Source organism: Nannobrachium achirus, assembly GCF_963921795.1.
Source record: "Nannobrachium achirus genome assembly, chromosome: 9".
Lineage (NCBI taxonomy): Eukaryota > Metazoa > Chordata > Actinopteri > Myctophiformes > Myctophidae > Nannobrachium > Nannobrachium achirus.
Genome location: NC_137818.1, coordinates 43,073,241 through 43,217,419, shown reverse-complemented (window position 1 = coordinate 43,217,419; position 144,179 = coordinate 43,073,241). Strand labels below are relative to the sequence as shown.

General features: G+C 41.3%; 8 protein-coding genes across 9 annotated transcripts in view; 4 read left to right on the top strand and 4 right to left on the bottom strand.

The window, feature by feature from the left end:
* Positions 1–1,815, top strand: part of LOC308291879 (N-acylglucosamine 2-epimerase-like) — a 5,931-nt gene extending 4,116 nt beyond the window's left edge. The window contains exons 7-11 of the mRNA XM_080734017.1: positions 251–332; positions 463–638; positions 759–890; positions 1,036–1,123; positions 1,289–1,815. Coding sequence (XP_080590143.1) covers positions 251–332; positions 463–638; positions 759–890; positions 1,036–1,123; positions 1,289–1,362 — 552 coding nt within the window. The 3' untranslated portion in view covers positions 1,363–1,815. The remainder of the gene's footprint in view (positions 1–250; positions 333–462; positions 639–758; positions 891–1,035; positions 1,124–1,288) is intronic.
* An 18,620-nt stretch (positions 1,816–20,435) lies between these two features.
* Positions 20,436–23,090, top strand: LOC308291564 (uncharacterized protein). Its single transcript, XM_080733596.1, has 3 exons — positions 20,436–21,024; positions 21,990–22,157; positions 22,257–23,090. Exons 1-3 carry the CDS (start codon positions 20,575–20,577, stop codon positions 23,004–23,006), a joined length of 1,368 nt encoding a protein of 455 aa, XP_080589722.1. The 5' UTR covers positions 20,436–20,574; the 3' UTR covers positions 23,007–23,090.
* Positions 23,091–27,081: 3,991 nt separating this feature from the next.
* LOC308291601 (mitochondrial carrier homolog 1-like) lies at positions 27,082–36,613 on the bottom strand. Its single transcript, XM_080733655.1, has 12 exons — positions 36,479–36,613; positions 35,350–35,434; positions 35,144–35,250; positions 34,617–34,691; positions 34,370–34,427; positions 33,622–33,673; positions 32,792–32,851; positions 32,581–32,674; positions 29,575–29,622; positions 29,414–29,481; positions 28,992–29,067; positions 27,082–27,359 (listed from the first exon to the last, which is right to left on the bottom strand). The coding sequence occupies exons 1-12, from the start codon at positions 36,557–36,559 to the stop codon at positions 27,285–27,287; spliced, it is 879 nt and encodes a 292-aa protein (XP_080589781.1). The 5' UTR covers positions 36,560–36,613; the 3' UTR covers positions 27,082–27,284.
* Positions 36,614–64,833: 28,220 nt separating this feature from the next.
* On the bottom strand, positions 64,834–81,992 carry stk35 (serine/threonine kinase 35). Its single transcript, XM_080734326.1, has 3 exons — positions 81,248–81,992; positions 77,398–78,221; positions 64,834–68,681 (listed from the first exon to the last, which is right to left on the bottom strand). The coding sequence occupies exons 1-2, from the start codon at positions 81,819–81,821 to the stop codon at positions 77,473–77,475; spliced, it is 1,323 nt and encodes a 440-aa protein (XP_080590452.1). The 5' UTR covers positions 81,822–81,992; the 3' UTR covers positions 64,834–68,681; positions 77,398–77,472.
* Positions 81,993–98,184: 16,192 nt separating this feature from the next.
* On the top strand, positions 98,185–99,570 carry pdyn (prodynorphin; the record flags this gene model as incomplete). The annotated part of the gene is made up of 2 exons (XM_080732786.1): positions 98,185–98,307; positions 98,911–99,570. The coding sequence occupies 2 exons, from the start codon at positions 98,185–98,187 to the stop codon at positions 99,568–99,570; spliced, it is 783 nt and encodes a 260-aa protein (XP_080588912.1).
* Positions 99,571–102,358: 2,788 nt separating this feature from the next.
* Positions 102,359–107,154, bottom strand: gmeb2 (glucocorticoid modulatory element binding protein 2; the record flags this gene model as incomplete). Its single annotated transcript, XM_080732785.1, has 9 exons — positions 102,359–103,080; positions 103,269–103,391; positions 103,555–103,692; positions 104,601–104,669; positions 105,416–105,573; positions 105,989–106,092; positions 106,223–106,377; positions 106,499–106,587; positions 107,018–107,154. The coding sequence occupies 9 exons, from the start codon at positions 107,152–107,154 to the stop codon at positions 102,359–102,361; spliced, it is 1,695 nt and encodes a 564-aa protein (XP_080588911.1).
* A 4,248-nt stretch (positions 107,155–111,402) lies between these two features.
* Positions 111,403–132,560, bottom strand: LOC308291524 (TBC1 domain family member 22B-like). Of its 2 annotated transcripts, XM_080733553.1 has the most exons (14): positions 132,309–132,560; positions 126,206–126,262; positions 125,637–125,823; positions 124,250–124,430; positions 121,665–121,832; positions 120,934–121,004; positions 120,475–120,603; positions 119,327–119,392; positions 118,360–118,474; positions 116,600–116,706; positions 116,200–116,275; positions 115,572–115,699; positions 114,972–115,067; positions 111,403–114,231 (listed from the first exon to the last, which is right to left on the bottom strand). In XM_080733553.1, the coding sequence occupies exons 1-14, from the start codon at positions 132,362–132,364 to the stop codon at positions 114,103–114,105; spliced, it is 1,566 nt and encodes a 521-aa protein (XP_080589679.1). In that variant the 5' UTR covers positions 132,365–132,560; the 3' UTR covers positions 111,403–114,102. The 2 variants fall into 2 exon arrangements, with proteins under 2 accessions (XP_080589679.1, XP_080589680.1); XM_080733554.1 differs by lacking the exon at positions 126,206–126,262.
* Positions 132,561–135,617: 3,057 nt separating this feature from the next.
* The window catches only part of myt1b (myelin transcription factor 1b), a gene marked incomplete at both ends in the record, with an annotated part of 135,249 nt that continues 126,687 nt past the window's right edge, over positions 135,618–144,179 (top strand). Inside the window, 1 exon segment of the mRNA XM_080732784.1 lies at positions 135,618–135,723. Coding sequence (XP_080588910.1) covers positions 135,618–135,723 — 106 coding nt within the window.

Sequence of the window (144,179 nt, the reverse complement as noted above, 5' to 3'; positions counted from 1 at the left end):
GAAAGCCAAAAGTGTAAGCTATCAAATAGTTTCTGGGAATTTTGTTTCTACCTGTTCCAGAGGCCGAGTAATACATTTTCCAGAAAAACAGTGGGTCATTTTCAAATCGGACATACCGGTAGGCCTAAAATGTTTAAAACGTTTCAAAGATAATCGTGAACTATTTGGGAATGGTATAAAAGGAAACCTGAATATGTCTAAGGATAAGGATGGAATAGTTTAGCCTGTTCTTTCTTTTAACTCTGATCAGAGAGGAGGGACCTCTATTTTGGAAAGTGTCTCATTGGAGGGGGAAGAGCTGCCTGGTTGCCAGGGGCGACTGCAGAATCCAGGTGGCCAAATCACAATCTCATAAACATCATAACTTCAAACATTACTTTTCTTCCAGGAAAGTGTAGCCACCTTTCTTGTGAACATACATACGCTCTTCAGTAACCTGTCCTTTGTGCCGTGATGGTTCAGGTCACGCCCTGGAAGCAGGCTGGTTCTTGCTTCAGTTCTCTGCAGATCACGATGACAAGGACCTCCAGCAGACGGCAATCAGCAAATTCATAGAGCTGCCTTATCAGGATGGTTGGGATCAGGAGCATGGTGGCCTCTTCTACTTCCTAGATGCAGATGGTTACTGCCCCACACAGGTACAATCATTCAGTTATCTACACAGGTAATCTTTATGTATATTTTAAGCATGAAAAAAAGAGGGAGGATTAAAATGCTTTTAAAGTGAACATTTTGTCCGTATTTTTGTCTGTGATTAGTTGGAGTGGAATATGAAGCTATGGTGGCCCCACTGTGAAGCCCTTGTTGCCTTTCTGATGGCCTACAGCAAAACCCAGAACTCTGCTCTGCTGGAGACATTCTCTCAAGTTTACAACTACACTTTTAGCCACGTAAGTCACTTGCAACTCGGACTGCGGACATTAAAAACAACACTGCATTTACATTTATGAATACATTTTTTTTTACTGGTTTTACCCTATGTTGAAAAATGTAGCCACAATATGTCTAATACTGTATTTATCTGATCATGCACAGTTTCCTGACACTGTAAATGGTGAGTGGTTCGGCTATCTGACGCAAGAAGGGAAAGTGGCACTTGATTTTAAAGGAGGCCCTTTCAAAGGTAAGATACCTTTGACACTCAATTTAAATTTATATAGTGATAAATCACAACAAATGTTATCTACTTTACATATAGAGAAAGCAGTTGTTTTTGAAACACTTTCAAGCACTTTGTTTTCACATAACTATAGAATTGTTAACTGTTATTCTGTTGTTAACTCTTTAGGGTTCTTCCATGTCCCTCGTTGCCTGTATATGTGTGAGTGGATTCTGGACAAACTGCTGGGAAATAAAGAATAACATTCCTTTTTACTATGAGGCACAGTTGGATTTTGCTCATTTGCTTTATATCTAAAGCATACAGTTGATCAACAAATCCAACTGCACCTCTGTTGGATTTGTATATTGTGAACTTAATATATTGTTAAGTTCACAATATACAAATCCAACAGAAGCAAAGTGCCAGTGAACGTTATAAAGCAAAGTTGCACTGTTTTTCAAACTGACTACCAAAATGTGCTTTCTTGGTAATGGAAGACAAGTTGTTTTTGTTATTCACTAATAAGGGAATCAATTTAAACCATGTTAAGCGGTTACTTGAACTAAGATACTATTTGTTTTCTTTTGCAGCCATAAAATGTGCCAAGAATATTTTCATAACTTTAGGAAAAATTATTCACTCCAGTTAAATGGTTGTATTAAACTTTTTTCTTTTCTTTTTTTTCCCAAAATGGCAATGTTTACTATCAGTGATGTCTAAAGATTTTGCTTGCTGTATAAAATGTAACATTCCTTGTACTGAGTGTTATTTTCAGTAATGTCCATGTAGAAAATGTAAATTTGTTGCAAAGTAAACATTCAAACATATATTATATATACTGTATGTATGAATTTAATATATGTGCAATGTTTTAAAGTGCCAGAAAATTATTTTACCTCCTGTTCTGCAATATGTGTGAAGGTTAGGACATTACCAAGGCCTACATTCTTGTTTTAGTGGAACTATTAGGCTGAGATTGAGAACCCATGGCAATTTGGGATGTGTTGGGATGAGCATGTGTTTCGGTTTGATTCTGTCTAAACGTGAACATTTAACTTCACTTTAACTTAACTATGCCTAACCTCACAAACACTATGCCTAACCCTAACCTCACAGAAATTATGCCCAAAAAACCTGTCCCCCTTACTGAAAGACAAAGGGTGAGACCCTGGCAATGTACTTGACTATACTTGAATCCTGTGTTTTAGTCGAGACAGAATTTCTTCCAGGTGCATAATCGGAATCGGGAAGAAGAAAATGTTATGGCTCAGGTAGTCCATCACCAGTTGATGCGCTCTGAAAATAGCAGATCTAAAACTTCACGTGTTGTTGAGCTTGTAGATCGGCTATTTTCAGCATGCAACCAAAATCAAGCATGACAAAATGTCGACTAAAAACCAAACCTTTTCAGGTGACTAATATTTCCCCAGTTTTGCTAAACCATTGATTTATTCTCAATTTGTCAGAAGTTTTTCAGTTTAGTTAAATCATTGTTGGAAACTGACACTTTTTTTTTTTTTAAATATCTTATTTTACTCTTCAAAAATCCTACACCTTTTGGTGCCACTAGCACTTAGTGGACACAATTGTATGTATTTTCCCTCTTAAATGGACCAAAATAAAGATTTACTACTAAATCTAAATGACATTTTATTATAAAGACTATAACTAAAACTAACTTGCTGTCAAAATAACACGGCACAAAAGAGACACAGACAGATGCAAAGGCCTCCGTACCAGCATACCATCTTCCACCTTGGCATGTACTGCCTTCTGTCATATACAGTAAGTGTGTTTATCATGAGGTCTTCCTTCTGTAAGAGTTGCTCTGAGTTGGATTTCGGTTTGTCTGTCCTTTTTTCTTTCTTCTTTTGGAGGTCCATCACTAGCTGTGTTTACATGGACACTTTTCATTGGGTTAATAAGATTTAAAATGAGCCAGATTAAAATTCTCCATTAATACACCTAAATAAACCTGATCAAGCCCGATTTAAATTCTACATCGGGTGCAGACGGATGGTCTACACTCAGTCTACTCTACACCTTTTTACAACCAGATAAGCTTGATCTCACCATGATCTCACCAAAAACAATCAGGTTTATTTTAATCAAATTGGAAGAAAGGTGTCCATGTAAATGCAGCTATTGAGAATAGTTTTAAACCCAGCTTGTAGATCTGCTGATTTGTAACAATCTTTTGCAAAAGAATGTACAAATCTCTGAATATATGAAACACTGATATAGTTTTTCTGAAAACTGTTAGGTCTTAATGCCTGTGTGGAATTAACATACAGTAGAGTCAGGAATCCAGGCCTAGAACATAGCCTACAACTTTAGAAGAAATACAGTGAAGAGACACATTGTGCATTTTTCATAGATTTATTAGAAAACAAATATGTAGTACAGTAAAACAATACATGCATAGAACATGTATATACACATAAGTGCAAAGAGTAGACACATTCTTAGAAAAATAAAATATTGTAGCCTACATTAAATAAATAGGTTGAGTTGGATGATGAAAGTGCCATTAATGCAAATTTCCCAAAAGGAGGGGGAATTACTGTACACAAAGACAATCGAAATATTACTTTAACAAGTTGAAACCTCGACAATAAATGTAAACATTGTTTTAAACATTTTTAAAAAGGTATTTGTAGATTTTACAAATCAGGTCCGGGAGGTAAATTGGTTACAATAGAACATAATTTACACATTCAAACCGGGAAAAAATTACCTTTTTAAAACAGTTTTGAAAAATCTTGTAATTGTGAGAACAACTGAAGGTATTTGTAAAATCTTTTCCAGGTCTTAAATTAGGTTAATATAGACCTATCTATAACATAATATCATAATATATACAGTATATCAAATATCTCATATCAACATTTAAGTCCTCAAATGTTACATTATTTTTGGTCAGGGTGAAACAGTCTCTCGAGTCCAACAGCACACTCACCTGGTGAACAGGACCAGGCCGCGCAGGACCAACCCAATGCCAGCGAACCCAGCCACTGCCATCAGCAGCATGCTCCTCACTGTGGACTCTGGGTCCGACACTCGGAAGAACTCCACAAAACCATCCCACGAATTGTTCTTGACCAGCCATTCCCGTTGGTTGGTTAGGAGGTACGTGGAGATCTCCTGGGCCACCAATCCAACGGACTGCTCCCTGTCCTCCTCCTTCAGGTGCTGGCAGACGACTGCCCCGAAGGCCACCAGGCTGGCAACGCGACCCCAGTTTGTAGTGCCATCACTGAAGGTGCTTCTTGCCACTGAACCCATGAAGCTCATGTCTTCTCCTCGTTCGTCCAACTTGAGTTTGCTGATGATACCGTTGTGCAGGTATTGGTGTTTTTCAAGGAGGCCCTCCACAACTCGCTTCATAGTCGAATGAGCCTCGGTTTGACGTCTGCTCAAGCAGCAGACGACACACCCAGAGGATGACAGTGACACACCTGCAAAGTCCATGAGTAGACGGCTGATCAGTTGTCTGGTGTCGTCTTCCAGGACCTCCATCCCTGCTGCTGCTGTGAAGTGCTGAGAAGAAGGCTGCATCTGAAATGAGACGTTTCCCGTTGTTTCTGCTGCAACCGCTCCGTTTCTAGCACTAGTAGCCATGATGAGAAGTTGTTCGTCAACAAACGACTGGTCGCTTTGAATGTTTATCTCAGAAGAAGACACAACTGTAGGCAGTTGACGGTTGGTTAGTTCCGTTCTGTGAGCTCGCTCTCTGCTGAACTGGTCTCTTTCTCTTTCTGACATAAGTGTGCGCGGAAACACGGTGGGGAACGCTTATATAGCCTGAACCGTTGTTTACTTTCCAAATGTGTTGAGCGAAGCGCGCGCTTGGCTTCTGATTGGCTTCTGCTGTTACGTCAGAGCCAGCCGCGACGCTGATAGGCTCTGACGTAGTCTCGCGTGGCTGACTCCGCGATTTGCAAATTCTCCCGTCATACAGTCTGAATAAACCCCCAAAAATATTCTAAAAAAAATATAGACCTATATACAGAATTTCTTTTTGTTTTAGTTTTGTTTTTTCGCTTTTTTGTAATAATTTATTTTGCGTTTTGAACTAGCACACATGACTGAATACAAAGCAGTGATAGGCCTACTACTCAAGAACAAGGTACAACAGCCAATCACAGTGGGTCTCTTCGGTGAAGTGGTGTAGGATTTAAATCTAACCGCGTTAACGCGGGCACGACGACCACACACCATCACCAAACCCAAGGGAGACGAGTCAAGACGGCGGGCGGACGCAGGAGACTCGTAACTTCAGAATCAGAACCAGTGTAGCAAGCGTGCTAGCTTTCCTCTTCACATCAGGTCCACGAAGAGAAGTCCTCTTCTTTGGCAGCATGTTGAGTCAACCACCACAACAGTCTGTCCAAAATGGCCGGCGTATTATGTCCAACATGGTTCAGAAATGTCTGGTTATCTACAAACTCGTGTCGTTGGAAAATGCCCGGAACGCACTCGAACAAGAGCTGCGCAACTACACCAACAAGGTAGGTTGAAAGACACGACCTAAAGTAAATGGAAACGATTACAGTTGTAATTTAATTTGTTTTTAATTCGTAACCAGTGAGTAACAATAGCAAGTTGAGTATTAAATGTGGGGGTCCATGATATGGAAGTTGAAGCAGCAATACTTTTTTTCCCTGAAATGTTTTAACATGAATGAATAGCAATAGTGGCCCTGCCTGTGCATTATCTAAGCGGTTTAAAAAACATTGATTGCAGGCCAAGGAAGATGTCCAAGATTTCCTACAATCACGTTCTCCAAGCAAGGGGCCCCACCATTGTGACGATGTCAAGACATTGGATGCAAAATGCCAAGCACTTAACAAGCTATTGGTGTTATTTAAAGACATAACACATGGTAAGTACAACACTAGTAGAATTTCTGACAATGGGTTTGGTGTAATGATTATCAGCTGCTATTATAAGGCTGCAATCACCTGTCCTTTGCCACTTAGGTAGTGGTATGTAATATGTAGGCTATGTCAAGTATCCCCTGCAACTATGGCACCAATTAAGTTATTATTAAAATCAGCTGGTGTAGTGTTGCATAGCAAAGAAATCAGAATAAACTCATACCTCAGAACATGGCACAGACAGTACATTAAAGAAGTAGTTTACCCCCAAAATGACTTTTTTCTAATGATTATGCCTTAGAGACTTGAGTTAAATCATATTTCTTTTGTATTTTTCACATTCCTAATACAAAAAATATATATATTTTAGTAAATTTACCCCCATTGATTCCGGATGGCGACCTGGTCCCCAGCCGGAATCAATGGGGGTAAATTTATTGTGATGAAATTGTTGTCTTAGGAATGTGACTAAAATAAAACAATATATATTATTGAACTCAAGTCTCCTTGGCATGAGTAATCAATAGAACATTTGTCATTTTGGGGGAGAACTACTCCTTTAGTCAGTGGTTCTCTAATCTTTCCATGTGAAGGACCCTCAAATTAATATGTATTTATCCATGGACTTGTCTGAAAAAAAACTGTGCCATACTACAAGTCTTTCAAAAATATTTAAAAAAATTATGCAAGCTCGAGCTTGTGGAATGTATAGCGGTTAAACTGTAAACTATATTGACTAAATTCGCTGGGGACCTGGAACCCTTTAATTACCCCTGGGGGTCCCCGCACCCCACTTTCAGAACCACTGCTATAAATGAGCTGTATCTATTATCTACACCAGGGGTCTTCAACAGGGGGGGGGACCCCTAGGGGGTCCGCAGAGTTACTACAGGGGGTCCTCCAAATCTTTGTGTGTTAGCAAGAAATAAAGAAAATCTCCTTTTTAGCCAGATTCTGAGAACTTTGGCCAAAAATAGCAGATCTACAAGCTCACAACGCCTTGCGCTGCGAGGCGGTGTGAGCTTGTAGATCGGCTATTTTAGGCAAAGAGGTTTGATGTAGAGGGGAGAGGTATTGACGGTTCAAGTGGTTAAATATCTGAAAGCGCAAATTGACATGAATCCAAAACACACTGATGATCGTGCTGTCAAACAATGAAACGATATAGAACCTTTGACCAGGATGTGGGGGTCCCTGCTTCATCTCTCTCTCAACTGGCCTGAAAACGTTGAAGACCCCTGATCTACACAAGTGTTGCATATATTCATGAAAGCGCTTTCTCTCCCCCCCCCCCCCCCCCCCCTCTATCTATACCTAATTTACAGCAGAACTGCATACTGCTTACCTCTCTGCTGAAAATGATGTAGAACTGATTACATCAGATGTTCTGAAGTTTGAGCCTGCCCTCACGGCTGCTATCCCCATGACCAAAGATGTGCAGTCACAACAACCCCCCAAACAGTCACACAACGCCCCACCTGTGACCTCCAGCATTTCATCTGGCCATGGTGACACTGTCAAGGAGCCGGTTACATCATCCTGTTGCAAAGAAAAAGATGTTATTGAACAGAAACCCAAACCAGTGGTTAAGCCAGCAACCATAATTAAAAGCCAAAAGGATAACATGGTGTCTGTAGCACCTGTTGTACCTTTACATCCAAAGATCACAAACCCCAACCCTAGGCAAATGTTGCTGGGAAGGGTTGGCCACGTGCAACACGAGAAACAAACCTCATCTCAGCTGTTGCACTTCCTGAAAACAAGTGCCAAAAACGAGGGTACGATGAAACTTACTTTTATAGAGTGGAAGAGCAACAATGATCAACAGACCAGACATGACGTGGCAGAAGAGCTCAACTGTGTTGACGCGCTGGCCCTAAAGCGGAAGATGCTTGCAGAAATGGAGAACCAAGGGCCGGTTTTCCAATTGAAGAGAATGAAGTCCAGTGGCTCGGTGATCTACACCTACATGAATGCGACAAAGACAGAGTTGTGGGATGTTGGAGACATCTTCACAGACGAACAAAGGGACTCATCCGAAGCTAGCATGTCGGAAAGTGACACTGGCAAAACCGACCAAAGCGAAACGTCTGCTGTAAACCTCAGGGCAGCACAAACTCAGAAGAGCTCAGTCATCACAGGCATCGACAATGTCAGCATTCCAGAGCTCCCCATCAAGAAGTTTGAAGAGCTGGAGGTTGTGGTCTCTCATATTGTCAGCCCAGGAAACTTCTATGTCCAGCATGCAGATAAAGATGCCATCGTAAAGCTGCAGGCCCAAATCTCAAAGTAGGTCATTGGAAACTCATTAATTTCATTAATTTCTAAAGCATTAATTTTTTTAAAGAATATTTTCCATATGTCACTACTAGTTGTCTTATTATTTTCTTTTTTTGCAGTTACTGGCAAGCCAGTAGGTCATTTGCAGAGCAAAATTGTATTCCAGAGATTGGAACGCTTGTCATGGGTTGGTTCCCTAAGCAGACACGATGGTGCCGAGCATTTGTCACCAAGATATGTGGAATGAGTGGAGGTGAGTCAAATTCTCATTTTGTATATGCGCACCCCTACATGGTAGAAGTTCACAAATATCCGCTACTGATTGGGGAAATCTAAATTCAATATATGGGCTAGAACTGTGGAGAGAACTGCAGCAAACTTACTATGAATGAATGAACCATGAATGAAAGCGCTTTGAGCACTTGGAAAAGCACCTTAAAAATGCAATTCATTATTACTGCTTTGAAAACTAATTATCACCGTGCCAACATGAATGACTGCCATAACGTTTTTCCCCCCTATTGAATTAAGACCAGACTAGGCGCATATCTTTAATCGCCTCGCCTTGCTGCACAAGAATAGTACCGTAGTAAAGTACCGCAATACAGCCAGGTTTTTATTTCTATCATTGAAAACGCATTTAAATTCTTACTCTGCTTGACTAATTGTGTTCTCTCACTCATACATTTAAGAGAGAACCACGTACAACCATGTCATCCACACCAGGACAGACATTGAGGTAGAGGTGAAGAGGCTGGACTATGGAGACACCTGCTGTCTTACGCTGAGGAACATTACTGAGCTGACTCCTGAAATGCTCGCCCTTCCACTTCAGGCTGTACAGGTCTCACTGGCAAATGTGAGTGGTTACATAATATCCATCTTATATTAGGACATTTGAATGAATTGGACTCCAAGACAGATTGATAAACACGCTGAGCTCTTGAACCCTCTATCTAAAGCACTGTATATGCAAACCATGGAACCCACTTATAAGCTCTATACAGGGGCAGCACCCCAAGAAAGGTACAGCACATGCACATAAATTATGTACAGTTAATCTGGATCGTTCGTCTGATGTGGGTCTAGCGACCAACAGCGGTGAGGTTTATGTCGCTGACTCGATGTATACAGTGTACAAGGGAGTGCAGTGCAGCTGTGCACTTGCTGCTTTGAGCTACAGTCTATTATGTTGCTACAGTATATTGTGTGTACAGCCTGCTTGTGAATTTTACTGCCTGCACGGAATTTACTTTATGCGTAATACGTACGTGGCTGGAAAGCTCCAATCATTGTTAACTTACTGCAGACTAGACTTGCAGTTGTCACACTGTCACATAATGAATTCCTTGCATATAGCCTACATAAAACAACATGTATTGTAGGCCTATGCTGCTACGATGTAACTATAGCTTCCCTGCAATTTAGTTCTGAACATTAATTAATTACGCAATTGACATTCATAGAATAGGATATCAAATTTACATAGAATATTTTCTCCGGCTGTGCAGTGTGCACATGTGTGGCTGCAAGCCCCAACCGCGCAAAGACATTTCTAGCCTCAGAAAAATCCAGCTCCATGTAGCCGGCACCTAAGTATGCCAAATGGCTAAAATAGACGATCTACAGTACAAGCTCGCAATGCGACAAGTTATGAGCTTGCAGATCTGCTACGTTTGAAAATGTCCAATAATGACAAACCAGGTTGAGTGGGTAGTAGTACTGTATGTTGTCCCCTGCTCTGAATGTTTAGCCAGGATGTTTTTTATATGATTAGTCAGTCTTATCTTTAGTCGGGTGATAAAGGAAACAAAGTAGCAGTGAACATGGTAGTTTGCATCTGTATCCCCCCCAGGTGACTCCAGTGGATGGGATGGAGTGGTCAGAAGAGGCGGTGGACTGGTTTAGAGCCATGGTGGACAACAGGATCCTCTATGCCAGGCTTTACCCACAGGGGACTAACGTGATGGCTGAGTTGTTCCTGGAGAAGGGAAAGTTAGGAACCATGAGGTACTTTTAGTCTGAAACACATTAAGTGTGTTTGGTGGTTAATGATGCGGCAGATCTAGCCGCAACTTGCAACTCTAGATTTTTTTTTTCTTTTTTTTTTAATATGTTGAATCTAAAGTTGCAACACCAACCATTCACAGCCCATACATCCAATCAGAAAGGTCCTATCTGATTGTATTAAACAACGTTAAACTCACAAACATTACAGCTATACAGAAAGCTTGAATTATCCTCTTATCTGCAAAGTGTTTGTTTCATAAAAATCCACTGTAAACATGTTATGAGCTACTTTCTGTTAATACATTCCATGCAGGTGATTATTTTTTTTTGTTCGAGTTTGGAAGCGCTCGTTTTCAAGTTGCAAGTTGTGGCTATGATAGATCATTATAATATTAATATCGCCTGTAGATTTGACGATGCGATACATTGTATTTCGTGCCTGCTGTCATTATGCAAATATAATGACATTTGTAAGGGTTATTTTTTCAGCATTGACATCCCAATGTAATCACCTTGATCATGGCTAGATTGATGTTGTACCTACCGTGGTTCCAAATGGAGCTGGTGGTACTGCCTGAAGGTCAAAATTCAATTAATAGATTGAACAAAATATCAATGTTAATTTATTTCCATAATCTTCCTAATACATGTACTGTATTAATGTGGATTATAGCAAGGCACTGAAAAATAACCGACAACCTAGGCTCAACAAATATGGCATTCTGCGCTGCTTATAGAGAATTTGGTCACTGCAACAACAAAAAAAGAACCCATACTGTACGTTGAGTATTTTCTGTAGTACTTAACATAGTCTTGTTTGGTGACAGATATACTGTAGTTCCAATGAATTCATTATTTTATGGGGCACAAGATAACTGACTTGCTCCAAGTGTATGGTCTCTTAAAAAAGTTAATATACAGGAAGTTCTTTGCATAGATAACACATTAATTATACAGTGGCTTTGTTTGGTCTTTTCAGGAGAGGTGCGTCACTGTCCGTGAGGCTGGCCCAGAATGGACACGCAAAACATGACAAACTGGAAAAGTTTGGAATGAAGAAAAACTGTAAGTAGCCTTATGCCTCATTCACACTACAGATATATAGTTGAACGTTTTGCTTGGTAATTCAATGTAATCAATGGAAACCAGCTTTAAAGATGCAGGAGATGCTCCAAACAAAGCTTTGAAAGCTTTAAAGCTGGTTTCCATTGAGATTACATTGAATTACCAAGCTAAACGTTCAACTATATATCTGTAGTGTGAATGAGGCATTAATGTTTTTTAGGGGATGTTTCACATTTTGGAGCTCTAGATGACAGTATAGCCTTTGTATGACCAACACACTTGGTGTCTCATTCTGTATCTTTTTGTTTTGTTTTTTAGGTCCGTTTAAAATGAAAAAACAAGAGTCTGCCTGGGAGGAATACCTTGTCTCATTCTGTCCTCAAAAGTAGGAAGCGTGTCTGACTTAAGGGAGGCTGTTGTTTAGTAAAGTTGCAACTGTGAAAACCCAATTTTGGAACACTGGGAAGTACTATAATACAGCAAGACACTTTTTGTTGACGATGGATCACATCTTTGTACATTTTCCTCTTTCAACCACATGAATCGGGAAACATTTGGTAGTCTAGGGAGAGACTAGACCTTTATAGTTTTTTTGTTATATATTTAGAAAACATGTAGGTTGCATACTAGCAATCAATTTGTAAGTTGTTGTTTTTGTATACCTATTTTCTTCAAATATAAGACCTAAATTACAAGATACGTCATGGTTTGTCTTTCTCACTTTTTACCTGTCTGTCTCTCTATCTATTTTTACCCATGTCTATCACTCCATCTTTCTACTCTGGCCACTGGCTGTTTGCGTTCCAGGTCCCTCTAATATGTCTGTGGCAAGACTTGACATTGTCTGTGGCAATTTCTAGATTAAATATTTTACATAACATTATAATGCTCTTATTTTGATCAAATTACTGAATGTCTGTCTCCAGGTTTTCTTCGGAATGTGTGATACTGATTTATTAGGGCACTGGCACAATAGGAGTCCACTAGTAGGCCTACTACTAGTGGTTTCTCAAAAGTTTTTATTTTCAAGGACCACCATAACTCAAGAGTAACAGACCTGGTCATTCAGGTCCCCACACTAATTTCACTAATGAGAAACAGTTTAATGTGAGCCAGTGCCTTTAATTTTGTATCAGTGGTTTGTTCTTTAGTGTACTGATCCATGTTTTTGGCACTTATATTGAAGTTATTTGGACATGAGTGTGACATTGATTGTGAAATTAGTTATTTTAGTATTTGGATGCAAAATGTTGGCCAGGAATTGTATTTATGTTGGGTGTATATTCAATTTGTGCTCTTTAAGCGTTTCTGGTAATATTAGGCCTATTGTTCGTTCATTTGCATGTCCATGCCAAAAATAGAATTTTGACAAATGTCCACCACAAGCCAGCATGGTGATGACCCCTGGTCTATAGATTTAGGACTGGGTCCATTCTACTAACCTCCACTACCTACGGTACACACCTGTCTCCACTCCATTAGCCCTTTCTTTTAGTGTTCATTAATTCCTAGGCTTTATGAGTACAAAATATGCTGTACTCAGTTTCTGCACTGCCTACTTCTGGGTGTTTTGGCCTTCTGCCTGTTTTTGGAATATTTGTTTATCGCATGCTCCTCAGAAATTATTGCCTGTGTGCTCCGTCTTCCAGTTTTGCCCTCTGCGTTTGGTTTCCAATAAATGTCTTGTTGAACTAGCTTGGCCTGCTGTTGCCTGCATTTACTGTATGCTCCATTTACCACACAGTGACAGTACGAAGTACGAACTGGCCAGAACAAGAAAGTAGGCTACATTACAGGATCCTGGATCCTCCTTCAAGCAGCCCTGCCAATGTTGCCAGTCTCCTGAGCGGTTCTGCCTGTCTGGTCTTCCTCCTGCCAGGCCCAACCTAGCCTCGGTACCCAGGCTTTTATTTTCATTCGCAATCAGGCACAACCCAAATGTTAATCATCTCTGCCAGTCAGCGCTTGAATCTCTCAGGATTTCACCAAACCAAACAGTTGCAGACTTGGATTGTGTCAAGAAAATATATCAAGGGCACAGCTGCATGCCCTAGTAGGTCATCGACAAAGCGTTACCCATGCAACACTTCCAAAGGCTGGTTAAGATTAATAACAAATGTTATTTAACAAAATAAATGTATAACTACTATTTGGTGTCCAAAGAGGTAGCCAGAATGGACACTAGACAAAGGAATAAACTCTTAATTGACTCCTTAATTGCTTAGTCAAATTCTTCTCCTGCTGGATTTACTGTCAGTGGATCTGTTGAACTTTTATAAAAAGTGGCAGCCTCTCATCACATTTTGAAACATTACAAACCTCTCATTAGACCAGGGGTCTTCAACAGGGGTCTGTGGGGATACTGCAGGGGGTCCCCGAAATTGTTGGAGAAATAAATGGCAAAAGGGATTTGGTTCCCCTGACAGTGATTATAAAAAATATATATTTGTCTTTAAAGACAAAAAAATACACAATTCTTTTAATAAGGTATGTTTGTAAATGGCAGTGGTACAGCCACATGTACATGTGTGTTTATAATAAAAGCATGAATATATATTAATCTATTTTAATGGGATAGTTTGAATGCACAATAATATGGTATGTTTAAACATGAAATAATGTATACAGCCTGTATAATGTACAGCATACAGCAAGCAGATGTGACTGAGGGGCCATTTTGAGTGGAAAAAAACCTTCTCCATAATGACCACACGATGTCGCGTCACCACCACTTCCAGGGAATGGTCTTAAACCTGGAAGTGATAACGTAGATGTTTTGGTAACAACAATGATCTTTATCATCAGACGAATGTCTTCTTTTTTTCCTCTTAACATTGCTGCGATTATTAAAATACTTGCGCAAAAACATTGGTGCATGTACTTCAAAGTGCTCCCATTAACCCAGATCGTTACACCAATGTTCTCTTGAACGCAGCTCGTGTAACGGGACGGAAGTAGAAATGTGTAACGAGGAGGAACAGGAAACCAACATTGAGTGAGGACCGAAAAAAACAAAACAAAACAAGGAATGTAGCATACCGCCGATTCTTGCCATGCGATTGCAAATACTATAGTGCTATACAAGGGAGACAAACGTACATTCTAATACATCCAACAGGTAATTAATGTCTTATGAGATGAGCTTTGTGTGTAGCAGCTTCAGCTTGTGTAACGTAACTCATCCAGGCGGCCATTTAACTAGTCGTAACATAGTTGTATGTGTAACTAGATGGCGCAGCAGCTGCAGCCTGCCTCAATGTGATGATTGATGGGCGGTGCGAGCGAGTGTAATAATGGCGTTCACGTTTGTTGGTTTGACTTTGAACTAAAAGGGACAGGGTTGCTTTATAGAGGATATATACACGGTTAAAACGAGTGTGTGGTTTCCCCTGCAATATCGTGTATATTTGGCAAGCGCTTTGCTTTAGCTGAACAATGCTCAGTGAGCACTGCCGCCAACACGAGTAGAATAGAATGTTACCTAGCCTTGGATCGAGACTATCATAGATGTATTTGATCATGACAAGCCTTACTTTTACTTGATAGATACGAAACTAACGAAAGTAAATGTGAGACTCGATTTATTTTAGAATTTTGCAGGGAAGCATAATACAGTGTACCCCCCTATGCTATTATTATGCAGTCATCCATTGTTTCCGTTACAGAACGTTACTGTAGTCTGTTACAGTACAATCTGTCTAGATAGAATATACCTAGATGACAGACGGCTGGTCTGTATGTGTCAGAAATAGAATCAGTCTTGTCACGTCACAGTTTTTCATAGGTTTCAAGAAGTGGTTCTCACAGACACACACAGGCTATAGGCTATATTTTGCTATATTCTGTTCTACTGCTGCACCCTATGTGCCATGGCACATGTATATGCACATACAATATGCACCATGTTGCTTTATTAGACCTATATATATATTTTTTTTTTTTTCACCCTACCCTTCTCTTTCCTGAAAACTGCTAATGAAAATAAATTCAACCACTTAACACCTCCTGTGAAACTGTGATGGGACAATCATACATAAGTATGTGTTGTGTACTATACCTAAGAAAATATTTTAACTTTACATTTTATAGTGGAAGTCAATGTGGCTTTGATCAGGCTGAAACCTGGAATTATACCTACGGCATAGATATGTCATTCGTTGTTCCCATGTGGATTTTGAGATCCATATGATTAAATGTTTTATTTCCCTACTTCATTCATTTATGTAGCAGCAATATTTCCTCTGCAGCAGTGATACTCAAACTCAGGCCCACGGGCCATTTCCGGCCTGTGGCACAATTTTTACTGGCCCACTAATACATTTATGAAAAAATTACATACAAAAATTAGATAAAACACATATTCATATCTTAGCTTGAACCTAATTACATACTATTACATGAATAATCATCCAGAAAGGGGAAACTGGTTGCATTCATTCAGAGCACCAGCAAAGCTGAGCCTCAGCAAGCGCCGAAAAGTTGATGCTGAGAACCGTCACTTTAACCCAAAATGGACGGATGCTTTCGCTTTAATTTTACCATCTCATGCTAATTCAATTGCACTATGTTTAATTTGCCAGAAAACAGTGTCAGTTGTTAAGATTGACAATATAAGGCGCCAAAGAAAGACAGAAGTTATCAAGTATCATTAATGTTGTCATTTTATCAACTGGCCCCTCCACCCTTGCTATTTTTGTAATGTGGCCCACAGGTCCAGCTATTTGAGTATCCCTGCCCTAACAGTATAATGCTGGAATGCTCCAAACAACATCTTGGACAAACTGTTGCCAAAACAGCTTTGATCTCCCTTCAGTAAAATGGTGCAGCATCACCTGATTTTCTATCTGACCAACACTCTGACCTTTTAATGTGTGTACTAATACATTTTTTACTCACACATGTAAAAATGATTCAGGCAATGTACTGTTTCTGAAAACGTTGCAGTTGCTTTCCAACATAACATCAGCAATCATTTGGAGTGGGTAGAGTGGTACTGCTGTGGGTTTATTTTGAACAGAATTCTGAAAATCACAGTTGTAACAGACCAGAGGAGCAAACATTCTAAATTGGCGGTTACACACAGTATGGCTTCACAGTAATAGTGGCATTGATGTAAGATGTAAGCTCAGCTCGCTGGACATTTGCTTTTGAGACACATCCGTAGTGCTTCTAGAATCAGTTATTTTAGGCAAACTCCTCCTGCCCCTACATAAACAACTATAACCTAAGTAACTTTATTTAGGGAAGTGGTCAAAAAACACATTCATGTGGAATGTTTGTTGAAGTGGAAAAGGTTACGCAGTATGACTTTCTGAGACGTGGGTGTGAAGCCTGTTTTTAGGACATGGCTAGATGTCCAAACTTGCTACAGTAGGTTTTGTTGATGGGCTTTCTTACAGTTTAATCAGTCTAAAAAATCTGCCTATCTAAGCATTATTATTCTTATCTTTTTTCTCCCTTTTTGCAGCACCTATGCCAAGCTAGCAGTGATGCCCAGCAACCCTTTCCATACATCATAACATCAGTAAATAAAGAAAATGGAATCTAATGCTCTTTACAGGTAAGATTGAATTTAGGTGCCTATAATTATCTATATTATGTATAATGCACATCAGAATGATGGAAAGATATACTCACTCACCTATGGCTGTTATGTCCCTACCCACTAACAATAAGATAGGGGTGAATAAGTTGTGGTGTTTTAAACGTGGATTGGGCACTATTATGAGGATTGGTCAGTTAATAAACCGCTTGGCTTCATTTTCTGTTATATGGCATCTTGGCAAGTAACATTATTTGATGTATGCTTAAAGTCAGTTTAGTGATGATAATGAATGGTAATTGGCACACCACTGTCCTCAGGTGATGGATCGGATGAACTGAAGTGTGGAAAAAAAGGAAGATCCAGGCACTTAATAATAAAAGGATGAAAAAGCCTTTATTAAAACATGGTAAACTGCAACATGTTTTGACCACAACAGGTCTTCATGAGGGCCATAATTATTTTTCTAGCTCTGATAAAGACGAAAGCTCGAAACAGGCTTTTCCTCCTTTTATTATTGAGTGCCTGGATTGGCGGATCCTCTGTTTTTCATGTTTAATCCAGGTGCACACCTGATTCCTTTTACTTCTAGTCTGTCCGCTTAGCAGTGCACTTGATTGTGTTTATATTTTCACTCTCTATATTCACTGAAGTGTGTTTGAGATGAATCGATGACTAATCAACAGTGAATGTGTAAATCAGTTCAGAGTTAAGAGTGTTGCTAAACTTGTCTTTGTTTGAAAAACATTGAGCTGTCACAGCCCTCATAGTACATACAGTACATCAATTTAACTCACAACATAGCAACAGTGTCACACTGTGGGTTCAGTTATAACTGCAATGTTCAGGTCAGGATTTAGTTGGAAAGACTACCAAGCTACATTTGCGAGTTTCACATGCACATTTAAATTATTTTTGCCTAACCAGCAATGCCCTTTACATTACTGATTGACTGTCTTGGGCTCCCTGTCAATAGTAATACACTACTTGTTAGTTCTCTGCCACACCCCACAAAATTGGCAATTGCCTGCTTTCTCCTCAATATTCTGAATTAGCATGGTGATTTCTGCTGCCAATGTAACCTGTCTGTTATGGAACCCAGAACCCACTAGGCCTACCTGAAAAGTAGTTCAGTTCAGTTCCACCTTCATTAGAAAACCTTTCCAGTACTAGGAGTGATCGAGTTATTGCCTGGGTTGCTTGGGTTAATGTGCAGGTGAAATAGGCATAAAGTACTTGGAGTTTTGTCTGGTACCAAAAAAGACCTACAACCCCTAGATGTGGCCTACATCTGGGCACAAACAGCTCAGTTTTTGTATGCCCATTGCCCAGGGTCCCATTGGCCAAGCTACGCAGAATGCACCGTGATTGGCCCACATTTGTCTCTCAGTCCCACAGATCACGTGTACAGCAGGCTACACAGAATCTCAATACATCATCATGACCTCAGGTGTCAATAGTTAAACAGGTACAACTCTAAAGCAGAGGTCTTCAACGTTTTCAGGCCAAGGACCCCTTAGTTGAGAGAGAGGTATGAAGCAGGGGCCCCCACAACCTTTTCATAGATTCCATATAGTTTCATTGTTTGACAGCACAATCATCAGTGTATTTTGGATTCATGATTCAGAATATGGACACTAGGGTTCAAGTTGTTAATATAAAAAGGATTGGAATATTTGGAGGACCCCCTGTTGTGGGGTCCCAGACCGTAGATGCCAGTGCATCACTGAGACACATGGGTGTGAAGCCTGTTTTCGGCCTTAGAGAGTTACTCTCTAAGGCCGAAAAGTTAAGGTTAACAAGTTCTATTTATTTTGTTTCTTTAAATAAACTTGTAGACTGGACAGCTATATATAATTTCTCTTCTTCTTTTCTTCAGTGGGACGGGTGTCTTCTACCAAGCAATGCCAGCTGTCGGGGCAGATGGAAGAAACGTTATGAAATTGATTCCTGTTCAAATGGTCAATGGACAGTTTGTACAGTCTCAAACAGGCAATTGCAAAGTGGACAGCGTTCAACAACAAAGACCTGGAACCATAACTTACTCCTCACAACCTATTCAGATTGGAAACACAGTAACTTTGAATTCTTCAACTAATGGACAGTTCATGAAGAGGCAATTTTCCGCAACTAAAGAAGTAGGACATTTCAATGGCAATTGTATGAAAGCAAAACCTGCCACGCAAAGTTTCACTAATTTTGCAGCACAAGCTCAGGGTACCTTGCATACAGTACCCCAAAGGCAGTCAGTAACAGCTAAACATAACATGCCAGTGACTGTGAAATCGCCAGTGCTCCCAAATGGGCAGTACCTTCAGATTCCCTCCAATGCACAAGTCAAAACGGTCCCAGTATCTCAACTCCCGCCAGCCATCAAGAAACGGATTGTTACACCCACCACGTCAGCTACCAGCTCAAATCCACCAACGGTGCTCTTTGTGTCGCCTGTACAAACCATGGGTCAAAGCACTCCTACACTAAGCATAGCTTCAGTTACCAGCCTCAGGTCACCTTCCAAGACGGTAGACCAAACATCTCGTAGACCCTCACCAAATCCAGTTTCAAGGCCTGGTGCCATTGGTTCCCAGAGGCCTAAGAGCCCCATAAAATGGGTGATTGAAGAGGGAGATGGCTCTTTGGCTCCATGCCTGGTTCCTGTAAATTCACCTGTCGCAGAATCGAACACTCTTAGAGCTGTGGCTGAGAGGGGAACTACGAAGAACACACATGAAACTACCCCACCAAAGAGGGCACCATCATCAAGTCCTCCAAAAAGTGGACCCAAAAAGGACAATGCCTTAATGATGTGCAATGGGAAGATGTATCTTTTGGCTAAAAAGGGTAATATTCTCCCTAGTTCACATCCAGCAGCCAAGTCTTGTGGAGGAGTTAAAAACGCAAGCTCACAACCCTTACAACTAGAAAATGTTACAGGTGCACCTCAAACATCACATACAAGCCAGAACTCCATACAAATTAGAATCCCAGATGGTTCTAATGAAATAATTGACCTCTGTGACGATGATCCTCAGGATGACATCATGCCACAGGAGCTGTCAAGTATGACGCATATCACCCAGATGGATGAAGACAATGTCATATTTGTGTCCTACATTCCACCCAACTCCATTTTGGGATCAGAGACAAATATGAACGATAAAGTACCAGCGAGAAAAGAGGTATCTGTGCAACAGCTTGCGAAGTGGCCTGAACAAGATGGCATGAGAAAGGTGGCTAAAGGTCCTGTCCAGAATATGGTTATTGGTAGAGATAGTACAACCATCTCAATGAATGAAGGCTGTCCAAACGCTCAAGCTGATGATCCTCGCAATGTCATATTTGTATCCTATAATCCACCCAACTCCATGCTTGGATCAGAGACGAATAGGACCAATAACGTGTCAGCAAGTAGACTGGCACCTATGCAAGACCTCGCGAAAGGAACTGAACCAAAAGGCACGAGGAACCTGCATAAGAGTAATGACCAGAGTGTGCTTATTGGTAGAGAAACTGCCGCCAGCTTGATGAATAAAAGCTGTCGAAACACTCATGCTGCTGATGATTGTCACGTTGTTGAAGAGGTACAGCAGGTACCCACTGGTCATGTAAGAGAACCTAATGGCACAGACAGACCTCGTGTTAAAAACAGTGACAGAGGCCAGAAGATCAACAGTGACGCTTCCCAATCCCAACCAATGGAGAGTGTGGATCCCATTGTTTTTGAAATAGAGAATGTTCCGCACGAGGACAACATTTCAGACGGCACTGACCAGAGTATGGTTATTGGTAGAAATAGTGCATTGGTGGATGAAAGCAATAAAAACACAAATGCTGCAGATCGTCGTCAGGTTGCTGAAGAGGTTCGTAGGAAACGGATACTCACTGGTCACGGAAGGGAATCTAACCACAGCAAGCTATATAGCACCAACAGACCATGTGAGGATACTTCTGGTCCAGATAGGAAAAACAGTGAGGGAGGAAAGAAAAACAACAGTCAGCACAGTGCCACAACCCAACCGATGGAGAGAGCGAAAGTGCATCCCATTAATGTGGAATGGATGGAATTGATGGAGAATATTCAACATGAGGACAGCATTTCAGATGGCTCCAATATAAAACTGGAGAACGAAACCCACAATACGGAGGTAAAGGCTGTGCTTTTGGCATCTGCTTGTCTCTTTACACACACTGCATGTCTGTTGATCAGATGTAATTACCCAATTCAATATAGCCTGTCTCTCTATCTTTGCTCATTAACCTAGGGCAGGGGTTGTCAACTTTGATGATGGCGAGGGCCACTATATTTCCACCTTCACTCCAGAGGGCCACATTGCATATTGCTACGTCCTACTTTGTCATTCTAGTAACTCATACGCATCAAAACGCATCGCGCTGCGATGCGTTTTGAGCTTGTAGATCGGCTATTTTTGCTTCTTTTGAATTGGAATCCTGAATTATTTTTTGTTATTTTTTAATTGGAATCCTGAAATGAACAATTTGATTTAATTTCAATCGCATTTAGTTATATACTGTATATATGTTAACTTTATGAATCTAAATACAAATACATTGGACATAAAAAAAAAGAAATTTTAATACTACTATGCTAGTCATTAAGTTACTAATATAGACTGAATTAAAGCAGGTCATGTTTAGAATTGTAACAGCTGAAATCAATAATATATCATTATTTCAGTATTAACCTGCGGGCCGCATTAAGTGAAGGTGGGGGCCGCATGTGGCCCCCGGGCCGCCAGTTGCCCATGTATGACCTAGGCTATTATTTGTAATTCTGTATTTATAAATGTCCTGTCTTCTTTTTCCCCAGCCGCACTACAGGTCTCATTTTCAGTGTCTTGGCCTGATACAAACAATGGTCTGCACTCTGCAATCACAAACTTGGACTGTTAGATGATATTATTTAAGTGTAAAATAGTTGTAGAGACAAAGGCTTTAGTTTAGGCTGAATCGCTAACATCTTGGGCAACTAATTGTTCACTTTAATAAATCATCTAAAAGACCATGTTTGTTTGTACAGACTATTGTTTTTATCTTCATATTTTCAATGTTTGAGTTGGAGTTAAGTGCTTTCTTTTTTTTCCCCTCCCAGAAATCCAAATGTTGTGATCACCTGCTGAGACAAATGTTTGGGATAAAATCGGATATTCGTATCCACCTGGATCAGATTGACGCCTCCAAAACTGGATCTGTGTTTATTCCTGAATCGATTCAGGAGTCAACAAGGAAGTTGAAAGAGAGAGAACACGGGGAGTCACAGGTGAACATCATTCTGTTTTCAGTGGTAAACTCTGAATGCAAATGGCATAAAATCATTTTTATCTGTGAATAAATAATGTATTACTATAATTTCTCACAGGGCACAAAGCAGAGAAATGGTGATGATAGTGTCCCTGTAGAGAATGAGACGGACACCACCAGGGCAGATACCACTCCAAACCCTAACATGGATGTTGTATCTCCTACGCATTCAAATACAGAATTAAGGACAGCGCCTCTCTCTGCTGTCTGTCCTGGACTACAGAGCAATGTTGAGTTTGAACAGATGTTTGGCCCCATGGAGCCAGTAGACGAAGATCTCAACACCAGTGAAGATGGAAATGACATCCCTGCCTCACAAGACAATGTTACCCATCATAAACACTACACGTCACACATGGGTTGCGTACCGGGGCCCTGTTGTGCTGAGCCAAGTTCAAAGCCCAAGAGGAAGGGTAAGCCAAAGATGTGTACGTCTTGTCCATGTGGGATGCCTTTAGCTGTACTTGCAAAGAAGACACACACTAAGCAAAAGAAACAAGATCTAACTCAGCAAGAAGGCAGTGTAATGCCAGAGTTTGGTAAAATACGAAGGAAAAGGGGACGACCAAGGAAGTCAAGTACAGAAAGAGAAGAAATATCAGCAAAGAAAAGGAAGGTTGAACAAATACCTTTGGGGAGAAAGCCCAGTCAGGGCAAGCAAGGTCATATAGTTGAAGACATTCCAGCCAGTAGCAACTTACCTGCTACTTCGGGGGAGTCTGAAATGCAAGAGCGAATAGAAAGACTGCAAGATCTCTTGAGAGAGAAGGAGGCTGCTCTTGAGATGTTGAGAAAGAACATGGGCTAAGACTTAATTATTCTGAAGTAATCACAATCCTCTGAGACCTTTTGAATATTTATTTTTGGTACCACCTGAGTGGGCTGAGCGACTTTGAGCACACATGCTCTTCTTAAGAAGATGAGAGACATGAGAAGAGCAGCGTGCTCAAAACGTCGCTCAGCCCACTCAGGTGGTACCAAAAATGTATATGCAAAGGGGAGCTGCAGTGTGCGAACTTTTATTTTGTCTGTACGTTTTGTAGTTTGAATTTTAATGCCTGCCTTTGAATGGTAAATGGACGTGCGCCTTTTTTGATCCTCAATGTAATCACAATCCTCAACATTTTCTTATTTTAGGAGTGAGAACATCAAGCAGGATGAACCAGGATTATTATAGTTGACTAAACAAAAACACTAAAACTAGAACAGGATTTATTTTAATTAACATAGATAAAAAATACAAACGAGGCTTTACAACAACAAAACCTGAAACCTTATTATGTTTACTCTAACTAAAACTAATTAAAATCGTAGAGAGGATGCCCTAGACCTTATTGAATCTTGCCCCTGACAAATCCATGTTACGATACAACACTAAAACTAAACTAAAAACGAAGGCTTTTCAAAAAAGTTAACCTTTGTTAATAAACGTGGGATGAACATGTAACCAACATGCATTCATTCTCAGAACTCTGTTGACCCTATAAGAATGTATAAGGTTTCCAATTCTGTAAATGTACTTATTTTCTTGGTATATCAGGTTTTACACTAAACTGTTACATTTTCCAATACTATATTTTCCCGTAGGTATTTAGAATATCAAATCTAATGCCATTGTGTTCATAGTGTAACTCATGCAAAAGAAAAAGGTTATATTTATTTGGAAGACGGTTAGAATAATACCATAGTTAAATTTTGTTTACTATGTGTAATACTTGACTTTGATTGTTGATTTCTCCAGCCTGAATTGCATCTCAGCACTAACTTTGCCTCATTTCTAAACAGTTTATACTTTTACAAGAAGTTCTGTTCTGCAAAGACTGGATTAGATTGTGTTTAAAGACAAGTTACAAATATCAGCACTGATGTATGTAATATTTACATTTTTATTGTATATTTGTACCAATAAATTGACTGCAAACTGTTAATGGCAATGACACATGTTTTGTAAAAATTGTAATGAATATGTATTAGCAAATGCATTACTGGTATGCATTACTACATTCTGCAACAGCTACCAGTGATGCTGAAATCCATCCATCCAACATTCATGTCCCACCCAGGATTTGAAAGCCTGCCAGCAAACCTTGAACATTTTGAAATGGCAGCAAACCGCTCAATTCCCATTGAAATGCATTGATAGAATCCGCCCTCATAGGTAGGGTAAAAGTGCGGTGTGACCGTGCCCAAAACATAACGTTATTTTCAGTTGCAAATGACACAAGGTAAGGTGTGGTGCTCTTTGGGCTAAAAACGGCCTTAGACACTTTTCCAGGTCATCACCAATCTCTCGAGACGAGTCAATGATGGCTATTCAAAGGAAGAGAGACAAACCGAGCGGGCGTTACCCTTTATTTGATGATGGGTTCCCAGATTGGGTCATCACAAACCATTGTTTTTTTATTTGGGCCATTTGTACCCCAGAGAGTGATTTTCGTGCAAAACAAATGCTTGCAATGGATCCAGAATCACAAAAAAAGCCCTAGTTTGACCCCCAAAAGGCTACTTGAAGCAGATGTTTTCTTTCTTTTCTTTTTTACTGCATAAAGTTAATGGTACCCCAACTTTCAGCAGCTGTCACAGATTCCCCTAGGGAAATTGAAATGCAATCTTTGTTAGATGTGACTAGATACCTTTACAAACACATTGGTGAAGAAGACATTTCTTGGTAAGGAGTTTATTCCCAGATTGTATCCCCTGATCAAAGGTGGAAATAGTATATGTTGACAGAGGAATGCACTCAATGGTTGGTTCTAGTTTATTTTACAACAATCAATGGAAGTATTTCCTCCTATATCTACATATTGCCTCCATCAAAATAGTTTCTGGGTTTTGATTGCACATTTACTTTGTGCAATTGATGATTCATTTGTTATTGCTTCATATACATTGTTTAATTTAGTCTGTCATATAATATAATCCCCCGTTCTAGGCCGCAGAAAAATACCTAAAATGTTCTGCTTTGTCGCATAAAGATAGTCGAGAAATTAATTAATTCCTACCTTTGTTAACAGTGGTGGAAAGTAACTAAATAGGCTGCATGTACTGAAGTACGGTACTAAAGCTCCATTTTGAGGTATTTTTTTTACTTTTAGTGTTTCCAATTTTCAATACTTTTACTTGTACTCCACTACATCTCAGAGGTAAATATTGTGCTTTTACTCCACTACAATTATTTGAAAACTTTATTGGTAAACATTATTACAAAACATGCATAAACCACTTAAGCCCTATATACACTTCATTTGAAAATAACTGATCTACAAGCTTGCGTCACACCACGTTGAGAGCTTGTAGATCTGTTATTTTCAAAAGATTTTATACAATTTGATACCTTGTGAAATGTACCTTTGGTACTTATACTTTGGTATATTTTGATCCCAATACTTTTGGGTCCCATGGCATTGGTCCGCCGACAGACCATTAGTCCGAATCTGTTAAGAATACTATGCTTAACGCTAACCTCAGTAACCCTAACTAAATTCGGTCTAATGAGATGTAGGACTAATGAACCTTTGGAATTATGGGCAGTCCCCATACTTTTGTACTTTTACTAAAATTTTGAATACCTGACGTTTATTTATTCATTGTGGTAGATACTTTTAAGTAAAATGTTTTAGGACATCTTCCATCACTGTTCCTGAAGCGTGAACTCGGTTAGACAAAGATGTGAATACCAACAAATTACTTGAACAACAATCCTGTTATTTTATATAAAACAAGGCAAGGTTACAACACAGATACAGGCAAATGTAAGAGAGGTCAGATCATTTTTGAACATTAATAACTTTAAGACTAAACACAACAGTAACTGTAATAGTTTGTCTTGGTCACTTTTCCCTTCCTAAGAGCACAGTATGAAAAGTAATTAAGACAGCAAACACAAGAAAGCTGTTGCATGGCAATATGAATGGAAAACAAATGTTAAAACACTGGACACTATACACTTCAGAATTAAAGTGCTCAAATAAAATAACAAATGTGTACACAGTAAAATCCTCAGTATTAATTAGTGCACAAATGTACACTGTTAAATTAACAGATTTACAGTGTAACAGATTCATGCTTTTCCTTATAGTGATGCAATACAACCTACTGAAGATTACATGAACATACGCACTTCACATTTACACTCAGTCATTGGGGAAGCACATGTAGTAGGTTCATCCCTGGCACTTTGAGCTATGGTTCTATGGTTTCTGGTCTCAATAATTAAGAAAATACTGTAACGTCAAACTTGAATCAGGAAGGCTTCAAATTGAAAAATCTTACTAGAAAGAAGAGGTCTCTTAAACATCTTGCATTAGACTTGGTGTCAAATGCCCTTTAATATATCACTGATATGACTGAAGGGGCTGATGGCATTTTATAAGATTGTGGAATAATGCTGCCTCTGGTGTGTGACCTCAGACTTGTGAGGTCATTTGGTTTTCCTTTAGCTGCCTAATGATGTGTTGATTAAACAAAAGAAACAAGCTACACAACAGTTCTGAATTTCTGCGGTGTCTCAGACAGGTTGTCTTATCTGCTACTCTAGTAGGCTTAAGATTTATCTTATTCATTTCATTAGAACCTGATTGAATATTCTTCAGCAGGCACAGGAGCTTTGGAACGCCATGCCTGGGCATCTTAGGCTAGCAAACCTCTGTGACATTAATTCACTTCTAAAAACATAGAAGGCCTTTTCATGCTGCTTATTATGTATTCCTTGTCCTATATATCACCTCTCTCAACACTTCTTATTTCCTGAAGTAGTTTTTCTTTTATTTTTTTATCTCCATCTTGGCTGTATTTTCTTTTGCAGTACATCTCGTAAATCTTTGTTTCAAAAGGCGGCATACAAATAAAGTTTAATATCATTTGTCAAACTGAGAGGCCTACGTTTTAACGTGTCGTTAAGTCGCATTTTTAAATAAAGGCAAATAAAAAAGGTTCAGTAATGCTCCTTGAGACTCATTTTGCTGCTCGTGCTACTGTACATCCACATGTGGGCAGTAGAGTGTTAGTGGAAAGGAAGGAGCTGGTCTCTTGAGACAGACAGGAGAAGAGGGAGATCAGTGGCATGCTCTTGCAGCAGGTGGCAATGTCAGTTTTCAGTCACTTCCATGGCTGTCATTGGCACACGACGGAAAAAGAAGCTGGATCCTCTGAACAGATGGCCCTACAGTATAGTGGTGGACACAGAACAGAAAGTCAAAGTGTTAACAGGCTATTTTCGGTTATTAGTTATTTTAAGATTAAAGAGTAAAGTAGAGAGTAAACCAATAGAAACGATTTTCAGAAACATCTTCCATAAAACCCTAATGGTGTAAAGTTAAAGTCCCAATCTGCAATTTCTTCAACTTCTTAGAACAGTGGTAACTAGAAGCAGTGCTCTTCCGAGCACAGGTCTCGAGCACAGGTCTCCACCAGGCCGTGTGTCCTGGTGGAGCTACTGTATAATAGGCCAATGTAAAAAGGGTGGCATATGTTCTTCACCATAGATCTTTCATGGAAATCGGACGCTGCATGCATGATTTGAAACATTGTGTTCCAAAAATGTGTTTTGCTAAAGTCTACCTGCTGGTGGCGCTATAACAGGCCAATGTGAAAAAAGGTAGCATTTGTTCCTTGACCTATAGTGGGAATATGTGTGGCAAATTTCACGGTAATCGCAAGCTGCGTTGATGATTTGAAGCATTTTGTTCAAAAACGGAGCAATCCTGCAAACTTTAGAAGCTAATATTAGCCAATCAGGATGGAATATGAAATATCAGACAGATCGGACTTGACCACATGACTATAGAGATACTGTGTACCGATTTGCGTGATTTTTGGATAAAATCTCAAGGAGTAATATCCAAAAATGTGTTTTACATAAGTCGGCCCAAAGGTGGCGCTATAAAAGGCTGATGTGAAAAATGCAGGGCAAAGGTTTATCCTTAGCCTCTAAGGAGTGCGCTTACAAAGTTTGAAACTGATCGGTGGAGTTATAGGTAAAACCACAAATCGGCCTGTTATAGCGCCACCATGAGGCTGATTTAAAAAAAAATTAAGTGGCATTTCTTCCTCGGCCTAGTGGGAACGTGTGTGCGCGATTTCGTGATAATTGCACTTTGCGTTTGGGATTTGAGGCATTTTGTTCAAAACGGCTCAATCCTACAAACTTTGGAAGCCAATCTTAGCCAATCAGGATGGAATATGCAAAATCGGACAGATCTGTGTCGATCACATGACTGTCGAGATACTGCCTACCGATTTGTAGGATTTTTGGACAAAATATGTAAGAGTAGTGCACAGAAATGTGTTTTGCGAACATCGGCCACTAGGTGGCGCTAGAAAAGGCCCATTTGAAAAATGTAGGGCAGAGGTTCTAGATTGGCATCCAGGGAATGTGTGTGCTCACTTTGGCAGCGACCGGGCCAACGGCGACTGAGATTAGCTGCACACAAACTGCGAGGACACACGGACGGACGCACGGACGGACGGACGAAGGGGAAAACATACTCTCCCCCAAGCCTTCGGCTGGTGGAGACAATAAACCTAAACATCATTATGCTAATTGTTCAGGAAACAGCGTTTAGTGTGGGGGCGTTTCTTTCATGCTGCTTCACAAATCATAGATTAATCCCTTGACATGACAAGACAGACCGCACACACACACACACACACACACACACACACACACACACACACACACACACACACACACACACACACACACACACACACACACACACACACACACACACACACACACACACACACACACACACACACACACACAGTATTTCTTCTGATGATGCCACAGAACCTTTTGGCTGAGGTGATGCCAGCAGTGCAGCCAGGACTTGAATATGGGAGAGTTAGGAGGAAGACCAGCGGCCAAACTATGAAAGAATTTCATAGATAAAGAAAATCACTGACATTGAAATGTTTGCTCCCAATATGTAATTCACAATTCTCTCTGCAAAATCTGAGTCTCCTACAGTACTACAGTAGAATACCCACAAAAAATGCATAAGTACCACATATTATATTATAGTAGGCCTACCTACATGGAAACCTACTAGGAAACAACATGGTGGTACTAATTTATTTTTATGTATTAGAACAAATATGTACAAAAAAGTACTATCTTATGGAGCACATACAGTAGTCTACATTCAGATGGTTGAACATATTGTAATTAGTAAAAAAGAAAAAGAAGACATTTGCACAGAGTCTACTACTTACCCACAATTGTTGACTGCCATAAGGTCTGCTACTAGCATAAATGGATATGTTAATACACTCACTCCAATCTAGAGAAGGAGAAAAAAAAACTCAGATGTGTACCTAATTCATCGTGTAGAAAACTTGTCTGAATACATTTTCAACATTAACATTAATCTTACCCCCATTACAAATTTAGTGTAGCTTCGCACCGCTGGGGCTTGGCTGAACTGAAAAATAAAATGCAAGGGCACTGGTGAAGACACAACAGTAACCAAGGATTTGAACTACAATGAAAAATGTTTTAAATGAATTGTCCTGAACTGAATTCCTAAAAATCCAGATGGGTATGGGTTGCTGTAGAATTGTCTTGCCCATAATGTCTAGATTAATAACACAACATTAAGTAATGTATTAACCCACAACATTTTGTATTAAGTTTCACAAGTTGAACACATGTATGTAGCTCATCTTCCAATAATAGTACTGTGAAATAAGGCTTTCCTTAGAGCAAAGCATGTAAATATGACCAACTTGTTTTCCTAAACAAGCAGAATGGATCGAATCACCCTTCATGTTGTGCTGTTTTGGTCAGTCTCAGGGCTGTTATTAGCCAAAATACATAATGAAAATGTGATTATTAAGGGTGTCGGAAAAAATCGATATGAATCGATTATCGGTTTCAACACTAGCGATACGGCCGCATCGATGCGCGTTTACCCGGATCGGTCCAAATCGCGGCCGTATCGGTCGATGTATCGGTTCTAAAGTTATTAATCGGATTAATCGGATTTTAGCATTAAATAATTAACCTGCTGTGAAATTCTGAACTTACTTACTCATCGTTTACTGTTACAAATCATTACTTCAAAAGGGAGCGCTCTGCTAGCACAGTCAGTGCTGCAGAGCAATGGAAAGAAAAAAAAGAAAAAGCTGCCTGCTGCTCTGTCCTCCGCTAGAGCTGGGTTTCTGCGTACTGCAGTCACTGTCCTGCGGGAAGCCGCAGATCTACAAGCCCACAGGGTGTTGCATGTGGATGGGTTGTAAACGTATAGATCTGCTACTTCCGACATAGCACACTGGTGCGTGTATGACGCTCGCATGTGCGACACACAGCGACTTGTAAACAAACCAACAACGTGGTAGACTAGTTCCATCACTATTCACTATGGGTTATTCCAGTGGAGAAACGCAAGTTTGGATTTTATAAGAATGCGACAGTAATGGATTGGATAACACTTTTCCCAGTAGAACCATCAGAAGTCCCCGCGCTTGTCGACAGCAAAGGTAATAATCACAGCATCAGCTTCTATTGCAAAGGGCGACTATAGAGTATTGGTTTTCAAAGTGGGGTCCGGGGACCCCCAAGGGTCCTTGAGGGAGTTCTAGGGGGTCCTCTGCAAAATGATAGGAACAAAATGGACCCTTGGGTATGTGTAACTCAGCAGGGGAGTGTACAAATGGAACCAAATGGACCCTAATGAACCCTTGGGTATGTGTAACTCAATGGAGTGTACAAATGGAACCAAATGGACCCTAATGGGTCCATTTGGTTCCATTTAAACTTAAGACAAGAGCCTGATCCATATGTCAAACTGGGGGTCCTTGACATTGATTTTTTTAGAACTACTGCAGTAGAGCCATAAGATAACAAGTAGACATGATGTGTGCCAGACTTCAAATGTTGCACTTACTTTATACTGCTGTTGTTACTGTTGTAAAGTGGATCTCTTTGAAATGATCTTATTGACTGAATAACAGCAGGCTCTTTTACTAGTTTTATTTGGTGATCTGATCTGTGGCATTGCTGAGGATTGATCTGATCTGTGGCATTGGTGAGGATGTATTTTAGTTTTTCAGTGTTATTATAGCAGCTTTGCAAAGTACAATTATTGCACTGTACTGAAGCCTGAAGGGCCAGGCCTTTTGTGTGTTTGTTTTATATTTCTCCACCTGACCAACTGTAACTGCTAAAGTGAAGCTCTTAGAAATGGGTGTGTGAGACAGATTTTCAAACCATGTCAGTAGGCTTTGTAGTTTACATTAATTATTTTTTGTATCTACATGTCTGTGTCTATTTAGAATGAACACAACAATGACATGATACTAAAATGATTTGTCATCCATCTTTCTTTACAATTTTCTGTTATTCCTTGGTCTTTTATGAGATATCCATTATTTGAAGGTCAGCCATGCTACTTTATAGATCAAGTTTCTTAATTAAAAATGGAAAATGTATGTTTCATTAAACGTAAGTATCAGATCACACCGTATCGCATCGAATCGGATTGAATCGAATCGAATCGGATCGAATCGAATCAAATTCCACAAAATCGAAATCGTATCGAAATTGTACCAAATCGAATCGTATCGAATCGTTCTGTATGTAAGCCGTATCGTTTCCGAATCGAATCGTTAGCCCATGTATCGGATACGTATCGAATCGCCTTGTAGGGGATGGATACACACCCCTAGTGATTATGTTATTTTTTTTATTTAACTCTTTGAGTGCCACCCCGTTCACCACTAGAGGGCGCCCAGTGGCCATAGAAAATCCCATAGAGATATGCTGGTATATGCAGAAGCCCTGCAGCCATGACTTGCCTGAACACTTTCCTTTGTGCATGTACAGGAAGAGGATGAAGTTAGCTTGAAGTTAGCTATTGGTTACCAAGCATTTTAGAAGCCTTATTTTCGTCAACTTAGCCATGATTAAACCTTGCACACCTCATGCATGGGAAAAAAACAGAGAAGAATGAGCTCTAAAAAATCCAATGCAATCCTGGATTGCATTGAAGTGGATTTGTGCAGTTTGTTCACAGCTTTCAAACAAAAAAATCCGATTGGAAATCCGTTCAGGCATTCTTGAGATAATCGCCATTATGTTTTACATGTTATGTAAACAAACATGGCTGCCCTGTATGTTAGATGGGGTTGTATGGGGGTGGAACATGCAAAATCGCGATTGAAATCATGTTCACTAGATTTGATGGGGTCCAAAAATAAAATAAAAAAAAATAAAAAAACAATTTTTTTTTTTTTTTTTTTTTAATATCCCGAACATGTTCGGGATAGGCACTCTGGTATGCGATAATATATCCCGAACATATTCGGGATAGGCACTCAATGAGTTAAGACACCATCACAAAGTATAAATTGGGCTTAGGAAACAGTGGTTCTAGACTTACATTGTCGTCTACGGCGTAGGAGTTGATGAAGTGAGCAAGGAGATTACAGCCCCACAAGAAGATGACCTCTCCTAGGACATGGGGTACAACACCACTGCAGACACACACAAACCCACAACACAAAGTCCACCATATAGTCACACATTTTTCACTGTTGTTGTATTAGAGCACCAATCTAAGGAATTGTGACATTATAAAATAAATTACTCACACAAAGAATCCTGCAACACCTTCCTCTTCAAAGATCTTGGAAATACAGCTGAACAAACCACTGCAGTGTATAGAGCCCAGAAATATACAAGAATGATCAGACACGCCATCATATCATGCATTTATATTATATGTTAGATAAAACCAATTCTAATAATATCAATGTATATCAATCTTTATTTATATAGCACATTCATCCAGCAAGCACAAACAAGGCTAGATACATAGATAACAGGTACAGTAGCTACTTTATGGTGGGTGACATTGCAAGATGAGAATTGGATTTGACTGGACAAAGGAGACCTGTTTGCACTCTGCAGTGACACCTACTGGATATGAACACATATTACACAATATTGTGCACTATGCACATGCTGTACTGTACAGTACATATCCAGATATGGCACGCACATATCCCTACAGCACATATAGACATCCTTCAACATCCAAATTCAAAGGTTCTGTTTATTTTGTTTTGCACTAGTTCTGTTGAGACCGGTGTACTTAGCAGTTAGCACAGTTTAATCTGAGCTCATAATCCAATGGTTCTCAACCTCTTCTGAATCAGGGCCCAACTTGAAAATCTTAAAAGTGTTCGCAGCCCACCCATCTGACCCCTTCACATGGCAGCCGTGCATTTTAAATGAGTGTTTATTTTAATGATCAATCAATTGATTGTGTTCCGGGCTAAGATCAATGGAACTCATGTAGTATTTAAATTTTTACATAATATTGTATGTTATAATATCATTAAAACGTTATTTGCGCGTCCACTTGTAACATCCTGACCCACAGGTTGGGAATCACTGTCATAATCAAACTGGGTCTTACCCGTATTTGGTCTCTCTGCCTATAAACTGAGCCATGCAACGCACAGAGATAACTGAAAAACAAATGCACAATGAGATACCAGTCAGTTCTTATGTTTACTGTTAATATCTGTCATATCCACCTGGACGAAACAAGCCGCATCGCTATTAAAACTGAACGCGAGGCGTTGTGAGCATGTAGATCTGGTATTTTCACAATGTTCGCTCGCCTCTTGCTTACTTAATATTTGACATTTTGGCCAGTTTGTTGTTAAAATGGTCTTGAAAATCCTTAAATTGTCACTTTATAAATGTGAAGATACCCTGTATACACTTATGTTGGTTTGTTTACTGTTGAATGAGACATTTCTTTTACATTAAGCTAATCATCTGGGGACCCCACAAAATAATTTGGGGACCCCACTTGGGGTCCCGACCCCAAGTTTGAGAACCACTGCGGTACACTATAAAATATAGTGTAAAATGTACACTCCCTGAGGGGTCTAATGGTCCAGTTGGTTACATTTGTACACTCAGGATTTGACTGTAGTATTGATGACAGTCCTCCATATAAACCTAGATCAGATGTTTGTCCCTACACCATCCAGCAACTGCAATGTAATGTTATTACTCTACATTCTTTTATGTAATTTGTAATGTAACATTTTACCTATAGCTGTTTATACAGTATCAGTAGGTCAATGGAGCCAGAAGGAAAAAGCAGAACATTATCTCAAAGACAAGGAAACAGAGACAGCTTGAGTATATACCATGACATGGATGAGTGGCTATTCTGGACAGGCACTGGATCACCATCTCATGTGAGGTCTGAAGAGACACAAAGGGAAAGGTGGAAATAATGAAAGCATGTGCAACAAAATATACATTAAGAATTTTATTTTTTTTGGCTTAGCAAAAAGTGTAGAAAATTAGCCATCTAGCTTCATACTATTCAAATTAGACACATTAAAGGGGGAAAGTGCTTCAGACAGTGTAATAGAAGTTATGACATCGCACCTCTTTGACCACTTTTTTGAGTGACGTCTTTAAGTCATCTCTACAGGACACTTGTTCCACCTGCGATGGCATGGCCTGCGGAGGAAACATACACAATGTTCAGTTACATTTATTTGAAAAGGTCCTGGCACAGTTGAATACACATCTTTAATGTGTTGATGGTTAGGGCTGTCATGATCATGAAATATTACTTGATGATTGTTGATGATTGACAACTATATAATACAACGATATACAACTCTGAGCCAGATCAGGAATGCCATGAAAGTAAACAATAAAATCTACAAATCTATTTTGCTAACAAACGAACAGGCGATAGATATCAGTAATGTAATACTTTGCTAATCAGTGTTGAAGCAATTCTTTGTTATACTTAAATAAAAACACAATCTTTTCTAGGAGTAACAGATAAAAATGAAATGAAATACAATGACCTTTCCCCCCTTTCTTTTGGAAAAGAAAAAGGTGATTTACAACACTACCTTAGACAGTTGGGTATAATCTTAGTCAAACGTTGTTATGTTTACCTTTTTAACTTTGCTTCTGACAATGGTGGAGATGGCACTGGAAACGATGCGTGGGGAGAGGCCACGGAAGAGTCCTTTCTTTCCATCCACTCTCACAATATACTGTGCTGAGCGAGAACACACGGTCAAGTCACCTTCTGTCAGCTCCCCTGAACTGACATAATACTTTAACAATACATGTCATGTCAACATCCAACTCCACTTACCATAGGCGAAGAATCCAGGAAGGTACAGGACCTTCCTGCCAAACATGGTGGCGCCCACAGTTGGAGGAAGAGGCTCGTGGCCCACCTGGAATCAAAAGCACATATAATGATTTAAGAAATTCTTTCATTTGAAAAAATGCAAGACAAAAATCCAGATTTGTTTGGGATGTCTGAATGTTATGTTAGGTTGGCTGTTCAGTGTTCAATAAGGAAGTTTTTGTTTTAGCAAAATTCACAGAGAAAGAGAAGCCATGGCAGTTGCATTGGAGAACATTGTATCCTTAACTCACAGCTTGTTGCCTGGCGTTGCCAGACTCTTTCACACACTTGTTTTTCGGTCTGGTTTTAACCAGGCAACACAGCTTGTACAATCACTACATTTATTATTTAGTATTTTGTTTGTGGTGTACCTTGGTGTATGTAAATTCCATGTATATTTTGTGAGTGTCGTGTAAACCAGTGCGGGCTGGGCACCATGTGGTGCAGGACACTATAATAAAAAAAAAATCTATCTATCTAACTATCTATAAATGAATGAATACCAGCTGCCTGCTGCTGGGGTCTTGGTTTGGCTGCATATACAAAATGTATTGCTTGTCTGGGAGCTGTTATAGCAATCAGGCAAACTTCTTATTAATCTGAGTTAAAATGCCACGATAATCCTATAATGTACTGTCTGTAAGTGGCCTAATTGGTATGTTGCAATATAGAGCAGATTATCAACTAACAAGGTAGTCTATAAATATCTAAAATAGAGTATTAGGCCTACGTGAAAGATTAAAAAAGATAACATTTGATAGAAAATATCAACTTTATTAAGTGGTCACTGGGTAGCTGGTCAGAATTGTATAAATAAAATAAACTATCAGGTAAAAGTACTGTAGAATGAATATATTAAACAAGAATAATGTCTAGTGTGGTGCAATTCAGGTCCATTTATAGCCTATAATCAGATTGAAATGTTGCAAATAGGCCTACTTTTGTCTATGTATTAACCAATGTATCATCATCTCCAGAAACGTTGTCTAACGTTACACTGAAGACCAAAGCAATGGCCAGGGCCAGGGTGTTCAGAGCTGTATGCAGGGTTCATCATAACAACATAACGGTTCGGTTCCGTCTCATCTACCTGGATTAACAGTTTAACATAGAGGAGCGGGTGGGTGATCGCTGTCACCCCGGCTCCCAGCAGCACGATCGCGGTGTCCATATCCACGTGTGACGGTGGTGCCACGTCCCGTTCGAACTGGGGGTCGATTGGACTCCCAGTTTCATCAGATACGTTCTCCTCCGGTGTGGTCATATTCTACGGTAGGAGAAAATAAACAGCCTTCTTTCCTCCCTATCCTCCTTCTCTCAAACGAAGCTGAGCGGCGCAGGGGATGCGCAAAACAACACGACGCGTCACGTGATCAACGAATCCAAAACACAGGGGCCGATGATGAGCTCGTGATGCGTTCCAGTCATGTGGGAATTACAAGCTACGTCATTTAAATACCGTTACTTCATCACACAAAAAAGAAAAAAAAAAAAAATACTTGGATGGACCGACGGTTCGGATGGACTTTTAAACATGGAAATTCAACTGTCAATGGCAGTTACAACAATAAAGGTGACTTACTTACAGTAGGCTTACTGTACAGTCCTGACAAAATGGTCATAGATTAGAGAAAAAATAAACAATAACCAACCAAATAGTCCAAGCAGTAGACCTATGAGACATTAGTCCTACAACCAGCGCCACCTATAAATGTCCATGGTCCTAAAATGATTAAAGTAAAGGGATATTTCACTTTAAAAAAAACATTTGGTCCTTTTATTGTCTAATCAGGCTTTTATGGACACCCTGAACAGATTTTAATTTGATTGATTAAGTAGGCCTATTTAGATATTTGATGTAAATGTTATCAGACCCTCCTCCTGCAGGACGCCTCCCCATACACACCCATTGTAACTTCAACAACTCCATTTTAACCCTGATAAATTAATTAAAAACGGGAAAGTCCTGTTCTGGCGAAGCCCGAACTGGCGAAGTGGGGATTTGTCTCCTACCGTAGCGATCTGGCGAATCGATTGTCCACGACACTGCAAGCGGCGCGAAGGCCAGCGGACCTTGGTCCTGCTCTTCGCCCCCGAGCGCCGCAGGCGCGAGTGGCCGCGAAGAGCGGGCCAGGGCCGTGCGGCCGGCGGAGCGCCGCGCGAGTTACGAAGCCGTGGTGAATGCAATCGTTATATTTATGCCCAGGCCGTAAGGCCTGGGCAAGCGCACGATAAACGTCCTGTCCAGAAGACGTTCGCCAGATCGCTACGGTATCGGACATTTCCCCACTTCGCCAGTTCGGGCTTCGCCTAAAAGGTACGTGCCCATTAAAAACACCCTATTTTTTCTGGTGACTCATACTAACCTCCTAAAACGTGAGCAGGCCGTGTTCGATAACCTTTTTCATTTATTTTTAATAATCTTTTACTGTATTAATTGTGTTCCATTTCCCAAAGAATTATTAAAGTAGAGTTGGCCATGAGCGAACACAGGTTGAGGCAAGTAGATGCCAACTCATTCATTCTCTTGGCCCTGACCCTTATTGATGGTATACTGTAACAGAGAAAACTAAGCAGATAGGGAACTGTCATCTAATGAAGGTGAAGGGAAGCTCTGTCATAGTGAGGTATTCTTGGGAGGAAGATTGTTTCACCCCTGTTTGTGCCTGCTGCAATTCACACTCAATGACTTTGTCCATCATTTGCAGTTATACCACCATTAGTGCCATTCTTGAGAGGGGGACCTGCTTGCAGGTTTCTAAGCAGCATGACTGGAGCGTCTACTTTCTACTTGAGGTTATGATCAGAGATTCCAGAGGGTGTCAGTGAATTGAGGAATTCCACAGGCACGTAATTCTTTTGTCTTCTGTAGGGAATTCAGCCAAGCATATGTTGTTGATTTCTCAGATGTCATTGTTCAGAGGAGTGTATACAGTGCCTTTGAGAAGGTTGTCTTTGTCGATACATCTATTTTTCAGGTCAGGAAAGGTGTATGAAATCAGAGTATTCTTCAGATCATTAACCAAGTGTTGTGGTGGAATTTGGATCTGAACTTCTGTGTCCTTGTGTGTGAGCTTTCCGTCCCCTAAAGCAAGGAGATAGTTGGAGAAGTCCTTTTCAGTCCGTGTGTCATAGACCTATGACTCTATGACATCTGACATCATACAATCCCTTTTATGCCCATATATGGAGATCCCTGATGTCATCAATTGTCAATTTCAAATGAATTCTGTCCTTGTCCCTTTTATACCCATATATGGAGATCCCTGATACCCATATAGTTGCTCCCGGTGAGTTGGTTGGTGACTTGCATGGTTTCCTACGCCATCGGTGTATGAATGTCACGTGTGAATGTAATGCACAATCTATGTAAAGCGCCTTGGATAAAGGCACTAAAATGCACCATTTATCATTTACCTTATATGGAGATCCATGTATATGGAGATATGGGCATATTGGTTGGATCGCCCCATATATGGAGATCCTGTCTGTAGAACCAACAGTGTGCTGTGAGACCCCATGGCTCAGACATGCGTCTGTGCAAGTCAGTATGTGTCGGTCCATGTACCTTTTACGCCCATCAGTAGGACTAGGTCCAAGCATGTCAGTGTGATGTAAAACGCATATGTGCCAATATATGGAGATCTCTGTATCTCTCGGTCCTTGTCCCCTTTTATGGGCATATTGGTTGGATCGGCAGTTCTACTGAAAAATGTTGTTTTGTACAACTGTACATCATGCAATTACAGTAACGGCAGGGGAAGTAGTTAAGTGTAGAACCAACCATGTGCTCTGAGACCCTTGTCATGCGACTCAGGGCCCCATGGGTCTTGGCTTCAATTAATAGTTATAGGATGGGATAATCATTAGTTACGGCCCTTCTCTCAAGACAGACTCTGATACTACGCAAGAGGAACAGACAGAGAGGGCGCTCCCTTTTCTTTGACGACGGTTAGCCAGATTGATACAAAAGTGTCTGTTAATAGAAAGAAAATACATTTTCAAGTGGGTGGCCACATTTTTGCCACAAGAGTAGCCTATTTATCCGCTTCAAATTTGTAATGTTCCAGTTCCAATTTTGTCTGCTCATTTATTTGTCATAACTTCCAATTTCACTTGTTTATCCTTTTTCCTGTGAGTTCTTTCTCCAGATTGAATAACATTGGTATCCTCACCTGAAAATGTATTATCTGTTTTCTAAAAAGCAGGAGAGACAAGGAAGACTCCTGAGTCCTGTTACTGATCAAACACTGTATAGTAGCCTAATATTTAATAAAAAATATCACATGCCACCTTTGCTATATAATATATCACATTGATACCTGTTTGCCTAGTTAGATAAAGCAGCGATGTGATAGAGAAGTGTCGACCTTGAACTGTATTCAGACAAATATAAGGCCACACATATATTCCAACCATACACACCCACACCACACACTAACACACACGCACGCACGCACGCGCGCGCGCACACACACACACACACACACACACACACACACACACACACACACACACACACACACACACACACACACAGCCACAATACAGCTTGTGGGTGGTGGCCTGTGGGTCAAGATGATTTACAATCATCATGGCTGTCACTGCTTTCAATCTACATCCCTTTTCCATGCTGTCAATTGGATGACCATAAAAACCGGTCCCTCACTGACTGACATAATATACATCATTCAAGAATCAATAGCCCATGCTGATTTCTGTTGCTGTCGATTCTGTTGCAGTTCTACATCAACATTTGTGTCTGTCTACAGAGGATACAAGCCTGAGTTATATACCGGTATATGCTGATCTAAGCTCACAATGTGTGGCAGTGTGATGCCTTGTGAACTTCTGCTATACAATTTGAGCGGGTGTGGGTTACATAAAATAAATGATTATTGAACAGCATAAACAATTTCACTCAAATCAAATTGCATTTATGAATACAGATCAGCCATGTAAAGAGTTTGCCAATGCTCCACAATGGTAAACAATGTTGTCTTTTATTTGGTACAGTAAATTGCTTTTGGACTGTGATTACTGACTGTTATTGTTCCACAGTCAAATTCTAATACTCCTTAGAAATGTGTTTATTGATTGAAGAGGGTTTGAAATGAACAGTGGTGCCAAAGCTTGAAGCTGTATGTTCCACCACGTCCGACTTTTCAAATTAATTCTGCTCACTAACATACTAATAAATGTCCCTGTTTTTATTTGAAGAGAGAATTGAGCCAGTCAAGTTAGATTTTCCATGGCTCAATTTAATTAGCTTGTTCCTTTCCTTCCATATGCTATTGATTAAGAGGGGCATCATTTTTCCAGACTCTGATTTACAGTATTATGCTAACGCCTTTATGCTTTATTGGCTAGAGGTCACTGAATAACCTGGATAGAACAGTGCTATGGGGGTCAAAGTTCACCTAGTATTGAGGCCAGAGGGTTCATCGCCAGGTTCAGGTCTGGGTCACAGAGCGAGTAAACAATATGCAAATGATGAAAATGACTTACTAGATCATGCATGGCTGTGATTTCCAATAATTGCAAACATAACTCTCTTGACAGAGTTTGCATGGAGAGTGCACCCTTTAATCTTATCTGAGAGATGCAAATTCAAGTCTTCAGTGATGTTTGCACTGTGCTATGCATAATGAAATGTCTACAGGAAGAATTGATATAAAGCATCTTGAGAGACAATTTGAAGAATCACTATAAAGGAGACTGCTCAGATATTTCTTGACAAAAGTCAAACATTTCTAAGAATGACTTCCCTCAAAACACGTCTGTATGATGAAAACACATCTTGAGTTCTTAGAACACCCTCTAAGTCTAACCTGCATAACCTTATATAAAATTACCTTTTAAAAATAAAATAAATAAAAGGGTGTGTTTTTGCATGACTGACCAAGTGGAGCTGGTGATCTGATTAGCTCACCAGCTGTAGTGGCCACTTGGTAATAGATTAGATTATAATCTAATGCAATAGCACTGGTTTAACTGATGTATCAAGGGTGGGGGTGGGGGTGTCTGTTGGTGCGCTTCTTGAATATGAAACAGTGAATCTGAGAATTTGAGAGAGACTATATAAAAGTTGATGGCTTTCTCAGCTAGCATAAGTACACTCTTGAACCACACAAGTTGTGATAGAGGCCTCTATAACTAACTCCCATCCGTCAAGTCTTTTATGCTATCTATCAACATTCCTTTGTCTGGGTCAATATTCATTATTGGTAGTCTCTTGCATGTCTAGAATAGAGTGGCTTATAAGGTTGTGTGACCCCCGCTGGCAACGAGGAGTTTCAGACACTGCTTATCCATCACATTTGCATATCTTAATTGCCAAAGGGCAGCGGAACTAATTTGTATCAAAGTCTTGTGTTTCAAAGTTCCTTGGTGGCCGTACTAAAGAATTCCAATGTATTCTGAAGGACACACAGGGCATTGTACTGCTGAGATTAAGGATTGTCACAAAAGTTACAAATGTGGGACTTGCACAGGTTGAACATCAATCACCCTGTGCCACAAACATGTCAAAATATGCACTGTAATTAACCACTTAACCACAGAAATGTGGAATGCCCTACAGACGGCCTTAAAGAGTGTAAATCCCCACCCTCCTTTAAAACAGCTCTGAAAAGTCACTTACAGTGGCTGGAACTCAAAATTGGTAAAAAAGACAAAGACTATCCTTACCTCCCCTTGACCTTCCCTTGACCTTTTTACTGTAAATATTAGTTTTTATTTTGTTTTCCGAATGTGATTATGATATTTTTTTTGCATAGAAGCCTCCTGTGTTTTATTTGTCTGTCAATTAATAAGCCCTATTTAAAAAATAACTGAAATATCTGAAGTTCACAACTACTCTGTTTTTGAGATTATATAATACCTCTATAATGACATGCCCAAGGGACAGTTTGAAAGTGGTTAATAAACATAATACTGGCCACTGTAGCTGTATACACAAGCCATCATGCTACGTCCCTCAGTTTGTGATTTGGCTGCATTGATTTCTTCAAGGCTGAAGGCTCCTCTGTGTATTACAGTAAAACACAGCACTTCCAGCATATGAGCGTATCAAAGAAACCAGGCCTGCCTATAGTGCATATGGAGCAGTTAAACTGAACCAAGGCTTGAAATCATAACATGATGCAGGGTCCCATGAGGCAAGGCAAGACTGCCTCCCAATATTGCTGTCCACACATGTCATAGTAGGGTCTCAACCTGAGGTTCTGTGACCATCCTCTGGGAAGGATGGTTTGATGATTGATTTGACCTCTATGGACCCTTTATAAAAGATTTAGACCCCATGTCCCTCGCAGAAATGCCAGCAAAATGTTTGACAGCTAGGGTAATTTTCAGTCTCATTCACTTACTATACACTACACTATAAAGGCAAAAATGACTCCCAAAATATCTGCTTTAAGTGGGATGTGAGGGGTCAAAATAGGGGTGTTTAATTACTCTGAATCCATTGGAAGCATTTGTTTTGCATGAAAACATTCCTTGGGCCCCAAAAGCCCAAGGAATGGACCCCAAAAGACTGTGAAAATTGATGACTCATCACTAAACCATAGATTTGTTGGCCGTTCTTAGTCCAAGGAATGTTTTTCATGCAAAACAAATGCTTCCAATGGATTCAGAATAATTAAACACCCCTATTTTTACCCCTCACATCCCACTTAAAGCAGGTTTTTGGGAGTCATTTTTGCCTTTATAGTGTAGTGTATTGTAAGTGAATGAGACTGAAAATTACCCTAGCTGTCAAACATTTTGCTGGCATTTCTGCGAGGGACCTGGGAGCTAAATCTTTTATAAAGTGTCCATAGAGGTCAAATCAATCATCAAACCATCCTTCCCAGAGGATGGTCACAGAACCTCAGGTTGAGACCCTACTATCAGTAACATGAGTCACTGAGCGAATGAAAGAGATGACATAAGCTGCCACTCAGAGAAGGTGTCCCACGGCTTTCCATCAGTCCAATGAGTTCATTTGGTTTATTTTACATGTATGGGCCAAGGACAGCACACAAAATGGATATGAAATGTCTAAAATTACTTCCAATACCAGCAGAACATTCTACATCCAACCAAAACATTCTGATTCTGAAGTTACAAATAAGAGGTTTAGCTCCTGCAATCCCAGGGCCCAAGTGAAAGTGAAGACAGCAGCATCTTGCAGCAGGAGGTCTTCGAGCTTTGCAGTGATTGGCCAGATACTAAATCAAACAGGCTCATGGTTTCTCCAGGCAATCCTAAACCATGTTTTATCATTTGCACTAGAGAGCAAAAACAATACGCACAGGATTAGGCAAGGAAACAGAGCTCTGGTAAATTTACACATGCCTATAAAAATAAGCTTTTCAATTCTGCATCTTCATCTTTGGTCTATAAATAATGTCCATAAAGTCATGTACATATAGCCTAAGCTATAAAAGCACCTCTTCCCAAATCAAGATATTGTCAATTGAATGCCCTCATTAAAGTGACATTCTAGTGTTTATGATAAGTGATCATACTGTTTGTGCTTTGCCAAACTCACTCAGGTTTTTGAAGTGTATGAAATGGGTATTGTTCATAAAGTAATTTTCAGCTCTTGCCTTGAACATCCTGACTGATTTGCATTCAAGTCACACTTTCCAGCTTTTTGACCTTTGACTACAGGTGAATATGTGAACTAACATACTTGAGAACCATAATAATGTATTATCAAAAGCAAAAAAGCATATTTCTCTTTATTGTCTCCACCAGCCGAAGGCTGAGGGAGAGTATGTTTTCCCCTCCGTCCGTCCGTCCGTGCGTCCGTGCGTCCGTGCGTGCGTCCGTGCGTCCTCGCAGTTTGTGAACAGCTAATCTCAGTCACCGTTGGCCCGATCGCTGCCAAACTGAGCACACACACTCCCTGGATGCCAATCTAGAACCTCTGCCCCACATTTTTCAAATCAGCCTCATGGTGGCGCTATAACAGGCCGATTTGTGTGGCCTGGTTGTTACCAGCTAATCTCCGGCGCCGTTGGCCCGATCGCTGCCAAACTGAGCACACACACTCCCTGGATGCTAATTCAGAACCTCTGCCCCACATTTTTTAAATCAGCCTCATGGTGGCGCTATAACAGGCCGATTTGTGTGGCCTGGTGGAGACCTGTGCTCGTTTTTCAATAATTTCACTTTGTAATAAACTACACTGTGAAAGCCTCGGTTTTCATTCATTAATTTGTCGCCTAACTCTGAATACAAATGTATCCATTCGTATTTCGTACACAGAATTATTTTAACACTGAGGATGCAAATCAATAATTCAACCCAGGGAAGTTGCAACTGATCTCATACTTGTTTGGCTTTCACTGTTACTGTATAGGCCTGTCTTTTCCTCTAAGATGCTACTGATTAGGAGCCACCAGAGGGCACTCTACCACCATTATTATTTAGATTCTACCATAAACCTTAAGGGAAAGTGCATGTATCCAGCTCATACTTTTCCACCATATCATACATGACCAATCCATTATAACAATAAGTTAATTAATCAATTGATTAATTTTTAAGTATTTGTAAAGCTGAGCGTAGGACAACATTAAATCGTCTGATAGGGACCTTCAGTGTGGTTCTTTGAAAGTAAAAACACAAACAGAGCTCATAATTCTTAAAGATCTGGACACCAGCCTCTGGTTTGATGAGCTGTTACACCTGAACACACACATTTTCATATAAGACCATTTTTATTTTTACAACAGCATATTTGATCAAATAGATTGTGTTGTGTTGTGTTGTGTTGTGTTGTGTTGTGTTGTGTTGTGTTGTGTTGTGTTGACTGCACTGCTCTGAACTGAACTGAACACAGTACAATATTCAGTGTTCATTTATTTCTGTGTGTGTGACAGTGTACACGTACAAATGGAACCAAATGTTTGTCTCCTGACCTCTTGTCCCTCTTGGCTCCCTCTTGAAAGGATATTTCTATAGCAACACAGTGCTTCCGTGTCAAACCAAGGCTACATGAAGGCATTATTGGCTCCTTCCTGGTGTCAAACAGGGAATAGTTCATAATCAATCCATAGGGGCCTTGGGGATGTGACGTGTTTGTTCCATATGTAGATGCGTTGGCTACTGGTATCCCGTCATCGGGTCATTGGGTCCCACCAGCAAATACAGAGCTATGAACAGTATAGGGAACGTACAACCTACTACTGTATCAATACTTTTGCATCTAATTATGCTGTTGTGCACATACACACTCAAGCACGATAAAGTAAGGCGCAATCTCAGCAATGCAGTCACAAAACTCTCACATTTTTACATGTAAAATATAAGAAAATAAAGCAAGCACATCCACTCAATAAAAAGGTGTGTGTGTGTGTGTGTGTGTGTGTGTGTGTGTGTGTGTGTGTGTGTGCGTGCGTGCGTGCGTGCGTGCGTGCGTGCGTGCGTGCGTGCGTGCGTGTGCGTGTGCGTGTGTGTGTGTGTGTGGAGAGAGAGTGGCACGGTCTGGCACCCCTGGGATGTTAATCCTCTCCAAGCAGGACATGTGGAGGGTGCTGAAAGGGGTAAACATTAGGAAAGCAGCAGGTACGGACGGATTTCAGGCCGGGTGATCAAGACCTGTGCTGACCTCCTGGCACCTGTTTTCACAACTATATTCAACCTCTCACTTGTTCAGTCCATGCAGTCCTGGGTATGCAGGAACATTGTATTGTTCCCATACCCAAGAATGCTTCGACTACTGCCTGGCAGGGCTGACCTCAGTAGTCAAGTGTTTTGATACCAGTAAGACTCCCTAATCGGGAGATAAGCGACCGTAGGTGGCTTATCTCCACAAATAGGGCAAAAATTTGTTTTTCCAAAATCTTCCTGATGTTGATGACATGAGTGTAGACATGCTGTGTAGTGATATTCGTGATTTTAGGGCAAAAACTGTAGGAGCAGTGTCCAAAAATGTGTTTTAAAAATCGGCCTGAAGGTGGCGCTAGAATAGGGCCATGTGAGAAATGAGGGGTGGGGTCTCCGCGTTGCCTTGGCGGACGAATAGGTACCGGCCCCGGCTCTCCCGGACGCTCCTAGGCCGAGTTAGGGCATTTTATGTGCGCTGCAGTGGCAGGGGGTCCTCCACTGGGGGCGCCACCACTTTTGCATCCGTTGTGGAGCACCAGTAGTGGGTGGTCCCCAGGAAATCCCCGTGAGCAGGCCCGTTGGGGTGGTCATTTGGTAATGTTTGCACATTTTGTCATTTTTTACACCTGGGGGTCCCCCAGGGACCTGGGGGTCCCTGAAGCTCCGGGGGTCCTTGGAGGTTGTAGTTTGGCAGGGAAGGAGTGTGTGTGCAAAATGTGGCATGGATGGGGGCCAGGGTTGTGGAGATATGAGCAGGGCAAAAGTGTGACGTGTGACGGACTGACGCACGGACACCTGGTGGAGGAGTGGGGGTCCCCCAGGGACCTGGGGGTCCCTGAAGCTCCGGGGGTCCTTGGAGGTTGTAGTTTGGCAGGGAAGGAGTGTGTGTGCAAAATGTGCCATGGGTGGGGGCCACGGTTGTGGAGATATGAGCAGGGCAAAAGTGTGACGTGTGAGGTGTGACGGACTGACGCACGGACACCTGGTGGAGGTTTTGGTAGTAAATGCGACCTGACGGTCGCAATAAGTAAAAGACTCTGCTCCTCCATCCCCAGCAGGCGCAGTTCGCCTACCACTCAAACAGATCACGGTTCAAGGTTCAAGGTTACTTTGTTCTTTTATTTTTTATATTTCACGGATGATGCTGTCTCCCGGTTACTGCTCGTGACTCTCTCACACCTTGACAAAAAGGGTGTTATTCATTGACTACAGCTCAACCTTCAATGCCATCATCCCCACCATGGGTCTCTTGTCATAGACAGGGACATGCAGTTTTTGGCAAAAATAGTGAACATACAAATAGATACTGATCATGATGTCATAATGCTGACATGATACTGACCATGATACTGACATGATACTAGTCATACTGACCATGATACTGACATGATACTGACCATGATACTGACATGATACTGACATGATACTGACCATGACACTGACATGATACTGACCATGATACTGACATGATACTGACCATGATACTGACCATGATACTGACATGATACTGACCATGATACTGACATGATACTGACATGATACTGACCATGACACTGACATGATACTGACCATGATACAGACATGATACTGACCATGATACTGACCATGATACTGACATGATACTGACCATGATACTGACATGATACTGACCATGATACTGACATGATACTGACCATGATACTGACATGATACTAGTCATACTGACCATGATACTGACATGATACTGACCATGATACTGACATGATAATGACCATACTGACCATGATACTGACATGATACTGACCATGATACTGACAATGATACTGACATGATAATTGACCATGATACTGACATGATAATGACATGATACTGACATGATACTGAACTACAAACAAACTAAATAAATTACCTCTGATGTGTACTGATTAGAGAAGTGAACAGGGTCATCAACATGCCGGCTTGTGATGGATATTTTCCTCTAAAAAAAACTAAAGTTTTGCCACAAAATGAGTGGTCAATAATATTACCAGAAACACTGCCCTACATGTAAACTAGTCCAGGAGACATGATGGAGAATATTGTCTGTCGTGAATATGAACAGTGTGGATAATACCTGGATAATGAGAGATTGGCTATTACATTTGCATTTGAAGTAAAAGTGAGTTGAAAACTCAAATAAAGTATGAGATTTTTTACTTAATACCACAGGTAGGCTTATTTCTGTATTAATAAAAAATGGAAACTGCATGGCAAGTCAGCCACTTTATATTGTCTAGTCATTATTTTTTTTAACCAAAGTTTTTCTGTGTAGGCTACGGAGTCGGACACATTGATGACCCCTGGAAGTGAATGATTCAGGACCGCCGACCCAACTGATATGCCAATATATGGGCATATTAGCCTACTGACGATGTCATCAGGCCAGGGATCTCCAAACATTAAAGGGGTATTTCTCTTTCGAAAATAATTGAGTAACTTAAAAACTGTCTGGAGGTCTCAAAATTCACTGCACGGGGACTTTAACATCGAGGGGCACATCTAAAAGGGCAATAGTCTTCAAAACAAAACAACAGGGAATTGAGAGATTTGAGACACAAATTAATGATGTTAGTGTCATACTCCCCTAGAAATTAGAAAAGGTTATTGGTAGACACTCCCTATAGCAGGCTTCACCAGGCTCTTTAAAACCCTCCGGTTGACCCGTCCCGTCCCCCACACCTGCTGTAAACTGACAGAGAGTTCATGTTTTGAAGTAAAAGAGTTAAGTAATGTAACTTCGCACCTCATGGAAGTTGAGTAGAGTTGTCAGTGTTCTGCCAATTATGTCACTGGTAGGTAGGTTTATGAAGTGTCCTCCTGAATTAGCACCTGTCTGCAATTTGCAACTGGCCCTAGACAAGTCTGCTAACAGGCCACTGTTTTTCTGTAAATATACTTTTATTGCACATAGTTTTGATTGATTGATTGTAGACTTCATTAGAAGTTTGCATAGAAAAAGGTACAGTTTCATGACGGTACAGTTCACCGGAACAAGGTCACCTAAAAGGAGATCCTAGTAAGGCTTATTTGCACAGGAAACCATTTAAGTATCTCATATAACATTGAATGACAGACAGATAGAACACAGTACTAGTATGCAGTAGATAGTCAGAAAATAAAAACAGTGCAGAAAAACATAGCTATATAAAAGATATTTACAATAGAAGGGTCAGGAGGAGGGTAATCCTGGGCTAGGTTTGTTTTTACCAATTACGAGCGGCTGCTGCATGTAAGTGTTTTTTCAGGGCGATTTTAAAGGGTGTTAGGGATTTACACTCCTTTAAGGCCTTAGGTAAGGCGTTCCACATTTTGGTGGTATAGCAGGTTTGACCCTTTGTTTGATTTGACTCTGGGTTGAATGTGATCTGTGGCGCTGCCTCTGGTGTTGTAATTGTGGACATCCTTAACGTTTTCAAAGTATTTTGTCTGGTACATGGGTATCTTAGTGTGCTTGGTGTACCTTACACCAGGCCCATTGCAAGATGCTGTACTCTGTCATCTACTCTGAGCCAGCCCACTCCAACTGGTGAGTAGCGGTGAGGTGAGTCTGATAGGAAAGGTTAAGCAGGACCCTAATTAGTTTGTTTTGGGCTGTTTGGAGCTTATGGCTTTTGGGGCGTCACGATACCATACGTGGACTCCATAGTCAAAGAGGGGCTGCACCAGCTATGGTCTTCAGTGTGTGTTGACCATCGGGGCGATCCTCTGTAGGAAGCGAGTTTGTTGGTTAATTTTTTTTTTAAGTCATCTTTTCACTGGAAAGATTAGCTTCAAGGATACATCCTAAGTAAGAAATTTAGTTTTTTCGTGTTATGACCTTGTCACCCACTTTGATTGTGAAGTTATTGACCTTTTTGAGGTTATGATTTGATCCAAAGAGGATGGATTCAGTTTTGCCCAGGTGAATTGATAATTTGTTGTCGTTAAGCCATGCACAGATCTTACTTAGTTCAGAGTTAAGGGTCTTTTCAACCTGAAAGTGGTCCTTGCCTGAGACTAGGAGAGCCGAGTCATCCGCGAAAAGGAACAGCAGTCGCAGGCAGATGCCATGTCGTTTACATATCTAGGAACAACAGAGGCCCTAGTATGCTACCTTGAGGAACACCACAGCTTACTGGGAGGGGGGGGCGCGGGGTACCGTTCACCTCCACCACCTGTTCCCTCCCCACCAGGTAAGACTACATCCAACTCACTGCTGCGCTGTCAAGACCGATAGCTTTTAATTTCTCAATCAGAATAGAGTGATTTACGGTGTCAAATGCGTTCTGGAGGTCCATCATGACCATGCCACTATATTTGCCCAAATCCACTTTGCGTTTGATTTGGTAGTAGGCCTAATTTTCTTGTATAGTATTGTATGTCTTAATATGTCTTGATGAATTGAAATCATAAGACCACAACGGAAACAAGCCGTAAATTGCACATAACAAGGAGGCAGCAGCAGGACATTGAGTTATTGAATATGGGTGCTTCCAAACTCCAACACTTGGAAAAATGATCTCCTGCATGGAATTTATTGACAGAAAGTAACTCATAACATGTCTATGGTGGATTTTCATGAAACAAAAACTTGGCAGATACAGAGAGATAATCCTACGGAAAGCTGCAATGTTGGTGAGTTTAACCTCATTCAATACAATCAGATAGGACCGTTCTGTTTGGATGAATGGGCTGTCGACTAAAACTAGACTAAAAAGATAAAGGATGGAAATAACTAGAATGTGATTAAAACCTTTTGTTTTAATCACAGTAAGAATTTTTGTCCAAAAGAGTAACACTAAATCTAAATGATCTGTCAAAATTAACACAAAGAGAAGGAGATCGTAAGCAATTATAGAGGTGGTGGTTAGATTGATACCCTGTAAGTGTAGTCCAAAGAGGTGAGGAGGTCAGAGATTCAGAGGTTGTGAGACCTGCGGTGTCTCAAGACATGAGGCCTCAAATGACATTGCAATCGTTGAGGCTGTGTTTGCTCTGGTGTGGGCGATAGCGTCTCAGACCTTGTCTTTGTTGCCAGAGGGAGAAAAGTCATAGATTAACTTGTGAAGATGCACTAGCATATACAGTACATCTAGAGGACGCCCACTCTATAATGGCAAGCAGAAAATCACGATAAGGACTTAGAAGAATAAGGAATACTTGATGCATCATGCAGGGATGTCCTATTGCCATCAAAACTGTCTGTGCCCAATGAATTCAGTTATGTCGGGAACCTTATGATGTGTGTGTATGAAGGATAATGTAATTTAGACCTCAAGAAAATCTGTCTGAAGAAAAAGAAAAGACAACGCAAACTGTTATTGTGATATTGTGGACAAAAAAGAAAAGCCCCCAAACGCTCCATAAAGTCGATATCAAGTGTTTCATTGGTTAATGTAGTGTTAAGCTTGTTTTCAGTCAACACTGAATGTGAAACGGTACATACATTTTTCAACAAAAAAAAGAAAGAAAAAAAACATCCAAATGACAAACCAGCAGTTCTAACACTCATAATGCCAATATCTTAACGCTCTCCTTCAGCTGCAATCTGAACTGTATTTAACACAGCAGTACACATATCCATGCCATCGTTGTCCCACACGAGCCTCTAGTCTACACTCTGCTAAACAGATGTTATGCTGTTATGTGTTTTACCAAGTCCCAAAAAAGACGTGCTGTGATTGGCCAGTATAGTCACTTTGATTGGCAGTTGTGGTGAATGCTCACCCCAAGTGGGACAACCAAGGCATGGATCTGTTTGTAATGGCAACTTTTGACCGCAACAAATAGTGTAAAAGCTTATAGGCTCCACTCTGTGCTATGACAGCTGCTGGGTTCTGCTGGGGAAACTGGACAACAGGGGCATTTCTGCCTAATAGACCCCATGGACAGTCATTTGGGATCAATATACTGTAAGTAGGAAAATTAGCCTAGATGTTATTTAGTGTGGAGTTGTCCTTTAACACAACAGGGCCACTTCAACAGGGCCACTTCAGGAAACTGGGGCTGACGACTGACTTACTTCCGCTGGCCTTATTGTACAGTAGCTCCGTAGCTGTTTAGTAGATTAGCTCTCACTGGGCTAGGGATTACAAGTGGCTTGGTTGATCCTGTGGGGTATATTCATAACATAATCCACTTAAATAAAGTACACTCAGTGCCAGCCCAGCCTTTTAGCAGCCCTAAGCAAGACCTGTGGATGCATTGCCACCCCTTGTGCGGGCACGCTACTGAGGCCTCTTGGCATGTGCAATGCATGCCATCCTCCCATTAACGCTGCATAACTCGCCACCTAATTCTTGCAACTTGCACTCCAATGCTATCACCTCACCAGACATTCACACTAACCCACTAACTGAAAAACAGTCCACACTTACATATAATATAAGTTACATACAAACATATGTTATGACTTAGACAACTAGCAAACTGCACTCAAATAATAACGTAATAAAATATAAAAGCTAATTTAAAAAATAATGTATTGTGCACTCAATCTATCACTTCAGCCTCCATACATGTAAGTACCATTTCTATCTTAGCATTGCCCATTTTCTAAGTGAAACTCTAATTCCTTCCATGATGATATGTGTGTAGCATCATGTTGGTGGCAATTATTCCATTCATTTAGTCCTGCACTGACTTGTTTATAGTCTTTCTAGGAGAACAGCATGAGCTAGTTTCTCTTGATTTATTTTCCTCGTTTACTTTCCGAAAGAAATATCACGTGGGCCAACTTACCCCTTTACTTGGATCAACTTACCCCTCACCTGGGGCAAGTTGAACCACATGACCACTTTTTTTTAATAAGTCATATTTTTATGGTCCTTTGTCATAGACACTTACTTATAATTTCAAATGATAGCAGACATCCTGAAATATGTCTAGATGTTTTGAATTTTCTGCCATCTCACTTTTTCTTGCTTCCAGGTCAACATAAGCAAAAAGTGGTTCATACCCCGTTCTTCCCCTATATGATATTGTATTTGTTGCAGATTTACAGTGGGACAGCAAAATGACAGCCATCCTTGGCTATGCTGTAATGTGAACCAAATGTTGGACATTTGTCGAAAGTAACTCAATCCCAGTGTGACTCTGTCAAAAGACATTCTGTGTAATTCCAGTGACAGGCCATCGAGAATTTAGAGTTAATGAAAACAATTTGATTAGTATCTCTAACAAGAGCTAATTCGAGGTCAAGGATGTGATGATTAGTCCATATGCCCACCAGAACTGACTGCAAGCAGTCATTGCTGCGGAGGGGTGGTGAGTAATGATCAATGCCTTCAAGAGAAAACAAGTTTCAAAAAACAGACAAATCAAGTTACTATCTTGTTTGTTATTAGGATATTTCTCATGATGGTAGAACAAAAGATTTCAATTTTGGTGCCTCCACTATATAGGTCACATAACGAACCAATTAACATTATACCATGAGTCAATACAGAAACCTTGGAATGATAGGGAAGCAATAGGGAAAGTTCCTATAATAGCCTATAGAGGGAAGCACTGCCTCCATGCTGTTGAGCGCTAATGGTATAGATGTAATATGTCTTCTATATTGCTATTGTGCGTGTCACAGCACCAGGCCAGCTCCAGTCAAATGAGGACTTTCACTGCAGCGGTACATTGTGTTCCAGCAAGTGAACACTCTGTGCCGTTGGTGAATGCACCATGTGGGAGAACATAGTGAACAGCTATAGTGCACACAGAAGAATGCTAGACATACAGTACGTATATCCTGCAAGGCCAGCTTCTCAGGAAAGCAGGCTTTCTTATGAGCCACATACTGTTATATATATATATATATATATATATATATATATATATATACTTTTTTTTCAACTGTGATGGCCTAAACACATGACAATATGGAGAATACTGTACATTCTCCAAAAGGCTTTCTTGAGTTGTGATATTGGGTGTATCACTGCAGGTGAACACCATCGAAAAAGAGAGTGAGCTACTGTAGGTATGGCAAACATGGATTCTGATGACATGCACACACTGATGACATACATACAGTACAGCTCAAACAGGTTTGACCATTATCTCTCTAGTAGTACTTTTACAGACACGTGCACACACACACACACACACACACACACACTCACACACACACTCACACACACACACACACACACACACACACACACACACACACATACACGCACACACGCACGCACACACGCACGCACGCACATGCACGCACGCACGCACGCACACACACACACACACACACACACACACACACACACACACACACACACACACACACACACACACACAGCAGCAGTATCTAGGTGTTGCTTGTATTAGTTCCATGACCTTCCTGCTGTGTCACCAGAGCAGGGCAGATTAGCCTCCTGGTCCATGCATGCATCCAGAGACCAGGTCGGCCTACATAAAGGCACAGCGAGTTCATATTAGCTTTGTTGCCTTGTCACACATGTACTGTACATATAGGCTGTGTGTGTGTGTGTGTGTGTGTGTGTGTGTGTGTGTGTGTGTGTGTGTGTGTGTGTGTGTGTGTGTGTGTGTGTCATGGACATCGTGTAAATGCAAAAGGAGTATGAAGGCTTATAGGCTGCATGCATGCACACATTTGTACTGTTCGGATGTTGGTTTTCTTTTCAGTATTTTTTCAAGCTATGGGTCAAGGAATGTCTATGCCATGAACTTGTTTAAATGTATCATTAATACATGGGAAGCAAGCATTTCACAAGGAGTAGTGACAACATACTGTATCTGTTGATAACGGAAATGAGGAATCTTTTAATTTCCTTCGTCTCTATTTTCTGCCCAGAGGCTGAGAAGATTGGCAGTTCAAGATTATTATTTTCCCTCATCTCATATAAGCTACTAGTACGCAAGAGTCAGATTATTTGGTTTAGGCTCCTCAACATTGTAGCAACAATAACAAAACAAGAATTAAATAATAATAACCACAAGAGAATAGTCAGATAACCAGTAAGACGCCCTAAGGGAGAGAAGCGACCTTCGTGCACAAGGGCGCGTGCACATGCGTATATACCCTTCTGCTGTGCTGGTCGAGTCATCACTGTGATGTGAGATCAGGTCAGCTATATCCATATGGAGTCCATGAGGTCAGATGTAGAGGTATTGACCAGCTCCATATATGGAGATCTAGGTGATGATCCAGTTGTCTCCATGTATGGATATTAGAGTTTGATGATGTCATTGCTGTGATCTTCATATGGATATCCAGGTGATGATAGTCAGCAGTCTTGATTTGCAAATAAATTCTGTCTTGGCCATGTGGACCATCCATATATGGGCATTGCCAAATATGGGTTTAATATTGACATCAGGGTTCTCCATATATGATTGCCAGAACAGACTGTCTTGGTCATTCAGTCAACAATGTGATGTCACAACAGGTCAGCTATAAACATTGAGACGTTGTGGACTGATGGATAGGATCTGTAGGGTTTGATAGTAAGCTGCGACCCACGGTCGCAAAAATAGCTAAATATTTACAGTAATCATAACATACTTTCAGCTGGCCTGCTGGTCCAGGTGCGTGCCACTTGGGAATTTGCCACTTAGGCGAGGATACCTTGAAGCTGCAGAACCACTTCATCCATGGCTGGGTGGCTGTGGTTTGAGGTCAGCTTGTGAATAAGATGGGCTTTACTGGCACAATGGGCAGTGTATGTATCCTGGTTTGAATGGGGGGAAACTCACATTCACTGATGCTCTGGGCTTTCGGCAAGAAGTAGTTTGAAGTAGTTTGTAGTTTGTGAATAAGGTCAGTGAGGTTCCCATGCCAGGCAGTCATGCGTCCAGTTGGGAAGCTCTCATGTTTCTATAGAAGGCCTGTAAGATCTTTGGCCCCAAATCAAACTTCTTCGGTCATCTGAGGTGAAAGACATTGCAGGAGACGAAACTGCTGACTCGCTTCACTGCAGACCCCACTGATAGGTGGGGGCAGCTTGTCTTCTCTCCTGTAGTCCTTGATGAAAATCCTAAAATTTGGACTGTCTACATGTCATACTGGAGCTGTCATACTGGAGCTGAGGTATCTGGCCTATGAACTGCTTTAATTATGTTTTAAAACATGACTCCCATTAAGCTTAAGGAAGGATGAGAAAGAGAGAGACAGACAGACAGACAGACAGATAGATAGAGAGACAGAGAGAGAGAGACAGAAAGTCAGAGCTTGTATTGTATAAGTTGGTCTTGCCCTGTTGGTCTGTTTGCCTGCTGGTGCCACGTGCTGTCCGGGAACACAGCCCAGAATAAAGAAGTGGGTCAGCACTCAGCACAGACTGTCAGACAGACAGACAGACAGACAGACAGACAGACAGACAGACAGACAGACAGACAGACAGACAGACAGACAGACAGACTGTCAGACAGACAGACGCGGGGGATGTTGCTAAAGTCAAAAGGAGAGTCAGCTGGGGACAACCTGTTCTAACTTCAAACATCCTCTCCTCTCTTGTATTTTTAATCTGTCTGGGAAAATGTGCCCTCAGCCTGAAATCCTTTTGCGTGTGTGTGTGTGTGTGCGCGCGCGCGCAGGCGTGCGTGCGTGTTTACTAAAAACGAATTTACAAAAAAGCAGTGAAAGCGGTGTCATTAAATGTTTACCGAATTCAGAACTTATATCTCAGGATCTCTTTATTGCCAATATGGCATACAAGACACAAAACTAGTGTTATAGGACAAATGTGCTTTGTAGTGTACAGTCCAATGCACAAATTGTATATAAAAAGGGGGCTTCAATATATTGTGTGTATCTTTGTGTATTTTGTGTGACATGTTAAACAAATACAAGTTATTTTATATAAGAAGTGTGTGTGTTATTCAGAAAACGAATTTAGTTCTTGGGAAAATGGCAAAATACAAGGCATTAACAGTTAACAGTTGCCCTTAATTGTGACCCAACCAGGTGACCACATACTGTACATGTAGCTCTGATGAAAATGGTTAAGATGTTTTTTTTCTTAAAAAGATGTAATGGACATTATTTTAAATAGCGCATGCCTTTTGTAATCACAGTCCATTAACCTTGTAGATGGGAGACCAGAACAAAACAGAAAGTGTACTGCTTGCTGGTGGCATATGACATCTATTACAGATGTCTGACTGTGACACCGTGGGTTATTGAGATAAATGCATAATGTACAACCTTGAATTGTGTCAGAATGAGCCTAGAACAGGATGTGCATTCACTCGTGTTAATCTACTTAATTTGGTCAAGAGTGTCATTAGAAATTAAGGTACAGCATAAAGCGAGTGATGCATCTAAAAGTCTCTGTAATGGACACAACAAAATGTGCTGTTTCTTTGAGGGTTGAATGGCCCTTTCCAAAAACACTATTGTGGAAAGGACCATTCATTCCTCAAAGACACGCCGTGTCCATTAACTCTGGTACATGCTGTATGTCAGTGCCATTATGATACTGAATGATTTTCCAAACAGCCCTGACCCCCGTATTAGTCAAAGCAGACAGTATTGTAAAGTCTCTCAATGCTATGAATAGCATGTGGAGAAAAACAGCAGCCGCATATTAAAAAGCTTTTTGAAGAATATTCAATTATGTGTCATATTTTTTACATGTAAAATATAATATACCTGTTTTGTTCAAATGTTAGTCAAAGCCTCACCTTTTAACGAATAAAATATAATTTTGTCCAATGTGTATATAATTACAATATACAATACAATACAATATAACTTATACAATTGAGGTGGTTGTATTGTGTCTCCCTGCTCTTCTATTGAGATATTTAGATCTTATTAAAGGTCATGTCTCTCCTATACAGGATCTGACACACATTTGGACCTGATAGTCAAGATTCAGTGTATCCCCCAAGCAAGCAGGCAGGTTCTATTAGCTAAATGGTAAAATATTCAGCACTTGCACAAGAAACCAGTTTCAAATCCGGGGTAGAAGAGGAAAGTTAGTGCATAACCAACCTACAAACATTTGGTATTCTGCAAAAATAGCCGATATAAAGCTCACAATGCCTTGCAACATAACCTAGTGAGTTTGTAAATTTTCGCTGTTGATGTACAACAAAGTATAGGGTTTAAGTGGACAATGTAATGGATTCCCTTTTTGTTTTAGGCCATATGTCTTTGTAAAAGTAACTGCTGAACCAAACTAATGCCTTTATGTCTTTGAAAAGTAAGAGACCATTGTGTGCTTTAATGGCAGGGTCAGTGGTATGTTATGTAAGCTGCTTGCGTGACATGCTTTTTTGAAAGCCAGTTGAGGAAGTGACATGTCTTGCTGATGCATGCATGCAGTGTACTATACACTGCTACACAAGACATTGAATACCACCACTTACATCATGTAAAGACCTGAAGGTTAATTCAACTTTAAATATTGACATGCGTGCGTGCGTGCGCGTGCGTGCGTGTGTGTCCAGAATGTCCCCATAAGCATTGTAGAATTTGACAAATTGACAAGAGAAAGGTAATTTATTTTTATGGTTACTCATTTTTAGAGAGGATTTTAAGCTTACAAATATAGTAGAAGTTTCAGGTTGGGGTCAAGATTTGATTGGGATTAAACATTTAGGGGTTAGGTCTGATTCCCTAACCCCCGTAGGACTGCACAGTCCTATGTGAACACGCCTGTTGTACCGATATTTCAAATGATCCAGGTATCCACGAGGACCTGATAAGGGCAGAGAAGTGAAGAGAAGAGTGGGGGGGGGGGGGAGGGGAGAAAAAGAGACTCAGGATTAACTAAAGGTCACTTGTTTAATGTTATTTAATGCAATCAGATAGGACTTTTCTGTTTGGATGTATGGGCTGTCAAGGCCAGAAAGTCGTTTTTTGCCGCTCAGTAGGTGTTCCCGCGTAACTTCCGGGTATGATGATGATGTCACGTGCATACCCTCTATATTATGTTATAGAGGGTATGCATAGATAACAGAAATAATAAAGCAAAAAGAAACATGCTTGAAATGTTTCATTTCCAGAAGAACCTGTTGGGATATGATGATTGGTATTGCATGGCTTGGTGTGTGAACCACTTGGGACATTGCCACTTACTACTAACCAGTAAGACTCCCTAATCGGGAGATAAGCGACCGTAGGTCTCGCTAGAAGAGGGCCATGTGAGAAATGAGGGGTGGGGTCTCCGCGTTCAAGGTGCATCCTAACACCCCCACGCACGCACGCACGCACGCACACACGCACGCACGCACACACACACACACACACACACACACACACACACACACACACACACACACACACACACACACACACACACACACACACACAAAATATAGGTACAGGTACGATTATATTCACAGCTTTCTGTGTGCACCTTTTCTGTCTCAGTCAGTCTGACAGTGTTTGCCTTCTCCGGGAAAGAAGAGCGTATCGCTCACCCTTTCAATCACACACAGCTGTGTTTACTTTAGTCAGTTACCACATGTTGGATGTGACAGAGCTACAGAACAATGCCAATGCTAGAGACTCCGGTCCCTCAGTCTCAACATGACATCAGTACTTCCCCCCATGGATAAGAGACAGCTGATTTATGCACTGTACACTGTTGCCCAAGGCCTTGAATACCACCGTTTACGTCATGTACAAACCTGAGTGTTCATTCAACTTTAGAAATCTTGGAAACAGCTCTACAGATCAGCAACAGATTTCTTGTGCACACTGTAGAGCAGTGGTTGTCAAAGTGGGCTCCAGGACCCCCAGGGGTTCCCCAGCAAAATGTGTTAATAAATCAAAATCAGTTATGTGGTGGTCCTTGACATGAAATGTTTGAGAACCACTGCTGTAGAGTATACATTCACACATTAACCGTGTTCCAGTCTTTGCAAGCTTACATTTGGTCCATTGGGGCCGTGTTGTGCAACCTATGGCCCTGTTTACATAAAGCAGTCCAAACCTTTTTCATATTTGAGAATATGAAAAATACCTTATCCTGTCATATTTGTACCTTTTGACCATAGCAAAGTCACATACATTTGCATTGCATTACAACAACTTGACTACAGAGCAATATCAATAGTCTTTTGTTGGCAGGGTATATTGCCTTTCTTTCACATCTTGAAATATATACATTTTAGGAAAAAAGCCTTGGGCTAAATAAAATCTGCCCTCGTGACATGCTTGGCCCCCGGGACAGACTTTGGACATGGCTGGTGTAGAGAGAGTGCTGCCCTGATGTTTGTGTGACGGCACTCTGAAAATATGTAAACGTTCTCTTCGTGAGCTGGTATGTGCATGTGGCATGTAATGTGCACATGTATACATACAGTAACAGTACACTGGAGGGAATGTGTGGGTCGGGGAGGGAATGTTTGCTAAATAGGTGTCACTAACCTCTCTGCCTCTATATTAGTCTCTCTCTCCCTCTCTCTGTCCTTAATTTGCATTTGCACACTGCAAAGTCTGAAGTGTTGATTTCCCTCTGAATGGACCTGTAAACTTGCAGGTCCCTTCAGAGTGAGATCAACACCCCAGACTTTGATGTGTAAGGAGCTGTCACACCAAATTCCGGGCCCTGGATACAAGGATTCACTGTGGGCCCCCCATGAATGTTCTTCATAGGGGGTAGCTTGTAGATCTGATATATTTGAAAAACCTGTTTCCCATCTCAAAATATTTAGTTCCTGGGACCCCCCAGAGACAAAATTTGAGTTACAAATGTTCGCTTAAAGAAAATACATATATTCAAAGATTTGCACACATTTTCACGACTTTTCAAAAATAGCAGATATACAAGCTCGCATGTGAGCTTGTATATCTGCTATTTTTCAATAGCTAAAGTATAAAATAACTATGGCCCCTCCACCTCGGGAAATAACTAAGGCCCCTCCACCTTGGGCCCTAGTAACTCAGTTCCACTTCCCCCTCCCTTGTGACGCCGCTGCCTGTGTCCTACGATCCCCCTGGCTTCTACCCTACAAGTCACTCCATATGTCTCCAGGGCTCTCTAGGACCCCTCCTATCCTAAAGAACATGCTGTACTATGGCATATGTTCCTGAGCTCAGTGGCTTCCTGTTTGTTTCTCCCTTCAGCTCCACACAGACGCTCTTCTCTCTCTGTCACTGACTCTCTGTCAGTGTCTGTCACACAAACACATGTCTATACATGCATTGATACTTTTTGAATCTACAAGCACTTGCTAAAACCGTTATCCTGGACAAGAACGGGCAAGACGAGTGCATGACAGCTGCAAACCGGTTGACCCCATTGGTGGTATGTATGGTTTGGTTGCCAGGCCGGTGAAAATGCTGATACACACTAAGAATTGAATCATGTCAGATTGAGATTAACTGTTATTTACTATTTAGTGAAGGTACTAGCTAAGTTATACGACTCGTCAAAAGGTCTTTTTTGGAATGAATACTTCAAATTATGAATTGTATTGCCACATCAATGTCCAAGTCCAGACGAGGATTGATGCAAAGGACCTGTATTGCTTCTCAAAAAGCTCTCTGTGTTGAAACTCTGGTGTTTACATTACACACACGGGGTGCCGCTGGTAGTTAGGTTACGTAAAGTGTAAAAAAAGAGAAAAAAAGCACTTAGCAGCAGCCTTCACTACAAGATCCTTAAAATCGACTTAACAGCCACAGCGCCTCCCCCATCATAATCCTGTTTTAACCCACAGTCCTAATCTGACCCATGCACGACCCGGCCCCCCTCCCACCACTATTCTGTGCGGGGAAATCATAAGAACAAGAGGTTATCATGAAATATCACCACAGTACACCAAACCTCAGTGTCCCTCGCATGGATGCCGACAAGGGGAGGGAGGGGATGTGGGGGCCACTAATACTTTATTATTCCTTGTAAGGAGGAGTATGAAGAGGAAATCAAATCGGGGGTCCCCCCCGCCTCCTCCCTGTCAGGATCATGGGTATAGTTCCCATAGGACAGCTGCTTCTGTCTCTGCACATTAAGACCCCCAGCCGAGATGCCTGACGCTTTCTCCCATCACCACCACTAACACCACGCTCCATTTCACAGGACCACGCCTCCCTGCTCCCCCCTCCCTCAGTGGATGCTCATATCAGAACATGTTGTACCCTGAACTGAACATGAGAAGAACAGAGGACACTGACATTGCCGCCTGCTTTGTGTGCGTGTGAGCGCGCGCGCGGCCGCGCGCACGCACGCACGTGCACACATAGACATCAAAGGGGGCTTGAGCGCCTGCCCTTTTATCCAAACGTGCCCTCTCCAGACCATGAATTCAGTTTTTACTAAGGTGAAAGAAATTGATTATGCAGCATAAAATGAATGTTTAGTCACAATAGAAATTATATATATATATATTCAGTGTGGTATCACGCACCGAAAATGGTCCTTTTCGAAATTTCAGCCCCTGCCTCTCTAACATTCCCTGCACGTCCCTGTGCATGTGCGTGTGCCAGCCATACATCACTGTGAGATGTATGGCTGACTGAGGCTGGCTACACTGTAAAATCCTCTGTCTCCATTTGTCCATTTCTAAGAGTGTATAAAAATGTAACCAAACCGTTTGGCTACAGTACACTCTCTGAGCTAAATTTAAACTCAAGGTTTTACAGTGTAGACACACACGTCCATCAACAAGGGGGTCCTCTGTTCCCACCCGTCTTTTATCAAAGTATTCCGGCTAATCAGTCATGGTAAGCAGACGTTCCGGGAAAACAGAGTCAATTGGCATAAGTGGAAACATTGTGTACCCGGTTGGGTCTCAGTCCTTCAGTATGATGGCAGGGTTGCATTAATCACATATAGAGTTAATTATTGCAAGACAATAGACCTTCTGCTTTTAATACTGGGGATTCCTTTCGATCACCCCCAGGGGGTCTTCCGCTGTCTTAAATGTAAATCGGCCTACTTAAAGGATCGCTGTCCTCAGATTAAAGGCCCATTCCCACTGGGCCAGATAACAGATACAAAAATATTTTTCTCCAGATATTTTTCCATTCAAGTGGATGGTAGATACAGATTAAAAAAAAATATTTATCACAGATATTCTTTTTTATCTGTGATAGATATTTCTTTTATCTGTGGGCCTTTCACTGATCTGGTCAATATATTTGTTTTCTTCATATTATTTAGCCAGAATAGAAATCATATAACAGCATAAAATGAATGTTTAGTCACAATAGAAATTATATATATATATATATATATATATATATATATATATATATATATATATATATATATATATATTATAGGCCTATATATAATTGTCATTTAATGTATTTATATCTGCCCAGCAAATGCTCAAATACCTTTTGGGGTGGGAATTTGGAGTAAAACTAATTAGGCTTGACAGGGCTGTGCCCTGATTGCTCATGAGAGCAACAAATAGAGCCATAATGACAAAACAACAGACTCAATACAAGAAGCAGCTCTTCAGTTTATATTCTTGTTAAACAGTATGATGTGGATTAGGTTATTTGTTGAGTCAGAATAACACAAATTTAACGCTTTCAGCTTTCTACTGTTGAGCTCTGGACATGAGTTGAACTGAATTAAATCCCAAATGCGTCCACAGTGGCAGACTGTGACAATGAAGACAGTAGACCTGTCATTGTGTGTTTGTTCTGGTTGATTGAATATGTTACTGACCTCGCCTGGCCCTGGTCATCAGCGGCCAAACCCAATTGTGCACAGCAGGACTGCACACCAAAGTGATAGTCGGTCTTTGTCGAACGATGAATAGCAAAAATCACAGATCTACAAGCTTGCTGTTTTATGTTGAATGCCTGACTCTAGTTTGAAAGTGGTATAGCAAACAATTTATAATACTGGATCAAGTTTGGATTAGTTCTTCAACAGTAGGCCTACCTGTCTGAACTGTAATCTAAAACAATGCTGTTTTAGGAGGTATTAAGGATTTTGTCACAGACGTGAACCTGATTGATTTTTTAGGACAGACTCTGTTGGGTAGGCCTAATAGTGAAGTAGACAGCCAATCACATCCAAAGGATTACCGAGAAACAACTTCCTTCACTTGGTGCTACGTTGAGTATACACAGACAGTGATGTGTCACGCTTTGATCCTGTAAATATTCAGTAGGTGTCTGGCACTAGCAGCTCAGACAGGCACTCTGAGCACTGGACTGCACTGGCTCTAGTCTAGTCTAGATTATGGCAGACACAACACAGACCAGCCCACATTCCTGCTTGCTTCCACTGGAGGCAAACTGGCAAAGGGCAGCTGGGAAGCATTCTGATAGTTCAACCATGTAATGACAGTGTCCTGTGTTCAAATCTGGCATGAGAACCTCCCTTCTCGTTCTCGTCTCTCCAACTTACTATCAAATAAAAGAGAAACGTCTTATTTAGCGCTGTCCCCTCATAGTAAAATATTAGATTAATCAATCGGGCTATCATTGCCCTATCACAGGCCATGTCATGTTACAATCTTACCATGGGACCATGTTACCAGCCCGGTCACATGGGATGACAGGCCCTGTGACCTGGGCCTGACATTCCTGTCACAGTGCTGTGAGAGGAGCCTGACAGGCCTGTGACATAATACTGACATAATCAGTATCATGTCAGTATCGGTTGGTATCATGGTTAGTATCATGAACAATATCCTGGCATGGAACAATTCCAAAACCACCAGATTTGACAGCGGTGTTCATGAAAAAGTCTAGAATGAAATTACGAAAATGTGCATTTGAATATATTCATCTTTTTGCCACCATAAAGCAAAGAGTCACAGCATATAGAACAGACTTATATGAATGAAATAATGACATCAAACGTTTTCTCAGCTTTTAGTTTTTACTTTAAGAAAAAGAAACCAACAACAATTTGTCAAACATATTTACAGCGAAAATGATGCTTTAATAAAACATCTAATGGCTCCAGTCAGCTTCATGAAGAAAAACAAAATCAATACACATGACATTGTGAAAGCAACATTACTGCAACTTCATCTGTACAAACAGGAAATATGCATTGAAAGTAAAGAAGTCATAAAATGGAAGAACTTAACCACTTCAGTCATATGACGGTGTTGTGTGGCAAAAATAGCAAATCTACAAGCTTACAACACATTACACAAGTGTTGTGAGCTTGTAGATCTGCCTTTTTCCCCTGCATTTTAAACATTGTTGAAAGTTTTTGCCCAAAATAGGGACGCCATGTGGTTAAACCGAGTGGTTATACCGGTACTGTACCGTGCAGTGCTAACAGCGAGTGAAATGTGTTGCATAGAATAGTGTGTGTGTGTGTGTGTGTGTTTTTATTTTAAGTTGAATCGATCACTACAAAGTACTATGGTGATTTTATGGTGCACTCCAATGAGAGGAACAAGGGGAAGTGACCAAAGGCTCTCTGGACGACACTGTGTTTTATTAGTTATGTACAGTTAGCAGAGGTGTTTTGGAACACTCCTTAGTTCTCTTATGCTACACAACGTACAACTAAGATACTAGTTATCCCACATTTGGTTTGGTGCTTAAAGGAGTGCTGTGATATTAGTTAAATCCTGAATGTCAATTTAACCGCTTATGCCCATATTTTGTCAGGGTGATGTCATGGCACAAAATGTGCAGATCTACAAACTCACAACACATTTTTTTATGTTGTAAGCTTAAGATGTGCCATTTTCACGATTATATATTTATAATTGTCATGTTTGCCTAAAACACCTTTTTTTTTTACACAACTGAATTAAATTGTCATTCAGAATGTCATAGTGTGGAACACAGGTCAGAGGTGAAAAGGTCAGAACTTTACAAACAGGTTTTCTGGTTTATGTGACTTAACTGGTCCTATTGTTGACTCAAAGTGTAACATTACAACCGAGGTATACTGTAGGAAGGAGAAAGTGTGTAGCTCATACACAGGTAACTATCTACTCACTGAGAAAAGGTAAAGGCTGGGTGTTATTCTGCAACCGAGGTTAAGCTGGCAGTCAAAACTGCAAGTGGAAGGAGCAACAGCACACAGAAAAGCGCCACAACATCCTGTTAGAGGTTAGTTAACACTGAGGATATCGAGTCTGAGGTAACAAAAAAGTGCCCTTTGAGTAACATTAGGCTATTGAGACACGGGAAAGAATCCTATAGAATGAGGTAATACCAGGACACTATCAAAAACTTCACTCTATAGTGCGTGGGTAGAGTGTCACTGTGTAAACTAAACCAAAATGTTATGCTGCTATACAGTGAAGAGGCTTGATTTTTGTATTTCCTATATGCCATGAACGGTAGTCCAAATAACAACCCTGCCCCTAAACTACACTCCTGGGAACCTGTCAACTGTTCAAAGAAGAAGAAGAAGGGGGAAAAAACAATCTCGACGCCACAACGATTTTATGAACAAAGCTATTGATGGACAATATGCCCAATACCCTGTGGTATAATGATGCATCTTTCCCTGGTAAATGTCTCGACCGTAAAATCCTCCGCTAATTTAGCAAACTCAGAGTTACAAATGGATAAATGAACACCTTTTCTTACCGTGTAAGAATTACAGGGTACCTTTGGGGTAAAACTGTGGGGTTGCAGAATGCCAGGGGTCAAAATACCACAGGAAAAGGACCACTCAAAAAACGCCACTTACGCCCCAAAGCCGGGCTCCACAACGGTAGTGTTTCTGAAACAATAGGAGTACTTACAGTAATGTCCTCACTGGCACTAATGTACTTCATAATAAGATGACTTATCGATTTCTGGCAGTATGTAATCTAATTGGCTGTGATTCAACACATGCTTTTTACACTGCAAATCACGAGCTAAAGGGACACTTAGCTGATATTCAACCTAAATTACATTTTGATGTGAGATCCAGTATAGTATAGTGTGGCAAGAAATACCCTACATATTCTGTGTATTTCATGGTGAAATTTTGACGTGCAAAACTATAAGTTCAAATGAGTGGTTTCACGATATCGGACGTATTTGATAGCGTGAAACAGTGTGGCTGACATCATTGTTTCGCAACAATATATCATTGATCTCCTCGCATCATAACAACAGGATTTAGGTTGGAACATCTGCCAAGTTTCTCTTTAAATTTAGGATTTAGAAGTTTTTGCGTAGGCCTACATAACACACAGATGGATACTGTTCAAACAGTGAACATCAATCTGGTGCCTCAACCCTGTTATACAGGGCATGTACGTATGACAATCTTACATTTCAAGCACTTTGATGGAGTAAAAATGTAAAAAAGAAATGTTAATGGGGAACGTATCCAAATGGCAAATATTAAATCTTCCTGAAGTTGAAGCAACCCAATGCAGATATATTAAAAAAAGAAATGATTCTACAACAAAGATGAAACAATAGCGATTATAAATGTTCTATTGTTCCCTTAAATGATCCAAATATTCTTTTTATATATTACAACAGCAATTTTGTAACAACCCTTTGCATAGAACAATATCCAAAGTCAAATAAGATGAAGCTACAGAACATGTTATTTTAAAACACACAATCCCAATGCCATTTAAATGGTATACATTGTCATTCCAATTCGAAAGAGTGTACTAAAATATCACAGATACGTCAACTTGAAACCATACTGTACAAAATTCACAGTAGCAACAGTGTATGTAATTCTTGTAAAAGTAAAATATCAAAATTAAACCAAAAATATATATTTCTAAGACATTTTAGGTTATTAGTCAGCCAATTTCTTATGATGAATATTGCATCTTTTGGTCTTGAGTCAACACGAAGTGCTGCGTTATCAACAACACCTCAATAATGGCGACATGCAACAGGTACAATTTGGTATAAACGAAGGCTAATTCCTGTTCAACCATTTCAAAACAGTTCTCTGATGCACAGGGCAGTTTGACTTTAAATGCACAATATATATATATAATTTATATTGGCCTGATAAAGAGGGACAAATAATAAATTACATATACTAAACTAAAGGAAATGTTATCAATATTTAGGAACCAAATTAGTTCTGCCTCCATTTGATAAAGGACAGCATAAGGCACAATGTGGTGAGGAATCTGTGGAAGAGAGAGAGAGAGAGGATTGCTTTTTATTGAATGCCTCGTGTGTTCTATGTCGAGGAGGACCATGAAACACTGTCTACCCTTAATGTTCACATTATAGAGTTGAAAAATCCCTTCTTCATTATCCTGAAAGCTGTTCCCTTGATGCTCCGCTCTGAAGGGGTAACACAGTGCGATGGCCTCTCCTGCCTAGAACAAGCTGTTTATGGACCCAGGACGTACAACACAACAGTGTTGCACGCTGAAAATAACCAATCTAGAAGCTCACAGAGTGTGTAGATTGCCTACATTTAGGCTAACGTTAGGGGTATTACAAAAAAATTAAAAATTAAATACAAAGAGTAAGAATAACAAAAGAATAACATTCATCCATTTTTATTTGATCCAATTTCTTATTTGGGGCAATATCCTGGCACCCTTTGTGCCACGGGCCAAACCGATTGATCAGCAAATATCCTCATAATTGTGTTGGTGTATGACTGACGTATAATGTGATGGCTCTGGTAGTGCTCATCATAACCTGAATCTGGACAGTTACCATTTCCCTTCCTGGGATTTCAGAAAACCGCCGACCTGCCGGGAGCGATTATGGAGTTGTGGCCTTCTTCACAGTTCAGGGTTCTGTAGGGTCCAGTCCCCTTTTCCGTCTGCATGCAGACGTGGGATTCCACATCCATTCAGTAAACAAATCTGCAGGGAAAGAGGCTGGGGAGGGGAGGGGAGGGGAGGGAGGGCTGGCAGAAGAGGTTATCATTAGAAAATGCCATGAATTAAATCAATGTTGGAGCAAGCAATAAAGCAATCATCTATTGATTTCCACACATTACTTGCAGGCTAATGGAAGAACAAAAAAACTATTATTAAAAAATATAGCCATTAAGCTACATGTAGAAAAGTAGCATTCATTTCATTCTAATTTACACACAATACAGCTAAGCCACTGATTGGTTGGCAGTTATGAAGTCACTGATTGTGTCACAGCAAGGAACCAGCCAGATTAACCCTTACTCAGATTACTCAGTGAATCCCAATACAACAAATGAGAAACAGTGCCACCTCTGGTACGCCTCCTACTTCAGTTCAGTGTTTCCCTCTAATAATAGATTCCAGGCTGACACACTGCTCAGCTTATGAGAGTTCTCCCTCCCTCCATAGGTTGCATAACCCAGAACACATGGTGTATAAGTAGGTCAAATCAGCAGGAGTCCAACTCAAGACACAAAGAGACGTCTTGAATTCCCCAAATATGTCAAAAATATTAAATGTTGACTTGATTGGACTTGATTCCGCGGCATGCAAATCAGTTTCGTCTTCATTTTATTTGTATACTCTGAGGTTCTTCAACATGTCTCAACCAGGTGAAACTTTTACAGCCATACCTTTCACAGTTAGTTCGGGTACACATTATTGTGTATCATTATTTTATGCTTTAACTATTGAAAAATAGCAGATATACAAGCTCGCAGCGCGGCACTCTGCAAGCTTGTATATCTGCTATTTTTCAAAAGTTGTGAAAATGTGTGAAAATCTTTGAATATATGTATTTTTAAAGCAAACGTCTAAATCAAATTTTGCTTCTGGGGGTTCCCTGGAACGAAATATTTTGAGATGGGGGTCCGTGGCCAAATACATATCATTTTGGGGGTCCTTCACATGAAAAGGTTTGAGCACCACTGACATAGTAGTCTCTCAAGAACAGACTAACTGAGCTCCAGTTAAGTGAAAAGGACCTTTTCTTTGCCGATGGCTGGCCAGATTGCTGACATAGAAACATAGGTTTTTCAAAATAGCAGATCTACAAGCTTGCAGCGCGGCACTGAGCTTGTATATCTGCTATTTTTCAATAGTTAAAAGCATAAAATAAAGATACACTATAATGTGCAACCGTTCTAAATGGGTTAAGCCTTGAAGCAGACTTCTCTAACCACCACCGCCGTTATCTCTAGTTAAAAAACTGCTTCAAGCAATTAATTGGCAGAAGTTAGACGGGGTGAAATAGTAGTGGTACTAACAGAGGTAGGTGGTTGTGGTAGTTAGAATTATAAATGGAGCCCCATTGTATCTTCACCTACCAAACAGGCCATGCCCCAAAAAGTTGCATAACCTAGAATAGGGCTAGCTTGTAAAAAACCAGCAGAGACCGGTTATCTTTGCAGAGGTGGGGGGGGGGGGGGGAAGTTGGTTTCCTCTGAGCGCTGGAGGATATAGCAGCTTTCTGCTATAAAACTTGGGAGAAACTATGTTGGAAATTTATGACATGAAATGCCACCTCAGACTCATACCACTTAGTGGTAAAATACTGGAGCATGCATTGGGCTATATCGCCTAGGGGTGCAACAGTTAATCCAACTAATCGATTCTAAACAATAATTGATAATTCCACAGAAGAATCTATTAATAATCCATGTGATGTTTAAACAAAATCACAAATAGTGAAAATAGCAGGTCTACAAGTTTTTGCCACGACACCGTTGAAGTATAAAACACTTAAGTGGTGAATCAATCATTGATGTATCAGAAATCGGCTTCTCGATTATTTGATTAGTCTCAAATGTAATCAATAGAATATTTTCTACAAAGGTTGCATTTAGTACGAAAACCTGCATATCATGTCCGTCTCACCTCCTAAGAACCTTGATGTCATTAAGCCATATCTGTGAATGCCCATAAATGGACAGGGATGTTGTATATGGGCATTCCCAGATATGGACCTATTGTTTCAGCACGACCTCGCTTCTCGCCCTTAGGGCGTCATACTGTTAGGTGCAGTCCTAATTTCACCCCTCTGTTGTCTTTTCAAAGTAAGACGCGTGGGTTCAGCTGTTGCTTTTAAGTACTTGGGGTGCTACTAAAACAACTGTCACATGGATCTTATATTGAATCATCCCCTCAAACTCCCCCTGAAAGAGCCATTGAAAGACCTGAAAATTTCTGCTGCCCACCCCCCTTCTCCTGTAACTGAAAGTCTGTAATTACATGTCGACAGGCCCTCCTCCATCGGGAATAGTGCTAGCTTACCAACCAGGGAACTGGAGGGGGAGTGCACCAGACTCACATCAGAAACCAGTTCAAGCTAGTTATGGTTATTATGAAAGTTGCATAACTCCTGACACAGACCGAACATTTACAAATGTAAAAGGTGGGGAAAAAAAGAAGACAAACACACATCGCCAGTCCAAATATGACGTTGGCATTTGTTTTCATTATAAGGAAAGCACCATCTATAGGCCGCAGGTAATCCATTCCAGACATCTTGAAGTTATTCTGTCTCCGTAGGGGGGACACGCTTTGTGGAATCACAGTGGTCTCTGCTTCAGGCTGCTTGTGGCAGGGCCTCCAACAAGCCTCAGTTGATCCCGGCAATGACGCATCTCCAAAAACCACACTTCAACCACTTAAACCCTACACATTCCAGTGTACGTGTACACAGTGTACAAAATCGTCAATCTACATGCTCACTACAAGTCGCAAGCCGAATGTTCACCTATTATGATATTCACAGAATGGGGATACTAGGACTGGGGTTAAACTAGCCTCGAGATGACAAACTCTCTGAAGAAAGTTGTGTGTTGTTGCGCACGTCAACTCTGTGCAGTGGCGCTAAGCACTCTGCCTTTCATCTATTATTCAATGTTGAGAACAAGCTCTCGCTGGTCATGTCAAAAGGACATTTATTTGAAGCACACAAGTACCTGACAGGTACTGTGGACCAAAGAGCTGAGGTGAAACAAAGCAAACGTTGCCAAACTGTACTTGCCACGCAGCAGTTATCTGCCATGTCATGGCGTGAGTGTAAGGCACTGATTGATGGTGACCAGACAGTGACACTGTTAAGCTGCGGAGGGGGGGGGGGCTTAGTGCTGGGGAGGGGCTTAGTGCTTATATAACAACTATCATATTAGTTCTAAAGCCATCTCCACTCAACCATGGATCTGTGAATGGAGACAGTCAAGCGGAAAACACTAGGGTACCCCGGCGGTGGACAGTGTTTTTCCATCTGAACAGACAGGAGAACAATGACTTCAGAAACTATGGATTAACACCAAAATAACAAAAAGAAAAAGTTTTCTTCATGTTTGCTTAAAGGAGCTATAGTCAACTTTTTCATTATTTACATCCTAGTCTATAGACTAGAATGTAAACAAAGTGTCGGTCTGACAATGGCCAAAATGATTATTTTATCATTATTTTACGCTTTTTGTGGTCATTTTTGAATAGAGACACATATATGAAGCTTATTTTTTTATAAAATATTTTCGAAACATTATTTTTATTTTAGCATCCGTTTTTCAAGAAAAAGTTGACTATAGCTCCTTTAACTTGACACATTTCTTTTTACATCTACGTTTGTTTCACGTACAGTCTTTTATTTGATCCCCATTTTAGGCATTGCCAATTCCCCCAATGTGTATTATCGTCCCGGTCACTGAAAGGGTATGAACTACCACATGCCTCCTCCTCTGATACATGGAGTCACCAGACACCTGACAGCGAGGAGTTCCACCAGGAGGGCGAGCGTAACTCATGTAGAGGTTCACACTGTCTTTCCCAGTTCCCGTCACCGCGGCGCTGAACAGGTGCCTCGATCGACCACTGACAAGGACACAATCCACTGCTGGTGTCCCACCCTGAACACAATATGTGTTTGTTGGAGCGCCTGGCCAAGCTGAAGTCACAGCTGCCGGGAGGCGAACCTCCGCGGTGGTGGGCGAATGATTTACTTCGCCACCCTGACTTCCCGGCTCCCGCTAATTCTGTGGCTTGAATTGTCAACCATTTTACTGTTCATATATTTGAATTAACATTTAACGCAGGCTTGTGAAGAGGATTTTCAATAAAAACCTTATCCTGAGGAAATGTCTTTGCTGCGCTCCCTCTGCACCCTGAGGGCCATCAGAAAAGCCTTCGCCACCCTCTCGGCAACTGGCTGTTGACTTTTACGAGCACATAACATATATTTACTGCCTGCGCATAAGTTTAAAAACAAGAAGAAAAAAATAAAATAAAACGGTTACATAACTAGGCCAACCCCTTGCCACACCTCCTGAAATCCTATGAAGACCCTGCTCTCACTGCCACCAACAATAATGCCTTCAGTCCTTGGTGATGTTACACCCTGCTTAGACTATGTAGAACATAGTGTACCTTACGGACAAAATGCTGTCCAAACAACTGGATTGCCACTGGGGACTCATGGTCAGAGGGGGGAGAGCAGAGAGAGGGAGAGAGGGAGAAAGGGAGAGAGAGTGAGTGAGATTTAACCTATGTTCCCTGGTGGCTCTCAATCCTGATTGCCTTTCTCCAAATTGTACACAGTGTTCTTGTCCATGGCTTAAGAGTCAATCTGAACATTGAAGGCCTACATCAAACTTTACCTAGCAACTGGCAAGCTGATCCTTTAAAAGATGTAGATACGTGTATAACTCAGGGTACTCAGGGTGTCCATCCTTAACATAACCATTCGTAACCGTTTCCCCCCCCCTACTTTCTTGAGTGCCTTAGACTTTGCTATTAAGATCTCTCTTTTTTGGACTGAGGGACATTTTCATTTTTTTCTTGTTGACATTATGTCTATGATATAATATTCATGTGCATGCCGCAAAGACTAGACGCCTCCGGAGAAATCGCTCAGCTCGCAAAATCCTGCTAATGTAGTCAAAAACAAAACAGGATTCCCGAAACAAACAGTCCAATATGTGGTCCGGCGAGTTGGAGCTTAATGCGCACTGGCCTGGTTTAACACAGAGGTGGATGTTAGCTGGCAGGCAGCGCCGGGACAAAATGTTCCAAACACGAGAGCCTGGATAAGCCCTGAGCCAGAAGGAGACGCAGCCTCATTGTCTACTAGTGATGGAGCAGGCCAGAGAGAGAGGGGGTGGAGAGAGCACGGAGAGGGCGGAGGGGAGGGAAATGGACGAGATGGACCATGTGAAAGAGAGGGTGCTCCGTCCTACCGTCCTTTCAACCTGTGACATCAAATGTGTTAGATGACGTACTGTACTGGGCTGTCTGTGAGTGGAGGGTTTGAGGGCCAGCGTCAGAAAAAGCAAATGTCCAGACATACAGTACGAGGTAGAGAGTCTGACCGATGCCATATTTTAGGGTCCAATGCCTATCCCGAATTTGGAGAGTCCTTGATTAGTGATTATTACCAGTGTTTTGACTGATATTTTGTAAAGAAAAATAATTATAAAAAATAATAATAATCATCAAAAATGCCTTTTTATTTAATTTAATGGGGTATGCTTACATTGCCTTGCATTGTACCCTTAACATTTCAAAAAGAGGGACACAAGGTTGAAAGTGGTTAAAGATCTAGATTCTAGACACATCGGCTGCATAATTGCCGATAACGATATAATCAAAAAAGTTTAATTAGCAGCCTGAGCCAACCCATTATATCGGTTCGAGATTGCGGTGTATGGGCGTTAACGTGTGCTTGTGCATGCATGTACTGTACTGTGCTCAACAGATAATGCCAATTATGGGTGTGGCCATAGGAAACAATAATGAACTCACTTTCAGGGAGCCAAATGCTCACCCCTAATGACAGTGTGGACAGGGATTTGTGTTTGGCGTGCCTATCTTTACACCGCTGTTTGACAGCGTCGCCCCCTTTGCCCCCTACTTTCCAACACACCCTCATCAACCAAAACACAGCCTGCTAATCCTGCACTACCTTGGACATGATGGGCTCTCCCATTGGCTCACTGCAGGGATACAGGCCGGTTGCATAACTCGCCAGCTATCCCACCACGTCACTCACGAGAATTAGGCCATTCTGTATTGGTTGGGTTGGGTCACGCAATGGAGTCCTCTATTCAGTACAGTTTTGTGGACAGCTGGACCCCAGGAGTTAGTCCACAGGCCAAAGGTGGCCAATAGGGTGTTTGAGTGTATGCGTGGATGGGGGCGGGGTGGTGAAGATGGGTTCAAATCAAGGGCAACAGACCAAAGCACCGCAGATTGTCTGTGCGCACTGTGCAGACTGCAGAGTACCTAAACAAGACTGACATGACATGCCATTTACAGCTATAAAGATATGGAGAAAGTAACGAGAAAGTGACGACTAGTTGCAGTGTCTGTTTATTGACAGCTTTGCCATACTGTAAGAACCTACAGTCATTTCTTCCTAGGGGCAGAGGGCAAGGTGCAAGGGCCATGGATTCTGGATATTTCTATTTAAATGTAGGCTATTGTTTGACATGTGTGACTGCATGTGGATTCTACATAGGGGTGGGCGATATGGTGATAATTATCGTTGAGACGATACAATGTCTCCACGATATGCCTTTTCAGAGATATCGTATATATCGTGATACAATTGAGGGAGCCTTATGAAAAAATCCTGTTGGATCATTAATACAGAGATTCATTGCAGAATTCAATTTAAACCTGCATTTTGGTCTAAATCAGTTGTTCTCAAACTTTAAAATGTCAAGGTCTCCACTTAACTCTGACAGTATACAAATGAAACTAAATGTAAGACCAAATGGACCCGTAAGGGTCCATTTGGTTTCATTTGTATACTGTCAGAGTTACATACTTGTAAAGTTCAATTTAGACCTCCCAAAAGGAACCCAGAGAGTCTAGTTTTGGTCAAGTAACTTGAAAAATAACCGTAAAACCAATGTGAAAAAAGAATCGTGATAAAACTTGTGTATCGTAATACAGCTTGGGAAAATATAGTGATATTGTATTTTTCCATATCGCCTACCCCTAATTCTACATGAGGAAGGGGACACATAAAAAAGGCAAATTATTTACACCATCAAAACAACTATCTATTTAGTAATTTACTTTTATTTTGTATGGCAGGTTTCTTTGAGCTCTGCCTCAACTTAATGTTTTCATTTTATTTGTATTATTGTCGACATTGTTTAGGAGGCTTTAAGTAGAAGAATTCCACTGCCTGCAGCGTTGCCACATCTGTATTGCAAGAGCATGTGTCTAAAACAGACACAAAACAACAACAACAAACTTTGTGCCTTTCTCCGAAAGCAACTGTGATTGGTTAGAATTATGATCCCGCAACAACTCGACCACTTCCAGAATCCCAATTTCCCCGACTTGACCATCCAAAATAATATGTTCATCATGATTCCTGGTGGGAGACTTACGTAAATCATAATTCTGACACCACATGACTGCACTTTGAGCTCTCTAGATTTCTTTTAAGAGTCAAATACTGGCACAACAGTCAGGCTCTACTAGTCACTGGCCAAAAGAAAAAGCAGAAAATAGACAATCCACAAGCGCAGAGCTCTTCCTAGCACGACACGTTGTGGGCTTATAGATATGCCATTTCTGGTGCGGGACGCAACTGTGTAGAATACACCCTTAAATTTACGGCATTCCTTGACATTTTTCTGAGCAGTCTGTCTGAATCCTGATTGGCTATAATGACTCGGGTTTTATAATGACTCAGCTAAACCCATATTTTACTAGAATTGGGCAAGCAACTCAAATTCCAAGCATCAGCCTCCAACGTCAATATAAAAGACTGCAACCTCCAGACTGTTAGCGACTAGTAACAGCACTTGGGTATAGGCGTTACCTAGCCTTGCCTAAGATAAGAAGATCTGTCTGTCTCAGGGAACAATAAGTCACAAGTGCAGGACACACATGTCCCAGATAGGCCGCTGCACTAGTCCCACCTATTTGTAATACTTAACAAGCTCTGTTCTTGTTACTGACTTCTGCCAGAGCTTCCAACCAAGAGAACAGGATTAACAAGAAATAAGGTACAGGCCATAGGGCAACGACGTCTCATACCAACATCCTGGGGGCATTTACTGTGTACAGTTAACAAGGGGTGTGGAATAAACGAGGACTTACCTCTTGACAGTGAGTCAAACCTGGAGTGTCACTAAGCCACATGGGCTTCTCTTACTGTATGTGGAAGGCAAGGCACATATCTTAACTGTAAACAGACTGTCAAAACAAAGGAGAGGAGGTGCACTGGAATGGGGAAAGCTGCATTAAAATGCCCCTAGGGATGGAGCGGGCTGTAAAAGAAGTTGAACATCTCTATGTAGGGAGGAGAGCATTTAGACTGGTGCTGACTGGCAAACCAACAGAGTACACTTTGGCCCTGAGGGCAACACGCCTGAGTTTGATTAAAACCACAGGCAGAGGAAGAGAAAAAGATCTATGATGCAATAGAGAAAGGGTGAGCGAGGACATTTAAATCCAGGTGCAATGTTTCTTTGTTTGCCACCCGTCGATGAAGAGCTAATAAACGATAAGCTAAATAGATGTAAACAATAACAACCAGTGACATCATGAAACCAGTGGCTTATGAATGAACCTCAGCCAATAATGAAGGCTAAATGGATTAACTCTGACGAGGATTACCTGTTTCTGGTACGGGGTTACCAAAGGCCATAGAGTTAATAGCAGTTAACACTGTAGCCATTCTCTCCATGCGAGAGACGAGGTCAAACTTACCTGGGGGGGAAAAAAGTCCCAACTCAACAGGGTGGTTTGAAAAAAGGAAGGGGGAAGGGATGGAGCTGGTGGTCATCACGCAGCACACGTTACTTGGTCCATTCGCACTTCCAGCTGGAAGGCGTCAGGCCGATCCTGAGGGTTGACAGCCAGCATGTCGTGGAGAAGCTTCCGCACTCCCTCCGACATTGAGCTCCTGGTCTTCTGAGGGATGTGAAGAACCATCTTGGGGTTCTCCAGCAATGCCTCCCCGACGGGCACGATCTCTGTGCCCTGCCGTATGTAGGTGCCGAGGAGTTCGCGCTTGGACTCTGCGTCGATGAACGTGATCCGCTCAATCATAGCCCAGATGATGATACCCAGGGCGAAGATGTCGGCCTTTGCCGTGTAGTGGCCCTCCCACACCTCGGGCGCCATGTAGAAATCCGAACCACACGCCGACGACAGCCAGAACTTGTTGACGTTGACAGCGTTGTTCTTGTTGTTGGCGCCGCTCGATTTGCGTGTCACTGTGCACTCGTCGTCGTCTCTGTCACCTGAACTGAGACCTGCGCACACCTTACTAAGGCCAAAGTCAGCCACCTTGAGGACAGGTGTGCCGGATTTCTGTGAAATGAGGATGTTGTCTGGCTTGAGGTCACGGTGGACAATGTTGTTCTTGTGTAAGAAAGCCACGGCGCTCGTCAGTTGGCGCATGAAGCTTCTGTTGGTGCGTGGGTCGGGCCGCCGCGACAGGATATACTGGTTGAGGTCCCCTCCCTCACAGAACTCCATCACGAACCACAGGTAGCACGGCTCCTCCGGGTAACCCAGGATACGCTCACCTGTGGCATGCAGAGTGAAGAGGAGGGATTGGGGAGGAGACATAACAATTCATCAGTAAAGCAGTACAATCAAAGACTCTTGGAATCACTTACTGTACATCATACATCTGATTGACTCAGTTATGCAGCATAGTGAACTTCAGCAACACCAATGACACCATTATTTATGTTTATTGAGGAATTTTAAACTGTGCCACTTCAGGAACTAGAAAAGCATGACAAAGTTATGATCAAGCATTCCAAATTATAACCTTCAGATTAGGAGCGCCTGTCTAAATCATATATAATACCATATGCATGTAAAAAGATTTCTTAGACTGTTGCAACATATGTGTCAGCCTTGGCGCCGTGGCTTTTAAATGCATAATAATATTTTAACTTACTACACTAAAACTGAACTGAGATGAGATTGTTCTACATCAAAAGTGAATTAAAATGAACTAATCAACTATTACACTTAAAGTGTTACAGCAGTGATAGAGGAGCTACTAAGTAGCACTTTGAGATTTGCAAGAATGTAAAGTTGTTATAAATAAAATGTATTGTTATTACTATTAACTACTGAAGCCAATGAGAATTACTGCATACTGTACATTATAATAAGGCAGTAAATTGGTGTTTTTGGACTGTGTCCAATAACTGAAGCCTGTTAAAAACAACATTAATCTGTCTGTAGCCCACAATAATGGGCCAGGCTTCGTCAGCAGATTTTCCAGCTCTGTGGGTAGAGTGGTGTGGCAGAAGCACAACAAGTTTAATTTGAGAGTATTTAACGTCTCTAACGTCTCTAATAGTGTCAGTGAAAGATGTAGGCTTTCAGTTTATTTTACAGCATATTATGGCTTGAACCTGAACTTCGATCTAACCTTAGAATAATTACAGTGTTTTATCACAATTGTAATACATTTATCTTGCTCGTCATATGCTGAAATTATTAAAAGAAGTCACTCTAGAAAATCGAAAGATAAACAATGTTTTGTTAGTGGGCAAGCACAAAAGTGTTAAGTAGATTAGTATCACAACATCCGACAAGCAGATGGGATCACTACCAATCCTGATGCTCAAGCCCTTGCACTTGCCAGGCTCTGTGGCAGCAGTGAAATTGGCTTTCAAATTGATCAATTAAGTGCAGTCCCAAATTGTGTTACTGTGGACTATTGTTAATGTGGCACTGGCCTACAAAACTTAAAAAAAAACATCAGAATCAGATTAATTTGTCACATCAGAGGTTTACAGGTGTAAATCAGAGGACTTGTTTACTTGCAGTCGACTCAAGCATGGATGGATATAAACATGGATGACATGTAGGTGTTGTTGTTGTTATACTAGATGGCTTTTTAACACATTCAGCCTTTAAACTGCAGGCATGACAGCTACATGCATGGTTTTTGCAACTTTGTTCAGGTTACTAATAGTAACCATCATCGCAAGACCTATTTGAATGAACATTAGTTCTCTAATGTTGTGTAACTGGGCCTAAATTTGGTATTGATTATGACAACAAGACACGTGTAAAATAACAATACTCTGATTTGTTCTCCAGATCCATAGTCAGAAACAACATTTCCTCAAAATCTTCTGTATCCTGACCCACTAGCCTAGAAACTCAGAAGGTAGTGTCACTAGCAAGTTGCAAACTTTCAGAGACCAATTTCATCCTAAGCAAAGGCATTTCTATCCATACAGCAGGATGCCAATTACTTCATTCACATGGTGATTGTTTATTAATCCGAAGACTGCAAAATGAATAAACCATGCAGTGATTTTCTGTGTAATTATTAAAAACAAAAACAACAACAACAACAACAACAACAATAATAATCAAGGTCATTCTCCTTTATCAATATGGTAACAACATATGCCTGATGAGTATTAATATTTCATTAGTTGGGGGGGGGGGGGGGTAAATGATGACATAACACTCAATACAAAGAAGGGTTGTAAAAGCTGCACAAACAATGGTACAGTGGTACATGCTTGAGTTTAAAAACTCAGCAATATTTAATAAATACATAGTTCATAATTACAAAGTGTAATTACAAATACATTAAATAGACAAAATGAGCCATATATAGGCTAATTGGATGGGACTCAAAAGTAGGTCAATGGTGAGGTTACTGAGGGTATTATTATTATATTATATATATATATATATATATATATTTTTTTATAAATAAATAAAAAGGTAATGTGATACATAGTATTTGTATTATAATGCCTCAAAATAAGAACATATATCCCAAATTTCTACTTCTTGGCTATGTGTTTATTATGTAAACTTTGAGCCTACCATGAATGGGTTAACTGCTGGCCATATAGTACATGATGTTCTCTTGTGAGCACAGCGTGCTCTATACTGCCTCTAACGTATAGGGTGTTACAGTATGCGTTGCGTAGGCTACATTTACGACAAATAAAATCTTCACACCTTTTATTACGTTTAATTGACCAAATGACAACATCATCCATGAACGAATAAAGGGTTGTTGTTGTCGTGTTTGTGTCACATCGATCGTTTGCACGAACCTGTTATGTTTACATAACAATGGTATAGCGCCTTTATACGTCACGAGTTAAACGATTCAAACCCTGTACGTATCTGCAAGGAATAGGGTAGCAACTCTAAATCAACAACAACTGTGTTTAGTCTCTTTCCAAAAAGACTAGATCTACAAGATTTCAAGGCGTTATATCGCGTTGCCAGCTTGTAGATCTTCTATTTTCTGGACAGCAACACCGTCACACTATTAAGTATGAACTCGTATTTAGAATGACAACATAGTAGTCTAGACCAGTGGTTCTCAAAGTGGATAATGGATTCCAGGAACTATATGGGTTCCTTTAAGGGGGTCTAAATTGACCCATACAAGTCTGTAACTCTTAACAGTGTACAAATGGAACCAAACGGGTCCATTTGTAGACTGTCAGAGTTAAGGGGAGACCTTCAAATGTAAAAGTTTAAGAACCACTGAACCAGACTTGTTGCAGGCAGCATGTTGTGTTTATTACACTCTAGTAAAGAGTACCTTTCAGCGAGGTCTCCACCAGCCGCAGGTACAGCTTGGAACTTTTATTCCCGTGGCTCATCTTCTGGGCCATGCCGTTCCGCTGCAGCACGCACTCCTCCAGCTGCACCACGTTCTCGTGCTTCTTCCCCAGGCTGGCCAGGGCCCAGAACTCGGCCAGCGCCAGCTCCACGTTCTCCGGCGCGTCGCACTGGAGCTTCTTCACCGCCACCCTGGCGCCTGTCTTGCGGGCGATCGCCTCGTACACGACCCCGTAGCTGCCCCGGCCCACCTCCCGCAGCAGGCTGTAGCGCGGCGCCATGACCATGGTGGCGTGCTCCAGGCACGACTCGTTCTTCTGGAAGTTGATGGTGAAACAGTCCTGATCGTCCATGGCAACGTCCGCCGCGTCCCCCGCCACGACGACGGGACTGGTGTTGTTGTTCTCCACCGTCAGGGAGCGGAGGATCTTCTTGTCCACCTCCCGCCTCTGGTGCTTCATCTTGACGGTGGTGTCCGCGGGTGGCGCGTTCTGCTGCCTGCAGGCGCGCAGGCTCCTCATCTTTCGCCTCCTCCCGTTGTTGCAAATATCCATGACTTCTTGGAGAAGTGTTCCTCTTTCATTACTTTAAAAAATCAAACTTTGGTCAAGTTTGAACTCGGCTGACGTTTCAAGTTGGTTCTGGTTGAAACGTCAGGTCTCCGCTATGATGTCTTCTATTAATTCAGTGCTTCAGAAAGTGTGAATGTAAGCGTGTGTCTCCACAGCAATACAGATCGCCCTAATCTGGATTCATAAACAAAATGTTCCTCCTTCCAAAGTACAAAGAGGGAACAGAGGGCGTGGCCTAGGCTCGCGTCACAGGCTTTACGCAGCAGTACCCGCGGAAAGCCTGGTTTGTGTTTACTGTTCAACAGCTATATCCAGTCTAGAGCCCGCCTACTGGATCCGATCATTCCAACGCACACATACACGCTCAACATACACTGTTTTCATATCCGCCCTAGACCGGATCTGCAAACTGCAAATCGAATTGATCCCTCTCCGAGTTTCCCCTTCCTCTGGGCGGGTGGGGGAGGAGTGATATAATATGTGCACAACAACAAATCCATGTTTTGTACTCGGCAAGCTTTTATAATTCATACCAAATTGGACATATGATATTTATACAACATATAAAGCATGATTCCAATAAAAACATGCATGTTTTCTTTATGGTATGGCGTAGATTTTAAATAAAGCGGCCGAGTAAAAATGCAAATGAGGGAAAGTCTATTCTCGTCACAGGGGGTGGAGAGATAACACGTTGGGTTTGTTTTTATTTTGAATTTGATACACCGTCCGAGATTTAGTTTTATTTTATCGTGTGTGGTTGTTGTGAATTCGTATGTTGCCTCTGGCGTGTCTCGCGAAATACATGTATGCTCCTTTCCCGTCTGCTATTCCTCCCGTTGTCACGGTTACATGGTGTTCTTCTGGACATGGTGTACCCATTTCCAGCATGTCCTGCACGTGAACCACGAAACGCACGTGTATTAAGGCATGGTTTTGAGTTGACCACTCACCATATGATGTCATGATAGTAGAAGCAAGCAGCGCGCACATAGAAATATATAATATCAAGTTCATTATTATTAGGTACATTTTTTATTAAACTACTGCAATGTAAAAAAAAAAAAAATAATAATACTTGTTTATTCATATTATGATAATTTGTATTGATTGAATAGCCTACTTTATTAGCAGTTTGGAGAAAGAAAAAGCACAGGAAAGAGGATTTAAACCCAAGAAAGCAAGGCTTGTTTCAATTGGGGTCATTTGTACTCAATTAATTGATTATGATGATGCTTATCATTATCATCATTATTATTGATATTGTTATTGTTGTTATTATCATTATGATGATGATTATTATATTTGTTTTTATTTCTATTTGTACTCTATTATCTTATGACCAACTTCATTTAAAGGGATTTTTCACTTTTTTAAAAAAATCATCATTTTATAGTCTAATCAGGCTTTTGGGAACACCCTGGACAGTTTTACATTTTCTTCATTCAGTATTTTGATGTAAATGTTATCAGGCCCTCCCGTCCATACCCCAAAAAATTCCGCCATTTGATTCCGGATGGAGACACAAATGTATGTATCTCTTTTCTTTTCTCGTTGCTCTTTTGCCTTTTGCACTCTTTATTTTTTTTAGATGTGGTTTGCTGTTATTATATTGTTTACTGTTATTTGGATATACCACTGCATTGTCTGAAGGGTGCCAAACAAAACAAAAAAAAATACTCTTATGTACCTGTACAAAAGATGTAACAATAAAGTAAAGTACAACCTTATCATCAAATTATTGTCTCAGGAATGCAACAAAAAATAATAATAATAATATATATATATATATATAAATATGATTGAACTCAAGTGTCCATGTGGTGAGTAATTGATAGAAAAAAGGTCATTTTGGGGGTGATTGGCATTGTATGTCATTTTGCCCTGTGTTTATGCTGCAGACTGACTCACTGACCCAGCCTGATGGCCTCATAAGTCTAATATCTCCCCTGGTCCATAGGATCTCCCTTTGACCTAGTGGTTAAGATGTTAGACTTTCACGAGGGAGACCCAGGTATGAATCGAGGGAGACCCAGGTATGAATCCTGGGCGCTACATTTACATAACAATACAATAATTTTACTCTCCACCAGGCCGAAGGCTGGTATATAGGGAAATGATGGATACAAAAAATTATTGTACAGTTAATTGATATTGCTGACAATTTGAGCACAGGATCGCTAAAATTTATTTCTGATTATACTACTTCTTATTATATAGGCCTAATTAACTATAGGCCATATTCCATCCTGATTGGCTAAGATTGGCTTCCAAAGTTTGCAGGATTGGTCCGTTTTGAACAAAATGCCTCAAATCACAAACACAGCATGCAATTTTACTGAAATTGTGCACGCACAGGCAGAGGAAGAAATGCCACTTTTATAGGCCACCAGGAGGCCGACTTATGTAAAACACATTATGTGATATATACTCCTTCACATTTAATCAAAAAATCATGCAAATCAGTACACAGTATCTCTATAGTCCGATATTTCATATTCCATCCTAATTGTCTAAAATTGGCTTCCAAAGTTTGCAGGATTGGTCCATTTTGAACAAAATGACTCAAATAATGAATGCAGCTTGTGATTTCCGAGAAATTCTGCTTGCACATTCCCACTATACAGTAGGTCAAGGAACAAATGCCACCCTTTTCACATGGCCTGTTATAGCGCCACCAGTAGGTCGACTTTTGAACAAAATGCCTCAAATCATGCATGCAGCTTCTGGTCGCTGTGAACGGCGGAAGAAGACATGGCACCCTTTTTACATTGGCCTATTATAGCGCCACCAGGAGGCCACAATAACATACCTGACCTGGGGTTGACCTGTGCTCGGAAGAGCACTGCTTCTAGTTAAAGGGGAAGACCACCCATTTTCAATATTGAACTGTGTCATTAATATACCTTAGAGGAGTTGTGTGGAAATAGAAAAAAAGTTCCCCCACTTCTGTGTTGCCTAGAACTGGAGGATTGATTTTGGGGTTTGTATTGTAAAGTACAATGCGTGATGTCATCAAGTTGTACTTTACAATACAATCTGTCCTCGCGCTATTACGGGCCACTTCACATTTTTGTCCTATCCACCTCTTTCCACGGGAATTTACTGGAGAATGTTTTGCACCGCGTTTAGCAGATTACCAAGCATGTTTAGGAGTAGAGCGCTCGTTTACGCCAGCGTCGGCAGGTTACTGTCAGAATACAATGGTTAGATGTCACAGTTATTGTCCACGACATTGCAAGCGGCGCGAAGGCCAGCGGAGGCCAGCGGGCACTCGCGCCTGCGGCGCTCGGGCGGGCAGGGCCGCGCGGCCGGCAGAGCGCCGTGCGAGTTACGAAGCCGTGGTGAATGCAATCGTTATATTTATGCCCAGGCCGTAAGGCCTGGGCAAGCCCACGATAAACGCATTCTATTCACCTCCTCTGCCGTGGTCCAAGTGACTACAATGGAGCGCTCCCTACCTCCGGTTCAGTCAATCACAAGCTTGGGTCCTAAACCATGTCCTTAAACAAGCTTGGTAATCCACTAGACGCTTTTTCACCACACTGCACCACACTTCCGGTTAACAGCAGACATACAAGCTCACGTCGCGTCGCAGATGCAGCCGTTGTGAACTTGTAGATCACACTCGGCTGCGGCGCCGGAAGCTCCGTCCAATTTCTGCGCAATGCACTATGGGATGTTGGAAACTTGTGGATAACTCTTGAACTATAGGTCGTACAATCAATTCAGATAAGTAGATCTGCTAGCTGTGGTTTTAGGTAACCTCGCATAGCCAGGCTTACTCATCTGCGAAGAGAAAAGCCTGGTCATGATATGAGGCAGAGAGTGTTTTTTTTTCCTTCTTTTTTTTTTAACAGTGCAGTGTTCCTGCAAACGTATTCCACACTGGGGAAAAAACTGTTCTACTTCTCCCGCCCCTTCGGTTGCGCTTGTAATCAACAATATCCAAACAAAAACATGGATTTTGACAAAGTTACACCTATTAAGAGCGTGTTAAGAGCCACAATCTATTTAGGTTTGTTTCGCTAGGGGATGTAAACAGACCTGCACCGCATGACTTAACTTCCCTTAATCGCAGCACTTCCACCACTTCCGTTTATACAACGCATATCGTGCCCAGGGTGGGTTTTAGGCTAAGAGATTTGGTGCTATAATTTCGTCCATGACTGATGATCCCTAAACGTCTTTGCCTTTTTTACTATTTTGAAAAACATTAGAAAAATGCTTGCAAATCTAATTTGAATTATTTAAAAATGGTTTTCAAAATAGTACAAAATAGCAAAAGAGTTTAGGGATAAGGGGTAAGAAATGGACAAAATTGGGCCCTTGGTGTAGGAAAAGAAAGGAGGGGGCCAAGTGCAAACCCTGTTGGACACCAGTCAACAAAGTAGGCTATAGGGTTTCAGTGGTTAAAAGGGAGGGCAGACTGACCAAAAGTTGAAAACGGGTAGCCCGCTGGACTACTGGGTAGCCCGCTGGACCAGTAGCCCGCTGGACTACTGGTCCAGGCGCATAACACTTAGGCATTGCCACATAGGGATGGATGCCTGGCGGCGTCGCCAGTTCGATTCCAGATCCGGACGACCTTTGTCACTCCCCATCTCTCACCCCATTTCCTGTCAGTCTACTGTCCTATCAATAAAGGCATAAAAGCATAGCATTCATGTAGGTTAGTAGCATCAGAAGACAGTTTTGTATACACCTGACGTTTAACCAGCTGTATTTGATTGTGTTTACCATTTTCTTTCTTAAAAGTCTGGTTAGAATCCAAGATAATTCCAAAATATTTGAATTCAATGATTATGCTGATTTCCTTGGAAGAAAGGTCACAATGAGAATCGAGCAATATTACCATTTGAACCCATGAAGAAAATAATGAAAACATACTGTACATACTTATACGTTCATAATATACATATAGCCATTAGATATAAATCTGTGTGTGTGTGTGTGTGCGTGCGTGCGTGCGTGCGTGCGTGCGTGCGTGCGTGCGTGCGTGCGTGCGCATGCGTCTTTGGGAACAGGATAGTATAGCACTAGCAGGTCGTGATCAAGTGGAGGTGGATCTCACATGTTTCATTCACACAGTAATGGAGCGGTTACTTTTGCATCTCTTTGGCCCTTTTAACCTCTTTCTATTGCATTTCACCCAGCAGGCTCTGACAGAGATGCCTTTTTTCTTCTCCAGTAGATATACCCAGGGAGCCTGTATTATTGTGATCGTTTTGCCCCTGGACAAATATCCCTCACAAGTTTCAAGGACACGCACTTTAGCTTCTGACTCAGCCGCCCTCTCTCAGCATCTCTTTTTCTCCACTCATTCTTTCTCTCCCTCTCTACGCATGATGTCTCCATGACAACCTGAAGGCCAACATCCCCATAAAGGAAGCGCTTGGAAATACTGAGATAGTAGTCCATAGTATAATCTTTTCTCTGCCTCCGGTGACTTCATTAATACTGTAGGTAGCATTCTAGATAGGTCATCGATTGCTGTAGAAGGACAAATTGTCTGTGTGAGATGAGACCTGCTCCTCCCTGCATAGCCTTCAACTTCAGTATATATAAGTGATGTCTTAAATGTTCAAAATGTCTCCATTTTATGTACTTCAATGGCTCCTCTTTCTATAAGCTAGCATTTGTGTTGATGCAAACATGATGTATGCATAACTGTCAGTACACTTCAGTAATTGGTCCCTAGACACTGGCAAAAAATTGGTCAACCTGTCTCTACACCAGCCAACTTGTCAGCAACCACTGCCCCCTGCTGGTGTTTTGGAATAACCTGCCAGATGATTGTGATTCCTCTGCAACACTGTTGTTAGGCTCTGATATGTTTACAGGGATATGAGGACCAACTCAGGCATGCTGTAGATCAACGCAATAGAAATGCAATAATCACATGCTTTCTTGCTTTATATATGGAATATGCACTTATACATTATGTGGCTTGCCTTATCTGGCTTAAGTTTCATCAACGCAAAGCATTTGACATATCATTTGTGTAAGCCTTTATACAGCTCTGGAATAAATTAAAAAACTGCTGCATAGGGGCGCCCGGTGGCCTACTGGTCTAAGCGCATACCATATAGGCATTGATGCCTGGCGGCGGCGCCCGTTCGATTCCCGATCCGGACGACCTTTGCCGCATGTCTCTCCCCATCTCTCCCCCCGTTTCCTGTCAGTCTACTGTACTATCCAATAAAAGCCAAAAAACAAATCTTAAAAAAAAAAAAAAAAAAACTGCTGCATAATTATCCGTTCCGTTTACTATTTGTAGTTGTAGGTATGTGTTTGAGTAAAATGATATGTTTTTTTGTTTCATTCTATAAACCTCTGACCACAATTCTCATAAATATCAAATGAACATATGTAGCCTATTGTCATTTGCAGAGAATTACAAATGGTCATATCAGAATCACTTAGCGTTCGGGTGGCGCAGTGGTAAAGTACCTGCCTATTGCCTGCACCACCGCAGAGGTTATGGGTTCAAATGCACCGTGGTGCATTCAGCTTTGTCGAGCGTCTTCTATTCGAACACAATATGCCAGAGTTCGGGGGAGGGATTAGGAAGCCGGGTGGGGAGAGTGATATTTGTCACTGTACGTACTCCTACGGCTGGGGCGGCACCTGTCAGCAGGGAGTGTTGGGCGGGAGGAGTAGGACGGAGGCTCTACGTCAGGGGTCTTCAACGTTTTCAGGCCAAGGACCCCTTAGCTGAGAGAGAGATGAAGCAGAGGGATGAAGCAGATTCTATATAGTTTCATTGTTTGATAGCACGATCATCAGTGTATTTTGGATTCATGTCAATTTGTGTTTTCAGATATTTAAATTGAACCGTCAATACTTAATAAACTTGACCTTTCACTATTAGGCTGCTCTTTTTCCCAAACCACTTTGCCGAAAATAGCCGATCTACAAGCTCACCAAACCTCTTTGCCAAAAATAGACGATCTACAAGCTCTTGTAGATCAGCTATTTTTGGGAGGTTTAAAGTTCTCAGAATATGGATGATAGGGTTCAAGTGGTTAATATAAATAAGTAGGATAAAAGGTTTCTATAACACAAAGATTTGGAGGACCCCCTATAATAACTCTGAGGACCCCTGCTCTACGTCCTCCCGGTGGGGACTCCTCACTGGCAGGTGAGCCAGTAGGATACAACAGCAGTGACAATACACAAATGTGTATGGGGAGGAACACACACACACACGCACACACACAAACACACACGCATATCTACAGTATGTAGCCTATATGTAGGCCTACGTATCATACATACGTAATACGTAACTTACATACGAACAAACATGGTTTTCAGGGTCATACTGTTGTATGTCATTACATTTATTTTAGCACTTCACAATACAGTAGAAGTGAAATACATAAGCCATGCTGCTTTAGCATCCAGCTGGGAGATCCTTTTCATCTTGTTAAGATTCAGCACCCAGGAAAGACCAGTGTTCCGCGCAATGAGACGTCAAAATGCTTTTAGTTTCCCAACAGGAAGTCTGAGGGCCATGCTGGGCCTGAGCCACGGAAAGGCAACGTGGGAAGTCAAGCAGGTGACCCTCTGATGCATCATTTATTGGTGAGGGTCAGAACAATGGCAGACCACTGTTATCTTCTTCAAATATAATCCTCAAATAAACACAAAATGGGGGGCTTCCGATTTTCAAACATGCGTCAGTCATTTAAGGCATAATTTAGAGCGGAAACAAGCCTCTGCTCATTAGCACTGAATGGCATCGCCACAAGATTTGTCCTGTCAACATTATCATCTTTCATGGTATCCATGCGTCAATGATTGAAGGTAAAAATGAATAATGGAACAAAGAGTCTCAAAATAGTGAAAGAGCTCAGCCAAACAACAACGTTATGTAAGTCCTTAATGTGAAAGCACACCTCGAGGACCAAAGGAAACTAGTTTGAGTTTGTTCATAATAGCAAAAAAACATTTTTCCCTTAAATCCCATTTATGCTCAGCAGGGTAATTCAACACCAATCCAACACATGAAAAACCAAACCACCAGTTTTCTTACATTTTAACTACTACATCATGAAATAGATTAATTTGTTCACATCAGAGAAAACTATATATACGAAAACAAACATTAAAAAATAATAACAAATAGGCCTACAATTATTTGTTAATATATTTTGCATCATTATCATTCATCCTAAATTACCAAATCTTGCTGTTCCATTATTTCAATATTGTTTACAATTACCGAGAGGCTCACTGTACTGTGGCTCGTTAGCTCCCTTAATGTGGAATTCAGTAACAGTGAACAAAGAGTTTTGTCTAGTTCTGATAGTATTCATTCATTCATTATTCTCCATCATTTCAATCCTGACTTCAGCAGCTGATAGGCAAACTGGAGCCAGCGTCACCTGGCCTCATACAGACACCAGTGGCTAGATGGACTGCGTGCCACTGTTTGTGGTTGGCTGCTTATCATGTTGCCATCTATCTCAGTCCAGACATGGCCTATTCAGGTGTTCTTCTGTGTCCTTTTCCTATACCCCCAGTCAGTTGTCTCAGAGTTGTCAAACGTCAAACCAATTGGTATTGGTGTTGGAGCACTTTTCAAACTTGGTGAGCCATAAAGGTACATACAGGGGTGACAGTGCACGCACAAACCCACTCTAGCCCAGGTGCTGGACAAACAGCAATACAAGAGAAGGATAGAGTCCGCAACACTGGTAATACTCAGCTCTGTTTTATTGCTTCAACGTCTCGATCCGTTTGGATCTTCTTCAGGAATAATACAGGGAAATGGGTGTGTGTCCTTATAAAGGCTAGCATCCACAATGATTGGCTGTAACAATGAGTGGTGATTGAAACCACCCATACCAATCAGGCCATTTCTCCAGTAACAAAAGGCAATAATAGACACAAGCCCAACATGTTTGCATATATACATGAATATTACATGTAAAGCAATACAAGATATAAAATATACAAAAATAGTAATCAGGAACAGGATCAAGTATAGGACACAAATTATTACCATTAATCACACTTCCTTTCAGAATGACAATATTTCATATTTTGTTTTGTTAAAAAACACTGTTGATAAGGCCCCGACCTACAGGTAAGGTAGCTGGGGCCAGAGATGAATTTCTCACCACTACTTGTGTCCTATAGCGTGAACAAATTACTATATGAGAAAATATTGAATAAGAGGACTAGTAGGTCTTCAGGAGGAGTCCTACATCATCAGAGTCCCCAACCTTCGGATAACCTACAAAGGCCATGAAAAAGAGGCCTTTGTAGGTTACATACATGTAGCACAAATGTCAGGTCAAGGTACTTGGGTCATGCCGTTTCCATCACAGCTGACACTCACACGCATGCACGCGCACACACACACACACACACACACACGCACGCACGCACGCACGCACGCACGCACGCACGCACGCACGCACGCACGCACGCACGCACGCACACACACACACACACACACACACACACACACACACACACACACACACACACACACACACACACACAATCCTTTCATTCCATTTATTTCAGCATCCTTCTACAATATGCTGTAAACCCACATTTTCTAAAAAGAAATCTTCAGGCTTATGCTTACTTTGTGTCACATTTCTTAACTTTTTTGTGAACAATTCTGGCTCAAGAGGCCCACATTCACAGGTTTCCTTTATGCAGCTGTAAAGTGACCTTGGTCGCCAAAGATACGGAGGAGAAATGAGTGGTCTTAGTAACTGCGGAGGTGAATATGTGTGTGTGAATATCTCCCACTCATCTCTGTGCCAGGGCTGGCGATTTTACAATATCCTCAAGCAGCAAAGCCCCTTTTGTGGGTCTCACATGTCTACCACCATATCAAACCAAATGACTCACTGGGGTTTCAGATACTGTGCATGCTAAAATCTTAAGACTGCTCCCAATGTGGAATTGTCTGCTTCTTTTTATAGACACTATACGGTAGATACACACTTTGATGCATTTCTTCCTAATTAAAATTGCACAAAGTGGAAAGAATGACAGGAAATGGAGAGGCAGGACCTGAGCCTAATGCAGCACATCATTAGTACTGTGTTCTATTCATCTGCCATTCAATGTTTTATGAGATACTTTAATGGTTTCCTGTGGAAATAAGCTTAGTCTTTTCTAGGATCTCCTTTTAGTAGACCTTGTACCAGTGAACTGTACCGTCATGAAACTGTACCTTTTCCTATGCAAACTTCTAATAAAGTCTTCAATCAATCAATCAAAGTACGTGGCTGTATTTTATAGTTCCGCTTCAAAGCTGCAATCCGTACGTTTCATGTCCTACCAGGATCTCTGGCGTGAAAGACCACATCTACCGCTCTTCCAAAACGGAATCCATGCTATGGGATTGGCCAGATATTGCGCATATGAGCTTCAAGCAGTACTACTTGTCAACCAATAGGTGTCCTCTACCTGACACCAGGGTCTACATTTCTCATTAGAATAACAGGGAGACTACCTCCAACCACTCCAGATTATATTGTATTAACATACTCTACAGATAGCTTACAATAACCGATAAAATACAACGTTTTTTATTCATTAAAATAAGTCCTGTTTTGATTCATGTAGCTCTTTCATTTCAGCCCACCCTCCCCCCAACACACACACACACACACACACACACACACACACACACACACACACACACACACACACACACACACACACACACACACACACACACACACACGAGCGCACGCGTGCACTCACACACCCACACAAGACAGGTGAAACAATAACAATTGGTCATCATGAATATCAGTTGTTTGTTTTCATTTGTATACTTCACGACATGGTGCATGGTACACCGAAACCCCCCACCCTCAGGCAGACAGAAGACACCCTCAGTATCTCACATGCACCCCCTCTATGGTGTTATTCCTCCGAGGTGGTGTGGTTGTTAGCCTGGTAAGCCACCCAGTCGCAGAATTCAATTTCAACTTCATTCTGTCTGCTGAATGAAAATTAAATTAAATTCCGGGACCAGAAATGGTTCCTCAAAAGACTGTCAACTGTTCTTTTCCTCCTGCACCTTTAACCACTAGTAGCATCCCAAGTTTGGGAATTATCAGAAAGACATTTGCCGAAATTAGCTGATTTGTGACAAAGAGATTTGGTGTAGGGGGGGGTAAAGTGTTGAGCCCTGGGAGACACCAGTTGCATTCAAATAATAACCATTGCTATCTTTAAAGAACCTGAAAGGTTCTTTCTGGAACAAACATTGTTTCGGTTCCAGTTCGCACCTTTATTTTTCTGTGTGTACGACTCTGTTGTTATCTGGTTTAACCACTTCCATCCAGGCGTGTATCATTGGTCATTATAGGCAAGAAAAATAGTGTATCTACAAGATTTTATTTGTGTTCTTTAGCATTTCTACCAGTGATCTCTCCGCAGCTTATTCATTTCCATGGACTATTTGTGTGGGCATGTGTCATCAAATTCGACATCATCCACCTTCTTACTATTCTAGATACTCAGCAGCTTTCATTATGACTACCTGAACAACCGCTGACGTCAAAGATGGCTCATGATTGTATACAGCTCAATCAGAAGAACTGAAGCTGAGAAACTCCCTTCCTGTACGCTACACTCCCCTCCCCTCCTCTGAAACACATCCTGCCTATAACCTTTCTTCTTTCACCAAAGGGATGGAGGATAAAAAAGGTAATTAACAAGAAAAAGAAAATCATCCTCCTCCCTCGAGAAGACTTATTTATGGTGACAACGTCAACTCTTAATGGCTGCTATGGTAACCTTCACACCAGATACGGTGGAAAAGTTAAGGTGGCTGCGTTGTTGTCACATTAGACGCTTACCTCGGTGTTTCTCTAATAGGCTAATAGCAGATCTGCTTCATCGGTCGGGGGTGCAAAGTGACACTAGGGAGGCTGGGGGTGGGGCGTGTGCTGGGATGTGATGCATGTTGTGGAAGAAAAATGCTATGAAAATGGAACAGTGTTTACTAGTTGTATATCACTTGGAGGAGTGTCTAAAGCAGTGCTGTAACCTGTAGCTTACTGTATGCAAATTTCTAAATAATTTGTGGTCTATTTAAAAAAAGACTAATGACGTGCCTGACATTTGAAGACAGTGTGTGGGAATTCTTTCTTTCAGTATGTTGGGGCCCTTGTTTGGTCTTCTCATATACACGTGTTGCCTTTGTAGGTGTGAAAAATACTTTTTATTAATAACGTGCCTAAAATAAGGGTGCTATAGGGTTAATTATTTTTTTCTCACGTCGCTAGAAGAGAAGTGAGAAAAGAAAGCCGACGAACAGAATCAGTCTGGATTCGAGGCGAGGTTAAAGCTACCCTATGTCATTTCACTGTTCAACCCCAGACTTGAACAAAGGTCTCCTGCACACATGCTGAAATGTTTACTACTGAGAGCCTTCCTGCTGGCTCAGGGGAGAAATTTTTACTTTGACCTTCAGGCAGTACCACTTCAACCAGCCGTGTCAAACCAGACACAGGGTCTAAATGTCACAATAGAAGAGCAGGAAGACCATATACAACCACAAAAAGAAATTGTACAAGTTATATTGTGTTAACGTACTCTACTCATACAGATTGGTCAAAATATCATTGTAATAACAAAAACTGAAAGGTTAACTGGAAGCATTTGTAATGGATTTTGAGAGTGCATTTTTTATGAATATTGTCCATGATATGAAGTAACGACAGAATATTAGGTCAATTTGTCAGTCAGTGCAATTTTGTTGTAAACCATCTTATCTTAGATTCCACTGGGCATGATAGTTCATCATTTGTCTGTGTTTAGTGTATGATTCAAACACAGGCAGACTCTGTGTATGAGTGAATGGGCGTGTGCGTAGTGCACGTGCCCGCGCATCCAGCACATGGGAGAGGTGAGGAGAGCCACAGTTCCATCTAAGATGCAGGTGTCTCCAGGTTACGGAGGAATGTGAATCCGTACCGGTTGCTCAAACAGAGGAGAGGGAGGGCATTTATGAGGTTGCGAACTATACACTCAACCCAAAGGAGAGAGAGAGAGAGAGAGACACGCACGCACGTACGCACGCACACACACACGCATCACAGATCATGGAGTATTGTGTTTGAAAAGGGCCAGAGGAGTGGAGTGGATTAATCATTTATTGAAAAAGCAGCGGAAAACAAGCAATGTCTGTCAGTATGAGCACAGAAACATGGGTGTCTTGTTTAGATTCCTGGGCCTGGACGCTGCTGTTTCCAGCGGCATGTAGGCCTACTGCGAGTCTGCGATAACACACACCCATCACTCTCTCAATATAACCTACATTCCTTCTTTACAGTTTAGGGCAGGGGTCTTCAACAGGGGGTCCGAGACCCCTAGTGGGTCCTCAGAGTTACTACAGTGGGGCCACCAAATCTTTGTGTGATAGGATCATGTTTTTTACATTAACCACTTGAACCCTAGCATCCCTATTCTGAGTGGAACATTAGCCAAAAAATAGCAGATCTACAAGCTTACAACGCCTCGCAGCGCTTGTAAGAGGTTTGTAGACGGAAAAGAAGAGCAGACTAAAGTATGTGTCGGTTCACATGGTTAAATGTCTGAAAATACACATTACTCCAACACGATGACAGTGCTGTCAAACAAGTCTAAGCTTTCTAAGAAATCTATGTTAACAACATTTTTAATCTGCAACACATTTTATACAATATGTAGTGGGGGTCCCTGCCTCATCTCTCTCTCAGCTAAGGGGTCCTTGGCCTGAAAATGTTGAAGACCCCTGGTTTAGAAAGGAACAGCGTAACTGGGTTAATATGGTAGTAAATTGTTGCGTTCTTTTATTGTCTTATACTATTTCATCTAAAAAACCCTCACAGCTCAGTGAGAATTAAGCCTAAATTATACTTTGTTGTAAGACCGTGTCAAATTAGCCATTTGATTTGACTCTAATATGCTTCCACTGAGTAGGCCTAATACAGATATCTTGTCACAGAGACAGCACATCTTCAGGTCTTCCTATCATCCCAATTAGGCCATATGCCATCATTATGCAGCATCTAATAGACTCTTTTCAAATCCACAAGCTGCTTGTTTGAACACGATTTACATCTGCTTAAAGCTGAACCCTCAGCTTTGTTGTGGAGAATCGGCGCAGGGGCCTGTCTTCAACAATGGTCCAAGGACTACCAAGAAGAAACATAAGCAAAATACAGAGTTCCATTTCCATTTACAAAAGTAAGGAGTTACAAAAGGTAGATGAGAAGCAGTCTCATCCCTGGGAGCTTTGAGTCACCTCAGAGAGCTCTCCTCCATTCTATGAAGATGATGATAATGACGTGTGCTGTGCTTGTGGAAATCGATCCAGCTGGCCTTCGGCCTGGTGGAGAGTGGACAAACGGAAGAAAGTACCTGGTGTGCCGTTCTACGAGTTGTTGCTTTTGCATAATGCTTTCCCCCTGATGGCAGCAGCACTCTCAGCAGGGACTCAGTGGAGGTGCACCGGGGTGCACAGAAAGAAGTCTAGCAAATCAATCATGCAACAGATAAAGACACGAGCCTACGCAAGTAGGAGGAGATGGGAACAATTTGTCAATTTAATGGGAGCTAATTAAGAATAAGATTACGTCTTATGTTATTGGTTTAAACTCAACACAGTGCGTGTAGATGGAAATAAACAAGCCTAATCAGACATAGGCCTATACAATTTCGACGACCCATATGCTCACATTCACAATGCAAACCACACATAGTACAAACCTTGACTGCATGTGGAAAAACTTGCACTTGGTGCACCACAACTTAGAATAATTTAGACTAATTCACTTCTTGGGGTCTAACTATATACTCTAATGCCGTTTTCTATTACATTTAGATCATGCTGATGCTACAGAAATTGACCCCTCGAAAACGAGATGCTGCATCTAAATAATTCTAAATAAATAAATAATGCAATAATTATAACTGATAAATCTAACAAAAAAGAGCGTTGCTCCTGCTTGTGAGACACCAGCAAGAATATTATCAAACGTGCACCTACACCTACGGTTGCAAACCCTGCTGCAACTCACCAGTAGACCTATATCTATTATTCTATAGTCACTGTATTGTGACCTTGACCTTTGATCCTTTCAACCAAAATATAATAATAATCTTTCCAGGGTAGCCTAGTGATAGTTTCATGATGACAGTATGGCAATCCATATTGCAAAAAGACAAACGATTGCAGCATGCTTTAGGCCTACTGTAGGCATGGTGAAATTTACAAAGTCAACATAGATATGAATGGAAAAGAATCAATTAGGCCTATTCATCATTATAACATAGGCTATATTACAAACAAACAAACAAACAAACTAAACAACGAGAATTCGGCAAAATCTCGATGTCCGATCATGTCCCATACGTCCGGTGCATGGTTATAACCACATGATTCATGGATTCGCCACATCACATCATTCTAATTATTAGTAGCCTAATCATAAACAAGAAAACCAGCATAATATAGTGAGATGTGCTTGTTGCTGCTAGTTACAAGCAACAGAAAGTTGAAAAGCAGGCAGGCAGGCAGGCAGGCAGGCAGCCAGCAGTCGGAGCACATGGACAAAGAAAACACTGTCAAAGGAATCAACCTTGGGAAAGGGATGAGATGACTTTAGAAGTTTCTCTTTAGCCTATTTAGCCTACTGTAGGTTAACGTTTTCCCCACAAATGTGCATTAACACATTGCAGACTCTGTCACCCAAATAAATCAATGTGATAACAATGCAAAGCGATTGGATGAAATGCCAAGCTGATGCTAATTATCTTGCGTGGGCATAAATAAAAAAGGAAAAGGGGAGGGAGGCGGTGGTGGGTGCGAGTGGTAGGCCTACTAGGATACTTGCGCATGTATTCCTCTCCCATTGGTCAGCTAGAGATGATACTCTGATGTGCTTTCGTGACACGACGAAGTCGCCTTCAATAAAAAGAAAGGCGACAAGACACTCAAAAGCAAAACAAGTGTTGGAGACGTGTGCGCTACAGCCAATTTTGGATGCACCTCTCCTTTCCCAACTGCTACACGTCTGAAACTGTTTCTCCAACGCTGCTGAGGTAGATATTTAATAATATAGCCTATATTTGTACGGATATTTATTTATTTGCCATTTATTCCAGACTGATTACGCACGCGGCTTCTTGCTATTCAAAGGGTGTTTTCAGATGTTGATAACAATTAGTTAACATATTTCATCAACTGCAAATATACTACAAATTGCCTGGATTCTATTTTTCATTTTCCAGACTGTAATAATGACTAGAATAAGAAAGAGCCTACTTACAATTAATCTTGAATCTTCTTTCAGGGGTCGAGTCGAGAATGGAGTGGTACTCCCTGGTCCTGATGCTGAGTTTACCATCCTACATCCAAGCAGATTGTTCTTCACAGTGTATGATATGCGCACAGCAGATCCTCAATACAGAAGGACTTTTAAGTAGCCTGGTAAGAGCGGTCGCGTAATCCTATAATATTAATATTAATAATGATAATAATATTTATATTAATATTAACATGAATAATATCAACAGATGGAACTCATTCAGAGTAGACTAATTCCAAAAAGTTACCAGTCGACTTTGGCTGCATGCGTAAAAGACACACAAATAGACCTACTGAATGAAAACATAAATTAGCCTACGGTATACATTTTTCTCTGCTTCTGGGCTATAATTATAGGCCTACTAAATATTAGCCTATATGGCAGTGGCTTTCAAAGTGGCGTCCGGGGAGTCGGGGACCCCCAGGGGTCCCTGACAGGGTGCCATGGGGCCCCCAGCATTATGGGAGTATCTGGCACAAAATCCTTTCAGATGGGGGTCAGCGCGGCCAAACATCAATTTTAGGGTCCTTGACATAAAAATGTTTGAGAACCATAAATTATGGAATCTGAGTTCCTTTTAGCAATTATAGCTGTGAATACGGGGCGTTTCTCATTTCCCACTTCCCCAAATAAAGTGATTCCACATTTGTGTTGTTTTGGGGGCTTTAACGTAATTAAAGCCTACATTAAGTTTGTTCAAAACAATATTTGGCTCTTTTTTACAGACATGCTCTTCGGAATGTGAGGACAGTCTGCTGAACCCAGACGAATTAGAGAAATGTGGAAAGGTTCTCCAAGCGCGCACTGCAGGTTCGATGGACATCGACGATGGCGCGGAGGAGGATGGAGATGGAGACCTCCAAGGGACCGTCGCCAACCTAGTCAAACGTTACGGAGGATTCATTAAGCGCATCGACAGAAACAAAAACAAAATATTCACCACCTCTCCGTGGCGCGACAACTCCGTGTACAAGTCCGGAGGAGCGCTCCACAAGAAATACGAGGATCTGCTGAAAGAGATCGCGGCGAGAGATCTCCCGGAGATCTCGGAGGATGAGCAGCTGGCAGACGTGGCCACAGAGAGCGACACGGGGCTGTATGAGAGCGACGAGCCGTCAATGAACCTGGTTAAACGTTACGGCGGCTTTTTACGCAAATTCGGCCCCATCATTAATAAGTCTAAGAGGAGTAGCTCAATGGAGCAAGGCAGCCAAGAACCAGAAGAGCTGCAGAAGCGCTACGGGGGCTTCATGAGGCGGATCCGGCCCAAGTTGAACAACTTGAAATGGGACAATCAGAAGAGATACGGCGGCTTTTTACGTCGCCATTTCAAGATATCCGTGCGCTCAGACGAGGAGCCAAATGCATATGACGATGGCTTATAGGGCTATAGGCCTATAGATCAATAGAAAACTGTAACATTGAGTGTTAATTGATTCTGAGAGTGTACACAATTTGTGCCAGTGGTGGCCTACTCACGTGTTTCACAAAATATGTAAATAGGCCTATACTCTGTTACAAGTAAAAGTCTGGAATTCTAAATGTAGGCCTACTTGAGTAAAAGTACAAAAGTATATCAAAATGTACTTGAGGTACAACAATAGAAAGTCGGCCTATAGGCCTACAGAATGTTCCATTTCACAAGTTATCAAATGTATAGCCTACACATCTTTGAAAAAGGGACCTCTAAAAGCTCACAATGCTTTACACCACTGATTTGTAGGCCCACTACACATGGAACCACATGGATGTGTGCACTCTGAGAATTACATTAACACTGAGGATTTACTGTGTGTAAAAAGGTAGCTTATAGGCTATATAGGTTAAACCACTTCTACACAATCACTTGAATTGTCACTAGCCTACTTATCCAATAAGATCACCTGCCTACCTTGCTTAAAATGTTGCAAATCGATGCGGCTTAGGCTATTATTCCCTATCTGTAAAATGAAGGCCTGCAGCTTATGTCAGTCGTGTTCAAACGCCCAGTGTGACAGAGAGCTATCGGTGACAAATGTGTTACTGGAAATGTGCTGTTTATTATACAATATATGCTTGTTTAATAAAACGGTTAATAAAAGCAACTGCCTATATGTGTTCAAGTCGCAAGGAAAACATGTTTGTGGCTGACTGCTAAAATGCAAAGAATGATGGATGGAGTGGAGGTTTTGTGAAAGTAACACAACCACATATAGGCCCACACACAAGCCATACTGTACTACATGGGCCAGTATGTCTAATTTAGCGCCCACTAGCTTTGGCTTCACAAGACGGCCATCATCCATCAATATAGCCTATGAGAGTTATGACCAATCTGGCTGTCCTGGCCATCGTCAAAGAAAAGGCCCCTTTGTCCTGTTCACTTTAACTGGAGCTCGAGAGACTAGAGCCCAGTTAGTCTGTTCTCGAGAGACTAGTTATGACAGACAGTTATGTATCAGGGCCAGCCAGCGCCCGCCCACACAGCATCGTATTTGTGTGATGTTTTTTTTGCCTACTTTTATGTTGGAGCTTACTTGTATTCCAAAGGACAAGATTTGATTTCCATGACAGTTTCACTTCAGTAGTCTGCTAGTGCCAAGGGTCAAGGCTCAATATCCACGTAACTAACTGCATAGATTCAAAATCATACAGATTGTTTGGTCATCATTTTGGCGCCATCTCGTGGACATTTTTGGCCTAGTGGTAAGTTGTCATAGTGTGACCCGCTATGTCAAGTAAATAGCAGGTCACATTATGATCAATGCATGTGATAGTTAATTTAATCTTCTAAATAAAAATGTAAACCACATTTCTCATGATAAATGAAAATAATAATTATGACAATCAACAGAACATTCTTAAAAATGAACTATTTATTTACAAAATGTACAATTTGACCCTCTATTTGCAAATCTAAATGGCATAAAGTCATTGACAAACAGTTGTAATGAATTTATGACAATTACAAATACATAAATAAAATGTCTGCAATAAAACAGATAAGAATCTAATTTGCAATTGTACATATTGAACACCTGAGAACTTCAACAGGGAAATCTTAGAAGGTGTGGTCACTTGAATTGAAGTGTTATGGGAACTCCCTACGAGGAAGCCTATAATCTTTACCTTGTAGAGCTGATGCTAAAAAAAAAAAAAGAAAAACTTTCAAGAAGTGAAAACATATGAACTTTAAGACGCTGTCTACATACAAAGAAGTATAAATTAGGTTTAAAGCCAATTCATACTCTTTCGGTCCTACAGTTGAAAATCTGTGGGCTACTTTTTGTTGAGTGACAGACACACTTATAGCAATTAACCATTAAGTTGATCTTAGTGACAGAGTCAGAGTCGTGCACCGAAAATAGCCAATCTTCAAGCTTTGCTATTTTTGGAGTATGACTCATGCAGTCTAATGACAAAGTATAATTAAGGCATCACTCTGTAGTGTAACTAGTCTCATTTGTGGTTCTGCTACTGAAGTATGACAGAACATTTGAGTGATTCTCAACCCCAAATCCTGTGGGTCCAAAGGACTGCTGGTATTCATTCTAGTCTAACCAGGCCTATTTCATACCTGCAGGTGATCAGGTGACTGCAGTTAAACACCTGGCATATTAAAAACAAGCATTAATATGATGAAGTCCACATTGCGGTGGTATTGCCCCTTCACACTTATGGCACATGTCTAACAACTCTGATTTGCACAGGTGCCATTGCAACTGATCCATGATGAGTGTCCTGAATTATGCACTGTATGCCTGTAGCTTGCTGGCCGGTGCCGTAGGTTAAATAATGGCGGTCTGTAGAATAGTCTGGGTCCTCCCGGTGTTGCAAAAGTATAGTAAGAATTATTATTATAATGTCATTTTCTTAGATTAAGAAATTGTATTTCATCAGGAGGTCAATGAGCTATAAACATACAGTATAAATTATATTCATATGGCTGAACCTTTCATATGCAGAGTGCTGCTTGTGATTAGGCAGTGCAACCAAGTCATGAGATGTACCTATTGTTTTGTGTTACCATTTAGAATTATTGAAAAAGGTCGAGAACACAAAATACAATAAAGTGGTGCAAGCTCTTGGTCAGAGCTTGAAGTGCACTTTTTTATCCCATCACACAACCTGGGAACCCTCGTTGTCCAAACGTCTGTAGGATACACCAGAGGCGAGAACTAAGACATTTTTAACTCACTGCTGTTCCACAGTCTGCTCCGCCTCTTTCACTTCCGATCCGTCAGCCCCGGGCACCATTTCTTCCTGGTGCTCATCAACCTGGGGACCCACTTCCACCTCATTCTGGGTGTCACTGTCAACCTGAGCGTTTACCTGGGAGCTGACCTGAGGGTCTGCTTGCACGTCTCCTCCGACTGCCGTGGCGCTGCCCACCACACTGATGTTACCGAAAGGCAGCGTGGAGACCATGGTGCCCTGAGCGGAACTCAGGCCCTGCAGAGTGGCGGCTAACGAAGCGGGCAGCGTGACCAGCTGGTACTGGGGGCCAAGCATCTTGACGAAGGCCGTGGCGGCACCGGCGCTGGCCGTGCCTTCCTGAACCGCTGCAGCCGTGGAGAGCACCGTCAGGTTGGAAGCGTCGGGTGCCAGCTCGGTCTGTCCGACTGGGGAGGTCAGGAGGGTGTAGCCGCCCAGGCTCGTACCAGCACCCCCGACGGAAAACAACTTGCCAAGGTTGCCAAGGTTCAGGCCGGTCAGCTGGTTGAGGGGCAGGGTGATCTGGGTGGGGCCGGCGTTGACGGCGGCTGGGCCGGAGATGGCGCGGGTCAGGCGAGGGCGCTTGGGGGTGGGAGGGGCCGGCGCGGGGGCGAGGGTCATCAAGACATTGTTGAGGTGCTGAGATTTGCTCTTCAGCTCCTTGGCTCGCTTCCTGTGTTCGTCACACTGCTGCTCCAAGGCTGCAGTGACGTGGGTGACAACTCATTAACATGCACAGGAGCAAAGCTGGCACAAACATTTGATGGCTATCATTAAGTGAACAATCACTGCTGTTTGGGCATTCAATTATTTATAAAAAACATGAAAAGATGAAATATGGAGATACAAGGTTTCTGCCCAACATGTGTATAAGGATTATTAGACTGACCAGCGAGGCTGCGTGTGTACTGCTCTCTATAGCGATCCATCTGGCTTTTATGGCTGGCCAACACCTTCTTAACCAGGTCTAGCATCCCAAAGTTCTGGACGATGTTATTGAGAAGAGTAGCATCTGACAACAGAAATTGCATGTTTGCAGCTTAAACGTCACATTTGATGCAATACAATAGAAACAACTGCAGCTTCGTGAGATTTTAGAAATTGTCAGTCATCATTGTAATTTCTGACCTATTCTTTATTCGTTTTCATTGTTCAGTCCTGGCCTGCTAGCTAACCTTTGACTTGTAGTGGAGGCTCAGCCACTCTCTCCTGCATGGCTTTAAAGACCTCCTGTAGCTCCTTCTGGAAGTCCTCCACCACCTCCTCCAACAGGCCCGCCTCCTTCATACCACGCCAGAACGTCACAGAGTCCTCTGGATATCACACGCACACGCACACGCACACACACACACACACACACACACAGTTTATTTATGTCCACATGAACAGAAGTACAAGGATTCCTCCGCAGCAACATGCAATCTTCGCTTGCAGTGCAGTCTCAACTCAGTCCATTGTCGCTGCCTTTTTTCTTGCGCCCACAGGAGGCGACCTTGGTCATTAGTCATTGGAAGTTGGCGTTCCATTCCACACATAGTCATATTTGCTCTCACTGAGATACTGGGGTCAGATATAACTTTCTCTGAGACAGCCACCGCCTGAGAGTTAGACCCTACGCATTCCAGGGTAACTTCAGCCCAGCAGAACATTTAGGTCCGGCCAGTCTGACCATCACACACCAAAGCCAGGAGTGGCTGTCCAATTTTCCATTTGGTTTCGTCTTGAAGCCTAGGAAGCTAGGGTCCGAACCACACGCCAGGGGGACCTTGCGTCTTTTTAGTTCCAAGAATAGAGAAGAACGAGCAAGCATTCTCACATACTGGCCATATACAATACAATACAATACATGCCCATTTGAAATTGGGAACACCTGACCACCCTCACATTCACTGTGAAATATAATGCTGCGTGTTGTGTGTGTGTTTAGGATAGTCCATTGTCTCACTAGGTGTGCAGTTTTATCAGACAAATCATGTAGCGAATTTCGTGGAACATGCAGATCGGAGAATAGGTGCACGCACGCACATACACACACGCATATGCACACGCACGGATACAGTATATCAATTAAACTCTTAGACATACTAGAGTAGTAAATGTTGTATTTTATGACACAGTAAAATCATCAGTGTTAATTTAACTGCATGTAAAAATATTTTACCCTCTCAAGGTTTATGATTTTACTGTGTATATACAGTAGTCATTGAGGGTTCTTGCTCACCTCCAATGGCCGTCACCCATTCTGTGCTCTCCTCAGCTGCTTCTGGGAACGTGGCAGGAGATCCGTTTACTGGAATATAAACATTTAACTCACTAAGCCTTGTCTTACAGCATTTTATTCATATTAACCACACTTAAGTACCTGGAAAATATAGTGTTGTGCTTTTATCAAAGTAACCCATACATTACAACCTTGGTGCCACAATCCGCACTAGAACTGAAACACATGGACTAAAATATGGATGGATATGAATAGGCCCCATGAGATAGCTCAACATTAATTCACCACTAAAACCTTCAGATACTGTATATGTAGGGGTAGAGGCATCACTAGCATATTCAATCTAAAGATTCCCACTATGTGCAGGAGAAGGGGCAAAATTATCCCCCAAATATGAACATAGTTCGGCACAGTATCTTAAAAAGACATTCTGAGACACAACGATGGCAAGCAAAATCAAATACAGTTTCAAGAGCAGCTTAAAATGTTGGCACTTTGCCAGTAAAATAATTATCAAATACGGTCTATGCCATGTTGTCTCTGGAGTCAATGTATAGCACAAGAAAATATTAAACAGCTGAAATGTGTAGGATGTCCTTATATCTTTATACAATGTGTGTGTTCATAAAAAGTTTTTTTATGTCCAAAAGTGTAAAGTGTGTGTGTATAACACGATGGCACCTCTGAGGGCCCCATCAGCCCTGTGCTTATGGGCTGATGATGGGACAGACCTTTCATCTCTATTTGATGCCTGTGTACACAGAAAAACAACCCCTCATTTCATCTGTGGTGTGGTAATGGCTCTGGGTGCTTACAATCTGCTGTGGAGGGTGTGATAGGGATGAGTTCAGTGGACTGCTGGCTGCTGATGGACGCTCTGCTCGCCACCAGGTCTATCTTGGTGCTGCGACACGTGTTGGAACACACCTTGGAGTGCTGATAGAAGTCCAGCTCACCAGAGTCCATGATTCTCCTGTGAGGAATGAGAGGTTAAAGCCTGTCATGAGGCACTAATGACAATGTCTGACTGACCTTCTAGTGCTGCACCATCACCACCAGTCAACTGTTCTTCATTTATAATGGTTATGCAACGGCCTGCCGGACAAGACAAATCTACAGTATTCCTAAAGTGTTGAAGTGTTGATGCAAGTCTTTATTTGGACATACACATTTGTCTTAACTCCAACTGCAATGTCTGCAAACCTAAATTGTAAACTCAGTTGATATGTGATGTGACAGTGCCATCCTGTGGCTCATGTGTGAACTGCATATGGTTCAACCAGACCAACATCAGATAATGTAGGCAAGTAGTGTGTTCTATTTAAATATGTGCTCAGCATAATGTTGAAATATAAAGTGATGACATTTGAAGTTTGACGGGGCCAGACCTGAGCATGGTGCCATTGAGACGGATGGCTCTCTTCCAGTCCTTCAGTGTAGATTTCCCAGCAAGACCGACAAACTCCTTGGGACTGATGAGCTGATCATTAAACTGTGAGAAGATAATATAAAATCAGAAGCGGTCAGATATATCACCTCTTGCCCTTCCATGCGTTGAGGGCGTATTTGCACACAGGCTGAATTGTTTCATAAAGACCGCTGTGTGTGATGAAGGCACATACTTGGACACACTTGACATTAATGCCGGGGCAGACAAATTTCTTCCACATCAGCATGGCTTTGGCCTCTCCGCAGGTGATGGGATAGTAGACATCAGCTTCCACGTTCATCCCCATCTCCACCTCCACTTCAACGGAAGACTCCTCCGTTAGTTTCACTGCACACAGACGGCAGTTAGTCTTTCTCGCTTGATCGTCCAAACAGAACTAAAGATATCAGATATGTGTCAAATATTCTGTGCAGTGGTATCTTAGTGAGGCTGGTATTTCACACATTACCTATGACTGCTTCATTATTTTCCAGAGCATCTGTGCTGCTGACGTCAGCCTCTGGTTCCATCTGTGTTACAGTGAGGACATCTCCTCCCCTAAAACCCAATGATTCCCAAGCATGAATTAGTTAGCAGCATAAATAGTTGGTGTTAAAGGGATATTTCACTTTCAAAAAAACTTTTGGTCATTTCATCGTCTAATCAGGCTTTTATGAACACCCCCGAACAGATTTTAATTTGCTTCATTCAATATTTAGATGTGTTCATAAAAGCCTGATTAGATGATAAAACGTTTTTTTTGGAGGTTGGGCGGCATTATAGATATTATAAATATAGATATTGTGATATGAGACTGACTATATAATATATTTTCCTGTTTTTAAATTACTTAATTTTCGCTATTTAAAAAAAAAGGATACATCACAATATAATAGTATCGTCACAATATCGATATCGAGGTATTTGGTCAACAATATTGTGATATTCAATTCTGTCCAAATCGCACAACCCTGTGTTTCTACTTTACCCTGGCTGCTGGGTGAGCTCTGCAGCCACCAATAACGTCTTGTCATCCTCCTTCTCAGTAGGGACCTCCTCTGTCTCTGGTATGGTCACGATCACCACCTCCTCCACATCTTGCATGCTGACTTCGGCTGATGTCATGGGTGGTAACGGGTGGCCGAAGCGTGCCAAGCTGGGAGGCAACGGAGAGGCTAGTGATGCTCTTCACACCTGCATGTTCAAGAGCATGCCCCGGTTCAGCCAAGGAGCACTTCTAGTGATGCTTAATATGTTCCCTGTATTTACCCGACCGACTGCCGTTACCTTATCCACTCTCATTTTCCTGTTATGTTTAGAACATGCTTATTTAATTTGAATGTGTCATCAATTAGCCTGATAAACAACAATGAGCCAGGGCGATCATAATGAAGCCCAGGGTGTACTTCTTCAAGGGATATTTCACTTTCAAACATGCTTGGGGTCATTTTAACATCTACTCTGGCTTTGTTTTTTTCTTTTTGGATATTGTTTTGGTCTTTTTGCCTTTACTAAAAGTACAGTAGGTAGACAGGAAACAGGGAGAGAGAGACGGGGAGGACTAGAACCCGCAACCCGCTGTCAGGCATCAGAGCCTATGTGCTACTCTGGCTTTTCTGTGCACCCCAGGCAGTTTTTACATCACTTGATTCAATATTTACAGTCAAGCCAAATGGAAACTTGTATAGCAATATTTTTGGTACAATGCAATTAATTGGTTTCCGGACAAAATGTCAATATTGTGCATCCCTATTCCCTACTGAGAATTTATATTGTTTGTCCATATAACAACACATTAGTTAGTGTCCCCAATTGCTGCAGTGGGCAATGAGCCGTTTGTTTATTGTTGACTTCAATTACAATGTTCAGATCACGTAGCATCACACACGTCAACAGAAAGCCCAGAAGAACTTCAACAAAGCCAGGCTTTCTGTTGGGGGTGGATGACCAGCAAGGTGTTGCTCAAACATTTGAGTGATATACGTTACGTTATTACGTGAGTTACGTTATTATGGTGCTTGGTGTGGAAGTCCCCTTAAACCTTCTACCCAGTGAAATAAAAGTTAAATTAAACTGTTCCTATTTTTTTTTCTGGGGACCCTCTGGAAGTTGAAGGCCCTCAATGACCCCTGGAGGACCCCGGACCGTGAGTTGAGACTCTTGTCTCTTTAAATTGTGCTAGCAGAGCTTTTCAAGAATTTAGCAAGAGTTGAGATTCTCAACACCACAGCAGTGGAGGTACCTTTACCTTGTGTATTGTTGCACAGAATACAGGAAGGGTGGGCACTAGGGAAACTGGGCACCATTTTTTGGGGGGGTAGACTGAGAGAAGAGTACTAGAGGTGTTTAGTGTTCTGGCAGCGTACCTTATATAGGGGAAGACTGCATAACTTTTTAGTAAATTTATGTCTAACCTTAATTTTAAACTCAGCTAAACTAACCTTAACCTCGTAAAACTATGCATAACCATAACTTAATACAAAAATATATAATAAAAAAGTAAACTATTTAGGATCTACAATCATCTGAATGTAGTTGCATTCTAGTAATAGCATGCCAGACACAGACAGGTGGAAAACGTGTTGTGGTGCCCAGATTTCCCCTAGTGCCGACTCTGTTTTGGTGCCCACCCTTCCTGTTACCGTTGCACAGACCGCAAGCCAGACACTATATTTTCCCACGATTTATTTGAAAACACAACAGTCTTGTATTTTGATATATCAAACATTGTCAAAACAAATTTAAATAGCCCAAGCCGCGCCGCAATATGTTGAATGCTCGTAGATCCGCTACAAAATAAAAGAGAAATGTTCCAATAATAACCAAGCGTCTTATACAAGATGGCTGAAGCTTGGTTCAAAAATAACTCGCTAGCAACATTTTGCTAGCATTATAGAGGCTAGCGAACCCAGAATGAAATGTCAGGGTTTATATCGTAATATTTGAGGGCACCGGGCGATACTTCCAAAATGTGCCTGTTAAAGTGAAGTAACGCCGGGGCTGACGTGCACGCGTACTCCCAGCTGTGCTCACGTACGGCCACAATAAGCAACGCTGCCTGGCCGCTAAACGTTACGTCGTGTGTGAAGACGAGGACGCACGCCGCGCCGTAACGGCCTGACGGCCCGCTGCGTGCTCTGTTTACGCTCTAACATCGCTGTGTTCTGAGCCGCCGTGTCGTCCCTCCGTGTTTTAGCCACTTTACGGTGGATGTGAACTGCTTACCTTTTGGTCTTTGGACACAAGAATCGGTTGATTGTCCCGATGTACCGCCGGTAAAATAATAAAAAGCAATAGGGTTGATGGTAGCCAGCTTGCTGTTGCTATTTTAGATCTGCTACTAGCTACCGGTGTCCCTCCTTCATTTCCGGCATTCGCCTCTAGAGGTCTTGCTTGCTGTACAGCAAAGACAACAGTTTGAAACGTCTACTCAGTGGTTCTCAAACTTTTTCACGTCAAGGACCCCCAAATTGACACTTATAGCCCGCCACCCGTGGACTCTCATTTGAAAAGTGAAGCCAGGGACCCCCATAAATAAGAGAAGATGTTTTGCGGCTCTAGCAGTGATTCTCAAACATTTTAATGTCAAGGACCCCCAGTTTGACATGCATTAGGCTACGGGCCCCATTTGATGGCATTTCTATCTCTGCGACCCCAATTGCAATTTACATTGTAAAATCAAACAGTGTACACATGGAACCAAATGGATCTTAATACAAATGGACCCATTACGTTCCATGTACAGAGTTACAGACCCACAAGGGTCCATTTAGTTCTGGCTGTGGACCCCCTGGAACTCCCTCAAGGACCCCTGGGGTCCACGGACCCCACTTTGCGAACCAATGCTCTATATATATGATTCGCATTAATAATGCTGTTTATCTTTCGTAGTGCTGTGAAACAGGAAAACATTACTTTGCAAGGTCATCGTGTGTTTTTAAACACAGGACCCCAATGGAAACAAGCCATAGTGCTTTCTTGAGTTTAATCCCTTTAGCATCCTTTTGTATGGAATTATACTTCTGTGCTTTTTTTCAACTTTGTTAAATTATTCAATCAATCATGCAATCAAACCGTACAATCTGCAAACTATTCAATCAATCTGTAATGATGACATTTAGACATTGACAAGTAGCCTTACAGACATGCTGTTATAGTCCCAACCCAAAGCCTGTTAATATGCTCCACGAGTTTAGTTAGTTTGAAGACAGTGATGCATGCAAAGTGTGATTATGAACCATGAGCTTTATCTTAAGGGCACATTTATATAAGCTATATGTTATGATACATGTGATAAGATTCATGTAAATGCCTACTATCATTCATGGCACATTATCAGTGTTTCCATCATTTATGTTCAATCGATTAATTTTTTGTACATATGTATTGAATGTTTGTTAATGTGAACTGTCCCGTAAATAAACAAATAAAGCAAAGTAGGTGAGAAATTGTGTAAGGGCTGCAAGGCACCTAGGACAACCGATTCCCAAAATTAATTCAGCAATTTATTCTGAACATCAAGATGAATTATTTTTCACAGTTTTCTGTTTATCAAACTTTGAACACCCCCATGACCCCAAAACCACAGCATCATACACATACAATTCAAAATGAGGAATATCAATCGTTTAATATAAACAAAAAGTTAATATACAGCAGAATACTGTAATATTTCTTCTTTTAAGGCTAAAGCCAGCATTGACTACAGAAGCATTGCGAAAAGATTGGCCTAAGGGTTTGGCATGATTGCTGAAATTAAGAAAGCAAATATTAGTTCTACTCAAAAGGACTAACATCTCAATATTTTGTCAACTTTCTTGATCATATTTCCAGCAAACAATAAGCTTAATATGACCTTTGTATGAAACATGTCAGAATGAATAATACAATCGTGGCAGGCCTATGACAATGAAATGAAACATTTTACAAAATAATGACAATCATTTACACAAATGATTGTTTTAAGAATAACAAAGTCTACTTCAAGGCATATAATACTAAGACAAAACTCAGTTAAAATGTTCTAGCCACATAAAAGCAAATTGAAGAACACTAAATCATACATGGATAGAGCACGATGTGAAAAGAAAAAGAGGCTGCGAGAGCAGAACTGTTAAATGGACAATAGCATCTTGATAATAGATAACAGACAGCATAGTTAAAAGAAAAAAGGAAAAGCAAAATGACGTCATGTTTCCAAGTTCTGATTCATAAATTGCAACTATCTCCTATCGTCAGTAGCACTTAGTTACTTAATGGCATTGTAAAGCTAACACTGTACACTACAGTTGGCTTCAACAAATGTGTCAGTAGTAAAGAAAAACAAAACTTATGCTTTGTCCTAATCTAGATTTTTTTTTATGTCCACTGCATTTTGAAGTTTACAAACAGCAGGATATCAAACAGATATTTAGTGCATTCTATAATTTGTTGAATCATAGAAATATGCAATCTTTTTACATTCTAACAAATAAAAGTACCAATTGGCTCCAGACTTTTTTCAATGCCACTTTCAGGAGTACCACAAAAGACTAAAAGTGAACCAGGCCTAAGGGCTATTGAATCAAAAGTAAGCTAATGATTGTCAAATCTCACACAGACAAGTGTGTACAAATAATTATCACTGGTAATGAAGGTAGATGAAGTAATAACCCACACACACGCACGCACGCACACACACACGCACGTGCACAACACTGCATAAAACAAAAACCTGCTGTCACAAATTAAAACAATTTCCTCAATCACATCACTAACTATGGTCACACAGGCATGAGTAGAACCCATAGTGAAACCTAAACAGGTGTGATACACAACAATACAGGTGTTATTATAATAGAGTGTGTTTAACACAAGGTGACACGAGTACATTGCAAATGCTTATAACAAAGGCATCGTCATGTATTTTGAAATACAGCTGCACTGTGTCCACTGGACTCTCAAGTATGTAGGTATGACTACATGGCCAATCAACAGAATCACTATTCCATTTTAACAGCTACTTAAGTTTTTAATTTAGAAATTATTAATCAAAACAGAAATTGGTTGTTTTTAAATTTGAGTTGATTTCAACTACCAGCAAAGCACGTATTTACCGATTTTACCACAATACACACACACGTATGTTAACTTCTTCATATTGCAACCGGTTAACTAAACAATTTCAAAACACTACCATTCTGAATATTGTTAAGTACAAAATAGTTACTGTGGAAAATTATCTGAGAATCCACTACAAAAGGGCCTCAGAAGTCTAATCTAGTCTAATCAGCTGTTAATAACAACTTCATCTTGGACTGGTAAGAGCAGTTTCCCTATGCTGTCTGCCATATCAACTAAGACGCTTTTTTCACCCGTCCAAAACCAAAATTAAAATGTGACACATCAAAGATTAGCAAGTAGCCAGAAACAACATGGATTTAGGCCCATTTGAATTAATGAATGACCTCTAGTGCAAAAATATGAGTGGGGATGTCCAAGGTTAAAAAAAACTCGTCTGTCACTTCTGTTCATGCCACATTGAGGCAGTCACATTCCCCTGCCCATTGTACCCTTGTGTAGATAACACCTGCACTCAAGAGCCTCAAGGTAAGAGTGCTGACTGAAGTTTGCCCTACTTATCTCCCTTGACCGACTTATTCATAACGAGCTGAAAGACAAACCGCTACTAAATTAGCGCACCTATTTTATATGAAATACAACACCAGCTTCTCTTGCCTTATGGAGTGCTTATTGTTGATAGCAGCGGGAGAACTAGTGGTAACATGTTTAGGAGTGAACTATATCAAACAGTGAGTAAAAGGGATTTGAGAGTGGAGTTAATGTGCCCCTCAGTTATACATACTGTAGGTTTAAGGATTAACTAGCCACGACCTAAAACACCACTCTGTAGATTTGGAGACAGAGTGCTCTAAGATTAGCCTTCTTATTCAGTGATATTTTAGGAACACAGGCCCTGGCCCAAGTTTGGAAAAATTCAAGCTGATCAAAAATCAGCATTTGCCACCTAACATCACAGCATCAGCCCTTACCAAGAAACCTGCCATTTCTGATCCTGGACAACCACAGTACAAGTGACGGCTCTTGGTTCTGGCCCAAGTAGGACAAGATTAAATTGATTGTGGGCCAATACGTAGGACCCTGATTGATTGCTTCAAGCGGGTTTGGTTATGTCGAACCTGAACAAAAGTCCATTCACAAAGTAGCTCTTCTGGAAAATGAAACCTGGAGTGAATTATGTCTAATTCATACTCAGTTGTAATAAGGTGTCCCATGCTGAAAATAGCTCACAGTGAGCGTGTACTGTAGATAGGCTATTCTCAGCACAGGACACCACTCTACGCAAAGTACAAATCAAGCATTATTATTCATACTGGCCTGATAGGGGCCAGTCAAACTCAAAGTAATACGGTTTTAAAAGAAATATTGATAAAATATAGGAGTTGTTTTCTCGAAACCCAACAACTTCTCTCCATAAAAACTATCACTAAAAGAACTCTGGAAAAAATATAATCTTCTTATTATTTAACTAAAAGGATGATTTCACAAACATTCATCATCCTTTCATATTCTACTATATATATGTGTTCTTGTAAATATACAATTAACTAATGAGACAATCAATGCTGCACAACCCAAATGAATTGGAGTAAACCAAGAACTCAAATATGGCCAGTTATACTAAAACAGTCCAGTGATACGGTATATACAGACAGCACAACAAGTCATGTTTACTGAGTTCTAGTCTATTCATCTGCTTCACTACTCCAGAGGCTCAGAAATGATAATCTGTAGATTCCCTGGAATAAAACCTGCTAAACAGCAAGTTTTCTTTTTTCTTTTTTTTCCCAAATAGAGAAAACCTGATACAAAAGTTTGGGATGTCTGCTCATTTACACCTTTAGTGTATTGTATGTACACTCAATCATTGTGCAACTATCAGTCTCTCATCACGTTACCTCAGAGAGAATAAGTACCCAAGTTTGGAGTGACTCAAATTTGCCATGCACACTTAAGTCAGATGTGTGAAGGCCATCAAATTGCAGTGTTTGCCATAACCTGGAGGCCCAAGACCTATCTCTTGTAGTGATTAGGTGCATCGGCAAACATGTATTTAAGTCTGTAGGCTTCAGCCAGAAGGAGACCCACTTCTTCGTTACCCCAGTGGATTGTAGGAAGGTTCTGGAGTAGCATGAGTAGGCCCTACAGTAGAAAGAAAGTGAGACATTTGAATTGGAGAAAAACAATCCAACCAGATCAAAGTGGTTTGAACTGACTGACACTGTCATCTTTAGAGCCTCTCAATCTCACTCAATAAGAATAAAAAGAAAGAAAGAAAGAAAGAAAGAAAGAAAGAAAGAAAGAAAGAAATCAAAGAAAGATATCAAAGAAAAAAAAATCAAATAAAGAAATCAAAGAAATAAAGAGTTATGTTTATGTTTGTGTTACTGATGAATAATGAAATAGTAGCTTGGGCGCAAATAGTACCCAATAGTAGCCAGGGTCTGACCCCATTTTGCATATTAAACACCAGTTCAAATAAACGCCAGGGTCCCAAATAAAAGCCGGGCTATTATTTGCAGTTTCTTCAGCCTAATTTGGTTCCACCCGGGCTATTATTTGCAGTTTCTTCAGTCTAATTTGGGTCCGCCCGGGCTATTATTTGCAGTTTCTTCAGCCTAATTGGAAGTTTGAAACTGTAACCAAATAATGGCCTGGTGCAGGTAGGTGCAAAAATAAACAAAAGCCTGCTGCAAATGGTTCTTTTAAACGCCTGGGGTCCAAATTGATTTAGAGTATTAAACACCCCGGCTACTATTTGGTGATATACGGTAAATTATAACTCTTCTTTGTTATGAGTGACCAGACTGCTCCTACAGTACCTGCTGTTAATGAAATGATGCTTTATCTAGATTCCTAGAATGCAGGATGTAAAACAGTACCTGAAAGTCGACCATGGAAAGGATCTCTTTCCGCCACTCAATGAGGAACGCAGCACAGACGTACAGGTGAAAATGTGAGAAGCCCTCCGCCTCAGCCTGGGTGAAAACAAAATCACAATCATTGGTTTGACAACACAGAAAATTACATTTAAACACCACAAAACAAGAACATAATAAAAGTGGTAAAGATATATAGATATATAAGCCATGACCATTTAAAATATATTAAGTATAATAGGGACTCTGTAAGAACTGTTAACACCACCACCACCTGCAGTGGTACATCAAGGTTCAAGGTTGGGTTTTATTGACCTGGTATCAGTATGTCTGCTAACACTGAGTTGTACCTCAGTGGTTCTCAACCTTTTCAGGCCGCGACCCCCAAAATAATCATATTTTAACTGGGGACCCCCCACCCCGACGAGCACTAAGAGTTGAGGCATTACATTTTGCATAACACGGTTGGTTCTATTGTGAAAATAGCAGATCTACATGCTCACAACGCCTCGCGTTCCGAGGCGTTGTGAGCATGTAGATCGGCTATTTTCATAATTTCTGCCTCTAGGCTCTAATATTTGACAATTTGAACCACTGTTGTACCTGGTATGTGTCCCACAGTCGGATAGTGCAGCGGAGCGGCAGCTCCCTCATAAGCAGGTTGTTCATCCAACGGAAGGCAAACTGCAGGTACTCCACTTCATATTTCAGGAAGTGACCATGAATGTCCTCTGGGGGACGGAGACAGACACACAGCGCACACATTAATATAGGCCTACTGTACATGTGATGTCCATGTGCTTCTGTTCAGTATATTCATAACACAAGCTGCCTTCACATAATTTTACGACCTAACGCTTGTGTCATTTAATGAGAAGAAGTAGTCAAATCTACTGACAGTTATAGAAATATCCTCAGGCTATTTTAGCTGTTATCTTGATCACTATTATCTTGATCAGTTACACACACACACACACACACACACACACACACACACACACACACACACACACACACACACACACACACACACACACACACACACACACACACACACACACACACACACACACACACACACACACACACACACACACACACACACACACACACACACACTAAATAGCTATTAGCAGACAGCAGGCCTAGAGTGACACACGGCTTCCTAATGCTTGAGCACCATAAATATTTAATGTTGAAGGTGACCCGAGAGATGACCGCACTTGCTTACCGTCTATTCTGCTAACCAGCTCCTCCAAAGCTTTCACTTTGTTCTGGATTCCCGGCTGAGCGAACGTGTAATTGTCCTGAAAGGGGTATCACATTCAGTCGTTACACTACAGTAATCTCTCAGCGGCAGCAGAATCTGTCAGCACCATTACCTTAAACATGTGATGTTGCTATTAGTAGGCATAAACACAGAAGCACGTTTTACACAAAAAAATAAGTGGTGCCCTAGAGGCAAAAATAAAGAAAGATAATCTTTTTTTTTTCTTTACTGAATGGGCTTCCACAGATTGCATGTACAGTAATACAGATCTTTGTGAGAGTGTGTGTGTGTGTGTGTGTGTGCACACGTGCGTGCGTGCGTGCGTGTGTGTGTGTGTGCAGTGCACATGGGTTGTAAAGACCTGGATGCCATCAAGTAGCTTGCTCATGCACCAGAAGCTGTCTGCCTCGATGTTTCTCTGAGTGTCCAGAGGAAGGGCTGCCACATCAAAGTTTTCCATGTCCTCCTCTGGAACAAGATCCATTCAAAACAATACAGAGGTAAGTGTGTCAGCCAGGTGAGTGGTTGGGAATACCTCCACACCCACATGTAAATATGGCTGGCCAAGGGCCTATGGATCAAGGCCTGCCAGTCGCAAAACCTAAAGCCTAGTGTTAATATATATTAATATTAACCACTTATAGCCGGGGACCCAGGCACCAAAATGGGAGGGGACATGTGATTTTCTGCCGTACTTTTTATTTCTGTTTTATCTATTAGTTTGGTCATTAAGGTCCACAGAATGAGAGGCCTGCTCTGCTGAAAACATCGCGTAAAAAAGTTATGGCCATTTGTATATTCACTGTCCCATTGACTCCACTAGAAATATTTAAAAAAGAAAATAAATCTGCTTTAATTAGCATGTGAGGGGTCAAACTGGGGGGTTTTCATGATCCTGAATCCATTGCAAGCATTTGTTTTGCATGAAAAACATTCCTTTTTTCCACTTTTCACAGTTTTGGGCTGCTGAAAGTTAACCCAAGGAATGTTTTTCATGCCAAACAAATGCTTGAAATGGATTCAGAATCATGAAGAACCCCTAGTTTGACCCCTCACATGCTACTTAAAGGAGCTATAGTCAACTTTTTCTTGAAAAACGGATGCTAAAATAAAAATAATGTTTCGAACATATTCTATAAAGAAATAAGCTTCATATATGTGTTTATATTCAAAAATGACCACAAAAAGCGTAAAATAATGATAAAATAATCATTTTGGCCATTGTCGAACCGACACTTTGTTATATAGCTCCTTTAAAGCACATTTATTTTATTTTTTAAATATTTCTAGTGGAGTCAATGGGACAGTGAATATACAAATGGCCATAACTTTTTTTCGCGATGTTTCCGGCAGAGCAGGCCTCTCATTCTGTGGACCTTAATGACCAAACTAATAGATAAAACAGAAATAAAAAGTACGGCAGAAAACCACATGTCCTACCCTATTCCTTGAGCTTTTGGGTCCCCGGCTATTAACCCTTATTTTCAGTGCAGATTTTCAAAACAATTTACAAAAATATCTTTTTCAAAAATAGCTGATGTACAAGCTCAAATTATGTCACGATGCAATGCATTATGAGCTTGAATCTTTATTTATTTTTTATTCTATTTTCTTTACAATTTTCTCCTGGCATGCTCTAACAAATAGGAACACCAAGGTTTAAGGTAGTTAAGCTTACCATAGCAAATCACATATTTATCTTGTCCAAGTATCTTTTAACATGGAAATGTATTCACCCAACTAATCTCCAATGTTATTTGCTTCCCCCTTAAGCTATTACATACTCAAGAGATCACATTTCAGTAAACAAAGACATGGAGGTACACTGATGAATTGTGTAATTAAGGTAGGCCAGCTGAAAATGTGCCTGCCTTGTCTTCATTCAGCTTGGTACGCATGTGTCCCACTTAGCTTAGTGAACTGTCCACAAGTTCACAACCCATTAAGCTGTTTAACCTGATGTTTATAATGCTTCATCTTGCTACCCAGAGACCATCATTGAACAGGACAAAGCCCAACAAAGGGCAGAGTGGAGCCTTCCGGACATAAAGTGAACATACAGTATCGGGTTTTCCAAGTGATATCATCCATACAGTAATTTTCCAGACAAATGCTGCTTACCGACGAACTCGGAGAGGAAGACCACAAAGAAGGGCGTGACTAAGTCATTAATCCCCTGGACGTAACCGCTGGCTGGGTGTCGGATCGCCCAGATGAACAGGATTCTCTCAAACACCTGAAGAGACACAGGGGCAGGATGTTTGCTCATGAAGCACGCTGGGCGCATTATGTCTTCGGCGTGCTAAAGCCCTTCTGACAGTTCCCAGGTCTAAAATAAAAGGCTGGTGAATGCGCTTTTTACAGGTGCCTTTTAACAGGGCCCGCAAGCATTGTAGGAGCAACTGTCCTCCTGAAGAACTTTGTCTCCGGAACTTACTTCTAGGAAACAAACCCACTTTTCCAAATTTTGCGCTTTCCCGACTTTTCCAAATTTGCCCTTTCCTAAGAAACATATCTAGATTTCTTAAAAAAAACGCTCTAATCTAATCTGTAAGAAATTGCAACACCCAACATAAATCTCTTGAGGAAGAGGTCTTGCTCAACTGTCTTCCTTTATTAGCTGAGAACTTCCCCATCAGTGTCTCGATATAAACAAGGGGAAGTACAGACTCTTCCTCAAATACTATGGCACCATACAATTAAGCAATAACACACAAGAGGGGGCGCTAAACTATGAGATACAGTATTGGCACTGCTGTGCCACAGTTGTACACACAGGGCTGAAGGCCATACTGTATATCAGCAAACCAGTGCCATTATCTCACTACAGTGAGATAATTATGGCACTGGTTATGGTCTCACACTACTGTGAGATAATGCATGACCTTAAGTATTCATGCTATTATACCACAGTTTCAAGATTAGAAGTGAAGAACATGTATGCTACTTTATGGAACGCGTTTACATCACAGCACTATACTGGTAGACGTTGCCACTCATTAGAATCAGGACCAACTGTCCAATAGTTCACAATACACTTTTTCAATTTAAAGACATCTAGGCCTAAACTCTGGAGATCCACTCTCACCTCTTGTACTGCAGGCTGCTGGAACAGTGGAATCAGAGGGTTGGTCCTTGGAATGTCAATATGGATCTGATAGGGAGACGATATTGTGGTTAACCGATTCAGGATCAAATATTATATTTTCTCAATGTAGCATCACAAATCATCATGTGCTTCTTGACACTTGCTTGTACCACACCTATTTGCATAAACACAATAATTACAGGGAGGGCATGTACAGGCTCAACCAACACAACCTGCGCACACACCACTGATCCTACCGCATTAGATAATACTTTGTAGCAACATCACACAGTGGTTAGAATAGTTCCATTTCAAACAGTCTCCAACACTTGATTCAAAATGCCATGACATTTCTGACCATAACAACAAGTCTAGTCTAGCTGGACCCTGAATACAGCCAGCCAACGTCACTCTTATTTGTCTATGTATCTAATCTCTGTTCTTTTTTGTTCTGAGGGAAGGATGGAAAGCTGGATGTTGAGCCATTTTTTCAAATATGAATCAAATATCAAGGTTCAATTTGAATGCGTTTATCTTGACAATGTTAATGAAGGAATTTCCTGCTCGACTCGCCTTCCCTTGGTGCAGTTAGATGAATTTACGCTTGAGAGGGTGTTCGTGAGTGAGCTAGTTTGTTCAATAATATAGATTTATGCAAGCAACAGGGCAGGAAAATAGGACTAATTAAACATTTACCATTGGGAATGGGAAAATAAATCACAAAACCATCCCCAAAGTGTGCAATCTCTTTTGTTTTCAGTTATAAAAGCACAGCAATTTTCTGTCCAGTTACTTGAAGGGCTATTTGATCTTTATGAACTGGCCCAGTAGAATATGAAATGCCAGCACATTGTTGACTGGGACAATGGAGATGCATGTGTTTGTATCGAGTTTGCCAGGAAAGCATAATGAGCAAATGGGATACATGGCTGGCTGTTTGCCGCAGGAGAGATTGCGTGTATGTTTCAACAATGGAAGTCAGTTAGTCAGTCAGGTACTCACGTTAATTACTACAGGCCAGCCCACCCAGGGTCCAGCAATATGATACAAATATAAATTAATTTCAGGACTTTTAGACTATGAACCCTGTGGCTCACCGTCCAACATTATACATTTGTTTTGTTTGATTCTGTTCACCAAAGGGTTACCTGTCTGTAAGTGTCCTTGAAGTGTTCATCTGTTCGGGAGTGGTAATACTGCTCAATGAAGCCAAAGTACTCATCCCTTTTCCTCTTCAGCACCAGCTCTCTGCGCTCCATATTAGCAGGCAGGTAGCCCTGAGAGAGAGAGAGGGGTTGGGTCATGATAATCAGCAATGGAGAGAATAAATCATAATTATAGTTTTGGAGAAGGCAAACTATTTGGGAGACAGACGATAATCTTTTTGGCATTATGTGAACATGTTCTCATGTTGAACAAATTTAACAGGCTTAGTGTTTGAAAAAATTACCCAAGAAATATGTAGCTTGGGTCTAACTAACAAACAGTCCCAAGTTGCATTGCAATATTTCAAGGACTTTTGAGGCAAACGAATCCCACACACAGAGCCAAGTTGAAGTGTATTAATACTGTGTGATGTTATGAAACTGAAGGTTGTAGTTCCTTACAGAGAGGAGTCTCCATGTGATTGGCCGGACTTCTCTTGGTATGCCTGACCAGCTGTGCTTCCGGAGTTCCTCTGCAACACAATACACAGTATGACATATGACACGTATTATCAATGCTATATTAGACCAAATCAATAAAAGGGGGGGAGATATTTAGAGAACCCACAATAACTAAATGTAGGGAACACTTTTAATCTATACATTTCAAGGCTGTGGCCCCTTCTAGTCGGCGACCACATTATTTTGAGCGAAAATCTTGTGCGTTGTGAGCTTGTAGATCAGCTATTTTCTGTGTGTGACACCCGAACCAAGTATAATTCAGCATTAGTCTCACCTAGGTCTACGGATTGGACGATAAGCGATATTATCGTTTATCGTGATAAAAAACACTCACGATAATCATATCGTGGAGATTTAATTTATCGTGAAATCGTCCTCCGTTTTGCACTGGGATCAATTCACCTTTTATTTGCTGAGGTGCATATCCGGTACCACTTAAACCCTCTAGAATTGGTAAAAGGTAAAATATACGTACTTGATACAGTCTTTTTTTTTTTTCACTCTCTATCAAATGTCTTTGTGACGCGTTGTGAGCTTGTAGATATATATATTTTTTTGGCAAATGTTCCGCCAAGGAAAATGCATTTTGATTATTGCGATAATATCGTAAATCGCTAATTCTTTTGTCCCAAAAATCGTGAAATGACATTTTCATATCGTCCCATCCCTACCTAGGTCCGTGTTGGAACAGGCCAGCAGGTATTTGAATTTGTCCAGCCGGCTCTTCTCTCGCACCGTCATGGGCGGTGCCCCTGAGGCGTTCTGGTCAGAGATGCGGGCGACCAGCGGGATGATTGGACGGACAGGAAGAGACTGCTGTTTCTGCAGCGTGGAGCGTACTGGGGAGACCAGGGAAGAGAGGACAGCACAATAACTTATTTAGGACGTTTATTGCAATCTTGGAATAAACATTGGAAATCAACAAACTTGGGTAACCTTTTGAGGTGCTGGTATAATGTACCTGTAGGTCACATTGGTACAACATAGTGACAAAAGTAGTATAAGAAATAAATTGTATAAGTAAGCAAGTAACAAGAACTCTAAGTCATATTTTATCTATATTTCGTAGACGGGAAAACTTGAGTGCAATGCATTCCATCTCATATCTCTGAAAAGTAAATACTGATTATTAGAGACTTGAATACAGGGATCTGCTGATACTTGCTAGAAAACGGAGGAATGTAAGCACATTATTGCGACCGTAGCTCGCATTTAGTATGGAAACCTGCAGATCATGTCCGTCCGTCATGCCGTCCGTCATGCCTCATGTCAGTCACGCTCCGTATATAGCTGTGTCGTCAGTCTCATATGGTCTATGATGTCATGGCCAAGACACTTGCAAATTAATTCTGTCATATCTTAGAATGCCATATGACAATATCTGGGAATGCCCATATATTCCCAGGCGTGACTGACGCAGGGACGAACACGAGCTGCAGGTTTTCAGACCACTTGAGAGGGCGAGGTCACTTCTCCCCCTTAGGGCGTCTTACTGGTATTAGTCTGTTTAGGGCAGGCTCTCTTTCTAAGGCCTTATTATCTATCTATAAAAGATATGTTATCTTCCATTAATTGTTATTTTTCTTCTTCTTTTTTACAATGTTTAACTAGCACACAATGGAAACTGAAATCTAAACACAAGGAACTGCTTGGTCTGTTTCTCACCTAAACTGTTATCGTAAACAATTTTTGGTTGTACTAAATAAGTTGAATGAATATAGATAATTCCTCACTACTCCACTTTCTCAAAAATAAAGCGGAATGTAATGACAAGGAATCTATGCTCCTGCTGTCACTTTTGGTGCGAGTGCCTTTTAGGCTTTGGTGACTTGGCGACACACAAAATCGAGTGCAAGCTCAGGTCTCATGGCCACAAGAACTGCAAGGTGTACCCAACGAAACTGTGCCATGATAACAGTTGTCATTTGTAATTACACACACCAGAAGTCTGGGCTACACCAGAGAAAGATTGTTCTATTATTTCCTGCCCCAGAGAAAAATTGTTGCATTATGTCCTGTTTAATAACCGTGTGCGATGGCAGAACTGTGTCATGAACTCAGAACTAATTTAAATGTATGTACGTTGCAACTTTTCAGTTTAATACTCACAAATCCCCTGTGATTACAACCTAGCAAATTATCACCTCATCATTCCTTCTAAGAGGGAACTCTGGAGAATGAACTAGGTATAGTTCTAAAATTGGCAACTTACATATCCAAGTGCTGGGACAGCACAAAGCAACAACAGAGCCACATTATAATGTATGCCAAGCACCAGGAGCTTCATAAAGAAGCAGTACCCATAGTCACAATCATAGAAAGCGTTCTGAAGACCACACCAAGTTAGCCTGTTTCCAGACCATAGACCCCGCCCACTCTCAGAGTGGACTGTTTCTCTGGTCTGGAACTGAGTACGCCAATTCTTGGCCATCTGGCCAGTGATGTATATCAGACCAGTTACCCATATATGGAGACCCTTGCATTATCGTCAACAATGTTATGTCAAAACATGCCCATATATGAGCATTACCAAATATGGGCATTCCCAGATATGTCCTTAATATTGATGACATTGGGACAGGGATCTCCATATATGGGCATAAAATGTATGTTAATTAGTAAAGCCAAGAAGGGCCTTGGCGAGTTAGGGCCTGGGTTTGATGCCTGAGGATCTCCATATAATTATGTACCCTAACAGGACATCATCTGGAAATGCCCATACTGTATATGGACATTTTATTTATTTTATCCTTTATTAATATATCCATACATAAACATACAATATATTTTATGCCCATACATGGAGATCCCTATCTGAACCAGCCACACAGATATGGGCCATGTCTTGGCCATCTGGCCAGTGATATATATCAATGACATCAGGGATCTTCATATATTGGCATAAAAGGGATCCTGAGGAATACCCATATATGGACTTTTACATAGGTGATGTCACCTGTGATATCACCTGTGATGTCACAGTGATGTGTCAAGGGAACCAACCCAAAATGTGTACACACACACAGAGACAAGTTGTGACATTTCTAATGGTAAACTGCGACCTTCGGTCGCAATAAAGAGCACAGTCAACTGCTGACTTTCTGACTGGGCTGTGTGGAACAGTCATTGACAGTGGCAGATGTCACCCATATGTGAGCTCACAAGCTTAAAATATTTCTATACACCAACATTGCAATGTTCAGCACGAAACATTACAACGCATTTCATTTCCAGTGAGCATTGTGCAGCTCCATACCTGAGCATGTGCTGAGGTGGGCCTCGCTGTTGGACTTGACCACTATGCCGTTCACCTGTCCACACTCATCTGTCATCTCCTCCTCTGGTACTTCCCGTAGGTTTGGTCCCTCTGCCCTGAAGGGGGACAGTCTGTCTGCCATGCAAGAGTCCTCCTGCTGCTGCTGGGGCTGCAGAGAGGACTGGGGACAGATAAGATAAAATAGATAGATAAGCAGCTGTGTCTTTAACTGCACTTAACCACTTCCACCCCATGTGTTTCGTTGACCGGGGTTCCCCAGGGGTCCTAACAAAAAGGGCTTAAATGGTGATTTAAAATGATAACACAATCAATATGGGTACTTACGTATATGTCTTGATCTAATCTCTAGTCTAGACAGTAAAGGCTAGACTTTATTTATTAATTAAACCACTTTTTGGGCTATTTTAAGTGAAACCGTGCTTCTGAATACATTTCTGTAGTCAGGGTTCTGAAACACAGTTAATCTGCACTCACTGAACTCTGAAGGATTCTAAAGAACAGAAATGGTTAGTTAGCACCTTAGTTCAAGTACAGTACATTTTATAGCAAGTTCTTTACACACCAGGATAATTTTGTGTGTGTAATTAATTCACCCAAAATGTTTTTTTCTTTGAAGTGTTGTTTGTGTCATAAGTAAATGAACACAGAATAGTAGGCTGTAATAAAGCACCATAAATGATTGATAGTTAGGAACCTATGAATTATTAACTTGCTAAATTAATGATAGTTAGGGAACAAATTGACCCTTTAGGTCTGTAAATTAACATGAATATTCTTACAGTGTATATTGGTGTCCCAGAGATTTAAAAAGTAATAGCAAATCGCAAGTTGTGGCATAATGCATATCAAACAGGAGGTCCTTGAAATTAAAGAGGTTGAGAATCACTGATATACTGTAGGCTAGCATGCTTAATAAGTTTTAATTAAAAAATAATAATTTATCGAAGCCGAACTAAAATAGACCGGCACTAATGCTCCGGGATCGGTTTCTACATGGACACATGATGGAGCGGACCGATTAACATTGAGGCCGCAAACCGGAAGCGGATGGTCCGTCCTCTATTCCGGCCCGTTAGCTTTCTGTGTAAACAGTACCACGGCTTACAGATGGAGAACGGATTGATCAATTTTCCAAATGTAATAGGATTTGAGAAGCTGATGGAATACACGAACACACGATGCATAGCAGTGTCCGATCGTGCACGATGGGAACTGGATTAGCACCCGCATTAACAGGTAGCCAGCAGTGAAAGACAGAAAGACATAGACAAATCTTTGGTTTCCTTGGCTGTAAACAACCAATGAGTTAATATGGTTAGATTGCATCGAAATGGTCCAAAAAGCAAACCATGACTCTCGTAGTCACCTGGTGGTGTGTGGAGTGCAGGCCTGATGGCAGTGATGAAGGGTGGACAGGGGCACTAAGGAAGTCCTCATCCTCCTCATCATCAATGTCCCAGGCATCGTTGGTGCTGCGGGCAAACTCATGGAAGCTAGAAGCTTTCGTAGACTTGAGGTTGTTGAGCTTAGGCTTCGGGGTGTCTTTGGAAAAGCTGTCGAGACAGAGAGAAAATTAAACAAAATGTCTGGTTGTGTCAAGCAATGGTGATATTTGTACACATTTGAGGTGGATAGATCTTTGAGACCCAAAGAAAGACTATGTTGAAACTGAAAGCATGCTTCAAAAGTGCCAGGTTCAAAGTAAAGATAATTCAATGAAAAACAATAACACAATAACTCAACAGCATCATGAATTACACACACCACAGTCTAACAGCAAAAAAAATAATAACCACAAGTCAAAGGACTCACAGCAAAGATACAAGACAGCAGGACAAAAAGTAAATAAATTATGTATAAAAAAAAAGAAAGGAGAATAAACACGTCTGCTTCAATGACGTGATTCCATGCAGATCGTCTTTTTTGAGCACTTACGTGCGTCGTAGTCGGGGGTCAAGAGGTGGATGCTGTGCTCCATAAACAGGCTGTATACTAGAGGGAATGAGACACCATAGGCTGTAACCTGTGTGTGAACTGATGAATGTAGTATTTAACCTACTTTACTGTAAACATGGGCATCAAAGAAATATTTGTAGCCAGCAGGGGAAGGCATTCTATTAGCGACTACTACAGGCTGTTTGGGCAACCAGTTCAGCAGGGACCTGAACTGAACTGCCTTTGTATGTGTTACATCCTCCCAGTGACTGACTAGTGTCAGGTGAAATGAAGCAGTAGTACTAGTCATTAGTAGCATGTATCAGAGTAAAGATGCGGTTGTCTACAGTACACCATCCCCAGACCCGCTGCAGGCATTGGCAGTGACAAGGACTAATACACATGGAAGGGAAGGGAATTGGCATAATGACTAAAGGAGGAAAAATAAAAAATGTTTGATTTAAAGAACTTTAAAAAACCTGATTGACAAGGATCACATAATTTCACAGCAGAGAAAATCCTATGGCAGCCTGGAATATGAATCTCTAACCCACTGATGGGAATCTGCATTTGAGTGAGAGCTGTTAGCTGGCACACCGACTGTCAAGACACATGGCATTGCCAGGTATTAATTATTCTGGGTGGGTATCAAAGAGCACTCACATTTAAGAGCCTGCAAATTAACCCATTTAGAACGGGTACACATTTTGTGTATCATTATTTTATGCTTTAACTATTGAAAAATAGCAGATATACAAGCTCTCAGCGCGGCACCGAGTGCCGCGCTGCGAGCTTGTAGATCTGCTATTTTTGAAAAGTCGTGAACATTAGAATTTTGACCCGATTCTATAAGTGTCTTTTGAATCCTTCTAATTCTAGGCCTAAATGGGTTTAGGCTTTGAGTTCAAACCTTCCCTCTGCAGCTGACTTCAGTTTGATCTTGGTGCCGCTCTGTTATGAAAGACTACTTCCTCTTTCTCTTTAAGCTTGATTAGGCTTTAATTGGGGTGTCTTGAACAGAATCAGTGAACAGCTTGTGCGACTAAGGTGTTCGTCACCGGTCCATGGAGAATATCCTGTTCCAGCGGGTGCCAGCATCAAGCTGCTCAGCCTACGTCCAGTGATCGGATGACCCAGCACAGATACAGTCACAGGCATAGTGCCGGGACTCAGGCCAGAAACCGGCCATTCATTGTCCCCAGTGATCCTTTCATGAGAACATTAATTCCGTAGACATATTGTTGCCATTTGGTGGTTCAGGTTAAAGGCTGGGGAATAATATTTGGAAACAGTCCTCATGCTTAGAAAGTGATGTATTATTCCTCAACTCAACTCAAATGTATTATTTAGTTCTTGAACGGCTGTTCTTAATGGCAGTCTACAGACCTCCATTTAACTAAAGAAAAAAAGGACCCCAGTCCTAGACCCTCAATCAAGATCCCTTCGGGAATCAATAAAGTATTTATATTTCTATTCTACTACTAGGGTCACAAGTTGCTCCAAGGGACTCAATGAGAAAATCAGAGATCTAAAACTTTGTCTGCTTCAGTTGTCAGGATTAGGTATGAGATATTACTTATAACTAGAAATACTGTTCCTTCGAAACAGTGTGGGCTCGCTTCCAACCCAAAACAATAATAGTAAAAGTGTCAAGTTCCCAGGCAATGCTCTCTTTCATTTTACTGACGTAAAATGGTAATGCAAATACAATGTAGACAAGCAGTGTTATTACATGAACTTAAAAGACCAGGTCACCTTTGGGACAACCAGATCTTATTTTATTGTTGTGTGGGACACGATCAACACAATGTTGAGTTATTTTTTGTGTTCAATCTGTGTTTTTAGATATTTTGGTATTTCAGTATGCTACAACTGGTCATATGATGCATTTTGCATCATATGATGCATGAGATGATGCAATATCATGCTACAAAGCATCATATGACCAGTTGTAGCATGCTGAAATACTAAAATATCTAAAAACACAGATTGAACACAAGAAATTACAGGATTGTGTTGATCGTGTCCCACACAACAATAAAATAAGATCTGGTTGTCCCAGAGGTGACCTGGTCCTTTAACGGTATGGACAATTAAATCAAAATAAAATTAAAATATAATGTGGACAGGTAAACAAACAACAAAAGTTCGAGACCAGTAGCATGTTGGGAACTGAAGTTATGGCTGTTTAAAGCCTGGGAAGAAAGATGGGGGACCTGTGTGTGTGTACTCTACTGTACTCTACTGTAACTTACTGTACCTTACTGTACTGTACTTTACTCTACTCTACTGTACTGTACCTTACTGTACTTTACTGTACTCTACTGTACCTTACTGTACTGTACCTTACTGTACTGTACTTTACTGTACTCTACTGTACCTTACTGTACTATACTGTACTGTACTCTACTGTGCCGTACTGTACCTTACTGTACTGTACTTTACTGTACTCTACTGTACCTTACTGTACTGTATTGTACTTTACTGTACCTTACTGTACTGGACTCTACTGTACCTTTCTGTACTGTACCTTTCTGTACCTTACTGTACTTTACTGTACTCTACTGAACCTTACTGTACTTTTACTGTACTCTACTGAACCTTACTGTACTGTACATATTCTATGTGTTCTAGATCTACATTTTTGATTCTGTGTTTGGGAACCAGCAACTGTCAAATGGACTCCAACTGTAGTGGAGTATATTGAGTGCATATACTGTAGGCTAACAATCCCAGATCACATCTGTCCTCCACTATGTCTATAACCAAGGCGTTCTTCTATGTGGCCACTCCAGACTGAGGAGTGGAGCATGGCTTTTATTGTGTTTGTGGATCTGACTTGGAAATGCATTGGTTTTGATATCTCCCTGACAACCAACAACAACCACTAATATGGCTGACTGTCCCTGCGGGCTCTAGGATATATGGCTATGGGATTTACATCCCATCGCCCGGACTTGATTCTTGATCACAGCTGTGTAATCAGTAGAGTGGAGAGGGACATTTATTTATAGTTTTAACTATAACTATAGTTTTATACATCACACAGCTTAGATATTTGGATCAAATCAGAGAGCAGACCTGTGTGAACGCAATGATATAAATAGCATATCTGAAGTGTGAATATTGCAGCCACAGTGACTTAACATAAACATGGGTCTCTTTCCTCTGTCTACACTCTGTCCTCACTCACTAATCCCATTGGAAATGCATTGGGTGCTTAAAGTTAAACATTTTTATTTTTTTATATTTATACTACAAAACATTTCAAAACCAAAAATACAAGCACACGTGTCCTCAGTAAGCTGAACACATAAAAATTTGAATGGTGTTGAAAGGTGTAAGCGTTTAAGAGATGAATCGCGCCAAAGTTTTGAGGAGATACACATATATAAATAAACAAATAAATAATGAAGATAACATACGTGTGCTCGCCTTCCAGGCGAGCCCACAATTATCTATTCATTTTGCCAATCATTTTCTTACAAAGTAAATTTTGGGGGGGAGACCAAATGATTATTTCTTAGTATTCACAATAGCAGTGTGCTATCAATAGAAAGGGCTGCCTAATTTTTATTTAATATTTTGACCTCATGGGTGAAAAATATATATATAAACACAGAAAGAAAATGGCCATTTTTAAAAAAAACCTCTAAACAAAAATAAACAAAGCTGAAGCGGAAAATGGTTGCAAAACAACAAATGCTACCTTGTTTTTCTTACACCAACTGAACAGATGTTAAACGGCACAGAAGTACATAAACTACAGTATGGAGTATCACCGGAGGGTATAGAAGATGACCTCATCCAGGTCATTTGCATGAATAAACCGACACCAGGCCGGTGTCTCAGAACTAGCTTCAGCTTCAGTCACTATCTGAGCCTGCCAGAGCCTGTTTTGTTTTGTTTACCAGCCTGCCTCTTGTGTTATCAGTGGCAGCTCAAGGACAGGCCGTTGGACCAGCTACAGTAGTTGCGTTCCTGTTCAAACATACTCTATGTTTGGGCTTGGGGTTTCCCGGCCCTTTCCGTCCACCACCGTTTCAGAGAGAGACAAGTCTGACAAAGACAGACAACACCCACTCCTCTGAGAGCCTCTCTACTCAAATTACCCCAAACAGACAAGCTGATTGCAGCTCCCCCCTCAACTGCCATGCAGGCAGCACACCCTTGGAATCTGTAGTAGCCTACCACATGCAAGATCATGTGCCACATGCATAACAGACAGACATGGAACCACATTGGAATGGACACGGTCATGTCTTATCAATAAGACCTTTTGATTATTTAGTGTGAAGTACTTTGAGTTCTCATCGCTACGCTGTACACATTGCCCATGTGACACGGATGCCGCCAACATCACATGGGGGCTTATTCGAGAGAGTTGCAGAGAGACAGTGACTTTGAGTACAACAGTATAAGCCAGGGAATGGCGGTGTGTGTACATGTCAGTGTTTGTAGCTAGCAACCCGTTAGGAATACCCTGACAGTTATGTCAGTTGAGTAAACACTATAGACTTAACAGGGCTAGTAGGGTATGAAGTAATCACTCACATGCAGGGTTCCTGTGTGAAGTAACATAAGAGTGTGTGCCCTAGGGGTGTCGCTCTTCATTCCGACATGTCGCCACTCCAAAATGTACTTCTTATTGTTGGAGTGGCGACACTTCCATGGGGGTTAAGTTTAGGGTAAGGGTTAGAGATAAGGTTAGTGTCGGAATGGAGACATGTCGGAAAGGAGACATGTCGGAGTGGCGGGGTGTAACCTTGCCCTAGTACTTATGTATGCCACAAAGCATTTTGAAATATGTCAGCCAGATATTAAGTTTCTAGCTTAGACTATGTTGTGGGTCACTGCTCTGCTGGGTCACACATCAAAGAAAGAGATAAGACTTAGAACACTTTAATGACCTCAGCGAGCCGATGTGTGCAGCACAGAACATACAGACAGCTAAAGGACATTAGATAAACAAGACCAACAATATTCCATAATCATCAGCAGCAGCCATCAGTGATCACCACACCAACAATTGTAAATAATAAAATAAATAGTGTGTGTGTACTCTGCACAATGTGCACATCTCCAGAATTCTGCCAGCTTTATTGTCACTTCCCAGGAGATTATGTATCATATATTATTGTTTCCATCTCCTAGTTAAGATGACAACACCTATGAAGGAAATACATTAGCCTAGATAATTTGATATCAAAACAAAAAAGGCAGAATTTCCGAGTGACTCATCCAATAACACCATAAACACAATCACTGAGGTTACAAAATGAAAATATGTCCCATATCGTGGCTGATAAGACTGTTGGAGAAGCATAAAGCCACTGAGTTATCTCTGCTCTGACATCCTATGTTTTGACCAGTGTGTGTGGGTAGTAGTGGGGAACTGGAGCATATGGCAGGCGGAACACACCGACCATGACAACCGACAACAACTAATGTGTGACACTTGCTTCTGAAACAGCTACGACTACGCTGAGCTCTGCCAAGCCAACTACAGTCTATAGCAGCGAGTGGCAGCATGTGTCTAGTTTACAGTAATAATAACTAAAATCACCGAAGCAATAAAACAAAGCTTGGCTCTTTCAGTTCTATCCCATCGTCCGGAGGGACACTGCTGCTGGACTGGACATTGTTTGGACATTTTGTGATTGGCTAGTTTGGTTATCAGGCAACCGCTGACGCGGATCTAGACAACATTTGCAAAAAAGAAATATATTTAATTTCCTCTGTGGATAGCAATTAGCAAATACAATGTCAGAGCTAGCCGTTTGTTTAGACAAGATGGCATTTTCACTGTGTGTACTGAATACGTTAAGACTATCTTAACGGTTAAGTCTGGCAACTTTAAGGCAAATATGAGTTGATCAACCGCCCCGATACGATACACTGTCGCACGACGGTGTCGATTGCCGAAAATAGGCAATCTACAAGCTCACAACGCGTAGCGCGGCTACGCGTCCTGAGCTTGTAGATCAGCTATATTTTCGGCAGGAGTCAAGACTCAGGACTGACAGTTGATAACATAAAAAAATAAAAACGTCGCCTCAGCGCAATCAATGGGATCAGAACCAAACGCAGTCACATTACGTACCTCCCGGGAACCTTAGCGTTTCTCCTCCAGAAATGTATCCTGTTGTCGGTGGCCATAATAATGCACTGTCCCTCAGACTGACACTGAGCAGCAGCTCAGCGGCGGCTTCTTGTCTTCTCGCACCGACAAAACATCAGGGACCCGCGGGTTCCTCCGCGTTCCATCCAAAGACAGGGTCGTTTCCAACGCATAAACACCAACCGCCGCTCGATCGGGCCTTGGCTGTCTTCTTAGTTGCCCCCGCCTTGGCTTCACACTCCTCCAGCCGGGTGACAATGTTATTTTTGTTGCGGTTTTTACGATGATGATGATGTATCATGTATGGTGAAGTGCGCTGGAGGTCGCCATCTTGGAGTCCACTGACAGAGTGGCGTGTGATTGGCGGGCGGGTCTAACAGGTGCAGGGGCCGCGGACCAATGGGAGACACCGGCGGAGCGGCTCAAGCCAAGGGGATGCTCCTTGAAAACACAGATAAAACACTAATAAAAGTAAATAGTAATACTAGTGGTGGAAAAGGTATTCGAATGTTTTACTTATGTAAAAGTATCGATGCTGCAATGTAGAAATACTCTATCCGGAATTCAAAATTGACTTGAGTAAGTACAAAAGTAGTATTGGTAAACATACTTAAAGTAGGCCTACCCAAAATAAGTACTGAAATCTTTGTGAGCTTGGCCATTTCAAATGGCCAAAATGTATAGGTTGGAAGCGGTTAATTTATGTTTTGTAAAGATAATCACAAAGTAGCCTAACTAGAAGGCCCAACTAAAGTTCTAAAATATTACAATATTTGCCTCTGTTTGAGATGTAATGGAGTAGAAGTAAAAGTATCTGAAATCTAGCTTACTCAAGTAAAGTACAAATGCCACAAAGTTGTAGGCCTAGGCTACTTGTACAGACTAGTAGACCTACTTGAGTAATGTAGGCCTAGTTACTTTACACCACTGATAAAAACACAAAAACATAAGTATACATAAACAATAAAGATACACAGAGGCATGGTGGTGGGTGAATTAAGCCTATATAAGTTATACTAAGTTCGTAGTGACGTTGGGAAATGGCTAAAGTGGGAAGCATTAGTCCTACCACTACTTGTCTTGACCTATAACTCTATGGTCTTGACCAGTAGCCTAGGCTACTTCACAAAATGTTGCACCCAGAGTTTCTAGCTACGTTTACAATTACAAACGTCATTTACACCCTCTGTTTTGCTTTATGACCTACAGTTGGAGGCTCAGAAACCTACAAGTGCATGAATTACAACGGCTCATTTGCACTAATCATTCTTCAGACATCAACAGTGAGAAACGTAGTATTGCCTCATGAAATTGAATGCTGAAAATCACTTCTCCATTTTTCACAGGTGCAGCATGCTGCATGTAGACCCTTTGACCACAAGAGGGCAGACCTTTTCTGTTCGCACTGGAGGATACTGTGAGTGAAACCAGTCAGAGTGAAACCAGTTGAACCACTGTTTTTATTTACTGTAAATGTTTGAAAAACGGGTTTGTATGATTCTGTTGGTTTATTATATATCTAAAACAGAAAGTGGTTGCATAGATAGCAAGTAGCCATGCTTTGCATAATGCAGTTGAAGCTAGTGTTGAAGCTATATAGTGGCTAATTGAATGCTGTCAGACAACTCTTTTTGACAGAAGATATAGGCCTGTGTTGTTTAGGCTACTTCAGTAAATTTAGTTATATATTGTTCAATGAGTGATTCGGGCTCAAAGAACACCCAATTTCATGTCTCCTTTCATATTCAAATAGAACCAAATGGATAGGTCTACCGTGGACACATGAATTAGTGTAGTTTTGCATGCCAGTATGTATTTGAATGGCAGGTGCCTTCCTCTTCTCTGTTTGTTTAGGGAAATCACTGCAACTCCCCACCTGTCTTGAACTCTTTTCAGTGTTCAGCAAACTTCAACCGGGACAACACTGGTGAGACTTTACTCTTGCCCTCCTTCTCTCTCTCTCTCTCTCTCTCTCTCTCTCTCTCTCTCTCTCTCTCTCTCTAATCTGAAGTATATTTAGCATTTGTTAGTAAAGTGAGTATTTGTGCTCAGTCAGAGCCTATTTTATGTAGGGAGGAATTAGTCAACTCTGATTCATTTATTTGATGTGGTTACCCACAATGACAGTTACAACTTCTGTAAAACTCTCTCAAACTTCCCCCTTCTGCCGTGTAGCGCGTCTTGTGACTATGTTCTGTGCCGTTCCTTTTGGTATGGTCAACATCTAGGGGTGTGAACAGGCAGAGAGCATACACACACACATACAGTCATGGGACGAGACAATAGGGAACTGTGTCTTAAAGCTCAGGGACCGTTGGAACTGCCTGGGGGCAGTGGGGCACAGTAGTTAGCTAAAGTCTAAAGTTTCTCTGAACTTTTAGCCTTCAAGAGTGCCATATGGCTGTTTGGTTGTGTATAATTTAAAACTGCATGTTCTTTACAATATTTCTAACTCATTATAGCAGGTTGCAATATTTTCACAGAATCCTAGGTATGCCATGATTATAGCATGCTGTATATTTTGCTTTGAAGTGATAGTAGTAAATAAAAGGTGTTTAGTTTAGTTTAGTTTAACTTTAGCTTAAAGTTTGTTGCCTGCCTGTGTTCCAACTGGAGGAGTTATCACTGGCACATATTCCCAGCAGAGCTGAAGCCCCCAGCCATATTTTGGCTTGCGTGACCCCCTTGTTTTGCTCTCCCTCTTAACCCTGAAAGGATAGCATTGTGACTTTTTTTTCCTCTTCCTGAATGCTCAAGTAGCAACAAAAACCACCCCTACAGCATTCTTTAAGGAAAAGACCAACTTTTCCTTTTGTGGCTCTGTCATCAGCATTGGACGTTGAAAGTCAAAGAGTTATTCTAAAACGTTTATAGAGTGAACACGGAAGTGAGATAACTTGAGAAAGTTCTGAAAAGTTAGAAGATTACATTGTAACTTTTACATTTAATTTTTTTTTAAAGTTTCTGAAAAGGTAAGTTTCTGATTCTGTTTCTGATATTTATCTAGAATTAGAGACAATTCAGTTGCTTCATTCTTTGGATGCAGGGAGAGACTTTATCTGTCCACATGATTTCTTTGTATTTATTTATTTTTGCCATGGGAAAATGAATGGGAAACAAATTAGCCAACCTGTGTAGCTTTTAGATTTGACATTTGACACAACTCATTAATCATGCCTTTTCAGCAAACGTATGGCAAAATTGTTTTTACATCTTATTGCTCATTATATGCCAGACAAAAGAATGCTGACCTGGGTTTTGTGCACATGTTTTCTTCAGGCACATGGTGTAATGTGTAGCCCAGTCCTTCACCTCAAGGTCAAAAGGTCATATCAAGCTCTACTCAAATATCTGGACGGTCACCAGGCCATGGACGACTGCAAATTCTCCGAAAAAGGTAAGAAATAAGCCTTTCTGTAAAGGTGTGTGTCTAGGCGTGTGTGTGTGTGTGCGTGTGCGCGCGTGAGTGAGCAGTAAGAGAAAAATAAATAAAGGATGTAAGCCTACACACACACACACACACACACACACACACACACACACACACACACACACACACACACACACACACACACACTGTCACACACACACACACACACACACACACACACACACACACACACACACACACACACACACACACACACACACACACACACACACACATAGTAAGGCATGCAAGTCAATCAATATATTATACAAGAGAGTAGGAATGTGTTTTAAGACCGCTCTTACTGAATCAGCCACTCTTATGTTTTCAGGCACTGTAAGAATCCTAGTTAATTTAACTCTCCATGGAACCAAATGGACCCGTATTTACACTCTGAGAGATAAATTAACACAGAGGGTTATGGAGACGGTTCCACATTCCACATTCTTGGCTCTGCCAAGTAGAATCCCTATTTTGAGACTTTTTCAGCTGAGACGTGGGATTGCAAACAGTGCTTATCGGGCTGACCTGAGGGGCTTAACAGTGCTGTTGGAGGTCAGAAGTTCTGAAATATAGCCAGGTCTATCCACGGCAATTTGTGGATGGGAGATGGAACCCTGGTTATCAGCTAAATGGAGAGAATTCTTGTAGTTTAGTCGGGGGGTTATTGAAACCCACCTTCCAGGTCTGAGAAGGACAGAAAGGGCTTGCTTGAATATAATACTACATTATTAGAGGAAGCTAGATTTCACTGACATGTTAGTCAAACTTGAGAGTGCCATCAAATATGGCAGGGTTCCCCAATAGGCGGCCCGCGGGCCATTTGCGGCCCGCGGGGGGCTACTGTCTGGCCCACACCAACCCCAGTAATAATGGTGGTAAAAGAGCAGCAACAACACTAGTATATCGTCGTTGTCGGGTGGAAATCTCGTATCTCCAAATTTGTACGTTCTTTCGCAAATCATACAAGGCCGTCGCACAAAAGTAGTGAAAACAGCAGATCTACAAGCACACAACGCCTCGCACCGCGAGGCGTTGTGTGCTTGTAGATCGGCTGTTTTCACTAGTTTACATCATTTTTAAAATGATAAATTCAAAATGAACGGTTTTGGACATACATGGAGTAGTGGGAACGCCACCGTCGCCCCCTGCAATATTGTGGCCTTCGGCTTGGTACCCTAGACATAATTCGGCCTTGGGGAAAACTAATTGGGGAACCCTGAAATATGGCCTCAAGTTTTCTGGCTTGATATGTGGATAACTGATCCAGGCTCTGGGTAATGACATTCACAGAAGCTGTTGGGCTAAACAATAGAAACTCAGTCGTAGTACCTCTGCCAAGGAGGTTATGTTTTCACTGCCATCTGTTTGTCTTTCATGTTCTGAAAAGTAATGGGCGAATTTACATGAAATTTACTGTGCACATTCCAGCTCCCAAGAGGAAGAAACCTATTGATTTTGGTGACCCCATGTCATGACCTTTCCCTCTAGCTAGCCCCACCGTGAGGCCAAATGGCCAGCTGTGGAGATTTCCAGGTGTTGTCAGATGTCTGCTGCTGAGTGCATTCTTGTGCTCATTTAGTTGTATACAAAGTGTGCATCCAATATTTAAAGTCCTGTAGGCATTCTCTCAGGGCAATAGCCCAGCCTCGACTGTAGTGGATAGATCTGCGAATCATCAGCGCAAAGCTTGATTTATACTTTGTCTTAGGACAAAGTAATCACTCACCGGAAATAGCCTATCTAAAAGCTCATTTTGCTGTGCAATGGAGTATTAACTAGAAAACGTGTTCCTCGGGCACTCATCTCCGCCAGGTCAGGTAGGTTATTGTGGGGCAGCAATGTTCAGAACTTGACAATCAGGATGGACTATGAAAAATAAGACAGATCCATCTTTATCACATGACTATAGACATAATGTGTACCGATTTTGGTGATGTCTGGACAAAATGTGATGGACCTCCTGGTGGCGCTATAATGGGCCAATGTCAAAAGGGTGGCATTTCGTCCTCTGCCTTTCACGGCAATCGGACGCTGCATTCTTGATTTGAGGCATTTTGTTCAAAGCGAACCACTCCTGCAAACGTTAGATGCCGATCTTAGCCAATCAGGATGGAATATAAAAAATCTGACAGATATGGTGCCGGAGATTAGCTGTTCACAGACAGGTGGATGGACGGACATGATCCGAGGCTAAACCCCCACTCCCATTACATGTCCTGTGAAAGTGTCCCTAAGCAAGACACTGAACTCTTGATTAGAGCACAACTAAACACCTGAAAAATATATACATGCCACATGTCTGTGAATAATATCTATTCTCAATCCCGGCCTATGGAAATTCGGTGTTTGTGTTCATAAAAGAAAACATGCATCTGACTGTGCCTCCCTAGCACTGGCAGAGATTGTCATCTCAAGTCAAGTCAGTTTATGTATAGCCCCAAATAAGTGGGGGACTGCCCATAAGTCTGAAATCTCATTAGTCCTACATCTCATTAGTCCGAATTTAGTTAGGGTTAGGTTTTAGGGTTAGGTTTAGGCATAGTTTTACTGAGGTTAGGGTTTGGGTTAGGTTTAGGCATAGTTTTAACCAATAAGTGCATGTCTTATGACACTACATATAGAGCGGGTCAAGACCATATGCTACAGAGACTCCCAACAATTCCCCCATGAGTAAGCACTTGGCGACAGGAAGAAACCTTGAGCAGAACCTGGCTCTAGGTGGGGCGGCCATCTGTTGACCGGTTGGGCTGAGAGAGAGAGAGAGAGAGAGAGAGAGAGAGAGAGAGAGAGATAGACAGTAATCAGTGGAGGACAGTAATATTTTACTTTTATTCAAGTACATTTCTAGGAAGTCTGTAAAGTATTGAGTACTTTTATGTTTTTTCTCTTCCCTAAGAGTACGTTCACACCAAAGGCTGGCGGCGATAAATTATTTTTATGCGCAGCCAGTGGATTCTCCCAATAATCAATGATAACCACTAGTCACCTCCTGAGTCTTGGGGACGGTCTGCCCTTCGACTCACCCAATTGTACATAGGGGAAAACGCATAAACGCAAGGTCTGCACAGCAGACAGAAATCCTCTACTGGCATGAAACCACTCCATTCCCATTGAAATACATTGGCGGAATGTGGAATCCACTCTCATAGGTACTTTGGTGTGACCATGCCCTAAAGAAGGTTAATACATTTATTTTATTCTACTACATTATCATTGAACACCTTTACTCAAATCAAATCAGAATATAAGTCTCATCGTGATATTGGATTATCCACACTGTTCATATTCATAATATTCAAGATTCCTGCTGTCCTTTGTTGTATACTGATGTTTAAAATAGGTTTAAAGTGGTTAGACAGATTAAGCAATTTTGCTTAATACAACCCCTCAAGGACCACTGGGGCCCCCAGACTCCACTTTGAGAACCACTTACCTAAGGTGCCAGTACACCCAGAAACACCACTGCAGAGAACCATTCCAAAATAATTTCTTCCAAGCCAACGAATGACCTGACTTTAACAGGATGGGAACTGCATTTCCTAAATGCCCTTTGAAATAACACTCTAATAAAGAGCCCAAGTTTTTTAAGCTTATGAGTAATGACCTGTGTCATGTCAACATGACAATTCTTCTCACCGTCTCTCGTCTTTAATGCTTTGAAAAGTTCAAAGCTATCAATTCAATTGAGAAAGTGAAGAAGGTCACGTAGAAAGTAGACAAAAGTACAGAGATGGCCATGGAAATAATAACAATAATACACTTGACATTTTTAAAGCATTTTTTGAAAATGGGTTACAAATTGCTCCAATTACGCCTTACCTCTCAATTTTCCTACTTACTATCTGAATAAAATAAAAGAAAGTTTAAAGGGATGAGAACTAACCATCTGCCTTTTTAAAAACACAGCGTGTGTTCTCCATCGTGTCTACTGCTAGTATACATTTAGTGTTTTTTTATGGTAAAATATTATTGACTATACTCATTTTGTATGTCCAATGGCAAAAATATAGTTTCAGGAAAATGTCCATCACAAGCACAGGAGCTGATGACCCTAGTTCAAGAAGGTTTCTGTTCCTCAGTAATGCCTTTGTTTTTATAGTTGATTCTGCAGGCTTTGTATAACGTAGTGGTTGACCAAGCAAAGAACATCAGTCCATGCAGGTGGTTTCAGAGAGTTACTTCTCTGAAACAATAAATTCACTTTTTAAAATGTTTACTTTTTAAAAGCAATACCTTTACTTGTATTTGAGTATTTTTAAAAGCATTTACTATTGAATACTTAAAGGGGAAGACCACCCATTTTCAATATTGAACTATGTCATTAATATACCTTAGAGGAGTTGTGTGGAAATAGAAAAAACGTTCCCCCTCTTCTGTGTTGCCTAGAACTGGAGGATTGATTTTGGGATTTGTATTGTAAAGTACAATGTGTGATGTCATCAAGTTGTACTTTACAATACAAAGCCCAAAATCAATCTTCCAGTTCTAGGCAACACAGAAGAGGGGGAACTTTTTTTCTATTTCCACACAACTCCTCTAAGGCATATTAATGACACGGTTCAATATTGAAAATGGGTGGTCTTCCCCTTTAAGGCTGAGGCCACACCAAGTACTAACTAGTAAGACGCCTCAGGGCGACAAGTGATGTGGACATCAGGGATGTGGACATCAGGGTTGTGGACAGGGATCTCCATATATGGGCATAAAAGGGGAGGTCGCACCACAGTGATGTGGACATCAGGTTTGTGGACATCAGGGATCTCCATATATGGGGCATTAAAGGGATTTGTTCCCCTGGCATCACAGGGATCTCCATATCTCCATATATGGGCATAAAAGGGATTTGTTCCCCCTGGCATCACAGGGATCTCTCTAATAGGGCATCATTAATATTGATGACATCAGGGAACTCCATATATGGGCATAAAAGGGATTCTGTTAGTGTGACATCACAGTGAAGCTAGAGCGTGATGTCAGAGCGGCAAACCCATTCTGGTAGAGTGGTTCCCCTGACATCACAGTGACATCAGAGCATGATGTCAAAGCGGCAAACCGGTCTATGGGTTTGCCGCTGTCTACACGTCTACACGCGGACAAGCTGTGACGTTTCTCATGGTAAACTGCGACCTTCGGTCGCAAAAAAACGCAGAGAGCGCATTCTGTCCCAAAGCCAGTGACGCACCTGTCAATTACTTCCAGAACCCTCCCCATTCCGCCTTCGACTCACCCGATTGGACAGAGGGGGAAAACCGCAGAATTCATCTGCTCCAGCATAGATGCAAGGTCGGCGCCGTGTACAGATATGCTTTACTGGCATAAAACCGCCCCCATCCCATTGAAATGCATTGGCGGAATGGGGATTCCACTCTCATAGGTACTTTGGTGTGGCTTCAGCCTTAGTATATTAAAAAGCATGTACTTTTTTACTCTTACCTAAGTATAACATTTTGACTGAGCTACTTTTACTTGTAGTGGAGTAAATTTGACCAGGGGTATCTGTACTCTTACTCAAGTACTGGGGTTGAGTACTTCGTCCACCTCTGACCGGAAGGAATATTGTACTGCAAAAAGTGAATGTACAGTATTTATTTGTGTGTTTCAACCGCGTGAATTCTGAATTCCCAACCCACCAAGGTTCAGTTAGGTTCTTGTAAAGGAGCGCTTGTTTTCGGTGGAGATGGCGGAGGCGCGCCATCTCAGGCGACCATGAGCCACGTGAGACACCGCCGAGCGAGCGAGTCGCCGCGGCGAGTATCGTGACGGTCGCATGAGCCGACTCAACGCCGTTACCGAGTTATGTGCCGTTATGGACAGAATAGTAAATCTTCGTCCCCCAGACTTTCGGCACCTCCGCGCGGTCCAAGTGGATACAACGGAGCGCTCCCTACCTCCGGTTCAGCCAATCACAAGCTTCCGAGGGGCGGATCTTAACAGAAGCCTGGAGGGTATTAGATACACACGTTTCATACAACTATAGGGAGTGTGTGTGTGTGTGTGTGTGTGTGTGTGTGTGTGTGTGTGTGTGTGTGTGTGTGTGTGTGTGCTTGTGTGTGTGTGTGTGTGTGTGTGTGTGTGTGTGTGTGTGTGTGTGTGTGTGTGTGTGTGTGTGTGTGTGTGTGTGTGTTGGGGTGCGCACTTATCATAAAACTACCCGTGAGTAGAGGTGTGAGAGTGTTTACTGCACCTCTGCTTTTAGCAAATATCCATCATTACGAGTGGTTATCCCCTCCCCCACACACACACATGCATAAAGCCACTTTCTCTACTCATTCCAATTGACACACTCCGTTTAGTTACCAAGAGATTTGTGCGTGCATCTGTGTGTGTATATATATTGTGTGTGTGTGTGTGTGTGTGTGTGTGTGTGTGTGTGTGTGTGTGTGTGTGTGTGTGTGTGTGTGTGTGTGTGTGTGTGTGTGTGTGTGTGTGTGTGTGTGTGTGTGTGTATGCCCAGTAGACTGAGTTACGAGTGTGAGTGGAGTGAATGGTATTTGACCATGTGCATTGTGTTTTATTAGATGAGCAGGCTGTAATGAGTCTGTCACCAGTAAATGGGTTCTGATTTGTAGCACAGCTGTCCCTCCACACTCTGATCAACTCAGGCCTTCTGGAGACACACACACACACGTACCCACGCATACACCCGTGTGAGCATGTGTGTTTGTTCACATGCACCCACACATGCACACTCAAAAACATGGAATCGAAGTCTACATTCACACACACGCACGCACACACACATGCGGAATCAAGCAAGCACGTACATACGTACATGCGCTGTGGGGACTCGTATAAAATGAAGTACAAATAACACTCACTGTCACACTCATACACAAATCCAATGGCAGGCACACACACACACACACACACACACACACACACACACACACACACACACACACACACACACACACACACACACACAATCACACACAATCACATGCACAAATATATGCATGGCTCAGTCACAAGTATGGATGGACACACACTGAACAATGCAGTGCACATCCCACACCTAAACATTCACATTACCCCGTGCATGCTTATGGCGGCGTTGCATGTAGATTGCTTTTCTGGCACAAGCAGTCCCTTTATGTCACGTATACGGGTGGAGGTAATTACAATCTGAAGTCTAATCAGAGAGAAATTACAGCCGCTCAGATGTAGGCTGCAGTAAGACACCAGAGCTCATATGCAATCAATGCACCCACTCCTGCTCCTCCGTGCAACCTCAGATCGCATATTACGGATTGCACGGGGACCCGGGTCCCATCATTCATGTGGACGCAGCACCCATTGATTTCTGCTTTTTTTAGGGGAGAGAGGACAGCCCACTTCCTTTTGTATTTTGTGTAGATAGATTGTTGGAAAGCTGAGAAGGACGGTGTGCACAGTAACATCCTCAGTGTTAATCTATCTCTGAGAGTGTGCAAATGTAACCAATTGCGCCCGCAGGGGTCTATTTGATGGATAATAACTTCACCGCGTGCACGTGAACCATCTATAGATACAAGTTATGTTATACTTAAACTTACACAGCATGCATCAACACACGCATGCACACACATACACAAGTGCACACAATAAATGTACAAGTAAGTACTATTGATTGATTGATTATTTTTATTAGACAATAATGGAGAACAGTACAAGCATATTCCAGGCTGTCCACTAAGAATGTCAGAAAGAGGAGTAAAGTGTTTATAACTTTATGTAGTTGTAGTTGTATAAACTGATTGATTGCAATAATGTAAACACACAAATACAAACTTAAAGCCTCACTACGTAACCTTTTTTAATGAATAAAATATAAAGTTGTCTGTATGATAGTTAATACAATATAACTTATAATTGAGAGACATTTAGATCATGTCAAAGGTCATGTCTCACGTAGACTGTAGACACAGGATGTGACTGCTGACTTTTTGACCTGATGTTCAAGATCCAGTTTATTCCCCGAGCAAGCAGGCCGGCACTTCAATGGTAAAAATGTCAGCAGCTAAGCAGGAAACCAGGTTCAAACCCAGGATAGAAGAGGCAAGTTACATATCGCTTCTCTAAGACATTGCGACTGCGACCCCCAAAATAATCATATTTTAACTCACCCTGACGAGCACTAAGTGTTGAGGCATTACATTTTGTATATCACGGTTCCATTGTGAAAATAGTTGTGTAAAATTGACATGCTCACAACGCCTCGTGTTGCAAGGCGTTGTGAGCATGTAGATCTGCTATTTTCACAATTTCTGTCTCTATAGTATTTGACAATTTGGCCAATGTTTAATTTGTCATTTTAGAAGTATCAAAAAGTCCTTAAATTGTCACTTTAGAAATGTGCAAATATTACTGTTGAGTGAGAAAACAATGTAGCACATTAAGTTAATCATCTGGGGACCCCCCAGAAATGATTTGGGGAACCC

Bases quoted from the DNA above. Each gene is read 5' to 3' on its own strand.
- LOC308291564 (XM_080733596.1), top strand. From the start codon at position 20,575: ATGGAGAGTGTGGATCCCATTGTTTTTGAAATAGAGAATGTTCCGCAC. The intron at 21,025-21,989 runs GTAAAGGCTGTG...TTCCCCTCCCAG, and splicing joins ACGAAACCCACAATACGGAG to AAATCCAAATGTTGTGATCA. The intron at 22,158-22,256 runs GTGAACATCATT...AATTTCTCACAG, and splicing joins GAGAACACGGGGAGTCACAG to GGCACAAAGCAGAGAAATGG.
- LOC308291601 (XM_080733655.1), bottom strand. From the start codon at position 36,559: ATGGACACCGCGATCGTGCTGCTGGGAGCCGGGGTGACAGCGATCACC. The intron at 34,428-34,616 runs GTGCGATGTCAT...GTGTCTCTTCAG, and splicing joins TCAAAAAAGTGGTCAAAGAG to ACCTCACATGAGATGGTGAT. The intron at 29,068-29,413 runs GTAAGTAGTAGA...ATTCTTTCATAG, and splicing joins ATGGCAGTCAACAATTGTGG to TTTGGCCGCTGGTCTTCCTC.
- stk35 (XM_080734326.1), bottom strand. From the start codon at position 81,821: ATGGATATTTGCAACAACGGGAGGAGGCGAAAGATGAGGAGCCTGCGC. The intron at 78,222-81,247 runs GTACTCTTTACT...TGCATGCCACAG, and splicing joins GGTGGAGACCTCGCTGAAAG to GTGAGCGTATCCTGGGTTAC.
- LOC308291524 (XM_080733553.1), bottom strand. From the start codon at position 132,364: ATGGCCACCGACAACAGGATACATTTCTGGAGGAGAAACGCTAAGGTT. The intron at 118,475-119,326 runs GTGAGAGTGGAT...GTGTCTCTTCAG, and splicing joins AGCAGCCTGCAGTACAAGAG to GTGTTTGAGAGAATCCTGTT. The intron at 115,700-116,199 runs GTAAGCAAGTGC...TCCGTCCCCCAG, and splicing joins GCTGGTTAGCAGAATAGACG to AGGACATTCATGGTCACTTC.